General features: G+C 29.6%; 5 protein-coding genes across 6 annotated transcripts; 2 read left to right on the top strand and 3 right to left on the bottom strand.

Moving 5' to 3' along the window:
• Positions 1-31,180: 31,180 nt before the first annotated feature.
• Nulp1 (Nuclear localized protein 1) lies at positions 31,181-37,577 on the bottom strand. Its single transcript, XM_015518025.2, has 10 exons — positions 37,105-37,577; positions 36,838-37,029; positions 36,555-36,775; positions 35,582-35,667; positions 35,386-35,516; positions 35,130-35,323; positions 33,772-34,182; positions 33,417-33,669; positions 31,904-32,079; positions 31,181-31,831 (listed from the first exon to the last, which is right to left on the bottom strand). The coding sequence occupies exons 1-10, from the start codon at positions 37,240-37,242 to the stop codon at positions 31,615-31,617; spliced, it is 2,019 nt and encodes a 672-aa protein (XP_015373511.1). The 5' UTR covers positions 37,243-37,577; the 3' UTR covers positions 31,181-31,614.
• Positions 37,578-37,707: 130 nt separating this feature from the next.
• On the top strand, positions 37,708-39,313 carry HisRS (histidine--tRNA ligase). Its single transcript, XM_015518026.2, has one exon. It carries the CDS (start codon positions 37,725-37,727, stop codon positions 39,207-39,209), a length of 1,485 nt encoding a protein of 494 aa, XP_015373512.1. The 5' UTR covers positions 37,708-37,724; the 3' UTR covers positions 39,210-39,313.
• A 1,014-nt stretch (positions 39,314-40,327) lies between these two features.
• LOC149056011 (uncharacterized) lies at positions 40,328-67,875 on the bottom strand. 2 transcript variants are annotated; one of them, XM_089227719.1, is made up of 8 exons: positions 67,618-67,875; positions 53,066-53,155; positions 48,572-48,577; positions 47,037-47,109; positions 46,595-46,687; positions 42,538-42,567; positions 41,738-41,880; positions 40,328-41,051 (listed from the first exon to the last, which is right to left on the bottom strand). In XM_089227719.1, exons 1-8 carry the CDS (start codon positions 67,690-67,692, stop codon positions 40,848-40,850), a joined length of 714 nt encoding a protein of 237 aa, XP_089083845.1. In that variant the 5' UTR covers positions 67,693-67,875; the 3' UTR covers positions 40,328-40,847. The 2 variants fall into 2 exon arrangements, with proteins under 2 accessions (XP_089083845.1, XP_089083846.1); XM_089227720.1 differs by lacking the exon at positions 48,572-48,577.
• On the top strand, positions 58,273-59,839 carry LOC149056012 (uncharacterized). The gene is made up of 2 exons (XM_089225570.1): positions 58,273-58,573; positions 59,379-59,839. The coding sequence occupies exons 1-2, from the start codon at positions 58,273-58,275 to the stop codon at positions 59,837-59,839; spliced, it is 762 nt and encodes a 253-aa protein (XP_089081696.1).
• Positions 67,876-74,283: 6,408 nt separating the features above from the next.
• LOC107168568 (ankyrin repeat domain family member sosondowah) lies at positions 74,284-132,081 on the bottom strand. Its single transcript, XM_015518031.2, is given in 9 exon segments — positions 74,284-74,394; positions 74,396-74,440; positions 118,560-118,661; positions 118,724-118,762; positions 130,829-130,963; positions 131,142-131,307; positions 131,387-131,595; positions 131,658-131,722; positions 131,785-132,081. Coding segments are annotated over 9 exon segments (984 nt in total). The 5' UTR covers positions 131,912-132,081; the 3' UTR covers positions 74,284-74,298.
• Between the last annotated feature and the right edge of the window lie 12,098 nt (positions 132,082-144,179).

Here is a 144,179-nt window from a genome sequence, read left to right as displayed (position 1 = left end):
TCAAGGATCAAAAAAGAAATTTGAAAAAATGATGATTTTTGAATACACAATAAAAACTGCATATTGTATTCTTAAGAAAAACAACAGAAGTATAATAAAATCATGAAAAAATTATGTTTTTTAGTTGAACATGTCTAAAAAAGTTTTCAAAATGTGAACACAAAAATAAACTAGAGCTATATTTAGAAAATAAAAATAGAAAGGGGGAATTGGCGCCCGCAGGCAAATGATTTTTAAGGATCAAAAAAGAAATTTGAAAAAATTATGGTTTTTGAATACACATTGAAGACTGCACTATGTATTCTCAAGAAAAACTAAAGAAGGATAATTAAATCATGATAAAATTATGATTTTGAGTTGCGAGTGAATAATTATGTTTAATATTGTGTCACAAAAATAAACTATAGCTATATTTTGAAAGTAAAAATTGAAAGGGGGTATTGGCGCCCGCAGGCAAATGATTTTTAAGGATCAAAAAAGAAATTCGAAAAAATGATGATTTTTGAATACACAATAAAAACGGCATATTGTATTCTTAAAAAAAACAACAGAAGGATAATAAAATCATGAAAAAATTATGTTTTTTAGTTGCAAGTAGCTATTAAATTTGAAAATTGTATCCACAAAAATCAGCTATAACTATATATTGAAAATAAAATTTGAAAGGGGGTATTGGCGCCCGAAGGCAAATGATTTTCAAGGATCAAAAAAGAAATTTGAAAAAATTATGGTCTTTGAATACACATTGAGGACTACACTATGCATTCTCAAGAAAAACAAATGAAAGATAATTAATTCATGATAAAATTATGTTTTTTAGTGGCAAGAGGCTAATAAAGTTTAAAATTGTGTCCACAAAAATAAACTATAGCTATAATTTGAAAATAAAAATTGAATGGGGGTATTTGCGCCCGCAGGCAAATGATTTTTAAGGATCAAAAAAAATTTTGAAAAAATTATGGTTTTGAATGCACATTGAAGACTACACTATGTATTCTCAAGAAATACTAAAGAAGGATAATTAAATCATGATAAAATATATGTTTTTTAATGGCAAGTGGCTAATTCAGTTTAAAAATTGTGTCCACAAAAATAAACTATAGGTATATTTTGAAAATAAAAATTGAATGGGGGTATTGGCGCCCGCAGGCAAATGATTTTTAAGGATCAAAAAAGAAATTTGAAAAAATTATGGTTTTTGAATACACATTGAAGACTGCACTATGTATTCTCAAGAAAAACTAAAGAAGGATAATTAAATCATGATAAAATTATGATTTTGAGTTGCGAGTGAATAATTATGTTTAAAATTGTGTCACAAAAATAAACTTTAGCTATATTTTGAAAGTAAAAATTGAAAGGGGGTATTGGCGCCCGCAGGCAAATGATTTTTAAGGATCAAAAAAGAAATTCGAAAAAATTATGGTTTTTGAATGCACATTGAAGACTACATTATGTATTCTCAAGAAAAACTAAAGAAGGATAATTAAATCGTGATAAAATATATGTTTTTTAATGGAAAGTGGCTAATTCAGTTTAAAAATTGTGTCCACAAAAATAAACTATAACTTTATTTTGAAAATAAAAATGGAAAGAGAGTATTGGCGCACGCTGCAAATGATGTTTAAGGATCAAAAAAGAAATTTGAAAAAGTTATGATTTTTGAAAACACAATAAAGCATATTGTATTCGTAAAAAAAACAAAAGAAGTATAATAAAATCATGAAAAAATTTTGTTTTTTAGTTGAACATGTCTAAAAAAGTTTTCAAAATGTGAACCCAAAAATAAACTTGAGCTATATTTAGAAAATAAAAATGGAAAGGGGGTATTGGCGCCCGCAGGCAAATGATTTTTAAGAAACAAAACTGAAATTCGAATAAATTATGATCTTGGAATATACAATGAAGACTGCACTATGTATTCTCAAGAAAAACTAAAGAAGGATAATTAAATCATGATAAAATTATGTTTTATAGTTGCAAGTAGGTAATAAATTTTGAAATTGTGTCCACAAAAATAAACTATAGGTAAATTTTGAAAATAAAAATTGAATGGGGGTATTGGCGCCCGAAGTCAAATGATTTTCAAGGATAAAAAAAATTTTGAAAAAATTATGGTTTTGAATGCAAATTGAAGACTACACTATGTATTCTCAAGAAAAACAACAGAAGGAAAATAAAATCATGATAAAATTATGTTTTTTAGTGGCAAGAGGCTAATAAAGTTTAAAATTGTGTCCACAAAAATAAACTATAGCAATAATTTGAAAATAAAAATTGAATGGGGGTATTTGCGCCCGCAGGCAAATGATTTTTAAGGATCAAAAAAAATTTTGAAAAAATTATGGTTTTGAATGCACATTGAAGACTACACTATGTATTCTCAAGAAATACTAAAGAAGGATAATTAAATCATGATAAAATATATGTTTTTTAATGGCAAGTGGCTAATTCAGTTTAAAAATTGTGTCCACAAAAATAAACTATAGGTATATTTTGAAAATAAAAATTGAATGGGGGTATTGGCGCCCGCAGGCAAATGATTTTTAAGGATCAAAAAAGAAATTTGAAAAAATTATGGTTTTTGAATACACATTGAAGACTGCACTATGTATTCTCAAGAAAAACTAAAGAAGGATAATTAAATCATGATAAAATTATGATTTTGAGTTGCGAGTGAATAATTATGTTTAAAATTGTGTCACAAAAATAAACTTTAGCTATATTTTGAAAGTAAAAATTGAAAGGGGGTATTGGCGCCCGCAGGCAAATGATTTTTAAGGATCAAAAAAGAAATTCGAAAAAAAGATGATTTTTGAATACACAATAAAAACGGCATATTGTATTCTTAAGAAAAACAACAGAAGGATAATAAAATCATGAAAAAATTATGTTTTTTAGTTGCAAGTAGCTAATAAATTTGAAAATTGTATCCACAAAAATCAACTATAACTATATATTGAAAATAAAATTTGAAAGGGGGTATTGGCGCCCGAAGGCAAATGATTTTCAAGGATCAAAAAAAAATTTTGAAAAAATTATGGTTTTTGAATACACATTGAAGACTGCACTATGTATTCTCAAGAAAAACTAAAGAAGGATAATTAAATCATGATAAAATTATGTTTTTTAGTTGCAAGTAGCTAATAAAGTTTAAAATTGTGTCCACAAAAATAAACTATAGGTATATTTTGAAAATAAAAATTGAAAGGGGGTATTGGCGCACGCAGGCAAATGATTTTTAAGGATCAAAAAAGAAATTCGAAAAAATTATGGTCTTAGAATATACAATGAAGACTGCACTATATATTCTCAAGAAAAAAAAAAGAAAGATAATAAAATCATTATAAAATTATGTTTTTTAATGGCAAGAGGCTAATAAAGTTTAAAATTGTTTCCACAAAAATAAACTATACCTATATTTTGAAAATAAAAATTGAATGGGGGTATTTGCGCCCGCAGGCAAATGATTTTTAAGGATCAAAAAAGAAATTCGAAATAATTATGATTTTTGAATACACATTGAAGTCTGCACTATGTATTTTTAAGAAAAACTAAAGTAGGATAATTAAATCATGATAAAATATATGTTTCTTAATGGTAAGTGGCTAATTAAGTATAAAATTGTGTCCACAAAAATAAACTATAAGTATATTTTGAAAATAAAATTTGAAAGGGGGTATTGGCGGCCGAAGGCAAATGATTTTCAAGGATCAAAAAAGAAATTTGAAAAAATGATGATTTTTGAATACACAATAAAAACTGCATATTGTATTCTTAAGAAAAACAACAGAAGTATAATAAAATCATGAAAAAATTATGTTTTTTAGTTGAACATGTCTAAAAAAGTTTTCAAAATGTGAACACAAAAATAAACTAGAGCTATATTTAGAAAATAAAAATAGAAAGGGGGAATTGGTGCCCGCAGGCAAATGATTTTTAAGGATCAAAAAAGAAATTTGAAAAAATTATGGTTTTTGAATACACATTGAAGACTGCACTATGAATTCTCAAGAAAAACTTAAGAAGGATAATTAAATCATGATAAAATTATGATTTTGAGTTGCGAGTGAATAATTATGTTTAAAATTGTGTCACAAAAATAAACTATAGCTATATTTTGAAAGTAAAAATTGAAAGGGGGTATTGGCGCCCGCAGGCAAATGATTTTTAAGGATCAAAAAAGAAATTCGAAAAAATGATGATTTTTGAATACACAATAAAAACGGCATATTGTATTCTTAAGAAAAACAACAGAAGGATAATAAAATCATGAAAAAATTATGTTTTTTAGTTGCAAGTAGCTAATAAATTTGAAAATTGTATCCACAAAAATCAGCTATAACTATATATTGAAAATAAAATTTGAAAGGGGGTATTGGCGCCCGAAGGCAAATGATTTTCAAGGATCAAAAAAGAAATTTGAAAAAATTATGGTCTTTGAATACACATTGAGGACTACACTATGCATTCTCAAGAAAAACAAATGAAAGATAATTAATTCATGATAAAATTATGTTTTTTAGTGGCAAGAGGCTAATAAAGTTTAAAATTGTGTCCACAAAAATAAACTATAGCTATAATTTGAAAATAAAAATTGAATGGGGGTATTGGCGCCGGCAGGCAAATGATTTTTAAGGATCAAAAAAAATTTTGAAAAAATTATGGTTTTTGAATGCACATTGAAGACTACATTATGTATTCTCAAGAAAAACTAAAGTAGGATAATTAATTCATGATAAAATTATGTTTTTTAGTGGCAAGAGGGTAATTAAGTTTAAAAATTGTGTCCACAAAAATAAACTATAACTTTATTTTGAAAATAAAAATGGAAAGAGAGTATTGGCGCACGCTGCAAATGATTTTTAAGGATCAAAAAAGAAATTTGAAAAAGTTATGTATTTTGAAAACACAATAAAGCATATTGTATTCGTAAGAAAAACAAAAGAAGTATAATAAAATCATGAAAAAATTTTGTTTTTTAGTTGAACATGTCTAAAAAATTTTTCAAAATGTGAACACAAAAATAAACTTGAGCTATATTTAGAAAATAAAAATGGAAAGGGGGTATTGGCGCCCGCAGGCAAATGATTTTTAAGGATCAAAAAAAATTTTGAAAAAATTATGGTTTTGAATGCACATTGAAGACTACACTATGTATTCTCAAGAAATACTAAAGAAGGATAATTAAATCATGATAAAATATATGTTTTTTAATGGAAAGTGGCTAATTAAGTTTAAAAATTGTGTCCACAAAAATAAACTATAGGTATATTTTGAAAATAAAAATTGAATGGGGGTATTTGCGCCCGCAGGCAAATGATTTTCAAGGATCAAAAAAGAAATTTGAATAAATGATGATTTTTGAATACACAATAAAAACTGCATATTGTATTCTTAAGAAAAACATCAGAAGGATAATAAAATCATGAAAAAATTTTGTTTTTTAGTTGAACATGTCTAAAAAAGTTTTCAAAATGTGAACACAAAAATAAACTAGAGCTATATTTAGAAAATAAAAATGGAAAGGGGGTATTTGCGCCCGCAGGCAAATGATTTTCAAGGATCAAAAAAGAAATTTGAAAAAATTATGGTTTTTGAATACACATTGAAGACTGCACTATGTATTCTCAAGAAAAACTAAAGAAGGATAATTAAATCATGTTAAAATTATGATTTTGAGTTGCGAGTGAATAATTATGTTTAATATTGTGTCACAAAAATAAACTATAGCTATATTTTGAAAGTAAAAATTGAAAGGGGGTATTGGCGCCCGCAGGCAAATGATTTTTAAGGATCAAAAAAGAAATTCGAAAAAATGATGATTTTTGAATACACAATAAAAACGGCATATTGTATTCTTAAAAAAAACAACAGAAGGATAATAAAATCATGAAAAAATTATGTTTTTTAGTTGCAAGTAGCTAATAAATTTGAAAATTGTATCCACAAAAATCAGCTATAACTATATATTGAAAATAAAATTTGAAAGGGGGTATTGGCGCCCGAAGGCAAATGATTTTCAAGGATCAAAAAAGAAATTTGAAAAAATTATGGTCTTTGAATACACATTGAGGACTACACTATGCATTCTCAAGAAAAACAAATGAAAGATAATTAATTCATGATAAAATTATGTTTTTTAGTGGCAAGAGGCTAATTAAGTTTAAAAATTGTGTCCACAAAAATAAACTATTACTTTATTTTGAAAATAAAAATGGAAAGAGAGTATTGGCGCACGCTGCAAATGATGTTTAAGGATCAAAAAAGAAATTAGAAAAAGTTATGTATTTTGAAAACACAATAAAGCATATTGTATTCGTAAGAAAAACAAAAGAAGTATAATAAAATCATGAAAAAATTTTGTTTTTTAGTTGAACATGTCTAAAAAAGTTTTCAAAATGTGAACACAAAAATAAACTTGAGCTATATTTAGAAAATAAAAATGGAAAGGGGGTATTGGCGCCCGCAGGCAAATGATTTTTAAGAAACAAAAATGAAATTCGAATAAATTATGATCTTGGAATATACAATGAAGACTGCACTATGTATTCTCAAGAAAAACTAAAGAAGGATAATTAAATCATGATAAAATTATGATTTTTAGTGGCAAGAGGCTAATAAAGTTTAAAATTGTGTCCACAAAAATAAACTATAGCTATATTTTGAAAATAAAAATTGAATGGGGGTATTGGCGCCCGAAGTCAAATGATTTTCAAGGATAAAAAAAATTTTGAAAAAATTATGGTTTTGAATTCAAATTGAAGACTACACTATGTATTCTCAAGAAAAACAACAGAAGGAAAATAAAATCATGATAAAATTATGTTTTTTAGTGGCAAGAGGCTAATAAAGTTTAAAATTGTGTCCACAAAAATAAACTATAGCTATAATTTGAAAATAAAAATTGAATGGGGGTATTTGCGCCCGCAGGCAAATGATTTTTAAGGATCAAAAAAAATTTTGAAAAAATTATGGTTTTGAATGCACATTGAAGACTACACTATGTATTCTCAAGAAATACTAAAGAAGGATAATTAAATCATGATAAAATATATGTTTTTTAATGGCAAGTGGCTAATTCAGTTTAAAAATTGTGTCCACAAAAATAAACTATAGGTATATTTTGAAAATAAAAATTGAATGGGGGTATTGGCGCCCGCAGGCAAATGATTTTTAAGGATCAAAAAAGAAATTTGAAAAAATTATGGTTTTTGAATACACATTGAAGACTGCACTATGTATTCTCAAGAAAAACTAAAGAAGGATAATTAAATCATGATAAAATTATGATTTTGAGTTGCGAGTGAATAATTATGTTTAAAATTGTGTCACAAAAATAAACTTTAGCTATATTTTGAAAGTAAAAATTGAAAGGGGGTATTGGCGCCCGCAGGCAAATGATTTTTAAGGATCAAAAAAGAAATTCGAAAAAATTATGGTTTTTGAATGCACATTGAAGACTACATTATGTATTCTCAAGAAAAACTAAAGAAGGATAATTAAATCGTGATAAAATATATGTTTTTTAATGGAAAGTGGCTAATTCAGTTTAAAAATTGTGTCCACAAAAATAAACTATAACTTTATTTTGAAAATAAAAATGGAAAGAGAGTATTGGCGCACGCTGCAAATGATGTTTAAGGATCAAAAAAGAAATTTGAAAAAGTTATGATTTTTGAAAACACAATAAAGCATATTGTATTCGTAAAAAAAACAAAAGAAGTATAATAAAATCATGAAAAAATTTTGTTTTTTAGTTGAACATGTCTAAAAAAGTTTTCAAAATGTGAACACAAAAATAAACTAGAGCTATATTTAGAAAATAAAAATAGAAAGGGGGAATTGGCGCCCGCAGGCAAATGATTTTTAAGGATCAAAAAAGAAATTTGAAAAAATTATGGTTTTTGAATACACATTGAAGACTGCACTATGTATTCTCAAGAAAAACTTAAGAAGGATAATTAAATCATGATAAAATTATGATTTTGAGTTGCGAGTGAATAATTATGTTTAAAATTGTGTCACAAAAATAAACTATAGCTATATTTTGAAAGTAAAAATTGAAAGGGGGTATTGGCGCCCGCAGGCAAATGATTTTTAAGGATCAAAAAAGAAATTCGAAAAAATGATGATTTTTGAATACACAATAAAAACGGCATATTGTATTCTTAAGAAAAACAACAGAAGGATAATAAAATCATGAAAAAATTATGTTTTTTAGTTGCAAGTAGCTAATAAATTTGAAAATTGTATCCACAAAAATCAGCTATAACTATATATTGAAAATAAAATTTGAAAGGGGGTATTGGCGCCCGAAGGCAAATGATTTTCAAGGATCAAAAAAGAAATTTGAAAAAATTATGGTCTTAGAATATACAATGAAGACTGCACTATATATTCTCAAGAAAAAAAAAAGAAAGATAATAAAATCATTATAAAATTATGTTTTTTAATGGCAAGAGGCTAATAAAGTTTAAAATTGTTTCCACAAAAATAAACTATACCTATATTTTGAAAATAAAAATTGAATGGGGGTATTTGCGCCCGCAGGCAAATGATTTTTAAGGATCAAAAAAGAAATTCGAAATAATTATGATTTTTGAATACACATTGAAGTCTGCACTATGTATTTTTAAGAAAAACTAAAGTAGGATAATTAAATCATGATAAAATATATGTTTCTTAATGGTAAGTGGCTAATTAAGTATAAAATTGTGTCCACAAAAATAAACTATAAGTATATTTTGAAAATTAAATTTGAAAGGGGGTATTGGCGCCCGAAGGCAAATGATTTTCAAGGATCAAAAAAGAAATTTGAAAAAATGATGATTTTTGAATACACAATAAAAACTGCATATTGTATTCTTAAGAAAAACAACAGAAGTATAATAAAATCATGAAAAAATTATGTTTTTTAGTTGAACATGTCTAAAAAAGTTTTCAAAATGTGAACACAAAAATAAACTAGAGCTATATTTAGAAAATAAAAATAGAAAGGGGGAATTGGCGCCCGCAGGCAAATGATTTTTAAGGATCAAAAAAGAAATTTGAAAAAATTATGGTTTTTGAATACACATTGAGGACTACACTATGCATTCTCAAGAAAAACAAATGAAAGATAATTAATTCATGATAAAATTATGTTTTTTAGTGGCAAGAGGCTAATTAAGTTTAAAAATTGTGTCCACAAAAATAAACTATAACTTTATTTTGAAAATAAAAATGGAAAGAGAGTATTGGCGCACGCTGCAAATGATGTTTAAGGATCAAAAAAGAAATTAGAAAAAGTTATGTATTTTGAAAACACAATAAAGCATATTGTATTCGTAAGAAAAACAAAAGAAGTATAATAAAATCATGAAAAAATTTTGTTTTTTAGTTGAACATGTCTAAAAAAGTTTTCAAAATGTGAACACAAAAATAAACTTGAGCTATATTTAGAAAATAAAAATGGAAAGGGGGTATTGGCGCCCGCAGGCAAATGATTTTTAAGAAACAAAAATGAAATTCGAATAAATTATGATCTTGGAATATACAATGAAGACTGCACTATGTATTCTCAAGAAAAACTAAAGAAGGATAATTAAATCATGATAAAATTATGTTTTATAGTTGCAAGTAGGTAATACATTTTAAAATTGTGTCCACAAAAATAAACTATAGCTATATTTTGAAAATAAAAATTGAATGGGGGTATTGGCGCCCGAAGTCAAATGATTTTCAAGGATAAAAAAAATTTTGAAAAAATTATGGTTTTGAATTCAAATTGAAGACTACACTATGTATTCTCAAGAAAAACAACAGAAGGAAAATAAAATCATGATAAAATTATGTTTTTTAGTGGCAAGAGGCTAATAAAGTTTAAAATTGTGTCCACAAAAATAAACTATAGCTATAATTTGAAAATAAAAATTGAATGGGGGTATTTGCGCCCGCAGGCAAATGATTTTTAAGGATCAAAAAAAATTTTGAAAAAATTATGGTTTTGAATGCACATTGAAGACTACACTATGTATTCTCAAGAAATACTAAAGAAGGATAATTAAATCATGATAAAATATATGTTTTTTAATGGCAAGTGGCTAATTCAGTTTAAAAATTGTGTCCACAAAAATAAACTATAGGTATATTTTGAAAATAAAAATTGAATGGGGGTATTGGCGCCCGCAGGCAAATGATTTTTAAGGATCAAAAAAGAAATTTGAAAAAATTATGGTTTTTGAATACACATTGAAGACTGCACTATGTATTCTCAAGAAAAACTAAAGAAGGATAATTAAATCATGATAAAATTATGATTTTGAGTTGCGAGTGAATAATTATGTTTAAAATTGTGTCACAAAAATAAACTTTAGCTATATTTTGAAAGTAAAAATTGAAAGGGGGTATTGGCGCCCGCAGGCAAATGATTTTTAAGGATCAAAAAAGAAATTCGAAAAAATTATGGTTTTTGAATGCACATTGAAGACTACATTATGTATTCTCAAGAAAAACTAAAGAAGGATAATTAAATCGTGATAAAATATATGTTTTTTAATGGAAAGTGGCTAATTCAGTTTAAAAATTGTGTCCACAAAAATAAACTATAACTTTATTTTGAAAATAAAAATGGAAAGAGAGTATTGGCGCACGCTGCAAATGATGTTTAAGGATCAAAAAAGAAATTTGAAAAAGTTATGATTTTTGAAAACACAATAAAGCATATTGTATTCGTAAAAAAAACAAAAGAAGTATAATAAAATCATGAAAAAATTTTGTTTTTTAGTTGAACATGTCTAAAAAAGTTTTCAAAATGTGAACACAAAAATAAACTAGAGCTATATTTAGAAAATAAAAATAGAAAGGGGGAATTGGCGCCCGCAGGCAAATGATTTTTAAGGATCAAAAAAGAAATTTGAAAAAATTATGGTTTTTGAATACACATTGAAGACTGCACTATGTATTCTCAAGAAAAACTTAAGAAGGATAATTAAATCATGATAAAATTATGATTTTGAGTTGCGAGTGAATAATTATGTTTAAAATTGTGTCACAAAAATAAACTATAGCTATATTTTGAAAGTAAAAATTGAAAGGGGGTATTGGCGCCCGCAGGCAAATGATTTTTAAGGATCAAAAAAGAAATTCGAAAAAATGATGATTTTTGAATACACAATAAAAACGGCATATTGTATTCTTAAGAAAAACAACAGAAGGATAATAAAATCATGAAAAAATTATGTTTTTTAGTTGCAAGTAGCTAATAAATTTGAAAATTGTATCCACAAAAATCAGCTATAACTATATATTGAAAATAAAATTTGAAAGGGGGTATTGGCGCCCGAAGGCAAATGATTTTCAAGGATCAAAAAAGAAATTTGAAAAAATTATGGTCTTAGAATATACAATGAAGACTGCACTATATATTCTCAAGAAAAAAAAAAGAAAGATAATAAAATCATTATAAAATTATGTTTTTTAATGGCAAGAGGCTAATAAAGTTTAAAATTGTTTCCACAAAAATAAACTATACCTATATTTTGAAAATAAAAATTGAATGGGGGTATTTGCGCCCGCAGGCAAATGATTTTTAAGGATCAAAAAAGAAATTCGAAATAATTATGATTTTTGAATACACATTGAAGTCTGCACTATGTATTTTTAAGAAAAACTAAAGTAGGATAATTAAATCATGATAAAATATATGTTTCTTAATGGTAAGTGGCTAATTAAGTATAAAATTGTGTCCACAAAAATAAACTATAAGTATATTTTGAAAATTAAATTTGAAAGGGGGTATTGGCGCCCGAAGGCAAATGATTTTCAAGGATCAAAAAAGAAATTTGAAAAAATGATGATTTTTGAATACACAATAAAAACTGCATATTGTATTCTTAAGAAAAACAACAGAAGTATAATAAAATCATGAAAAAATTATGTTTTTTAGTTGAACATGTCTAAAAAAGTTTTCAAAATGTGAACACAAAAATAAACTAGAGCTATATTTAGAAAATAAAAATAGAAAGGGGGAATTGGCGCCCGCAGGCAAATGATTTTTAAGGATCAAAAAAGAAATTTGAAAAAATTATGGTTTTTGAATACACATTGAGGACTACACTATGCATTCTCAAGAAAAACAAATGAAAGATAATTAATTCATGATAAAATTATGTTTTTTAGTGGCAAGAGGCTAATTAAGTTTAAAAATTGTGTCCACAAAAATAAACTATAACTTTATTTTGAAAATAAAAATGGAAAGAGAGTATTGGCGCACGCTGCAAATGATGTTTAAGGATCAAAAAAGAAATTAGAAAAAGTTATGTATTTTGAAAACACAATAAAGCATATTGTATTCGTAAGAAAAACAAAAGAAGTATAATAAAATCATGAAAAAATTTTGTTTTTTAGTTGAACATGTCTAAAAAAGTTTTCAAAATGTGAACACAAAAATAAACTTGAGCTATATTTAGAAAATAAAAATGGAAAGGGGGTATTGGCGCCCGCAGGCAAATGATTTTTAAGAAACAAAAATGAAATTCGAATAAATTATGATCTTGGAATATACAATGAAGACTGCACTATGTATTCTCAAGAAAAACTAAAGAAGGATAATTAAATCATGATAAAATTATGTTTTATAGTTGCAAGTAGGTAATACATTTTAAAATTGTGTCCACAAAAATAAACTATAGGTATGTTTTGAAAATAAAAATTGAATGGGGGTATTGGCGCCCGAAGTCAAATGATTTTCAAGGATAAAAAAAATTTTGAAAAAATTATGGTTTTGAATGCACATTGAAGACTACACTATGTATTCTCAAGAAAAACAACAGAAGGATAATAAAATCATGATAAAATTATGTTTTTTAGTGGCAAGAGGCTAATAAAGTTTAAAATTGTGTCCACAAAAATAAACTATAGCTATAATTTGAAAATAAAAATTGAATGGGGGTATTGGCGCCGGCAGGCAAATGATTTTTAAGGATCAAAAAAAATTTTGAAAAAATTATGGTTTTTGAATGCACATTGAAGACTACATTATGTATTCTCAAGAAAAACTAAAGTAGGATAATTAATTCATGATAAAATTATGTTTTTTAGTGGCAAGAGGGTAATTAAGTTTAAAAATTGTGTCCACAAAAATAAACTATAACTTTATTTTGAAAATAAAAATGGAAAGAGAGTATTGGCGCACGCTGCAAATGATTTTTAAGGATCAAAAAAGAAATTTGAAAAAGTTATGTATTTTGAAAACACAATAAAGCATATTGTATTCGTAAGAAAAACAAAAGAAGTATAATAAAATCATGAAAAAATTTTGTTTTTTAGTTGAACATGTCTAAAAAATTTTTCAAAATGTGAACACAAAAATAAACTTGAGCTATATTTAGAAAATAAAAATGGAAAGGGGGTATTGGCGCCCGCAGGCAAATGATTTTTAAGGATCAAAAAAAATTTTGAAAAAATTATGGTTTTGAATGCACATTGAAGACTACACTATGTATTCTCAAGAAATACTAAAGAAGGATAATTAAATCATGATAAAATATATGTTTTTTAATGGCAAGTGGCTAATTAAGTTTAAAAATTGTGTCCACAAAAATAAACTATAGGTATATTTTGAAAATAAAAATTGAATGGGGGTATTTGCGCCCGCAGGCAAATGATTTTCAAGGATCAAAAAAGAAATTTGAAAAAATGATGATTTTTGAATACACAATAAAAACTGCATATTGTATTCTTAAGAAAAACATCAGAAGGATAATAAAATCATGAAAAAATTTTGTTTTTTAGTTGAACATGTCTAAAAAAGTTTTCAAAATGTGAACACAAAAATAAACTAGAGCTATATTTAGAAAATAAAAATGGAAAGGGGGTATTTGCGCCCGCAGGCAAATGATTTTCAAGGATCAAAAAAGAAATTTGAAAAAATGATGATTTTTGAATACACAATAAAAACTGCATATTGTATTCTCAAGAAAAACTACAGAAGGATAATTAAATCATGATAAAATTATGTTTTTTAGTTGCAAGTAGCTAATTAAGTATAAAATTGTGTCCACAAAAATAAACTATAAGTATATTTTGAAAATAAAAATGGAAAGGGGGTATTAGCGCCCTAAGGCAAATGATTTTCAAGGATCAAAAAAGAAATTTGAAAAAATTATGGTCTTTGAATACACATTGAGGACTATACTATGCATTCTCAAGAAAAACAAATGAAAGATAATTAATTCATGATAAAATTATGTTTTTTAGTGGCAAGAGGCTACTAAAGTTTAAAATTGTGTCCACAAAAATAAACTATAAGTATATTTTGAAAATAAAAATGGAAAGGGGGTATTAGCGCCCTAAGGCAAATGATTTTCAAGGATCAAAAAAGAAATTTGAAAAAATTATGGTCTTGGAATATACAATGAAGACTGCACTATGTATTTTCAAGAAAAATTATAGAAGGATATTTAAATCATGATAAAATTATGATTTTTAGTTGCGAGTGACTAAATAAGTTTAAAAATTGTGTCCACAAAAATAAACTATAACTATATTTTGAAAATAAAAATGGAAAGGGGTATTGGCGCCCGAAGGCAAATGATTTTTAAGGATCAAAAAAGAAATTCGAAAAAATTATGGTCTTGGAATATACAATGAAGACTGCACTATGCATTCTCAAGAAAAAGAAAAGAAAGATAATTAAATCATGATAAAATTATGTTTTTTAGTTTCAAGTAGCTAATAAAGTTTAAAATTGTGTCCACAAAAATAAACTATAGGTATATTTTGAAAATTTAAATTGAAAGGGGATATTGGCGTCCGAAGGCAAATGATTTTCAAGGATCAAAAAAGAAATTCGAAAAAATTATAGTCTTTGAATACACATTGAAGACTGCACTATGTATTCTCAAGAAAAACTAAAGAAGGATAATTATATCATGATAAAATTATGTTTTTTAGTGGCAAGAGGCTAATAAAGTTTAAAATTGTTTCCACAAAAATAAACTATATTTTTATATAGTTTGTTGAACAAATTATGATCAGAGGACGCATTATTTACTGTGATTGACATTTGTTCATATGAAATACTGGAATTACACTAATACTCGTATGGCTTTAAAACCGTGATCCAAATTATGTCAATATTAATCAGGTATATATAATATTTTAAGTATTAAGTATTCATTATAAAAGCTAAATAAAAAGTATGCATAATTCACTAATATATAAATATAATATTATATTTTAGTATAAATTTATTATTAATATTTTCCCCGTTAATTTTTAAATTTTTTTCCATTGTTATGTTGACAATTTCGAATACCTTGTTAGTTAGTAAGAAAAGATCTATGCAAAGGTCACGACCAGTGATGATAGTCATCTATCATCACTTGAGCTCAACTTACCATTGTGTATAGGTACCTAACCTTAACTAACCTTCTGATGACTTATATAGTTAACCATCTACTTGTCCGCGGGGAAGGCAGTGCCGTAGCCAGGGTTAGGATTTGGGGAGGGAAAAAGTGTATACAGTACTATACACCCAATACTCCTCAGGAAGGCTGACTACGGCACTGGGTTTAATAAGTATCAATCTAAATGATCGTAGAATAATAAATGCTATTTGGGTAACGCGTGACAAACGGATGGTTAACTAGGACACTTTGAATAAAAAGATCCTTAGTTGATTTCCGATATAAGTATTTACTTATCAAGTTGTTCTATTGATTGTTAACCTCTTAGAAATAGCTCTTATTATTAAGATGTTGAGCCTCTTGAAATATTTTTCTCCCTACTAGATTTTTAGGACTTTGGTGCAACTGCTTCTTAGATAATGTATTACCTATGGATAGAGCCATACCCATTTTTTTTTTATGTACATATTAAGCACATATTTATATGACGACGAGTGTCTGTCCGCGATGAGTGCATAAATGAGTACCTATACGTGAGGGGAACTGTTGTTAACACATCCATAGTACATTCTATCAAGTCTTAATCAAAAATTTTCATCTAAACTTGCAAGTATGATTGGTTGTAAATTGTACAAGTAATAACTAATAATTATTAAATAATGATGTGTTTGTATTGTCTCTGACTTACAAAAGTCCTGTTGAAGAGAATGAGAGTACGACATCCTCATTAAAGCAAAACAACTTTTGTAATATTATTACATAAATGGTGTAATATCTAAATTATTTCCCCTTCCAACACACTAAAATTATAGTTATCATGCTTTTCTGGCCCAAAAACGTCGGGTGGTACCATAATGGTAATTTTATTTTTATATGGTACCTAATAAAAACCACCCTAGACTTCAGAAATTGAATTATTACGATTTTTAATATTTTTTAAATTAAACGATCTAAAAAAATGTTTACACAATCTTTTCTACAATAAAATATTAATATTTATTATTTCAACATAACATTTTGCTGTGTGATTGGTAATCTTTACATCACAGTGTCTGTACATTTTTTGTGACAAAGATCAAGTGTCCAGAAGAAAATTTAATCATCTAAAATATCTCAAATTACATACTTATTGTTAATTATTATTATTAAAAAGTTATAGCATGAAGTATAATATCTCATATAGACTTAAACAATGTGCAATTGGTTTCTTATTATTTTTATTATTACATAATATACGTTTTTTTTTTTTTTTTTAACAAATCGTTCAGCAATTATATATCCATATTGCGTGTGTTTGTTTAGAAATACGTGAGTATGTGGGGTAAGGATTCATCACTAAGAACCCAGGTGGTCACCCATCCAGGAGCTAGTGACGCCAGACGATGTTTGACCACGGCAAACCACCGCGCCACACCATACCCCAAAATACAGTATACGACTAGTGTGCAGTGCATATACCAGGCAAGAGGCAATTTTTTTGTTTTCAAGATATCAACTGCATAACCTGATTTTACTGTTTGGTTTTAAACACATGTAAATAAGACGAGGATTCGTCACTAAGAACCCAGGTGGTTGCCCATCCGGGAGCTAGCGACGACAGTCGATGTGTTGACCTTTAGGTCCAAAATTTACTTTTTTAATATATAGAAACCATATCTGTTATATGAGATAATTAGTACTTGTACGTCTATTTTTCATCAAGTACAAGAATTTATTTTTATTTTTATAGCTAATAATAACAACAACACGTATGTCACTTAAAATATTGAATACCTAGGTAATAAATACATACGTGAACAACAACATTTTTTTTTTTTTTTTTCTATAATCTTAAATTTAAAAATTCCATTAAACTAGTTGAAAAAGTATACGATTAACACTAGTATAGATTCCAACACTCAACTAAAATAATACTTTAAAAATGATAGTATTTCTCAGAAAAATTACCTATCACCAGATCATATTTCTTCTTTCCGGCATTAGAGATTTGGATTAATTTTTAAAAAACTAGTAATATAAGTTGCTTTCAATATCATAATGAAATTCTTTTAACTGTTAATCACCTTCAAAAGTTGTTTTTCTTTTATCTGGACAAATTACTATTTCGAATTTTTATTGTAAAACATTTTATGTTTTCTAGATCAAAGACTTTTTATGCATTTTATATATTTTTTCTTTTTTGTAAGCTTTATTGTATGCTTATTTCTAGGTTAGTAGTAGTACACAGCATATTTAAAAACTTATGTGATAAAATTCTAAACGTTTTAAGTGCATCTTTTGATAATTTATCGAAAATCAAGCACTTAGATAAATATTTTAATGGATCAAAATATAATTATATTAAATATGAAAGAAAAATGAAATTTTTACTAGCACTATAATTTTTTTTTTTTTAATATATACAATATATCATGTGTCTCAAATAATAGCATACACTTTATTGCCCATTAACCTGTAAATATCTTAAATTCTGTTTGTTGGGCATTAAACTAGACAAATCAATCATAAAATCCTATATGACTTAAAATTCTTATAAGTCATGTATTTCTTCATTCTTTTCAATGGAAATCCCTATTTTAAATATCATTTTTGGATATCATGAAATTCTCATACAAGAAAGGGTTCATCTGATCTACCAATCTAGTATGTCAGACTACAAAAAAAATAATATTTAATTTTCAATAATTTACAAAATAAATAATGCCATTGTACACTATAAAAAAAACCAAATTTACTGGAGACCAAACCAAAAAACTAAGAAGTATAAATAAAATATAAATAATCACACAGAGATGTTTAGATTCAAATAAAATAAAAATATATTATACCTAACTATATTATAGTCCAAATGATGACTAATAATAAATAAAATATAATCCAAAGAAAATTAAAACATTTTTTATAAATGAATTAAACACAGAGATGTTTAGATTCAAATAAAATAAAAATATATTATAAATTTATAACTATATTATAGTCCAAATGATGACTAATAATAAATAAAGATCAAATAAATATATTAATATAATATCAAATTAAATTAAAATTATAGTCAAAGCGTTGAATAATAATAAATAAAATATAATCCAAAGAAGATTAACACATTTTTTTTTTTAAGAATTAAACACACATATGGTTAGATTCAAATAAAATTAAAGTTATAGTACAATCGATGACTAATAATAAATAAAATATAATCCAAAGAAAATTAAAACATTTTTTATAAATGAATTAAACACAGAGATGTTTAGATTCAAATAAAATAAAAATATATTATAACTATATTATAGTCCAAATGATGACTAATAATAAATAAAGATCAAATAAATATATTAAAATAATATCAAATTAAATTAAAATTATAGTCAAAGCGTTGAATAATAATAAATAAAATATAATCCAAAGAAGATTAACACATTTTTTTTTTTAAGAATTAAACACACATATGGTTAGATTCAAATAAAATTAAAGTTATAGTACAATCGATGACTAATAATAAATAAAATATAATCCAGAAATGTTTAACACATATTTTATAAATTAATTAAACCCGCCATAGTTGTTAAGATTCAAATAAAATTAAAACTATAGCCCAAGCGTTGAATAATAATAAATAAAATATAATCCAAAGAAAATTAGAACAATTTTTTATAAATGAATGACAGAGATGTTCAAACAGAGATGTTTAGATTCAAATAAAATAAAAATATATTATAAATATATTATAGTCCAAATGATGACTAATAATAAATAAATACCATCCAATTACATATCCAATCTCATAATACATATTAAGTAGGTACTTCATAAAAGACGTTCGATATTCTACTACCTACATACCTACAAGTTATCAAGAGCAGACATTTCTACGATAAATAATTATGCCAGGAAACGCTAGATGCTAACTTCATCATAAATATAGACAACAATAACAACATATACAAATATTAAAAGGCTTCTTCACAAATCTTACTCAATTTATCTCGCATATACAGCATGAAAATGAATTTAAAAAAAAAAAAAAACACTAAAGATAATAAATTTAAAGAAGACGCAACATTTCAACATTCAATCACAACAACAAAATGCCTTGATAAAACCAAAATCAAAAACATTCAATGAAACATCACCATACTAAACACAGGACTTAACATATCCCTACTATACCAAACTTTTGATTGGAGTATCAAAATATTAGCAAGACATTTTACTAATCTAACACAATGTCTCATGGATAAACAACATAACAATATATTCAAAAAAAAAAAAATACTCATGGGAAACAAAAAGTAGAAGTCTACGCCAATCACAAAAACTACAAAACCAAGTTGTATGGATACCACTAAAATATATGAGTTAAAAGAACTTTAAGTCATATAGGAATTTATGATTGATTACAGGGTATAATTAAAGGGTAATGAGTGATAAAATGTACCTACCCTGTTTTGTGGGACACACGGTATATATATACAAACATATGATAAAATGCATAAAATATTTAATTAAATAATTTTTATAGTGTAATAAAAGAATGTAATTTTATATAATAATATATAAAATATATAGGCATATCTAACTGCATATATTTGATGAATTATTAGTAAGTGCATAAAAGTCCTAGCTCTACAGTTATTAATTATAACTTTAACTTCCAATCATGCCTACTTTCAATTTTATTATTTTAATCACAATCATAGTACAATCTTGTAAAGTAATATTTAAAAAAAGTATTCAAATATTTTATTTTGAAATTGAAGTCCTAAGATGAATATTTTGAGAATGAAAATTTATAATATTTAAATTGTTTTACTTATCAACCCACAACTCTAATACTTTTTTTATTGAGCATTACAATACTTTTCATAATAAGACTATTAACTATAATATGTTTAATGAAATTGTAAATTTGTATATAAAAATATAATTTGTTATTTTAAAGATAATATTCATTTGATTGATGTGATATTTTAACAAAATATGTAATGACAAAGTCATACTTTTTACAACACTTATAATACTGTAAACAATCAACAATCAAGAGCTTTTTTGACTTGATAACACTTAAGAGGATGTCAGTGCATTTTTTTTTTCTCTCTGACCCACACATAGCAATTATTACGTTCACTATAATCATAATAATTTCTAAAATTAGAGTGAAATGGCCTCTTTTAAAATTTTAAGACACTTATGATTAATACCTAGAGCATCTTATAGGCTATATTTGAAGTGAGTTATAAATACTTTAAAATACTCATAACTCACTTAATAATAATTTAAGTATAATAAGCCTATGATATGCCCTAGATAAAAATCTAACCATTCATTTTTCTCTAATTTTAGAAATTATTAAGATCATTGTGAACAAAAAATTTGATATATTGCGCATGAGTCGGAGAAAAAAAATTCCACTGACATCCTCTTAATCGGCCTAACCAACCTTCTCTTTTTATTCTATCCCATAAGTCGAAGGTTGTAAACCTTACCTAACCTGGTAGTATCACTCAAAGGGTCGAGTGACCTTTGCAATTTAAGATCCTTTCCTACATATTCAGAATTGTTAACATAACTATTCTACCTAACTATCTCCCTTCCCCCCACCTAACCTAATCCTCTCTCTCTGCCACTACCCCTCTTTCTTCCTATCCCTATCACGCCCTCTCCTTCACCTATCTCCACTGTCTCTCACAACCTCTCACAATTCTCTCTCGCTTTTTTTGTTCTGTTCCCCCACCTAACCTTATCATCTCCCTTTGACACTACCTCTCTCTCACCCTATCACTTTCACACCATCCCCTCACCTATCTCTCTCACACTCACTCGTCTGACATTCCCTCTCTACCCGTTTTTCTCAAACTTGCACCCTCTCATTCACTTTATCTCCTTATCCTTCATCCTATCTACCTCTCTCACTCCCTCTCACACTATACTTCACTCGCCCTCTATTTACAAGTCACAATAGTACCTACCTTACCTAACCTAACCTTATCTAACCTTACTTCACACTATCTATCTCTCTTCCTATCCCTCCTTTTTCTTCTCACCCTTTTTCTCTCGATTTTTCTTCTGCTTCTCTACCATCTCTCTACACCACTTCTCACTATCTCTCTCACTCTCTCTCTCTCTCTCTCTCTCTCTCTCTCTCTCTCTCTCTCTCTCTCTCTCCACCCTATCTCTTTATCCTTCTCTGCCCCCCCCTCTCACACTCCCAGTCAATATAGTACCTACAGGTCATCGTACCTGATAATTGGAAAAATATTTAAATATCATTGAGGAAATTATTAAAAAAAAAAAATTTTAATATTATACCTGATCATTGATCAATTTCTTAATTTTTATCACGATTTTATTGATAACTAGAATAGTGTTATACCAGTGGTTAGAAACGAATAATTTAAAAATTGCAAGTAATCTATCCCCTGATCAATTAATAAATTAATAAAATAAAAATAAACCTACTGAAAAATAGAAAATCACTTACCTAATATCTGAATCTACTATAAAACTTCATCTTTGAAACATTGTTAATACATTTCACATAATCTTCACAACGAATATGATATTTAGTTGGCAAATCTTCACTGACGAATACCATCTCTGAAATTTCAATAAAATATTCAATAATATTTTCTGACCTATTCATTTTAGATTCTGAACGAAGTGATGAATGTATTGATTTTACAATGATGTGTGTGTTATATTTTTTGTTGTGTCTGTGTACAGCATAACTAGTCGAAATAATGCTTCAACTTCAAACGTTGGGGGTGGTTTCCGATGATATAAAAGTGAATATCCTTGGTGCATTATAGAGGTCAAAAGTAAAAATTTTCCAACAGTTTTCAAAAAAAAAAATCAAGAAAAACAAAAAAAAAGTGAGAGAAAAACGGAATTTTTACGCCAAACCAGTTTTCGACCAAATCGATTTTTTTATATATGGTTGTAATTCAAAAACTGATCACTGTAAATACTTGAAATTTTTACCAAATGTTTATGTTAGTGTAATCTATATACAGTTTGAGTTATTTATAGACCACTGAAATTTTAGATTTTTCTGAAAATTTTTTTTTGAAGTATCGATAAAATTTTTTTGGCCCTATAAAAAAACTTGAAAATTGAATACAAAGTTTCTCATAAGTTATTCTTATAGTGATTAAAAAATTATAAGAATACCTAGGCACAATTTTTTTTTATTAGCATTTGAAGTTAAAATATTGACAAAAAATCGTCAAAACCATGAATATATTTATTTTTTTGTGTCTGTCATCACGTTTTGGGGCAGTAAAAGTGTTTCGATTTTTGACCTCAGTACGTTATTCGATCAGAAAGTGAATCTAGTTGGTACTTTGGTGGTCAAAAGTGTTCTTAATATTTTTGTAAATAATCGGGATAAACAAACTAAAAATTAAGGGAAAAACGGGAAATTTTACGCACAATCGGTTTTCAACAAATCGATTTTGATTTTTGATGTTACTTTATAACAAATGACCATTGATACATGACATTCTCACCGAATGTTTATGTAAGTATATTCTAACCACCATAAAATTTTCAACTTAAGTTGAACTATTCATAGGTATATGAAATTTTCGATCATTATATTTTTTTTTTAAATTAATATCGATAAAAATTTATTTTTTGGGTAGAAAATCTTGAAAATATTATACAAGTCTCTTAACATATTGCTACAATAGTAGTTGAAAAATAAAAGAAATTCATGGTCACAATTTTTTTTTATAAGCATTCAAATTTTGAATTTTGACAAAATACGTAAACATCACAAAAATTCGCAAATTGTTTTTCACCTAGAAATTCATGAAAAAATTTCTTTTTAAATCTAAGATTTGAAAATTTAATACAAGATTCCTTACAAATTTGTCAATCTTTATCGCAAAAAAAAATGTCTTCCGGAAATTCAAATTAAATTTTAATTATTAGCATTTGAATTTCAAATATTGACAAAAATTCGTCAAAACCGTGAATATTTGCAAATTATTTTGTAGTTCAAAATTCATAATATTGTTTGTATTTATATCTAAGGTTATAAAATTTAACACTAAGTTTTCCATATGTTTTGTTTCAAATAGCTATAGAGAAAATTTGATGCATCATTATATGAAAAATGTTTTGAGCGTTTGAGTTTTAAATTTTTATGAAATCGCGTAACGATAACGATTTATCCTCAAACCCGGTATATGATAATATAAGGTATTATGAATTATGATATCTACATGCAATGTTTTTGGAAAAATTAATTAACCATGCCTTATGCAAAATGCGTCTTAATTGAAAAATAAAATATTTGTTTCAAAATAGAATATATGATAATATTTAAATATAATATATCCTAGACTGACAAATCATCTCCGTTCAGAATCGTTTTTCGTATACCTACAATGATACCTATCATTGCATTCAAATTTAACCTACCCTTGTCAGAGGTCCACCCCCACCCCCTAACCTGTACAGCAGAGCGACATCCACTTACCCACTTTTTTTTATCATTGCAGATAATAATATATAGCTAAACAATCCTTTTAATGTTATTATGTATTTTGATTATTTTATTCAAGAACTTATTAATTTTATATGGCTATAAAAACATTATACCTACCTACTGTATGGCTACTACGCTACCAAAACTCTAGTACGGATTCATTTTTATTTTAATCATTTTTTATACAAACTTTAATTATTATTGTGTATTTTAGTTTGTTTATTTATTTTATTTCAAGAATTCATGAATATTATAATTATTATTCTATAATAATTTTTGAAAGATTGAGTTTTATAAAATGAATAAAAATTCGATTGCAATAAATTAGATTTTGTTTATTTACCTAACCATACGTAACTTCATAATAAATAATGACTGTACCATTTTGAAGAAAATAATAACTCCTGTGTGTTTGTATTAGGTAGATACACTATTTTAACAGATATTTATTATATGTATGATAACTAAGTTATAATATATTTTTCATAACCGCTTAGTTTACCACTCAGTGATCAATTCTTTTAGCCTTTAGGTCATAGGGCTTTATAGGTGTACCTACAATATAATAGCTTAATAAGTAGGTACCTATGATATTAGATATAAGATAAAGAATAAAGATTATAAATAACTATAAATATCTATAATATACATAATTTATCGAAATAAAATATATTTTATTCTAAATTCCTGACTTCTAACGTTGGATTTGGAACAAATTACCAATTACGAATTAAAATTGATCCCTATGAGTTTTGGATACTGAAGTTATCAGTTAAAACGGATATTACAATTAACTAACTAAACAAAAATTGAAAAATGTCAATAACAAACACATACCTAGGTTATAATTATGAAATTATAATTATTATACGTTTGGCAACCTGAAAAACGACGCAACGCGTTTATATTATTCGATCTCGCATATTTCTTAATTTCACGCTAATAAATAAAATATGCGTCAACGATACTGGGAACTTGGGAATATATTTTTCGTGACGTTAAATATTTATTTAAAGCCTAACATAATATTCAAGCCTCAAAATAATATGAAAATAAACTTACCTCAAACATCGACTCTTTTTCGGGGTTTTGGTGAAATCCGAGACGTGGATGGGTACACTCCGATACCGACGTAAGAACGCGTCAGATACTTAATTGAAGTCTGAAAATATTATTAATTATGAAATTAAAATTATATGGAATACAGAATATTTTTAGTTCATGTTTGCTCTAGTGCTCATTGAAATTATAATTATAGAATCTTTAATCGACTGCCACTTCTAATTCTGAAAAGACAATTGCCACAGATTATATTATGTTACGCTAATAGGATAAATCCAAAGATATGTAATATTTCAATAATACTTCTATTACCAAGGAGGTTCATGTTTATGAATAATGTTCATTTAAATAATTAAATGTGATACAACAATAACCAAAAAATATTTGTAATTTTAAATTTAAATTATAATAATATAATATATTATTTTTCTTAGCCTATTTTTGTTTGATTATTGATTACGATCGTGCTTCTTTTATGCATTACAGGTATTATATAACTAAAATAATCCAATTAATGTTTAATTTTTATCTTCCCTACCTAGTTATAATGTGTTAATTTATTTTTTTTGAATATTTTATTCAAGATCTTATTATTTCTTCACTAGTTCACTAACCACAACAAGTTATCCACTCTAAAACTCGGATACCTACCGGTTCGTTTTTATTTTAATAACGTAAAGATTAATTATAATTACTTGTATTAATGTTTATTTATTTTACTTCGATAATTTTTAAAAATATTATTCCAATTTATTATTTATTAATTTTTGATACATTGTGTTTTTTTTAGAAAATAAATAATAAATGCAATTTTAGTAAATTATTGAATTAGGTACCTACGTAAAATATAAAATAACCTATTCATGAAAAAACCTAGACATAATTAATTTTTAAGAAAAACAAAATTGTTCAATCTTATATAAAAAAAAATGTTTTATCCTAATTAAATAACTTACCATTGTATCAGTACCTACATATTATATTATATCATTATTGTAAATAAGTGTAACTAATGGCCTTTGTTGTCGATGTGAATATGCTCATTAAATATATATATATAAAATTGTTTACCTATAAATCTGTAAAAATTTAATTTAATTTTAAATGGTTTAACTTTTAAGCAATATGAATTAAAAATATAATGTATAAATAGGTAATAATATATTAATCTATGTCAGTTGTTGGCTTATTGTATATATTTTGTATAATATTATATAGGTACCCTAATAAATACCGAATGCAATTCATTATATTAATCATTTTCTGATAATTTCTAATGTACAAAACCTTATCAACCATAAAGTTTAATTTAATTGTGTTATTGGTCTATGAAAATATTAACAGCTATTAAAAATGCAGAATTTAATATTACAAAATATAAAGTAATATTGGATGGTTAAATACTACACCTTCAGTGATAAGTAAATGAATATGAGAACAGTAAGTATATAGGTAATTAGCAGCTACACAGTTGCAATTTTTTAAAAGCTATATTATTATAATATTTTTTTAGTCGATTTACGATTAAAACCACACATGACACATTCAAACAAATCAAATCAAAGTTCACAAAATTGCATTGAGTTAGTAGGTGCCAATGGAAACTTAGTGTGATTAAATAACTAACTCTAATAATAAATAATAATTTTATGTTGATCTCAATGATCTCGTGTTTATATGAACTTTATGTTACAACACAGTTTTTATTCTGTTTACAGATTTAGATAATAGTATTAAAGACAAGGACTGGAAGGAAAATAAAAGCTCAGGAACATCATAAGAAAGGTCTAAAATCAGAATTTGATGACATTTTAACTAGAACAAGGTGTCATAGTAAAGATTTTTGTAACAACTTTAATAAAAATACTATCGGTCAAATGGTTTTATAGAGAGAATTAATTAAAGTTAAAAAATAATTCCCTGATAAATTGTTTTTACAACAATTTAAACAACTTATGGGCAAGCAAATTATCAAGAAATTATAGTTTTAAATAAAAATAAAATTATCAAACATACATTACATATGAAATTTGCATTTATTGAAAAGCCTGGAATCTTACAAATAAAAAATATTTAATTTTATCGTGCAAAGCAAAACTTATTCCAGATACTAACTATCATTTTTATAAAAACTTTGCATAACTCTTTGCAAACATCACAATTGTAAAAGTGTACAAACGTGTACCTCAGTTCTTTTATAATATTAAGCCGCAAAAGGATTGGTATTAAAACAAACTTACCTTAAATATCAATTATTTTGGGCTTTGTTAGAGTCCGCGACGTGTATGCACTCCGACGCTGAAATGGAAACGCATCAGATACTGCTGAATTAAGTCTAAAAATAATGTGATTTATGAAAAATAGATTAAACGGAAAACAGGATGTTTTTCGTTCATATCTACTTTGCTATCTAATTGAAATGTTAGAATCTTTAATAGACTGCGTCCTCCGCAACGACTTTGACAATCGCCATGGATTATATTGTACTAAATCAATAAGAAAAATCCATAGATACCTAGGTATATATTATAATACTACTTTTGTATCAACGATGCCCTTGTATACAATCTGTTCATTGCAAGGCATAAGGAAATAATGAAATGAGATAACTCTACCGGAATAATGCATAACTTACTTTAAATTAAAATGATGTACAACAAAATAAAGTAGGTACCTTGGTATTATTTTAATTATTTTTTTTTTAATTTATTTATTTGATTATTGGTTAAGAATATTTAAGATGGTGTTTAAATGATTTTTACTAAAATATATTTCTTTATGAACTATTAAATAAATGTGATTACTGCTTTTTTAAAGTTAAATTTAAGTTATACAGTGTACACATTAATTTTCCGTACCGACCATGTCGGGCGACAGCTAGTTTGTAAAATTCCAAGTCAACATTTTTCTCCGAATACGAAACAATAATTAATTATAAATTTGTTATTTATTATAATTAATTAATTATCTACGGCAAAAGCCACCAATATGCCAATCATGTGCCACCACAATCTCACTAAACACATCTTCGTAGCATAATAATATTGTTAATCATAAAGTCATGACAATTATAATAAGTAGGGTTAGGGTTTTAAAGCAAATACTTCTTTTTTCATATAGGTAGGAGATAGAAATTTAATTTTTATATATATAAATTAGACTCACGCTATTCTTATTCCAAATAAACCAATTTATTTTAGCTTTTTTTTTGTTTCTTTCAGTTATTTTAGATGTCGAATTTGTATATTATGTTTATTAATTTATAACTTAAAAATTATAATAGACCTACTATTGTTTTGAACATTTCCTACGTCGTACGTGTGTAAGACGGAGACAACACATGCGGGTTAGACGTCCTCTTAATAATAAAACTATAGGTATACTATAGGTACCTATATAGCCATATATAAGTAGGTACCTACTCACTATGACACTACTCACTACTCAAATACTATAATTATATTTATATTTTATATTGTATTTTTCTATAAACACTTAATTAGTTTATTATTGTAATAATATTGTCCTTCTAGCAATACCCACCTAGTACCCACCCACCCACCCATATTTAAGGTGTTGCTTGAGCAACACTTGGACCCTAGGTTACACGCCACTGAATCCTATTACCTACTTATTAATTATAATATGTCTTTTTTATCTATTAAGTACCTACTGATTTGTTTATTGTTAATTTCTTCTTTGTTCTAACACATCAGCTTGTTATTTGTTAATTTGTTATCGTTAATTTATTTGTAACTGTAAAGCTGTAATAATTTTTATATTGGTAGATTTTAATTAAAAAAAAAAAAATCTAATGTGGTATTTGAATCAATCATGACACAATTTTCAAACATGTATCCTTATAAGATTTTTATATATATCGTTCAAATAGGTAACGATATTTGTCTTTTGGTTTTACTGTTTAACAACCTGAAATATATGTATCCGACCATATCTAAGATAAGTAATTGTTTATTTTTCATAGATGATAATTAAAAAATAAACAATGTTGCTAGCACGACAGAAACGAAAACCACATCGAAGAGAAGTCGAAACAATCCATCGTTACAGGTAATACGTTTTCGTCGTTGGTTTCTCAGTTATGGATCTTCAGTTACAGCTCAAACCTAGAGAATCTGAAAATCTCTACAATTATTATACAGTAGGATTTTGTTCTACGGCTAAATAAAAAATTTACTGCTGATGGCTAATTGGAGCGTACTTGCTAATGCAGAGCTCGTCGAATCTTCATAGCATGATGTCTACTCGAATTTAATATATAGTTAAAAAATTAAAATATATTAAAATACAATATTTTATATATGTATGTATGTATGCATGTATGTATGTATATTGTATATTGTATGTAGGTATGTATATTGTATATATTGTATGTTGTATGTAGGTATGTAAGTATGCATATAAGTAGTCCACATTCAAGTTTACGTCTTAACGACATACAATGATTAGTGTCATCATGCGCGGTGGTCGGTCCGAGAAGAAAACATGTACAATCGCCAAATACCTTTGAACGTTAGATCGGATGCTATATCGTATGCTGTCTATCGATGGTTATTTTGTGTGGAACTTGAAGATGTGACCAGTCACGGGCACTGGACGATAAGACATTTTAATTTTGACGTATTTTGTTATGCGTTTGTGTGTGGCGTGTGTGACCACATCTCACGGCTTACTCACCATTCCGGAACTTCAACGCGATGAGCCAGCGTACGTTCATCGTTTTCCGGTTATCTTCGCAGGCTGTTCGTCGTGCGTTACTGTTCCTTCGCCGACCGCATACCTATTATCGACTCGTCTGCCGTTACCTTTATACGACGTGTACTACTGTATTATAGTACTTCTACTGTCACATACTCATCATACCTCTAATCCAGTGTTGTGTATGCCGTTGTGACGTTACGTCGTTATAAGCGCAGTCATTCCGTCGTCGGTTGTAATTTTAAGTTACGATTTAGTGTCGTGCGCTCATGTAGGTAGTAAACAAAGACATCGATTACCCACCCACCATGTTTGATTGAGTTTGCTGTTGTCCGCCGGCATGTTAGTACGTACAACGATAATAGTTATTGGCTTATTTGCATTGTGAATTTGACATTTGTGTCCTACGTGAAGGTGGTGAGTGCGATGAGTGCGTGCGATTTCTATCGTGATCAGAATTATTTGCGCAGTGCGATGCTTCCGATGCGACAAAAACATAACCGTTTTGTTAATAGTCGCAATTGTCAGATTCTTATAAGCCACATTAATATTTCTGTTATTTAATTATTCAAAATTCGTTCAAGTATTATATACGTGTGTTACAATAACATGTAAGTAGTATATACCATGTATAATGTTTATTGTATAATTACATTTTGTAACCTACAGCACTTATATATAATAATAAATGATATAATGTGCTACATCCCTATATTATATATATATATATGTAGCTGTAGCTCGTGTAATTTTAGTAAAACTGACAAAAGGTTTTTAAGATTTCCCTTTTTGCTGATTACACATCAGAAATGTTAGAAATCACCAAAATTAAAATTTTAAACCAATACAAACCACAATAAATTATATCCATAAAAATGTTTGCCTGAAGTTATAGGTAATTGTGTTTAATAAACTGTGTCTTTATTGATCCATTGAACTCTAGGATTTAATTAGGTATTGCTAATATCATAAGTTTATAAGAATTTAGATTTTGTTTGTTTGCTTAGTTTAAAGTTGTTATGAAATTGTTTAAAAGTCAATTTACTTTATTTTAATTAACCATAATTGAAAAACATAAAGCAGCAAAATACATCTAAAATTATACAACACAATTATATATTTACTTATTATAGAAATAATAGTATAAATACTTCTTTGCTCATCAAGAGCTATGATTTAAGAAATTATAGTTTCCCAATGAGCTATGATAAAATATGGCCCATGAAATCAATCCAAAAAAACTCAATACTAGTCTACTGGTGCTCATAGTTGATATTTTTATAAGTAACTTTATGTGTCAGTTGTATTCAGTAGTCATGTTCCCATGGAATGATTTTGTAGGTATCCTTAAAATTTTTATAGAAAGATATGAGGATTATTATGTATTTTTGTTGTTTCTGTATTTTAAATTTTACAGAAAGCTTAAATTAATTTTTAAACTTTACTTGTAGTTTGTCACATTTCAACTGTAGACTAAAAGAATGAAAATAAAATAATTGTAAACAAAAATGTCTAATTCTGTGCTCCAATGTTATTTATTTAATACACATTGAGAAGAATATAATATAAACATATAAGTTACAATGATACATGTTAAATAAATTATAATTGGATACACATTCCTAACTTCTAATATAAGTTTAATGGTAGCTTGAAGATTTATAATAGTTATGTAGGCATAAAGAATTAAGAAAATGGTTTTACCAAGTAGTATGGGCAAGGTTAAAATTGTTTGAGATTTGTGATGAAAATAATATTTTTCATATTTCGTCTATACACAAATTTAATAATATAGTTAAAATAATATTACAATAGATTATAATACACACATAAGAATGAGCCCAGTCTTCTAATGCAAAATAATTTAAATTTAATAAAAACTTAAAAATAATTATAAGATATTTGGAACACAAAAAAAAAAATTCTGACAAACTTTATTAAATTTTACTATTATGCTGTATCCGTAAGCTCAGAATCATCATCTATATCACCATCAGCTGGTACATTTGGTGAATGTACATTGGACAGCAAATCTCTCATGGCGTCTAACAAAGAGTTGACACTTTGACGTAAATCACTTCTCATTTCTTCAATTTGCTCACCGACCATTGTTATAACAGGTCTTGCAACAGCTTCAGCCTCAGCTGCTAATTCTTCGTCAACATTACTGAAAGTTAAAGATAACACACAATGGTAAAAAACAGTATTTTTTGTGATAGATACAATTTTGATAAATTACCTTTCATCAGAAAGGGCTTGAAACACAGGGTTTAGTGACCGGAAGAATGTAGAGAAAAGTGAATGATTTTCCACAGCCGTTCTACTGATGCTTTCATGATGTGATCTGGAATTGTAAAATGATGTACCATCTGGCGGAGGAAACGGATCCATAATGAGAATTGGATTTGTTACCGCCTAACAACAAAACATAAATTAGAGAACCACTAAATTTATTTGATTGAAGAATATATAATTTTTTTTTATTATTCAATATTAGTAAAAGAAATATCAATAAATAAAAGTTATGTTTAATAGAACTGCCTTGATTACTACTATATTTTAGTAGATTTCTATAAGTATAACATAATACATAACATTATTAATTTTACTGAAAAAGGAAAGAACATTCATCAAATGTGTTTAGTTTATTGGTTTCTAATTTTTTTAAATTCATACTTTTTATTTTATTTTAGAATTATTAAGACTTAATACTTTAGTATAATTAACTTCGAAAACCATTTGTATATTTTTTTTTATGAATAATCTTAATGTAATTAGTAATTATGTTAGGTTAGGTTAGGATACTGAAATTTATTTAGACTTTAAAGCATGGACCAGAAGCCTACTAAAATGAATCATTTATGTAGCTAGTGTAATAAATTATTAATTCAACATACACCGAACATTAATGTGCTCGTTATCTTGGAAAATATTAAACTATTTCTTGAACCATTTCCATAAATAGAAATTTGTGTAGTGTACTATACTTTACAGTGTTTAGAAAAGTTTACTTTAAACTATAGTTTGTTAAACATTATTGATTATTGCCATATACAGTTAAAATATTAATACACATCTATATAGTATATATAACTTATATATCCTAAAAAATTAAATTTTTTGTGGTTTTTGATAACATTTCTATTATAAGTATGGCCTATCATAGAAATATGATTGCAGACTCATGCAATAAGGGTGTTAAAAACGACACATTTTAGCACAACACATGCTCTCAGAAAAACTTTCACCCCTCATTAATTTTTTTTTTCTAATTGAAAAATTAATTTTATTTAAGTTACATTAGTTATAATTAAAAAAAATAGATTTACAGAAGATATTACACATCTACATACAATACACATCTTTGAAAATTTTTGTAGCATCTTTTTTTAAATTTTTAATCTAGATTTTATACAATCTGTACATAAAAAAAATGTATAATAAGCATAAATTATGTTATTTTTTTGAAATTATATATATGTAATAGCTTGAGTGTCTAGAGGGAAGAACCAACCAGCGAAGGCACTTCGGTGTGAATTTACAAATTATTTAGGTTTTTTTTTTGTAGCATTAATTATAAAAAATCAGTCCGATGAAAAACCTATCCAAAAATAGTTTATTTCAACCAAAAAAGAAAAGGATCAAACTAGATTATTTTATATGTAACATTAAGGTTTTCCTGGTAATTTCTTGTTATTCCAACTATCTTCTGTCAATCATTGAATATTTAAAATTTTTCAATCTAAAATTACCTCAGCTGGAGGTGCAATTGTGTCACTCATGTCTGACAACAACAAATGTCTGTGTATATTCAATGGTGGTTTGGCACTGTATAAAGTCGCTCGTAAATTTTCCATGTTTTTTACTACCGGGTCCTTAGCATCAACTCTATCAAGTACAATTTGTACATTGCGTTCAAGCCATGGTAACAGTTGAACTTCTTTCCATATATGATAACTCCTCGTTACATACATAGATATTAAATAAGATAATGATTTCGGTTGTCTATAATACCAAATTTTCAAAAATTAATGAATGGTAAAACAATTATAATGTGTTATATCTATTAAATGATAAATTTAATACATAAATAAAATGTAAACATACGTTTCAGTAGCATAAGTTGTGAAAAAAGAATGTGCATTGACTCGTTTATCAGCCTGGATGGAACACTTTTCTAACAAAGGTATTAGAACTCCAGGAAACATCATTAATGCTTCTTGTAATAATGTATGTGCGGTTTCAACATCACCTTTTTGCCATTTAGCAACAGCAAGAGAAAACTTGATATTAGGAAGCTGTGTTAGATTTCTTGCAGCATCAAAAGCATTCACGAAATGAATGAACCATGTATATTCAGAAGAACGTAAAGCGTAAAAATCGATACATAGTACTACAGCAAGAGGATCATCCATTGGAGATAGAGACAAAAGAAGTTTGCAGAATTCCAAAGCTGTGCGATAACAAGCTCTAAGTCCAACAAATGTTAAATGTCTGTATAAAGTCAGGAACAACGCTCTAAAATCAACAATAATAAATACAATTATAACTTTTATATTAACACATATTATACATTTTTTTTAACACTAAATATTTATAAATGCATATAAAAATAAATATGTTTCAGAAAATGTCTGATCAGTAATCACTATATAATTCATTTTTTGTTTTTAATTAACCAATAATTTTCGATAACCTAAAAATTTACTTGCAACTTTATTTTTATTAGAGGTGAAAAAATTTTATCAAATGACAATTTGAAATTATATTTACTATTAAAAGATAGTTCTATACTAATCGTCATTAAGAGTACCTACGCTATCTACATAAAGATTTGTCAACTGTAATTATCTAGAAATTTTAACATCATTAGGACCAACATTTTGTACCTCAGATTTATTGTTCTAGTTAATCCATCTAATATTTTTTAAGGTTCAAATAAAAACCTAGGTATGAAGATAATCATAAGTGTGCACAGACATTATCAGCATGGCAGAGATAAACATTGATAATAGCTAATAAGTATTCACATTTATATAGCAATCATAGTCAATTAGTTTTTAATTAATCAACTATGGTATTCAGTGGTTACTTGTCAACATACTCTTATATCTAGGATATATAATTACATTTCTTATATTATATAAGAAATATTATTTTCATATCAAATGCCAACAGTTAGTTTTGTCCATTACATAGTTAATACTATTATTATAAACCTATTGCATATATAATATTGTAATTGTGTACACATAAAAACAAAAATGTTCACAAACTAGTCAACTACTAAAGTTTAGTTCGACTAGCTAGGGTGCACTCTTATGATAGTAATTATGTAATAACATCGTCAGGAATTTGAAATTGAAATTTTAATGGATATTTTAAAAAATGTCAGCAGTAGTTAACTAATCAATAAAAACTTGACATACTTATGGTATACATATTTTTTAAATTAAATTAAATACCTATTTTCATGTAAACGGTAGTCTAAACGACATTTTCCATTTGACAAACTAAACATGGGGTGGAATGAATTTTCTAATGAGTACAATGCCTGTTCTGTAAGTTCAGCTGCAACTGGCAAGTCTTCACTAAGTCGTGCCCATTCTGTCATTTGTAACAGTACATCAACGTGATATGGATGGTTATTGATAATATTCTAAAATTAAATAAACATAAATGAAAAATCTTATTTTATAGTTTAACCTAATTGAAACCAACCACCAGATTTCCCGATGACATATGAGACACAGCTGTATAGAGTTGCGTCTGAACTTGTTGATATTCTGGACTATGTTCAAAGGCGAAATACATAATACCATTTTTGCTTTCCAAATATTTCATTGTTGAACCTATAATTTATTGTTATTTTTATGTGACTTAAACAAAAATGTTACTAGAGTACTAATATAGGTACCTGATTTGCCGACAGGTGGCCAATTGTCTTTAGGTGTAACCAACCATGTGGTTTTCAAATGATTTCTTCCTCTAAACTTACGTTTGCTAAAAATTAAAAACATGTCTGATTATATTTTAATTCGCTTATTAGTTATTGGTAAGTATCTATTGAATTAGAGATTACATATTAAGTAGGTAGATTAGTTTATAACAACACAACCTAAATTTATATCTCATTGATATGCTTTTATACAAAACCGAAAACGCTCATACAAACATCTGTATTTATACTACCATTACAGTTTATTTAAAAATAAATTAAAAACATTGAAAATAACATTATGCATGATACATATAAATATGTTGCATTTTAATAATCAATATAAAGCTATAGAAAATTAAATTACATAGCGTAGATTTTAAAATGTCTTATAATACTTAATAAACTAAAATGTTTAATTTAAATGCTTATTGCTTATTAATAAAATAGTTTTATTATAAGTTGATATTTTCATACTAAGCCATGTATTTTTTGAAAATAATAATAATATAAATATAACAGAAGCTAACCTATCCTTAGATATAGAATTCTCTGTCTCCTCCCTGAAAATCACGTTTATGTATTTAATGATTTATTATTGAATTGAAAATTTAATATATCATTACAGTTTTTTTTTTGTCACAAATTCAATGACAAAATTAACTCTGATCATAATATGAAGCAGAGAATGTTATATTTTTTTAGTATTATATTAGATTTAAAACTTGAATATAGTGTTATATTTATAACACTGTTATTTTATGTACCTGTTATTTAAGAAAATTATTTATTTTAACCAGAAAAAAAGTATAAATTAAAATATAATAAGTTATTACACCTATACTCACAAACATATTTAATACATTTATTGTTTTAAATATCATATTATTTGTTTTTATTTGTTAAATAAATTGTATAAAGTATGAAAACCAATGAAATCATTTATTTTTACCTTAGCTCAGCTTGATGAACAACACGTCCAAACATTTTGCGTAGTTCATTATTTGGGTTAAGATTTCTATGCTGTACAGATAAAATATTTTTAAAAAATATAGTTTCACGGTTGTTTAGCATATTCTGAGAAGAAGTAGCTTCATCATCTTCATCTTCACCTTTGTCGGGTACTTCACCCAATATTTTATTTACTTCACGGACACTTCTTTCCACTTCGTCCTTAAGAAGATAATTTTTAACTATAGGTAGTAATATTATTGCTCAATTTATTATTTTCTTACCTCAACATTATCTTCACTGCTGCGAGTGTGTGATGACAATACTTTACCAGACTTCTTTCGCTTTTTCTTCTTTTTCCTTCTAATATTTTCTTTATCGTATGACATGTTTTCATCTTTCTTGTTAATGGAACCAGTAGTCTCATGATCATCGTCTTCTTTGACTTCAGACTCGGACATGGAACCATTATTAAGCTGTAACACAATTGTCAATATAAAAATATCGGATGCAAGTAAAAGTTTCTATTTCGATAGGACATTTTAACTCACCAAGTCATACATATTCAAGTGTCGCTTTTTGTTTACTCCTCCAGAACTGGTTTCGGTATCATCGCTTGCATCGTCTTTAACAGGTGGCAGGTCGCGATCATCCTGCAAGCCCATTTTTCGCAACACCCTCGAAGACATTGTGAATTTGGTAACCCGACTAAAACACTCAGAATTTGTATTCTTACATATTTCGCGATAGCATCAAAAAGGAAACCATTCTTCAATCTGTTTTACGGCGATGGAAATTCTGTAATTGTAATAACTTTTGATAATACAGTGATATTATGTTATAATACTTATTTGGATATTTGTATGAAATCTGTAATTTATAAAGCAATAATAGTTATAATAATAATAATGAAAAACACCAAAAGTCAGTGTCGTGGACAGTGGTAGACGTCACAAATTCACAATAATAATAATTTACGGAATCATTGAATTTGCATCCACACCATTACAATTTTAATGATTGGATTGAAATTTATTTTATCACATATCACAATTATCTCAAGTAACAGCTGGACGTTTTGTTGGTTAGGGTATTAATTTCAGTAAGTCGTAATCAGTGTCGCCAGCGCCTTGACTGATAAGTGATAAACCAGTGATAATCACTAATCAGTATGTTGAAAAATATACTCACGCTTTCACAGTTTTCGAACAAAGTGAAATTGTGTAGCATTCATTCGTGTCAGAAATTGTATTGTCTCAATATGTCCAACGAACAGGAAAAACCTCTAGAAAAGCCGCAGGAGAAGAATTCCAAGGTCCAATTGAAGACGCCCAAAGGTACACGCGACTACGGCCCCGAACACACCGCCATCCGGAATGACGTACTTGGACGGATTACAGAAGTGTTCAAGCGTCACGGTGCAGTCAACATCGACACACCGATATTTGAGCTCAAAGACGTGCTGACAGGTAAGTACGGCGAGGACTCAAAACTCATCTACGATCTTGCCGATCAAGGTGGCGAATCACTGTCGTTGCGATATGATCTTACTGTGCCGTTTGCACGCTACCTGGCCATGAACAAGATCACCAATATCAAACGGTACCAAATTGCCAAGGTGTACAGGCGAGATAATCCGTCTATTACTAGGGGCCGTTACAGGGAGTTTTATCAGTGTGATTATGACATAGCTGGCCAATATGACGAGATGATACCAGAGGCCGAATGTGTATTTGTTGCTGCTGAAATAATGAAAACGTTAGATGCAGGTAACTTCAAAGTGAAAGTCAACCATAGGCTCTTGTTGGATGGCCTATTTGAGTCATGTGGCGTACCAACAGAGAAGTTTAGAACGATTTGCTCTTCAGTAGACAAATTGGACAAGTCACCGTGGGAAGAAGTTAAAAATGAAATGATTAACGAAAAAGGATTGTCTGAAGAAATAGCTGACAAAATTGGAGTATATGTGCAGATGAATGGAACTGATGAACTGGTCACAGCTCTGTTTAAAGACGAACTGCTTACCAAGTCAAAAATGGCAGTACAAGGGCTTGAATCAATGAAACTGTTTTTTGAATACATTAAAGTATTTGGAATTGAAGATCTTGTATCTTTTGATTTAAGTTTAGCTAGAGGTTTAGATTACTATACAGGAATAATTTATGAAGTAGTTTTATTAGATAAAGGCCAATCGGTTGGCAGCGTAGCTGGCGGTGGTCGTTATGATAATCTTGTTGGTATGTTCCATCCAAAAAACAAGACCATACCATGTGTGGGTATATCTATTGGTGTTGAGAGATTGTTCACTGTAATTGAAGCCAAACTTGCCAAAGAGAAACAAAAGATGCGTACTACAGAGGTGCAAGTGTTTGTGGCTGCTGCTCAAAAAAACTTGGTTGAACATAGAATGACAGTGTGCAAAGATTTGTGGAATGCCGGTGTTAAAACTGAACATTCGTATAAGAAAAACCCCAAATTGTTGGTTCAACTGCAGCATTGTGAAGAGAATGCGATTCCATGGGCTGTCATTATTGGTGAAGAAGAAGTAGCTAAAGGTGTAGTTAAATTAAGAAATGTTAATACTAGGCAAGAGGAAGAAGTTAAGAGGGAAGACCTTGTTGATGAAGTATTCAAAAGGTTAAATATTAAAAACTAATATATTTTTTCATAAGTACACATTTCGGTATTAAGTATTTTTTTTTATTTAAGTGGTTTGTTTATGGTTCATTCCTAATAAAAATAAAAACAATCTATTTTTAATTACTTATCTTGTTATTATTGCCTACCTATTACTATTTGGTTTTAATGGTTTTATACTGTAGACTAGTCTATAATCCCAAGTTTATCATGCTTTATATTTATTGAATAATCCCAAGTTTGTCATGCTGTATTATTTAAAATGTTCAAATGCATTATTTAATATGTTCAAGCGTCTAACCTAAATCAACAGTTATTTAAATATTGTCTATACTTAATGTTAGTTACATTAAGTTCATTTTGATAGTTTTACACCATAAAAGATAAAAGAAGTCTCACAGCTAAATTGGAAGATTGTGGTTTAATGAGGACATAAGGTTAATTAAAATTGAGAAATTGTTCAAAAAGTAATCTCAGACTGTCATACCTGGAGATTGATCATATTCTATGAAATAATGTCTAACTAAAAATATTATTATTATTGACATTATTACTAATTTCTGAATACTGTGATATATTAACAGTCTTAATTATATTTGTAGTCGGTGGGTAAAAATAGTTATGATACCCATGTAATTAAACATTGCTGATCATTGATCAACAATTATTGTAGATATATTACTGTATTTTTTTAACGAATGAAAATGCTATGTCGTTATATCGTAAATTAATACTTATACATATTTAAAAAAAAATTAACAACAAAAGACAAAATAATCAAAATATAAAATCATAAAATCATATTGACAGAGAGCATTTTAACAATTTAACTTTAAATAACCCAATAGCATAAACATTATTACTCTCAGGTCATATATTAATATATATATATATATATATTAATGTATATAAGATCTAAGTCATTAATACGATTAATCTTTAAAAAAGCTGGATCGTCAATACTATTAAAAAACGACACGGACTATAATCTATCAAAGTCCGTGGTAACAATAACTGTCTAATACTAACATTTATAATAATTATAAACAAAATATAATAAATAATAAATACCTAATATTATATAAGTACAATCGCATATTGTCATATTGAAATATCAATAATATTATAAGCAGTAAGTAAAATTAAACGTATGTTTGTAATATGATTATAATAACATAATGGTAAAAAAGTAAGGTAGATCAAAAAAATTTTGTAAAATTGTCCGCTGAACTGAATACAACATTCGATTCGGCAGGTTAGTGAGTTATAAACAATAGTTATAACAATAGGTTATAAAGTAACATAAAAAAAAGTTAAGTGTTTGCCCAAAAAAATAATAAATAGTTAAATTAAAAAATAAAATAATGTCTTCTGACCGACGACGTAAAATCACAACAGATTATTATTATGTTATTATAATAATATCTAGTATACAGACTGACAGACTGATTGTTATACATATTGCTAATAATACTTTGGGTGTGTTGAATGTAGATCGTGATGATATGATGTGGACGACTGAATGAAACAATGAAAAAGTATGTGACACTACCTATCTTGTTGTTGCGACCGCAGAAAAGTGTCTACAAAATCAGAAGCAAAGCTATACCACCAACGACCGACATGTAGTACACTGATCGCGAACACGACACGCCAATCACGATGGTTGCCAATTCGTGCCGAATCCGCAAGCCGTGTCCGAGTCCGAGTCTCCTGCAGTGACGACGATTTCCGCAGATTTCCTCTTGTCTGGTGACCGGTCGGCCGGGGCCGAAGCCCTTCTCAAAAAGTCTTGTGGCCGTTTGGACTTCCTCTTCTTAATCGCAACGCTTTTCGGAGGGGGCATTCTCTTGGCGTCGTTCTGCACCGAACACAAAAATTAATTCGAATTAGTACGCTGCACATAAATTGGAACTAATGATGAAGGCCCATCACAGTTGCACAAGGTCCTGCCCTACCCAATAAACTTGGACTTAGCCTTCAAAAAATTCGTTTACGGGTTTAAAGCTCGATACATTCTTTTTGATATAAAATTTAATTTATTAATTATTATTACATTTTTGCAGATCAACTTTTCTTAGTCAAGTCTAATATAAAATAATAACCGTGAATATTTATAATATTGACTGTTAATTTAATTCGTAACAGCGACGTAACAATTTTGTTGTTAAATTATCGATTCAATTATTTTATACAAATAAAATTAAGATTAATATTGTAATTTAAATTTTTTTAAAATTTTTTTTTTTCATATGTTTGTAAGTATGTGATACAACTGATTAATCATATATTCGTATGAGTTAAGATTGTGTGATGATAGTTTTATAAATATTTTTTTATTTTTTTTTTTTGAGCTTTTAAATTCCTGCATCAAATATACGAAATGATATAACGTTACAAGAACTGTACAATCGAATAATAATATTGTAGGGAACAATAATAATAGTTGACGTGACGTGGAGTTCAATTTAATATTCAGAATTTATTTATTTTATTATTTATTAATTTATTATGGTTGCTGTAAATATGGTCGTGCTTTTAGTAAACCTGTTGTATGTTGTCGGCAGAGCCCCAAGTCTTGTGAATCTTTTCCGCGTTGTGTCCGACGCCCAGGAAGTTGCTGAACGCCTCCGTAGTCCGTTTAACGCGCACGTTCAGGGACCCGATCCTCAGAAATCTTAGATCCTTTTCTGCATGCCGAGAAGGAAAAAACGACAAAACGATAAAACGAAACCGACGAGACGATTTTTTTAGTAAAAAAATTACTGCAGCTTGTTTCGCACATATTACACACATATATATATATATATTAAATATTAAATAAACATTTTAATAAACAGAGAGATTGGATGCAATAATTTGAGTTTACAGACTAAGCTGTAAAAAAATGTGGTTTTATTTGAGTATACATATATATGTATATGATATTGCATAATGCACTGCAGTGTAAATAATATAATACATATGTTAGAGAAGTGCCATTTCTTAGTGGGTTAGGTCGCTAAGAAACAATGCCCATTTTATCTGGGTCGATCTTAATCAAACATTTTCCACAAAAAAACTATAGCCAACAGTTGGTAAAGAAATCTTCGTTAAAATAATCGAAAATGAAGAAATATCAATTAAAGTTGAATAATAGAAAACATAGTGAAATTAAAAAATGTACGGTCACACTTTACGCCTTAAAAAGTTGTACTCAAAACCTCAAGTAATATAGGTGCAAAAATAAAATCTCGTTCCTTCGCCCAAGAAATGGTACAACTGTTACATACTATTATTATTTATGTATTATATTATTATGTGCTATACGTGAAAACATAAAGCGATTGGATGCGCTCAAGACTTACCCATGTGTTTGTGTTTTCGGGCGTTTAGTTCTGCAAACAAACAAACACTACAGTATATTATGAACGAAAGTACAAAAAACGAGACAAAAACAAAAACGTGTCTAGATTTAAATTGGAGAAAACTCGATCGGAAACGTAAGACGATATAGGTATGGAATGTATGGATATTATTAAAGTGGACAGAGACTGCGGTCTGCACTGTGTTAACTAATTGTCTAACCGACGAGCCATTCGTGCGTGTATATACATTGTACATATTATATTACAGTAGCTATACATGCGCATATATTGTTTTCAGCAAACTTTTAGCCGAAGAGCCTTGTTATAATATTTCGTGAAAGTTTCTATAGAAGAACTGTTTCTGGAAGTAGCAGTAACATATACTATTTTAATACAGCGTGCGCGATTTGTATAATTGCATAGTGTCAGTTCAATGTACATAATATTATATATTATATATAGTAATATGCGAAGAAATTACACATATTACTATTATACATTTATATACATGCACATATATATGCTGCATAGCCGCATAGGTTATATACGCTTGTAATAATATATTATAATGTCTTTGTGTTATGCGGAGCCGAGTATTGTTACAAGAGAGCATAGCACAATGATAATAATAAAATTTAATTATAATAATATGTAGACAAAATGAAAGCCACACCACTCTTATATAAAAACTATACTTGCCTTTCCGCGTCCAACAGCCCTATAAGCAAAACAAATAAGTACGGTTAAGTATTGTCGGGTTTCGTCAAACACTGTACATATTGTGTATTTTAAGGAAGATGATAATAATACAAAATGATCTTAGTATGGGAAGATAATATTACTTATTATATACATAATAAACAATATATTATTAAAATGCCAAGTCCGGCGCGCGTAGAAAATTAATTCAACAAATGCGAATAACCTGCAAACGAATTATTCGTTTCGTTTTCGGCGCGCGAAATATTGACACTGGTCCGAAACACATAAAATTAGTATTGTTATATAGTATTACGCAATCGAACAGCAGCCGTATGCTCTGCACACGCGTACCTTTATTTAATATGATTGTAATATAATAGGAGGTATAGACGTATAGTTATTGCAGATGCACTGCTTTGTGGTCATCACAAAACGTGCAACGAAAAAAAAAGTGTATTATTAATAATTATTCTATATTTATACAGTGTGACTAACGTAATAAATGTTTAGATTTATGTCATAATATTCATAATAATATGCATGAATCGTTACATTTTAATATTACGGACTGTGATCGGCATGCAGCATAAGTATTAAGTAGGTATTAATAGTAGTGTTATACATGCAATGCAATAATGTTCATTTATAATAATATTATGATATTATATTATAGGATAGAGCATTAGAGCAAGTTGTAAGTTGTTGTGGGTTATAGGATAGGGACAATATGCTCTAAAAAATATTGCACGTGAAATGTACTCGTTAAACCAAACAGTAAACAATGTAGGTTATAAAAAAATCTTAAAATATGTATTTTTTTCACCGAACATATAGCAGTTTCACGGACCGAGGAAAAGATTTTTAACGTCTGCCGCTGCCCGCTGGCAATTAATTTGCCGTAAAACTTTATTAGAAGTATATTGAGTTTTTTAGGCGCTTCATAAACATCTTCTTTTGGATTGGAGTATTATATCTATATTATATTCATCCTAATAATATTTGATTCAAACATTTATAAAAATACATTTTTTTTTTTTTAATATTGCGGAATTAATTTTATCAAAACACTTATCTGTACCTCTAATTTTCGTACGTATATTTGAAATTATTCGTGTAACGAGTACATTTACATAAATCGTCATTTTAAACCAACCAAATAATACAAACACAATAACAAGAATTCAGTTACAAAGTAGGTAATTAAAGTATAATGATTGTTGTTTTATTTTTTCTTCTAAAACTTCTGAAGATAACTTTTTACAGAGATCAAAAGAGAATTAAAAAACATTTTTTATCTTAGGTATTTCGTATAAATACGCATTTTTATAGATTTTTATACATATACTTTAAAAATAAAAGGACACAAAATATATTTGCTCTATAATTGTGTACAAAAAAATCTTAGTATTATCTACAAATACTAATATATATTCAGATAGACCGAAAAATTCATATAATTGGATAAAGATAACCAATGACATGTAAATATTAAAAAGTACCTACCTAAAATTCAGAAATGTGAAAACATCGAAGTTAATCAATAAAACATAAACAATTGATTAAAAATAATAGATTTAAGAATAAATGACTTACAATATTGTATATATATATATATATTTTTTTTATTACCATTTAAGTAGTGGTATTTTATAATAATAACCTACCAACATTATAAAATTATGGTTAATTTTGTTATTGTTAAAAAATTGTTTAGAATAAGGAGGAATTTACGTATACCTATTAGTTATCTAATATTGATTTATTTTCATTATAATAGACTTAGTTTAAATAATTAAAACAGGTAATAATATAGAGCACATGATAATTGTATATTATTAATTTCATTTTGTTTTTTATCGCACAAAAAGTACAATAAAATTAATAAATATAAATATTATTTATATTATTATTAATATTATTTATAAAATAGCTTTATGTGTCTATTCAAATTAAATATATTATAATAACGAAGATATCTCGTGTACAAGTAACGAATTAAAATCGTTAGTTCTAGAAGATAATTTCAGAAATTAATTTTAAACAATTATTAATTAAAACAATAATACATATACATAAACATAACATTGATAACAATTATTTGATATATTTTAAGAAAATACTCATGATAAATAATAAATTACTAAGATTTAACGCCTTGGCCCGGTAACTATACTACTAAAATATACTACAATCACTACGCATAATACGTGTAAGCAATATTATTATAGGTACTTATATAGTTAGTTTGTGAAAGTAAAATCCATGCACCGCGAAAATACGACACCTTACAATATTATATCACTATAACAGATAAACTACTGTCTACTGCAAAATGCATAGCATATAGACAAATGCAACAGGGGGATTTTTTTGTTTTTGTTTTATTCCACATGCCGCACGTTTTGTATTCTATACAAATACTATTCTTCGAAAAGCGTTTTCTAATGTGATTTACTGCAAAACGATATGAAACGAATGATTTTAAGTTATAATATAATAGGGCATTATAACCGTATTGAATTTAAATTAAACTTTATGACACAGTTTTACAGCGGTACTTATATGGATGTATATATATAAATTACTATAGCAATAATAATAATATAATATCGATTTAGTCAACGAAGGTTACCTATATATGTATCATAATCAGATACTTTATATTATAATATTATATTGTGGTGGCAGCTATTTTATTATATTAAATCAGCTGAACTCGATACGGGCCGACATGTCGGATTACAGAGCAGTCATTATATAATTTATTGAATGTGTGTGTAACGACGATCGGTGTGCGTGTGACAGGCAGGAGGGGTATCGGAGAATAGGGAGGGTGTTTGAGTATGAGGAGGGTGCTGGAGTATGGAGAAGGTGGCAAGGGTTGGAGGCGATGCGTGTGGTATAATTATTATTATTGGTGTGTGTACCTATATAATATACATATTATATGCAAATAGGTAAGACGTTATTGTTCATATTAGATGGTACATTGTGAATAATACATATCGCAAAATGCGTGTTCTGCGAATATATATATATATGTATGTGTGTGTGTGTGTGAACTGTGAATAATAATATTATATCGTGTCGCATTATTATTTTTTATTTTAGAATCAAGACAGGGCGGAGAAGTAGTACAGGGCGGAAGACGGCCTAGCGCTGTCGCCACCACGGTCACCACCACCACAGTGTTTGTCTCGGGCGGATTTGGACGACGGGGTCACTACTTGGACGGCATGCGAGAATGACAAGGAAGACAAGTTGGCGGTTTTTTTAGCGCGCCGCTTCGGTCTCGGCAAAGAGCTGAACAGCAGCAGCTTAGCGGCCGTCGAGGGCTTTTCGCGGGCATACTCACTGCGATATGTGTCCGCCGACAAGCTCGTGTCCTGGTTCGTCTGGTACTGTCTGGGCTTCCGTCCGCTGTAGTCCCGCACGTTCGGGTCGGCTCCTGAATGAACGCGGAAACCACATTTTATTGAAATTATTTTTAATGAGATTATCAAGAGGGCCCGCAGGATAAATTCCCACCAGGGCTGGATATAACAATTATTAACAATATAATATTTTAGTAAAAGTGATATATTGATATTAAATAATATTACAAGTAATTAAAAATTCCAAGAGGGTAATGGCATCTTTGACACCCCTCTCCTACAGTGCGGGCTCCCCTTTACATCATAGGTACCACATATATATATTTGATAAATAATAATAACTCTTGCCGGACTAACGTTTGCCGTTCAGTCGGCGTTTTTATGTTAAACAATTATTAATTATTAACGGCGTATTTCACTTACCGTACGACTCAACCAATATCTTGTAGATCTCTTCGTGTCCGAACTGCAGGGCTAAGTGACACGGCGTATAACCCTACGGAAATCAATCTTGTCGTTAGAACACGCTATAAATAAGTATTATAATACGTTGTTTTGCCGTCCTACCCACCTAATATTACCTTGAAATAATTTTCAAATATTTAACTGAAATTCAAAATAATGAACATTTAAAATATTTACATCGATTGACTCTATATAATGTACAAAACGGCTATAATTGTTTTTTATAGAACACTGCATGAAAACGAAGATTTGAATTGTCTTATTTTTGATTTTTAGGTAGAAATCGAAAAACTACGAGTACCTATTATGTATATATAATATGCATAATAATTATTGTGGTGACTCTATAATATAAATATCTATGCATTTTTCAAAATCATATTTAGAAATATTAATTAGAAAATATTCGTACACGGATAATGTGGTCATAAAAGTTAAAGAGCTTTAAAATAATATATACTTAGGTTCACCGTTCCCACTCGGGACGTAGGAAAGTTACGGAAATATCCTTCTGTGGGCGACAAACATTTGGCCGCCCCACAAACTCCCGTCTGCAGGCAATAATTAATATGCATAATAATAATACTATTTTACTACCACTATTATTAGGTTTATATTATACATATTATATTTGAAAATAATGTTTGAAGGTGGAGGTGCCATGGCCGAAGGGGCGAAAGGTGTAATGACGAAACTGCATCGTGGCGCATATTATAATAATACGTATTATATATATAATTATCAATCTTTTATCTAAAGCGTTACCACAGTTACACGCGGCACTTGAATTTTTGAGCAATGTCAGACACAAATCTTAGTTCTGCAACGCATCGTTTTTGTTTGAATTATTACATATTATTGTAGAAATGTGTGCAGAATTAAAAGGGTCACCACCTTTTGCTATAACTATATATGTTATAATTTCTATAGCGGAAAAGAGTAGGAATATAATATAATATTGCATTTATAATAATAATAGTGAATAAGTGCATCGACGCCCAGGAAGGGGTGTGAACATTATTCAACAACAATAATATCTTTTATGCTAATAATATACACACACAATATACATGTATATATATATATGTATGTGAGTGTGTGTATTATAGTATAGGATATCGTTGTTGTGAGGGTGCAGAATTGTCGCGAGAGTGCTATGATTTGTCACCCTTTCTGATTTTTAAATCGTTTCATAAACGTCCTAGAGGACAATTAAAATTTCGAACAGATGTCGTCGGCCGAGTATTGTATTCTATTTATATATATGGAAATTGAATGAAACGAGCGTACACACTTATAAAAAAAAAAAATGACAACAGTGTCAAGGGGTTTGTACAAAGAGGGTAGGTATACATATTATATAGTAATATATATGTGATTTTAAATTCTCTCTTGTTTTTCAAATATTATGCGGTTCGTCACGCTTCTCAGTTGTTTATTGTTTAAATGCCAAACCCTTTCTTCGTAGTATTGAAAATTAGTTTTATACTTACTCCATTCTAATTTGTTCCAATTGTTGTGCAAGGATCCATGTAAAAAAAAAAAACAAAACAAAACAAAAATAAGAGCTTGAATTATTATTGAACATTCAGTTGACTCTAGTCGGGATTTCGTTCAGGGGGGTAAACTTTTAAAATCCCAAAGGAACTTCATTTTTCTGTACACACAATGTGGAACTTTTTACGGTATTCAGTCATACCTTCAAAAAGAAAGCATTCTATTTTTCAAGTACGTATATCCCGTATATAGAAATCTCAGATTAAGTTTCGTTCAACTTCAGTTTAATAGAAACCTAAAATATATCGAGTTCTATATAATGTTTTGTTTAATAGGCATTCTATAGAAAGAATTTCAATGAAAATAAGCAGGAAACTATTTCTATATTAGTTACTATATAATAATCATGCTCATGCGGTTGTAGTTGATATATAATAATTATGTTTATATAGGTACCTACAAAATACCTCTAAATACCAGACACTGACACTCTCTGTCCCAGAAACTTTTTCTATTATTAAGATGAGTTATCTGTTATTCGGAGGATTCAGATTGTAGAAACTTTACCATAGTTTATTTCCAAAAAAATGTCCGTTTTTTGAAGTTGGTTACTATAGTAAGACGATTTTCGTTTATAAATTCAGTGGGATGTCATTTTAATAAATCGTTTTAAATTTTAGATTTGTATAGATACATTTTAGGAAAATTTTATCAATAATCGAATTGTAGAAATGGAGTGTTTATTTATTAAAATAATGTTATGCTTAGTTTTCACGACATCGAAATATAGATACACAAGTATTAATAAATTAATATTATCTTAAACCTTAATAATTACAATTATTGAATTGAGAGCGCCGACAAAAATATTTGAAAATGATTATCAATTTTGTACAAAAATTTTGGAGGAAAGTACAATCCATCCGTTTTGTACACACAAGACACAAATACACAACAATATAATATTATTCCGTATTAAACAGATTATTTTTCATAACATATTTTATGAATATTTATTATATATTTATTACTATAATAATATGTTGAATTTTGAGTGAATTTGGAAGGGAGAGATAAGAGAAATGTACTTTTAAGGATAGTCAGCATTGATAACAATCATAAAACAAATTACGGAAGAATCAACTGTCGCTGTGTCGCGTACAATTTACGTGGATTTAGTATTCTGGGTTTGTTACATAATATTTGGGTACGGTGTTGTTTTTAAGGTACTATTACGACTGTCTTAATGTTCTAATACCGAACAGAATTTTTCTCGTTATTCACCAAATTAAATAACAATATTGTATAGGTAAAATAATATTTTACTAATGGTGATTGGTGACCACATTTATATAACCATCGAGCCTATATAGTGGAATTGTTTAAGCTATTTGTTATAGGCACAAAAACTGTAGTTTACATTGCGGTAACAGATTAATCAGACAGAATACGGGGATAGTCACGCAACAGCCCCTTTACACGGAGACGATGGAGTATTGATAAACGCTGTGACCATAATACATCGATCGCGTTGGAATATTTCAACTTAAAGGTTACCTGTGGGTTGTGGTATCTATTTACTGATCTGATTGTAGACAACACGAATAAAGCAATCACGGAGTATCGTTTCACAATGGATAACCGAAAGCGGCCAAAGTGGTATGGCGCCTTAAACGTTACAAATATTATCGGAGTTAATGGGAATCGAGAAAGAATTTTAGCGAAACAACAACACGCCACGACCTCCAAAACTCGCGAATCTTGTTGCCATTTGCCAATGCATAGTAAATCCCATTTATATTGATAGAAACGTTAATACAATGGGCGTTTTATATGCAATTACATCATATTTTTACACTAGAGTGTAGCACAAAATCCGAAACGAAAGGCCGGCGGTGGTGCTGCAGCTATGATGATAAAAATAATTCGGTTCCTCACCGTACTCGATGATCGGTAACACGCGCAGAGATAAAAATGTGCGATACAATAAGCGCCTACGACAGTAAGTTGCCCACGACAGCACACACACACACAGATATAATATAATAATGTTGCGTGTACGGGTTGCAGCAGCAGCGGCGGCGATTTCTATTTTTTTTATTATAATTATTATTATTTTTAGTTTTACCTCCACGGCACTTTCGTCCCACCCTGCAGTTTTACATGTAAATCGACGAAACTTGGTTAACGGTAGCCGTCGCTAAGATATTATCGCGGTCGCGTATCTGGAAGGTGAATCGATATTCGTCGTAAAAACACCACAGCGTAAGTAGGTATACTACCTACTCGTAGGTATACATATGAGTGTATTTATACTTATGAAATTATAGGTAGACGGTGCAGCAATGTACAACGGAGCCAAAGAGATCGCTTCATAGGATAGTCGCCGGGGGCGTCTCCGTTACGAGGGACGACTTCTTCGCGTTTTTTAGTCCGCCGCAGCAGAAAATAATAAATATCCGAATATTAAAACGAGCCGGCCGCGCGTTTCTCCGGCGGTAAGTCCCTACCCGGAGGACGGCGACGACGATGACGACGATATTATCATTATGTTTGAAAATCGACGACGCGGACAGGCGACGGATATTATAATAATATTACAAAACTGGATACACTACCGAGGACGAGGAGCTGATGTGCGGCGCGCGCGCAAACCGTCGGGTCGCACTATACTATTATATAATTATTATTAAACCGAATCTCTGTATACATATAATTATTGTTATTACAGGAACGCGTATTATTCTACACACACACACAAAATATCTATATAATAATGATAATAACAATATAATATGATACATACGTTATGTACATATTATACGGCACCACCGCGCTTTATAGTATATTATAATGAATAATGTATTATTAAAAATCGTTATAATATTATCGCTATATAGTTATCTCTTGAGTATAGGGAGCTCACTCCGTAGGAATGTTACAGAAATATTATATATATTTTATTATTATATTTTAATATACTAATCGTTTCGAACCTCAGGCAACGTAGGTACATAATATATATAAAATGTAATATGCACAGTACACTGTATACGGTGACTGGCGAGGACCTCAGGAATTCGGACGATTCGCAAAAGTAATCGTTCGTATATACATAAAATATTAACATATAACTATATACAAGTCGTCTCGTCGATTCCAGACGTATGTGTGTATAATATTAAATAGACATATATGTAGGTAAACACAGAAAGTGTCCAAATGTACCTGCAGCTCTTTTTTTCTGAACGATCGCCAATCACGCGAATTATTGTTATTCCTAACTTCTGTTTACGCGGTCTCATTACACATAATATAGCACAGTATAATATTGCAGAAAAGGTCGGTTATTGAAAGCAATAATGGCTGCAGATTAAAGACATAATATAATATATATATGGTATTATGGTAATATAATAGTGGCCACTAGTTCACTATACTATATTGCTATTTGCTGTGATACGCTACTTGGCTACTTTAATAAAATTACCGATGCTTTTACAAAATTCAAAAACGTTGCATAATCGTTTTTATTTTAGAAGATAATATCTACAGTATCAGCTTTGATTAAAATAGAACGGATACAGCAAAACTGTGAATTATGCCATTGTCCAAAAAATTATAAAAAATTTTCATTTTTTAAAACATGGCAGCAAATTTAGGGACAAGTGAATATTTTCTAATGAAAGTTGTTTAAGTAAGTAAGAAACTTTAAATGCTAAAAAAAGTGGAGAAATATGCGTTATTTATGCCAAAACGTCCGAAACAAAACGATATACATTAAATTAAATCCACTACTTATTGCAACGGTCCAAAAAAGTAGCGAACTACTGTAACGTCGCTAATAAAAAATAAAAATAGCACGCTATTCTCCGATTTACATCATAGAAAAATCACTATAATACTTTATAGCACACCCACTTTCGAATATTATAGATTTAAACAAACAAGAGGAACGAATTTTTCAAAACTGTATCATAAGTGCAACCTAACTGTCCTAACCTAATCTGCATGGCTGAAAATACCAACACCTGCAGCAGTGTACTTATCATAAACATGATTGCGATTATAACTTTGAAACCGAAAAAATAATAATATATTATAATAACGAATTCAGTAAGTTGCGATCGAACCTTTTACTATAATAATAATAATATTAATATGATATGATTATATTGTTTATTTCATGAATTAAAATTAAATATTAAAATCATCATTATTCGATGATTAAGTCTTTACATCTAATCAATTATCAACAGCATAGCCTATGTGTAATTATTATTTGAACGTTTAAAATCTTAACTTGAGGAGTTTATGTATTTCTGTGATCGATCAGCGATACTTTAGACACCGCATTAAAATATTATGATGATTGCGTATTTGTGTGCAAATGATAGGTACAAAATAATGGTAGTTATCGTGGCTCACGCACCAGGAAAAATAACATAACATAAGAACATGAAAAGCGCTCGTACGTTCATTTTGCTTACCGTTTTAGCGTTGACGTTTGCGTTGTACGTACCGGCCAACATTTTTACCAGGTCCATATTGCCGTGTTTCGCCGCCCAGTGTAACGCCGTCTGAAAAAATAAACGCAACCCGCATTATATTATAATATTAATATTATTTATTTATTTGTTGTGTGTGAGTGTGTTTACAGCGCGAGTCTCGTAGTATTAGTATTTTACTTGCACGCACATAATAATATTATATTATATTATATTATAATAGGTATACCTAATCTGCTCGAACGACTAATTAATCTTGCATGTTGCACATTAATTTGTAGGCTATTAGCCTCGTAAAACTAGTTCTCGAGGAATAATAATTTTCGTATACACATTATATTACAATATTATTATTATTATTATACGCGCATAGTTTGTCGTTCCCAAACACAACGGGCGTTGTATCAGCTGCTGCCTGCAGTTGCCAGCTCCTACTCGACTCATCAAACGGTGGCGCGCGCGGTTATGACGATTCCAAGTCCGGCCCCGGATAATATAATAATATAATAATTATATTATTTTGTTTAATTTACACCTGTACACGACAGCGATATAACCCTTTCCCGCGATATTACACACCGTAAAGTAGCGGCAGTAATAGTATTGTTGCAGTAGTTGTGTGTGCATGTGTATGTTATACCATACTATTACTATATCATAAACAACGGTACACTCGTTAAGCAGACATTACACTATACGCGCCCCCCGAGGGACTTGGTTCATTATTTAATTGCGCACGCACACCGAGTACGAAGACGCGTATACTTGGTTCTATAATCTATATATTATTATTATGTAATATACACTAATACACACGTCTCGTCATTATAGTCTTTACACTATGTATACGGTATACGTATAGCCCGTACGAGGTATTATATTATGTAGTACATGCTGAGAGTTTATATTAAGTAGAATTGTAGACGCATTATATTCGTCGGTGAATTGAATGAGCTGAATATTGTTCTTCCGAAAAATCTAGGTATGTATACTTTCGTTTCCACCAAACGAAACCTAAACGTTCTTAAAAAATAAAATGAACGATTACCTCAAATTAAAAGATTTGGATTTTTTAAAATTTGAATAGTATGTATTTTGTTGATTTTTTGCGAGGAAAATGGTAATGTGTATTTTTGTCGAGAACCAGTTATACCCTCGTCTTCAGTAGTCCTTTTCAAACTGTCAAGCTTCAATTAGTGTACTATTTAGTACAGTGGTGGCCAAACTTTTTTTTACCTCGAGCCATGAAAAAAAAATTTTTTAACCGCCGGCCATACAATTTTTTATTTTTATTTTAAGTGGTCAGAATTTTAGGTATTGGTATATAATTTTATATTTATTTAAATATTTATTATATATATTTAAATGACACTGTAACAACAAAAACGCTACGATATGGCGATACGGGATTAAATATGAAGAATGTATAAGTAGGTACTGTATTTTTAATTTTTTTTTTACGTAATTGTAAAATATTATACTTCTTTCGCGGGCCAGATATTAAATGATGGCGGGCCGTAGTTTGGTCACCACTAATTTGGTACATACCTAAATAATACCTAGGTATAGGTATATACTCGGGTATATATAATACGTATAGCCCCAGATTTGAGAGCATTTACAATATTATATTATACAGTATATAATATACACACATGAAATACGAACTACACTATAGAAAAATATACACACCGAATAATTTAACGCTATTCCTCGTCATCCATGCCGGGTAATTTTCTTTACCTACGTCTAGAAGCGCGCTTCTTTTTAGACTCGATTAAATTAAAATATAATAACACACGGACGGCTCTCTAAACATGTATATCGTGAATATATAACTATTCATTATATTATCCGCACGCAAAATTTAATTTTACATTGAAAAAGTTACACGCAAACACACCTGTATGATGCGGATAATACTTGCTGCGACCGGGGAAATTAACACAATTTCAAGATTATTTTACAAAAATATTACGTTTTATTTGTACTAGAGTATTTGAATAAGTTTTGAAAGTTGTAGTTTTATTTGTATTGTAATCAAGTTCATCCGTCGCGATACGGTTTTTTTCTTCGCACCTTTTTATATCAGTACATAACCTAACCTATACATAAGTAATTAAAACAAACAATCTAACAACAATATATAAGTATAAATAAAATACCTACCCACATTTATACAAGCACGTCTACACCACCGGCTATCATATTATGTAGACTTGGTAGGTAAATGTACTATGCAGTACAGAAATCGAAATCGCTTGCAAACATTTCGTTCGCGTATATTTGTATACAACGATAATAATTTTTATTATTAAACACAATAGCTCGTTTTGTCGGAATAGAAAAACTATTTATAATCGACCGGTTTGGAAATGCATAAAACTACGAACACGAATACCTATATAATATACAATAATTGTACTCCTACTAATGGTTTTTATTATTATTATTATTATTAAAGGTATATCGTCGCGTATTCACCGCGGGTCCTTATACAGTTATTTAACTGGTCGTTTATATGATAATTTATATTAATAACGTCATTGGGCAATATATTTATAAATATATTATAGTATGGTGAAATGTGATAATGCCGCAGAATCCTTATTCGATATATATTCATACGACTGTTGTACACTATATCGTGTAAAACTATTAGAAATATGCATGAAGTATAAATATATTACATAAACACGGATTGTTAATTTAAAAAAACATCGTCGCAAAGTTTGATTAAAATATATATTGTACGTATTGGTATGATATGTGAACAGTGAGATGTTACCGCGCGTTTTTCGGTGTATTCAACTCTCCAAATTAGAAATAATTCCGAAAACAGAAGGCTGTCGTGGTACCTATAGGTAACCCAATACGTATAAAAACGACTAAGTCGAGACACTTAAATTTCGGAGTGGTGGTCGCATCGTTGCCGAGCGCACATAATATATAGTAATAATGTAATATTAATGCACTCATGTCGAGTCGACTGTATAGGACTTTTGAAGGACACACAGTGGGGGGGAGGAGGGTTGTTGGCTGGCTCCCCGAGGACGAGTATATATAAATCAAGGTGAAAAACGTGTGTACCCGAGTCGAATTTTTTTTTTTGCTCAATATGTTCCCTGCCTGAATGCATCCGCCGAAGACCATATTGCCGAGCAGGGTTCGCGGAAGGATACTGTTCTGTCGTCGTGCATACGTCACACTGCAGCAATATAATATAGCACTGTACAGTGTGCATTTACTGCACGGGCCGACTAAACGATACGCTGACCCGGGACACCAAATGTTTAGACGAGCGTATATATGGTTATAATAGAATCGGTTGTCTGCGTGCAATCGGACTCCTCTGAACGAGACGATAAATCGCGGTCGGGTTGTCAACGCTAAAAGGTCGGACGCACGTGTGATTCGGGGAAACGAAAAAAAAAAAATAAAATAAAAACGTTCCTCGGCCGTCTGCGGGGTGGTTCCGGTACCGGAAAACGTATCATCGTCGTAGTTTGTGCTACGTGACAGTATCCAGACTGCAAGCTGCAGTCGTCGAGTCTCGTTTAGGACGCGCGCGCCTTTTAGTATATAATATTATTATACTATTATTCTATTATCATAATTCATAATATACGATTGATGATATTAAGTGCGAATAATAATAAACGGAAAGCGCGCCGCCGTATATGCCACGGGTGGGGCGATGCCGAGTTCCAAGACTTTTCTGTACGAATGTGACCATTGTCCGCCTCGCGTGAGACGACTCTATTTCTTCCAGCCATGTACCGGTCTTTATACACAAGTACACGTGTAGTATATATATATATATATTTTCGCGATTTGTACGCCACAGCAATTTACTATAACCATATCATAATATATACTTATATATTATATTATTACTATTATTGTACGATGAACGCGCGCGCGAGGAATATGTGGCGCGACATTTGACCCCACATAATGTATATACATACAGACATAGGTAAATACACATTATTATATTATGCGGAGCCCGTTCTCGATTTAACACGTGTACCAGCGCAAACGGCTACTATATACGATGTTATTATAATATATTATATCGTTGTAGGTATATACGGTCGGCTTCGAGTTTTCTAAATAGTTTCTTCTTCAGATCTTCTTATCTCGCGTGCACTATCTGCATCGCATTGTGTTATAATAATAATATTATCATTACTGTATCATCGCTTTGCAGTAGAATATAATATACAGCCGGCAGCACAACTCACGCGAGTGGCAAGTATTAACAGCTTGATTGCGGCTGCCGTCCAGTTGGTCGTCGCGTAGTCTTGACCGCGCGTCGCAAGCATTTATAATACATAATAATAATAATAATAATAATAATAATAATAATAATAATAATAATAATAATAATAATAATAATAATAATAATTAATAATAATAATAATAATAATAATAATAATAATAATAATAATAATAATAATTAATAATAATAATAATAATAATAATAATAATATGTAATAACACATCATGAGGGTTTGCATTAATATACGATATATATATATATGGCTATATTATGTAGTCAATGTGTAACAATTATTATAATGTTATTACGCGTACGGGTGTGGCTATATTGAGCAAATGCGTGACGTATGTCTGCGCAAAATATTAACCGCGTGAAAGTATATACATAGGTACTTGAGGCGGGTAATGCAGGAATTACTAATTTGAAATGTATTATTTCAATTTTTTTTGAAATGCTCAAATGTTTCGATAGAACAAGGGAGTTAATGGGGGTGGCATAAAATATATAGTCATCATTGTCGACTAATAGTCAAATATGTCAATGTTTTAGTCAAAATATGTAATCGATCGTTGAGATACCGAGCTATTATACGCGTGTGTGTGAGAAAAACGAAGTGCTACTTCATAATCTGCAATTAGTTATATAATACCTATTTATATGCCACGGATATTTTCGATGAGAATTTTTCGACCTACTCCTTCCCACAGTTTTCGCGCGTGTATGCCGTCGGCATATCAATGTGACGTGGTTACCTCGGCGATGGCAAACTAGATGACAGTACTCATATAACAATATTATAATTTCTTACATTAGGGACACAGTCCTATCTACAGAATATACGGCCATTGCATAAATTTATTAGCTGAGTCACTCGTATATTATATCGTTAAATCGTTTGAAAATGATGGCTCCTCCTATCGTGGCCAATGCGGCCATGGAAAAGTTGACCGTGCACAGTGCCTCGTACCGGCCGCTCCCGCTACCGTTGCCAGTGCGCCGCTGTCGGACACCCGTTAAACGGACGCTGGCTCCGTCGGTCGTCATTACTGCACATCGGGAAGCATATCGGCAAAGAGACCCACAAGAACCGATCAAGTCGAAGCCACCTCCTGACCACGGATTCCTGGCCGGAGACGGCGTTGACCGTTTCCACTGCACATCGTATAAAATGCATTATCCCGCAGTAAAAGACGGACTGCACCGTGGTAATAATTGCAGTCAATTAGTCTAACGATACCGTTCGTTTGCACTCCAGTACTCCCCCCGTCATCCGCACCCACCCAAAAAAATAGTACTCGAGAAGCATATGAGATAATTAGTTTTATACATTTATTAGGTAATATAATACATACGATTCTCGAAAAAACGCGTTAACTCCAATATAATCGTTTGACGTAAATAAAGTATATATACATATATATAAGACGACACTGGTATATTTATGAAATGTACGTATCAACATTTTATGAAAATTTTGAACAGCATTATATGACGTACCTACATAATATTATTATTTTTATTCATCGTGTACAATTCATACGATAACAATAATAATCGTTTCAAAGCATAATAAAACAAAGGATGGAGAAGGAGGTCCTATTTGATAAAAATATTAAACGTTTATGTTGCCACCTAATTCTTGAATGCCGTAAAATACAGAACATTTGGTCTTTCAGTATAATGTATGATAAAATATGATCAACGAATATTTCAAAAACCACAACTTAGAATATTTTATCATTATTTAGAACAGCGGTAAGCCACAAGTTTTGGTTTAAATACCTTGAATATAATATTATACTGCGGAAGTATACATACATCACATAAAGTCAGAGGATGTAATTAGTGCAATAATGCAAAGTGTATTATAATAAGTAGAGACGTGAATTTTGCGGAATTTTATGATTTTTTGATAATTACCTATATAAAATAGTATAATATCAAATATGTATACTGTACACATGTACATAATGGCCTCTAGTAAAAAGTAAAAAATATTAATTTTTACAGCTCGACCGGTCACCCCTCCCGTCCGCCGTTCGATGGCACACGTTTCAATGGAAGCGGAGACGACTACCGGCAACACGTACCGCCGTCCAGCTACGACGAAACTTTGGCGACGCCCTCCGAGTGCCTACATAGTGTCACCGGAACCGATGGAAACGACATCAGTGCACCGAGCGAGTTACAAACCACCGCCGTGTGATTTTGACTCAAAGGCAAAGGCTGATATCTGCCCAAGACGCGCTTTTGTCGACGAATCGCTAAGGTCCACGATGCCCATCAATAGTCACACCACTTACACGACTTCATATTACACGAGACATCCGAATTTAAAACTTCTAGGACCGATACCAGAAAAATTGCGTCAGATGCAGGGGTCGAATGAAGCCTCAAAAGCCCACAACTATAAAACATTGAACAACAATAAATTGGTTAAATGTACGAGAAAAATTGAACACGCAACATAAATACCTTATATATGAATAATGATTTATCAGTTTAAATTGCAGTCGTTACAATATGTGATATTATGCATGATATATATTGATAATGATAATAATATGCATATGGTCGACAATTAGGGGAACGGGGTGCAGAGAAATACGATGCATATATATTATACACGAAACTAGGAAATCGATAGAAGTTATTTTGAGATTTATTGGATGTTTTAAACTAGCAAATCTCGAAATACTAAATTTGCTGCAACACCCCTTACGTGTATAATATAAATTGTGTGCATTATGCGAATAACGCACGATACATAGTGTTAAATTCTTACACCCCTAAAATGCATCGGCCGTACACATTATGGCACCCGACATAGCTTCCTGTTGTGTATTGTATTATAGCTGCACTGTTGCGGTTTGAATGTGCATTTGGATCGTGTGCTTTTCACCCGCACAATTAAGCGCGGCCGGTAAATCACAAGGCTGCTATCATCTGTAGCAAATTGCCCGCCGTTAATATACCCCAAAATGCAATTTATACGTAGCTAGTTTTCTCTGCAAAGCGAGTGCAATTAAACGCACTGAGCAACAAGTCGCACGTGGGTATATCCGTCGTCGTATAGTATACGCTACTGCGCCGGGCAATAAAATAATTTCGAATAATTAAAACGTCTTAGCAACACACGGTACGCAAAATACGATCATGGGAAATTCAATTAAAGTCTGCGGGACGACACGCTTATTATAGATAATTATTATACTAATAAACTTTGTTGGCACTTATCGCGCATATAATGTACTTTGCACACAGCTGTATATACGCACTGAAAAAGAAATATGCGTTCGAACAGTACCGTAAGATAATATTATAATATAATGTAATGACTAATGATAATAAATCAAGTGTGAATCAAAACACCGATTTATTAAACGTTCACGAACGTGAATTTTTATAGTTTGTACAGGGTAGGGTAGCGAAAAGGGTGATTTTCGTGTATAACTATTATTATTATTTGTTATCCACAGTTCGCATAATCTAACTATATATAGAATAAACGACTTTTCGCTGAACCACCCTGTATAATATTGGACTAAAAATAAACTCATTATTTCTTTCTATACTGGTGAGTGCATATACTACAGAATGCACGATTTCCAATACGGTTTATTGTTTAATGTTTAATATAAATGCAATATAATGCATACATATATAATATGTTTGTATATAATATATATACTGCTGCATTACGAGAGGAGGGAGAAAACGTTATTTATATTTAATTTAGGCGACGTCGAAGTGGCAAATTTTCGGTGTTGAATTTCGAATCGCAAAAGTTACGACCAGCGTATATATATATAGCACACAAACACACGCTGCAGACGTACACAATTCGCACATACCTCCCGAAGACCCGAACGGATCTCAATAAATCGAGTGCGGCCCTGCAGTGTACCTGTACGGACCGGGCTCAATAAATCTGTACGATTTTTATCCCCGTGGACGGTCGGTCGTAAGTACGCACATGGCACATATATATACTCGTGCGTCAGTGTATACAGGTATCTATGTATAATATAATGTATATACAATATAGTGCCGACTGCCGAGAGATAACCGGCTGAACGCGCGGTGGTTTATTGCTTCCTCCGCAAACTGGTCTCGTTGCGGCACAGCATCGGATCACGTATATAATATATATGCATATATAGACACACGAGAGACGATAGTGTATAAATGTTACACGGACACAATATAAACGACGGACATAATTTTTTAAGCGGATTTCATATCATCTTATACAAATAACGAAACGGAGATGTTTCAAAGGGGAACGCGAAATTACGACGCACCGTGCCCCTATATTATTATTATTATTATTATCTTTGTCGGTTTCGTCTGCTAGCGGCGGCCCTATTGGAGTTCAGCGCCCCGTGCGCAATGACACTCGGCGCGGCGGTAAAAGAAAAAAAGATCTCTGACGAGGGGTTGTATTGTTTTTTTTTTTTATTCCATTCGCGGTAGCGGATTTTGCACACACGCACCGCGCTCGCGGGACAAAACTACAAAAGTGTGTCAAAGGCTGATAATAATATTATAGCTGCCGACAATGGGCAACGAAGAGTTGTAACAAAAATTATATAAATGGGAGATATCGGCGCGACGATCTTCGAATGTACGCCGAATACGATACACATGTTATACCCGATAACGTGCGGGCTGCGGTTTAAACGGCGGATTACAATATTCGTACACGACACAAACGCGCGGGCGTTGTTGTCGATCACATACGCATAATATAGTAATAATAATAATATGGTACCTATACGGTGGCGGCGTGTATGCGCCTATTATGTTGTACCTATACACACACGTCCGTCTCGGAAACATGAAAGCGACCGCGGCACACTTGGACGCGGTTATCCGAAATCCGTCAACGATTCGGGAAAAATATAATAAAAATAATAATAAGATTACATTGCGCCGGTTAGGTATATTATACTTTTATTATTATTTATGCTGCAGCGGCGTTCACATTATAATCGTATAATGCGCGCGTAAATATATTTAGTGGACGCCGCCGCGCCCGCACGAGATGATGCGAATCGAAAATTTGAAATGTTTATCATGTATTGCGGCGAGTATTCACAAAGGATGACGCGTATCGAGTATAATATGTGCGCATTACAATGTATATACGTTCATAATACGTAGGTATACTCATTGAAATATATAGCTTTTGTCGAGAGAAAACTATGTAGGTATATTCCAAAATCCGCGGAGAAGAATATGATTTGCATTTGTCGAAATACGTCGAATCTCAGGGACCTACACTCAATAGTCCATAATAATAATTGATGGATAATAAAATAATATGGGGAAGGAAGTATATCATTCCATTGCCCCGATAGAAACATAAATTCTATCCTGTGCATAGGTACTTATTATATGCATATTATGTACAACGTATATCAAAATAACGATAACTTGAGCTGAATAATTATGACATTGACAGATGTTTTTATGCAACTCTTAATTCATAGACATGTGTTTATTTTTTATATATAGGTGCACTAAACATATAAATTAAAACATTAAAATATTAAAGAATAATATGCGCATTATATTATATTTATTATGAAATGTCTTTCAGGTATTTAAAATGTTTAGTGAACAGTTATAAACTTAAGCAAATGTGTTTAGAAAACTAATTTTAATAATATTTTTCCGTCCGTAAAACTTAGACAAAGTTATAAGCATAAATTTACGGTAAACAATACGTTAAATATGTATAGTGAATGATATAAAAAAATTATTAACATATTGCAAAAAAATTAACGATCATACAATTCATGTTTGACAACGACCAATATAACAAATATCATGTAGAAAACATATTTTGCATAACTTAAATATACACAAACCGAATGAAGTCAATCGTTTATGCGATTTTTAAAATGTACACATAAGTATACCTATACATTATGACGTCGTATGAGAACAACGCGTTTAAGTACTATACGGTATACATATACAACATACGACAGAATTTATACCATGAATAAATATGATTTTATATCCTGTAGTTACTCGTTTATATTATAAGCTCTACTATATTTGCTATAAACGGGGTAAAGTGTATTGGCACCATGTATACATTGTATACATTAATCAAGAATAGTATATTAATTTTTGCACGAACAACGACATGAATACATTATGTGACTATTATACAGGCACTGGTGGTAGACAGGTGCTTCAACGGCCTTCGGCAACTGTATCTATTTTCGGTTATAGCTTACATAAAGTGCTGTAAAATAGTCGAAAACGATTTTTGAATAAGGTACGGGCTAACAAATATCTGCTCCAATATCGAATACAATGATACACTATATTATTTAGGTATAGGCACCTATATCATATAATAATGGTATAAAAAGCATACAAATATGAGGGTACCTAAACAAAAGCATTCGAGAAAATAATGGTTTTTATTTTTATTTAAAATCGGTAACTTGTGTACAATACGCAAATGTGATAAATATCTAAACAAAGAATTAAATTACACGAATTTTTTATCTTGAGAAGGGAAACTATATATATCCACTGCAAATAGAACCTTTCAGAGTATATACATATTTTAATTATATGAAGGTATCCACACAATCGTCTTGAAATAGTGTGTGTGTGGGGGGGGGGAGGGTGAAGGAAGTGAGCGTTAGGATACATGTGAGATAAATAGATTTGGGTGATGTCTCAGCTTAAATGTAGAAATTTGACATAATATTTTTTGGCTAGTTGGTCAACTAATTACTGAATCAATATTTAAATGTTTGTACAATAATGCTTTATTTTTTTATATGAGTATTACTAAGTATTACTAAGAGAGGGTTTGATTTGAAGGTTTGAATAATAGTTCGGGTTTGGGAAATTTTGACGCAACCTAGATTTATATGCTGTAAGCCTAGATCGGTCTTAAAAGCGATTTATATAAAATTGATTTTGTGCGGATTGAAATTTTGGATCTAATGTAGGTCCAAGTATATGTATGTAGATGGTTATTTGACGTTTTGCGTTTAGATTTTAAGTGCGAGGACCCCCCCAAGTCAGACGTTATTTGAGTATAAGTCTTAGATATTTTACTGAGAGGTTTTGCAGACAATGCCAACTCTTTGTAATTGAAGTGAAGATAAGTCATTTTTATAAAGAATGAATATAATTTAAAAAAATATTTTCGTTACGGATGATCAGCATTAAATATATTACTGCAGTACTTTTAGCTAAACACATTGTTTGGCACAGACAAATAAATTATTACGCTAACTAAAAATTATCAAAATATCTGCTACAACCAAATTATTTTCTTGGGAGTACAAAACTGTAATTATAAAAGACGAGGCGTGAAAGTAAAAAAAAAAAAAAATACTAACCAATAAACGACGTTTTTATAATAATTATGTGTACAGTAATTTTTTAGCACGAAAAAAAAATCAAATATTGTCATAAGGTTAAACACGGTGATTTACACAAAAGATAAATACCCTGTACATAGGCATACCTATAATTATTACAATAAGTGGTCATTTTCGGTTTTTGTTTTTTTTTGTGGTTTTTTGTTTGAACGATGATTTCGATGAGACACCTGCACGGCCGTTGGAGAAAATGCAAACCATCCGCTTAATGACTTTTAATAACGAGTTATCGAATTTGACTTTAATTGTAGTAACAGGTGATTTCAGAAAACGAGCGGCGGGGTAGAAAAAAAACAGGTGATAATGCATCCTATGCAATAAATAGGTTACACCGAGGGATATATTAGAGACAATTACCGGTAGAAACTCAGGAATTTAAAACAACAGCTACCGTGGTGGTGGCGGCATGCATATTAATATGACCTCTAGTTTGGTGTATTACTACATACATACTATTATTATTATAATTTTACCTACACACTCATATCATTGCGATTATATTATTCAGAATATGGTGTGCCCCGGAAAAGGTTTAGCCGTGTACTTTTTACACCTATTTATACCTTCTTATAGGTATAAGCTTTAATTTTTCTCTCATAATAATAATATATTAGCTAGGTATGACCAAATTGTTTTACTTAGAGAAATTATATAGTGATCGGTATCGCCATTAATTTTTTGTCATATACTACAACAAGTCTTAACAGTAATAATAATAATAATTTGTGATCTTAAAAATATAGATACAGTAAAATATTTTTTTTCCTTAGGTTTGTTGCATTTTTATATGGAAAAAAACACTCATAAATATATTAAAACGTACCTACCTATTCTTCACAAACTTGTTTTAGTTTTTTCAATCATTTTATATTTATAATTAAATATAAAATTGTAATATACGTTTTACTTAGTTACATATGTACATATATAGATACATACAAATATAGTAGGTATATATTTAATACACAGTGATATATTATATCAAAATGGTTATTGTTAAATGATCGGGAATTATAATAAAATAAATCGCAAACACTCCGTATTTTAGACTTTTAGAGTATACATTTTAATTACATATTATAGTGATGTTAAAAATTTCATAGGGTGAAATAATAATTTTTAATTGACGTTGAAGTTCAACTCCATTACAAAATTAGTGAGGCGTTATGAGGGGAAATTAATAAAAATAAAATTTTTTTCATATGCATGGAAATACAATACTAAGTTGGTTAAAGCAAAATTGGTTGAACGAATATTATAAATATATACAAATTATATTATATTAATATACAAGGTGTAACAGATAGAACTGACTTTTGGACTAATTTTTTTTCATAATTAATATTTATTTTTTTGTTCATTAAGTGAACCTGCAGAGCACTAAATGTATAATACATTTTTTTATGTTTTATGTTTTAGGTACTGAAAATAAAAAAGATATTGGATAAAATCAAAATAGCTTAATTGTGAATCTGATTATAATGAGAACAATTTTGATGGTAAAAAGATTTATTTAAGCCAAGTAGGTATACCTAGTTTATTTTTTAGAATTTTTTTTTAAATTCAATAATCTTTTGGTTAAATTAATTTGGAACGCAAACAATTTTTAAAAAATATAATTTTTGAGAATGTGTTGACATGAGTATATTTCTTAAATTATTTATTTATCATATAATATTAAAAAAATTTGTCATAGGATGAATTGGCATAATTATTTATTTTTTTTTTTTTGGTCAGGTCTTTCTATTAAATAAAATATAGTGTTACGTATTATAAGACACTGCATAATAGGTCATATTCTAGAATATGGTTATTTTCTAAAGTTTTTATTTTTAAAACGATACCATTATGTTTTAGAACTAATTAATAATTGAATCATAGTAAACATTATCCAGAAAAATAATATTAATAATAAAATGTATTGGCTAATTTTTTTTTCTTTAAACATATATTATTTAAACTGTAGTTTCTTATATCAAGGTAAAAGCGATGAGTAATTTTTAAACCGTTTATGCCACTAAATATCGATAACAATCGATAGCTTTACTAACTCTATTACCATACATATATATACCTATATATTATGCCAATCTACATGTAGAACATAAACGTAGCCACGTAGGTATAAATACTACACTAAGTATAATATATTGTACCTATACTCAACACTTTGTAATACGGTCAGTGTGACTATTGTCGAAATATGCATTTTTAAATATTTATTATAAAACACTGACCACAAAACACGTGCCGGATAAAGCCATGAACCCGGATGTCGGTGGCGGGGGTGTTTTACATTGGGCCAATAACTTTACAAGTCTGCGCTTGCACTCCTACGAAAACAACCCATAAACTGTAACACGTCCTGACATGGTATATATGATAATCAAACCCTCTCCCTCAGCCCACACTCACACATACTACCACTATATTGTATATACCTGTAGCACGGTGTATCGCATTAAACTGCTTAATACGCTTAACTCATATTATACAAATATGATAATTAATTGGGAACAATGGCAGGCCGATTTTAATTAGCATTATTCAACAGTGCGTCGGTGTATGTGAGGAAACTGTCGGTCAAAGTTCCGGTGGTCGCTACGCGGGTAGAAATTTTTCTTTCTCGCTCCCTCGCTGCACGTGTTTGTGTGCATTTTCACAATTGATTAAATTTCTCACAGCGCATACACGTATGGTATATATTATGGTAATAATAATACAATATATTAAAGCATATTATTAATATATCATACATTTGATATAAAAATTAAACTAATAAGTTGTATTAAAGAATAATATATGGATGAATAATACTCACATACTGTGGTAGACAGACGAGGTTGCATGTCCGAGTTCATTCGGGAACGGGCGAGTCGTCCACATGGAACAAAACACATTACACAAATTAGTTATAAATAGTTATAATACACATCCAATAGCAGCTATGATATTATTATATTGTTTTAAGAATACGGCAATTTGATGTTCAAACCATAACTATACGGTCGGGTATAGCACTACATTATGTAGGAACATAATAATATAATAATACATTATATATAATATGAATTATAAGACAAAACCACATTTATAAAAACACGGAGATAATAATGATTGTAGGTTAATGATAATAATATGATGTATGTATACAAACTTTCAAAATGTATACATTTTTCTTTTTGATAAATGTCTTTTTTGAATTATGTACACACTATAAAGCGCATATTTTATACATAAAAAAAAAATACACGTTTTAACATTTTAATTTATAAACTAATAAATTGTTCGTTCTTTGAAATATGTTTATTAAGTCTAAATATATAATTTCGCTGGTATTATTTTTATCAAACACCAAATACGCGATTATGTTAGAATTTATTATAAATTGAATATATTTAATATCAATTTTATTGATATTCTTATAACTTTGTACAATACATTTTTATTAAAAAATAGTATTAAAATATTAGGAAATTGATTCCTTTATAGAAGTACCTATATAAATTATTAACATATAAATGGCACATTTTTTTGTTTTACATAAAATGTAGTGTGCTTTTAAAAGCCTCTGCATTTATTTTTTAAATACCGTATGACCAGTGACTTCTAATTTATTCTGGAAGCGTCATTATTATATTATGGCCGGAAAAATAAAATACAAAAGTCTTAGATATTTTTAGGAAACATAAAGTTTTTTTTTTATGTCGCTAAAATCTTTATCTATATAATCCACGGGCACCCGTGTTCCGGGCCGACAGCGCCAAAAGTCATGAGCCCATAAATTTCGGGCGAACAAAAATTAAGGACATCCCTTGCGCCACGAACGCGATAATCGTATATATATACGAGCGTCATATAATATTAATAAAATTATTATTATTACACACACATACCCACTCGTATATATATTATACGATAATAATAATATATAAAATAAACTCATATGTATGTGTTTGTGTGCGTGTGTGTTTAGAAGCCAATTTCAAACAACGTCGAAAAATCTCGATTCGTGATAAGAGCCCCACGCCGTAATATCCACGCATGTCTCGTAGGCTACCGTGTTGGTTGAACACACATAAATTATACGCGGGTATCTGTGCGGTGGATCTGAATTATGGTGAGCACCACGATAGAAAACCCGAGGAAACATATATCATAAAAATAAAAAATAAAAAATAATAATAATAATAAAAAAAATTATACTCGCACAACATTTATGTATATTGTTTTACCTCGGCCATATACAGAAACGATGACGCCTACCGAAAAAAGTTTAGCCTACGTGTGTAGACACTGAGAATGTGGTATGTAAATATTACGTGTACACGTATTATACATATATGATATATATATATATATATATATATATAATAGTATATAAATAAACGAGCGCGTATGCGCGTTTGTAAAACCACATTCTTCAGAAATTATGACCGAAAAAATACATACACGCGCGCACTCGTTTGTAAGTTTTCTTATCATTTCGTATTCTAAACGTGCGCGAGCGCTGCATCGTGAAACATCACCACCACATTTTCCGAATGTTTCGGTGACGGCGGCGGGGAGCGAAAAAATAAGAAGCGAAGAAAATATATGTTTATATATTGTTCATATATTATATTATTTTTTTCCCCTTGCCTCTAAAAAATTAATTGGACGGACAACCGACCGGGCGGTTATACATTTCGAAAATATACTACACGAATATTTACTTATATTTACTTTCCTACTGTTTTGATTTTTTTTTTTTTCGTTTTAATTTTATATATAACCTGACTCCCCAGAATTTAACTTATAATCAATAATTACGGCTCGGTTTATTCATATTATAGGTAGGTACGCATAAAATGTTGGCAATGAAATGTATAGTACTGTGTGCGTGTGTTCTTCTTAAACACGATCCATCTTTTTTGCAATTGACAAATTCATTTACAAAATTCTACATAAATTCTACTTGTTTCGTTGTAAAAACGGTAACGAAAAGATTTATCTGTAAAAAAGACGCGAGCGATGGAAAAACAATATTATCCTTTCTTTTGATATAACTATGTCATACAATTGAAAATATTTTATGCTTTAAAATTTAATTATTCGACATTCAAGTCTCAAGTGTATTATATAATTAATGACTATAATATATTATATCCAAGTAAACTATTAATACTGCGAATATATACTTTTTTATTGCGTAAATTTTCATAATTTTATCGATATGCCAATATAATAGTTGGAGTTTTATTATGTTCAAATATCTATTTAATGGTGGTATTAATACGTAATGCATGATAATTATGTTGTTCAAAGAATATTTTTCTAAATTTGTTATCAAGGACTTTTATATGACGAATAACGACCGTAAATTGTTTAAAATATATACTATTAAGTTAAACATAATTTAAATATATCGAAATTCGATTAATTTTTTTTTAAGGGGAACCCGCGGCAACATAGACCATTGGGTGTGCGGTGGTACGGTAGGACTTATTTTGTATATTTGTCTCAGTAGGTTTTTAAGTGGGTAGGGTTGTAACACGTGTTTGTGTATGTGTGGCAAGGATATGCTGCTAAAAATCCCAGGTGGTCACCCATCCGGGAGCTAACAACTGCGGCCGGTACGTACGCTCAGTGCGTTTCCGCAGATTGAGCGTACGACCGCGCCTCACCAAGCCACCAAATTCGATTAATATATTCAAACTGAACAATATATTTTCTAAACAAGTACGAATTATTAATATACTTCGATTTTAGAAGTCTGTGCTTTTGCCATGTATTTAATGTGAATACTAACATAGAATAAATTGTAATAATAATCTTAAGCACTTCGACACTATTATATAGGAGTAAATGGTTAAAATAGTGCCAACACTGTATAAATAGATGAAGTAAATAAATATTTTTATCATTTATCTCTGTGAGAGTATTTTGAGTTTATATCCAAATAACACACAACAGAGTGCGGACTGCACAGAATAGAAATATTTTTGGACGATTTCAAAATGATTAGAATTTTTTGAATTTCTCGTGGGGACGCGTCGTGGAAAACTGTTAAGTCGCGAATACCACTTAATTACGAATGATTTATTACACTTCGCGCTAGAGTACTAGAAAACGTAAGAATCCTTTTATTTTTAAACGAAAACGAATTCCGGTATGTTAATCATTACACAATAGAGCGCTTTATCGTGTCGACAAAAAGGAGTGGAAAGACACCGCCGAATAAAATAATAATATATTATACGCGTGTAGTATTATGGATATCAGACATTTATTATTTTATATTAAAAGAACAAGCATACGCACAAAATTAAGTCATAATTCATAATCATCACCACCGTCGCAATATTATGATTACTCGGCTTATTACTCGTGCTGGTAACGGATACAACTTCGTAGTATGTCGTACATATACGAACACGTCTAATTTCGATCGAGTGGGCGTAATTTACTTTGCTGTTTATTTTTCTTCTCATTTTTATAATCGGTGAAAATGTCAACCGTGACATCTGCAGCTACAGCAGCTACCGTACATTATGGGTACACCAAAAATATCGTGTAAATAAAATACAAAAACTATACTACATATACCTACTACTACTAGTTAGAACTTGTATAGGTGTAGGTTACGCTGTGTGTACGCTCCGCTGTCTACAGATGACATTTGAAGAGTCGCGACAAACGTAATATTATATACGAGCGTGATGCATATATATAGGTACTGCATGTATATAATATAATATATATATATATACACATAAACCGTTGTTATACAACAATTTCTCGCGAGAATATACAACGAAATAATAATATCAACATACACACAAACATTACGCGCGTGTGTATTGTATAGTATGTTTTCTAAACGCGGTTATTATTATAACGTGGAAAAAAAAACAAAAATGTTTATGTAAAATGAATGTAAATTTTATTAGGACAGGTGTCCTCATTAGCATGAACCTAGACCCGGAGGGAGTTATTGCGGCGGCGGGTAGTATACTTACGACGGCGTATACACACGCACACACATACACATTCACGTAAATATACATAGGTACATACATACATACATATACATATAAATATTACATGTACACAATATAGGAGTAATTTTTTTTCCTCATCCGACCCCAAACGGCTTCCGTGGCTTCGTATATTATAATATGCGTACATCACCTCTTATCGGCACAGCGGATCTGACCGAATACCATCCCTGGCTGGACGGCAGCCCTTGGGCAATCTCGGCCGGCCGTCGTATTAACGCTCTAATTGTCGGTTATATTATATAGACGCGCACCCGACGCCGCAGTCCCACCACCCCACCCGCCCCTACCCTTCTTCCGAGGCCCCCGGCCGGACGCCTTCTCACGCGCGAGCTCGCGGAACAAATTTCAAGGGGGAAAATAAAAATAATATATGTATACATAAGACGTATACACAATATTATGTTATTTCTTAATAGTCCTACCGCGGACACTATCGAACGGTTCGATCGCGGAGAACATTTTATAATTTTTTTGTTATATATACCTATAATATACAAAAAAAAAAAGCACGCTACAATGGTTTATACGCGTTTATTCGTTTATAATAAAATATAATATCGGTGCAGTATAATATATAAGTACATTACAGCGGGTATAGGGTATTATCCGTTCCTATATATAAGTATACATATATCTTATATTAATATTATATATAGGTACAGATACTGATATACGCGGCGGTCATCGCGTATATTATATTATGTGCTCCGAATTAATGGCCACCCGGGGCCGGATAACATTCTAGGTATACATATATGCATAAAATATATATATATTTTTAAATATCAAAAACGATAGAGATTCTGAACGATTAGAAAACCCACCTGAAATCATATCTACACGATCGACAACCGGCCGATCATCGGTGGACACGTTATATGTATAATACGCGGGTGTAGTATATATATTATAATACACGAATAATAATAGGCATCATACACTATAAAATATAGTTTTTACTACTTGATAATAATAATAATATTACAATATATTATGTCACTACTGGTTATGAACTGGACTTAATAGATCTGGATGTCAGCGATATTGTCGTCACGGACAGGATTTAGTTAACACATTACTATACGTATACCTAACTTCTGTATATAGTAATAGTGTAATGTATACAACGTTGGGTACAAACAAAACAAAATTTTATACAAAAGAATGCACAATATGGAAGATTAAACCAATCTTCGTAATTTATAGATTTAAGTAGCCATAGATTTATAACGAACGAGAAAATAAAATATTTATTTGGTATTTAATTATTTAGATATTAGGTCAACAATGTAGTATAGGTACTAATTGTAACTTTCATATTATCATACACTACCTAATAATTTTCCAAAATCATATTCAAAAAACGTTGTTTTATAATAAAAAGTCGTGAACGGGTCAGACATACCGCCATAATATAATATATTATAAGTTTTTACTGCCCCGCGGCTCACAACTTAATGCGCTTTAATCAAAACTCCTACAAACAGCAAAATATATTCGTCGGATTTATATAGGAAACGGAAACGGCTCAAGTACGCGATTTGTATTTTAAAGGATTATGATACAACAATCGTAATATCACAGATCAAATTAAGGGAGTATTTACAAACACGATATACGGTTTTTGGAATTATTTTTTATTGATTTATTAAAATATAGGTACACTGCAAGCGTTACGCGTAAACGTATAAATTAGCAGTTCTTTAATATTCCGTTCGGCGTAATACTTTTACGTATGTACGTACTACGTGTACCTATATATACTATTTTATCATCTCTTTACAACGAATATGTTTACAAGTATACTTTTAATCAACAGTTAAACCTACTAAACCGGAACGTTGTCCAGTTCATGTTTCCACTCTGATCGTTTTGTTTTATTATTTATGAAATTGATCAGTTTTTTCCCACTGCATAACATATTAGTGGACGACGGCGGAGAAAAAATAATTGATGAAAACGATATTTTAACACGTCAACAAATATGTCTGAAGAAAAAAAATCTGACCATATAGGTACGTAGTCATTTAGATATGCATATAATTCTGTACATTATGTAAATGCATCCAAGGAAAAAAACGCGTTCTGGTTAATGTTGAATAATTATAGTAAAACTGTTGAGAATATCAATCATTAAAGATAGGTAGATACATTAAAAATTGTCAAAAAAATAAAAAATAAATACCGTCATAGCATTATATCTTACAATAATGCTCAATTCTAAACTGTAAAACGTTTACAGGAACACAAAACACAAAGGTTTATTATTGATGTAAAATAGTATAGTGAAGTTCGAACGTAATTTCTTAGTAGCGCATTGATTAAAACATTCCAATGTATTGATATAAACTAATTATATTCCTGATTTACATAATACATAGGTTCAGTAAATAGTTTGGTCACTTACCACGCCATTATATTCTATTATTAATTATTATAATGTATACTAAATTGAACCAATACTCACGCTCTGTTGTAGTAATATCCGGAAAAAGGCCAAGTCAAACAACAGGCGATGAAAAATGCAAAAACAACAATTATTAATACATACGATTTCAAATAATAAATAGGTCGTATAAATGTGTTTACTTACAGTGATAGGGTCCTGAGTTTGAGAATAACAAATTTCAACCGGAAACAAAAGAAAAAGAAAAAAATTGAATTAGTATACAGTTAAATTAAAATAACACTTATGTGATATTTTTACGTATAACATTTGGGTATGAAGCGATATCATACGTATATGTTTATAAATATGATAACATGACAAAAAATATTATTATGAATCAACAAATTGCCATTTAATTAAGGTACCTATATATTCTTAAAAATGTGTGAGCATATATTATCATATACTTCACAATAATATATATAAATTATAATTTTCTACCTAAGAAAAAACATTTAAGAAATAATATAAAAACAAAAAGTTATAATTTTCCCAACTGTTTGATAACAATATTTATTAGCCGTCAAGAGGAATAGCTTTTTTAACGTAAAAAAATGGTTTAAGAATAAATTTAATGCATCAATATTCACCCACACTTAACAGTTGTCATATAATATATATGAATTCACGAAGTCACAAATAGAAGCCATAAATAATAATTAAAGGTCCAAAACATAAGACTTAAATGTTTAAATACCACTAAATAAATTTAAATTCCAATACGTATGACATATTATAAGTACTGTAAATAATGTTCGTCATTTATCTTATTAACATGATCTTTATTTCACGCAATAAAAACGTAACCTATTCCGTTAATTACAGAGTTATTAATAACACAAATACCTATACAATATACATGCATTTAGAAATTTAATGTTGGTTATAATTTATTTACGGTGAATTACGTATAAAAAATTGATTATTATTATAAACTTTTTTCAAAAACAATGTACTTACATTTGAAATAAAATTTACTTGAAGAAAAATGAATGCATGGGTAAGATGAGGTGTAAAATTCTCAAAATATCAAATGTAAATCATAGAAAGAAAACGAGCGTATTGATGTAATTAATAATCGTAGGTAGGTAGGTTAGGTTAGGTTATATTATATTTTTAAATTGTTTAACTATAATGATAATAATATGTATTATATACATTTACAGTTGTTGATTATAATTACACTTAATAAGTAATTATCCTTTCCCAATTATATAGTTAGATGTTAATAAAACGAATGATTAACATCATTATGAACGCAATTAAATTAATGAAACAATGTATACATTATACATTACCTATATTATATCAAATGTTTACAAGGAATCATAATAAAAAATAATTTTTCTTCTTTAGTACAACTGCAATCAATATATATTATATGTACTACCGCAATAAAGTATACCTATAAACGAATATCAAATGTATATAAAACAATTCATTATTATATTGTTAATCAAGCAATTTCATCAGTTAGAACTTCTATAATTACTAACTAATTTTCTTAAAATGATCAGAAATAACTACAAATTATACAAGTCAAACAAGTTTTGATATACACAAAGATAAAATGGATGTATACGTAATATGCTACTAATGTTCCGGCGTCTATTGAAGTAAAAACCAACAGTCGGATTAATTTTTTTGTTCAATAATACAGTTAATATAACTTTATTCATTAATGCGATTAATATACACTTATAACATTACACAAGTTAATATATTTTTACGCTAATTAACATTTAAATGTAATAACTGAATTTAAAATGAAAGTTTTTTATTGTTTCTATATTCTATTGCCCTAAGGAAATCTACCAAAAATTTGATGGAAAATGATTACATTTAATGCATGAAATCAATTTTGATGAGAATGCACGCATTGTAGTCTCAATGTCTCAAATTGTATCTTTTTTTTTTATTTAGCGTCTAATCATTATAGTCGTTTTATTATTTATGTACTAATTGTAAACTATTTTGGTTTATTTTATTCTATGAAACTTTTAATTGCAGATTTTGGTAATTTTGGGATTTTACGGTCTACTTCATAAATGGAAAACCATATACCATATACACAGTACACATTTACATAAGTTACATTTTTATAGCAGTGCTGGCTGTTACCATTGTCCTAATCCTATATATATATATATTACCTATATATATATATATATAAAATTACAGTATTTAGTAATGAAATCGTTAAAAATAATATATTTCTATATTTGGTTTTATCTTATTTAACCAATGTTTTGTGAAATTGAATTTTAGTGATATTTAAAATGATCAATAATTTGTTTTTAAATTTTAAATTGCATTATTTCTACAGTAGTTTCATTAACTAATTATAAATAAACAACAAATGCACATTAGGTTCTTGGTAAACTATTTACCTTGAGTATAATTATGTTTTCTCATTATACCCATTAACAAGTACTAATCAGTTCACCCAAAAACATTTTAAAATACAAATAGGAGTAAATAACATTTTAATTACCACGTTGAATAAAAATATGCCTAAATACAATATGATATACATATACCAGAAACGGAATGGCAAGGTAACAAATACAACTATGAAAAGTATAATATTAGGTATGGTTATTTTCCACATATTCGTAAACAATTAGGTAACATTTTAATATAATAACTACACGAGTATTGTTAATCTATTGAATACGACAGATTTGGGGTTTTCAAAGACCGACTTGAATAGGTGTGTCATAATAATATGATATGCATTAACGTGTTAAATACTTGAAACTTCCCGTATAATCTTCACCTTAAATAACGTCATCACTGCGTGGTTCATTGTGGTTCATCGCACGCTATCGAATTAATACCTACGAGGCTACGAAGTATGGGTAGTGGGTACCTATACCTATAATTTCGACGCAAACAGTCATTAAAAAGTTTCGCGCAAGCCGTATATAGGATTTCACGTCTGTTATTATTATTGCTTTAACCTAGGTACCTATATTATGGACTGTATAATACAACGAACCGACATCATACTCTCATTGCATCGTCGACGACGATGATCGCATCAACGTGTCAATTTATACGATTTTCTCACGGTTCGTCGGATAAAATCCAACGGTATCACAGTAGTACCTACAATATAATAAAATAATATACATCAGGTGGATGTAAACACGGGGATAAGCACGCAGTCATTATCGGACTCCGTTGGACGAGCGCGCGCGCGTGCGCACGAGCAAAAGAAGGCTACCGCCTCGGCGTCGTAATGATGGCCATTGGCGCGCGCGCGATCTCCCGAGTGGGACTTGATAAAGACGCTCGGCGGCAGGACTTGGATCACCAATAGCACCGGCAGCAGTGATTAATAGGAAGCAACCCAAATCATTGTAATTTTCGTCGGTAGGTATATATTATTATGTGTACAACAGTATATAAGTATAATAATGTACACATCGACTGACACTATGTGCGCGAGGCTACCGCGGAGGAACAACATATACGAAGAAAATATGAAAATACAAATCGTCTGCGCTCAATTACATAGTACGCTATGTATATATATAAGCTATATCACGGGTGCCCATTATCTAGTCACCGTCCTAAGTGGATATTAATAACACCTCTCGTAAACGCATCAGTGGCGGGTGCTCTCCGCGCATTTCCAGCGTTTCTCGACTGTCTATATTATACACACGATCACAGCATTATTATTAACATCATCATTGTTATTGTTTTATTGTACAATTACAATTATTATCACTATCATATTGTTATTGCACCTAGCAAGAACACGTGTACGCATAGAGATTATATACGCGTAGCATCCGTATACGTCCACCTTCATTGTCAGCATCGTATCGTAACGAAACAGACAGATACAGCAGTCTTTGCTGTGATTTCTATAAACGCGCACACTATATTGTTATGTGCGGTATGCCTTGATAAATTTTGTGCTCCTACGTATACTTGCATCACATAACTGAGTTAAGACTTAAAACTCCACCAACGCAATTAGGTCAACGCCACTGACACAACCGAGTCTACACTAAAATGTACAATGTCTTATTCCCACTCGAATACGAGCAAATAAACATGCTAATAAGCTGCAGACTACGAATTTTATTATTTTCGAAGTCTCTTAGAAATTGAAAAGAAATTTTTTCATAACCAATTCAAGTTGTTTCTTAGATATTATAAATGGAAAATATATTATATGTTTAAAAACAAATTTAAGTAAATTTTTGTCTTCAACACTCTCAAAAGACATAAATTCACAAGAATAACGAGACTCAAGAAACAATTCTACAATATTATAGTTAGTTCAAAACCAATGGTATAAAAAAAAATTATAAATATTTACCTATTAAACCACTCGGAACTTAAGTAATTCATCATTCATCAAAGAAAATTAACTTATTTTTAATATGATACATACGTACATACCATTATTATAAGTATTATTATTTTATTTTATTTTGATAAAGGAGAAAATATGTAAGCTGACCTTTTTGTATCTTTAACGATGAATATTACTTGAACGCTATATCTTCGAGTATGATAATGTTTAGTTAATAAAACTATATTTTATATTTCTGAGAACAAATACCTGCCAGCTATAAATAAAAATACATATATACACAGATATATATTGTGTATGTCATTACTCATTAATGACTTGCTGAAGTTTGAGATGAAATGAACCAACAGGGTAATCAAGTTTTTTTTTAAATTATATAATATAATGGTGGTTTAAAAATTGTTGACACATTACTATGAAATATACATCGTTATTTTTTTTAACTTACTTAATCTAACGAATAATTAAGTCACTTTTTAGAAACAACAAAAATAGTTTCACGCTGCATAAAAAAGTATTTTGAAATTTCTATTATAATTCTACGTATAATTAAACATAAAAATATTGATACGTTAGATGAACAAAATAGAAAAAAATCGTTTGAGATTGATTGTACTAATATATATTTTATAGATAGTAATGCAGCGATAATTTCGTGCAATTGTAATTCCATACACTATTTTAATTGTATGTATATATATATTAGTTTTTAATTTAAAATCATATATAACCATATAAAATAACCATCATATTAAATGTTAATATAACTATTTATTTAGAAACCATTTAAGATTTTTTTTTTGTTTATTTTCTTATTGAGGTAAACCGTTTTACATAACAAACCCGGCGCTCTATAAAGATATTCCAATGGAAGAGTCTTAAAAACAAACTATAGTTTATTATGTATAGTAAAATCAAGATAGTTTATCTTAGATAGTAGAAACTTATATATAACGCGTAATAAATGTCTTGTACACTTATAAGTAAATAGTAACTTAACCCATTAATAAAAACAGTGTTCATTAACATACGACAATATTTATCACATCGTTAAAGGAAACTCAACATAGATCTAAATAGTAACCCAATCGAATAAGACAAATAGAGACAGAACTATGTACAACGTTCCGGTTTAATTTACCTGTACTTTTTATGGTAAATTATAAGATAATATGTTTTGGTTAAATAAGTATAACTGCAGTGTAATTTATATGTATCTACGCGGGGTCAGAAACAATTAGGATGCACACTCCAGCAGATTAAGAGTTCAGCAAAATTTAAGGGGATAACGTTTTAGAAAGAATGAGTTGACATCAACCTATACAGGCCACCAAGGATGATGATTTAGAATCTGCATTTTTTTTTTCAAAAAAAAAATTTGTTTATTAGACTGCGATATTCAGATACCCAACAATTCAAAAATTTTTAGTAAATACCATTGCACTATATACTTAATTTTACCATCCATTGTTAAAACTACAATGGAAACATTTCAAATAAGTATAGGTATAGGTACGATTAATAATCAAGAAATATATCGAATGACATATCATTATATTCTTGACACAAAATTTAAACTAGAGAACTACGACTCAAAGTTTAAATATAGTTGCTCAACCTACAGCCAAGTTGTAAGTTGCCAAAATATTTAATAAATAATGCTGCAGACGACCGCGCAGGTGACAAAATATAAAGTAAAAGAGGGTAAAATACACAGAAACGATATTTAGAGAAAATTAGTACATACTATACCATTATATTATAGTATTAACTAGGCGTCAACGAATATTATAAGATACAAGGTGAGGGGAAGGGAGGGGAGGGGGTGCCCGTAAGCCGTTGAAAATAAAAATAAAATTGTAAACCAGTTCAAAATCGGACGTGGGGTTCGTCGTAAACACAGATAGAGTCAAATATCGTTTTTTTTTTTTTTAAATTATTATGGTCGATAAAAAAAAAAATGATGCAATAAAACTAAGATGCAGGAGGATTTACGACACAGAATAAACATGAACCGTAAATCATTGCGCGGGCTGCGGCTATCTATAATGTAATATGCTTAAGAAGCCCAGCGTGTTTTTGCGCCGAAAAGTGCATCACAACTATAATAATATAATATAGGTACATATACATATATATATATTTATATAAACATGCGTCTTTTATAATATAGTGACAAAGTCGCTGGAATAATAATAGCTATAATAATAAAAATACTTCTACCACACGACCGGATGTCGGGAAGAAAGAAAAAAAATTCAACCATCAATAAATTACCGGAGTCCGGGACTTGAACGCTTTTTCCACCTTGGTCCGATTTCTATATATTATATTATTTTATACTTTGATCGAGCGCACTCGCTCGTCCGCGCCGGACTGTACACGAGAGAAGATCTCAAATTATTATTACAATATTGTTTATAGACGCTCCGTGCGAGAGCCCGTTGTTTAATGGGCTGTTTAATTGCCAGACGACGACACGACGGCCAACAGACATCGTAGCAAATACTTTAACTACACAGGGTGTCCCTGAAAATAATTGTTTTTTGTAATTGTTTGAGTAATTAAAATCCGAGGTAACCTGATCGTTTTAAGGTCAATTTTTTATAGAAAAAATAAACACAAATCACTACAGAGTGTACCTATCCAGTTCTATTAATAGGTATACATCATAAAACGATCAGCATATATATTCCGATTTGAAGCGTAACCAATATGATATTTGTATATAGAATGAAAACTAATAATTTAGTTTTCGAGTTTAATTGAAAACAAATATAGATATATTTTAACCGCTGCCGTCCATGAATCTAATCTAATTTATTGGTACTGCAGAGAAATGAGATTCGGGTACGGTGATGTGACTTATGCGCGGCGAGCGACGGACTGCACACTGTATACGAATTTATAAAAATATATTTTTTTTTTTTTTTAGTTTGCGGTACACGGTGTGAGTGTGTGTGCAGTGTGTTTCGGAAGGCGGAAAAAATTATTACACACACATGATATACGTCGTCAAGGGTATGAGTATAATTGTGTGCGCACATATAATATAATATATTATATAAGTATAAAAAAAATCAAATAAATAATACAACGGCGCGGCGACGTCTACTCCGCGGCCGGTCGCCGTAGACGGTACGGGTCTTGGCGGCGGGCTTTTAATTACGACGTCGTTTTCGGCGACGTCGACGGTATTTTAGGATTGGGTGTCGGACAGTGGCCCGGTGCCAACAGGACCGAAGATTTAGTGAGCTTAGCTCGCATTCTCTTCTCTCCCTCCCCCGACCCCGACGACGATGACCGGGATTGTGGCACGCGGTTTTCGAACGCCACCGCGATCCCATGATGGCGCTGCATAATATCGTATAAATTATAAATCATATTATTATTGTTGTGGTTATGATATGAAGGTAAGCCGCAGTTACTATACGAATTATATTGCTTCGTATACGACGTATTATTTGTATAAGATATTTGGTCGTTGCCGATGGATTGCATCGGACGTTCATACATAATATTAACGTAAACACTATATCAATTCACGCGGTTAATTCGAAAATCTAACTGCAGTCTAGTGTAGCGAGAATATTATTTATTGATGTGTTTGCATATTATCTTACTAGTAGTAACATGTAAATATTTAATAGACATATATTTTGAGTCACACGTCCGCCGTGGTCATCACGACAAATTGTTGATGACGTCGAGTTTCATCGTTTCATGTCGAATAAACGTATTTTATAACAGAACGCAAACGAAAATCGTTAAGCTATTAGTATTGGGTGACTTTAAAATGCACATTAATATCATAACATCACATCGTTTTAATGTACATCATAATACATCCTAAACAAATGAAAAAACTTTTGAATATTTCGCGCCAAAGTTGTCGGATGATTGGGTATAATATTTTTTATAATTCACGTCATAATACCAATATATTATCTTCAAAGGATTTGCCATGTCATATTTGAATGAGCTTCGCTCGTAAGTTACTTTTCGATAAGGTTGTTATATATTGTCAATATTAAAATGTTTTATAAAAATATATGTATAATGTATACAAAGCGCGTATAAAAAGTGAAAATGATCTATGTAACCTATTTGTTAGGTACCTACATCTTATTGTTGTACATAAATGAATACTATTCTTATAAAAGCAAACGATTGACGAACGTGCAGGTCGACATTTCACTGGATAATAAACGATACGGACAATATGAAAACGCAATAGAATTGCACGTCCGAGGATAAGCCACAGTGAAGTCCGAAAATTTGACCGAGGCTTCCGCGGCCGGTTGCCGATAGATTTCATGACGCCCACTGCAAGTTGAAACGCGTGTCTCGACCCTCTTACACCGGAGCGCGGCATCGTCCCCTATTATATTTTACAGCCACACGTTTGAATGCGATAAATAAAATCGGCTACAAAACTCATATACAAACACACACACACACACACATATACATGATTAACATAAATGTGTGGTTAACGACCAAGACCGCGTGATACGGAATATAAGTATGTACATAAAAAAAAAAAATAAGAAAAACAATAAATAAATAATAAGAAAATAAAGAAGAAATACAAAACAAAACGAAGAGGAGGATAAATACCGAATGGAATTCGAGAGTAAGAGAAAGGGAGAGAGAGAAACAGTGAGAGGGAGAGAGACGCTGTCGTCGACGCATAGACTTCTCCTCTCGCTGTGTGTATAAATATATATATATATATACGCACACATGCATTTTATACATATATTATATAGTGCACGCGCGTGTGTGTATTGTGTAAAGCTTGGGAACATTATTACCCCTTGCATAGTTGACCGCTCTAAGTGCATTTGCTTGTCGGGACCGACCCCGACCCCGTCCACTGCGGCGGCCCAGCCAATGGAAATATCCTCCTCCGGGTTCGCCGCCGCCGTGCACTGTTTTATTATAAACACACAACAATTAATTACCGGATCAGATACGGATACGGATCGCCGCCGTACGCGATTCTCATTTGAATCGAACGATTTATTATCCGCGAGACTATTTTTTCCCCTTCTACTTTTCTTCTCTATTTTATTCCTTCTTCGGTTTTCACTCTGTTAAAAACCATTTGTTCGAGTGTGTATGTGTGAGATACTGCGTGGTGTAGGTACATTATATATATATATATATATATATATTATTATATTACATGTATGTATAATGTATATACCAGATATCTTAAAATTTTTATCCCAATGTCTGTAATCACCGCAGGAGATTTGGCACAAATTTCGAATTTGAGATAAACCACTTTTTTTACGCTCAGTTTGGTACAACGAACGACATTTTTTGTGCTCTTATGAATGGACACAGATATTTTTATCTGTTAAACGTATCTATATAATATTTAAATATTAAATGTATGGATAAATACTAGGAACACGCATTGTCATTACTACATCAAGTCATTATTTTTTCACATTTCTGCAGCGTATAATAACGTTTTAACAATATTTTATTATTTAACTAGTAATTGCGAAATATAGTATATATAGTAGTAGTTTCTATTGTATTTGGTTCAACACATAGTTATTGAAATGATTTATTGGTTTTATAAGAGAAGCGTATTTATCGTTGTTAATAGAAAATAACATATAAAACTGTAAGCCGTATTTTACTGACAAACAATTGATATTGAACACGTCGAAAGGAAGAAAATTTGCAGTATATGAAACCACTCAACATTTCGTAACGCTATCGTAATCATTGATCGAATAATGTAAGTAATTCCTGAAAAATCGTATTGTGCTCTCGTTTTGACGCGTGAATAATTTAACGTGTACAGAGCATTCAAAATCCTCAGGGAATGAATTGTATGATGTGAAACTTTCCAAAAAGTTTGACTTTTCGCCTTTGTTCGTGAGATTCCTGGACATCTGTTCTTTTGACTTGTTGGAAAACTCGGATTTCCGGTCACGGCTCAAGAAAAGCAAGAAGAAAAAAAATCGAAATAGATTAGCCGGTAACAATCCATTATTTTTAGATTAAAGTGTTATTTTATTTATGGTTCACACCACTGCCGCCGTCTCCGGACGGGTTCATGATTAATGACGTTGGGTTAGCTTTATTGGCGTTAAGAGGGGAGATGAAAGAGCGGAGGGGTTGTATGTTAAGAGATACGACGAGGCAAATAATAATATAGAAATAATATATATACATATATAATATATATTACACACACTCATACACGGACACGTTCACATATACACGACGAGACGCCAGTCTAGGATCGGAAATGATAACGACTCGGCCGGATATTTGATTAATCGTACACGGTTTCCTCTGAAGAGACTAAATAAAACTTAATGACAGCCATTAGTTTACGAAACGGGTTAAAGAAAAAAAATAGTTTTTTTTTTGTCGATTGTAAATGAACGATACACGAGTTGTGCAGGAGTGAGGGTATATAGGAAGGAGTGAATTAATTTTTCGTTAAACCGAGATGGTTTTGGGTGTTTTTTGTAATCGGTTTTTGATTTGACACACAGTCGACCATGAATTTGTTCAACGGAATAATAACGAGTCGAAAACGGACAAGAAAGAGAAATGGATAAATTAAACACAGATGAAAAAATTCCAGCAAAAAGCTGTTTTCCCGACCAATCGATTTCGAATCCATCTGAATAATTGAACGCTCCTTATTAACTGAGAGGGTCGCATATCTACATTTAAGAATTATTTAATAGGATTTAGGGCGGAATTTAATGTACCTATATTTACATTTTATTTTTTTATAGTTTTACGTCATCTTCCCACTGATTTTATATGGACGCTAAGTAAAAAGTCCTTATAAAATAAATTTATAAATTGAATTAGATTCACGCTACTAGTCCAGGATTATAATATAGTATATTAGTATTATATAATATGTATACAATATATTATAAATCCTCGAGTGCGTACAAAATATATTTGAAACGTAATAATCATATATTACACCGAATGGTATTTCAAACGATTAAAACGATACGAAATCGATTTTAATTTCTCTCGCATATGACAATGTTACAGTTAAAAAATAATTCGAAAAACTAGGTTGTTAATCTTGACATGAAATAACCATGTATTTATACGGCCAAACACGATGTAAACGACTTGTACACCACGATTAGCGTGCGGATAATACGATCGAGTACAAATTTGTGATTGAAAGATTATTATCTACGCCTGTATAATGGCGGTAACTTTGTGACTGTCAAAGTTATTACTATCTTTATAATGAGTGCCACTTAATCACCAGATAAAGCATGGGAACTTTAAAACAGCTTGTTTAATCAGTAATTACGACATCAATTCAGTGTTATATAATAATAATAATAAATAATAATGCAAATAAAAAATACCCAATTAAAACCACTAGTTTATGTAGTAATGAAATCAATTATTGGTAGTTTCGCGATTTATATAAATAAATAAAACTATATAAAAATACTAACATACAAGTTCACATAGATGAACCATGTTACTGTCAAGTTGAAATTAAAAAACTTAAATATTTTAATAATATAGGTATAGGTATTAAGTTTTATCAGCTGTCGGGTGTTTAGCGGTATTAGGCAAACTTATTTTTCCTTTTTTCTTTTGTAAATTGTATAAACAATTTTGGTTTTAATTTTTAACGTGTTAACTGTTAAGTAAGAATTTGAATATTTAATTATAATTTAAAGTACTTATAAACGAAAATTAAGTTGGAATAATACAGACAATACATGCAGTTCAAAATATGTACTGTACATACACAGACTAAATCTCGTATGTCATATGAGCAACATTGAGACAATATTTTAGATTTGGTTTACTCACCATGACGCCAATGATATAAAATACCAAACACTATAATATATAGGACATAAGTAATAATATCAATATCAGATATATGTTTAAAAGTAATGATGATAAATTGATAAATGACTGCATTTCGAAAACAATACTCGAGATTGAATTCATTGTTTAATGTTTATTGAACAGAAAACTTTGAAGGTAACCAAAAAAAATAATTTAGAAGTGGAATTTTGAAGATCAATAAAGTATTTACTGTTTTATATATTAGGATTAAAATGCTTAATTATTTTAATTAATATTATATTATATTAAACAATTTCAAAACTAATGCAAAACAAACTCACAGAAAATAGTTAGAATATAATTATAATATTTAAAGTACATCTATTATTAAAATTAATACATTTTAATTCGTAAAATTTTTTCTTTAAATGCACTTCATTCGATACTGGTTATGAACCATATATTCCATAATATTAGAAGAAATTCATACTTTTAAGTATAATACAATGAATAGTATGAGAGGTGTGAATGAATAGTAAAGTTCTTCTAAATTATATACCCGTGAAAATCGTTTAATCATGGAAAGAAGGGAGGTATGATCTTTAAACAAATTATAAGCGCGAGTATAGAATTTCGTTGATTAGTTTTAATTTAATTAAAATTACTAACTCTTGATAAAACGTTTACATTGAGTTTATGATTTAAAATTTAAACACATAATACGATATAACTTGTATATAATCAATAACACATTTATTATTATTATAAATAATTTATATAAAACTTCCGCTAATTTATATCGACTGTCTAAAAAGCCAAAATCTTAAATTTGTCACGAATAAAAATAAAAAATAATACTTATTACTCGTATATTTAACTTCAAATAGAGTTGAAATTCAGAAACGGTATAAATAAAAAATATGAAATAACTTGAAATATTATTCACAGATATTAATTTACATATGAACTATAATTGATGGTTTTTAATGTGATATGGCTATGTTACAACTCATTAATTTTTGTCAATTAAATATACCCGATTCAAAAAGCAACCGACATTATTGACAAGGTTGATAGTTTGTTTAATAAAATTAAAAATATAATGCGTTGATGAAGTATAATATATACTATACAATGTAGTGAAAATTAACACACATTTGAACTTAAAACACGTCATTCATCATTTGACCAGTGTCATAAATTATGTGTTTGAAAAACCTATTTGGGTAAATAATATTTGAAATTTTCATGTAATATTGTTCAAGTAATTAGCTAATTTTATACACTAAGCATCTTTGGTGGTTTGAAATTACTAGGATGCGCCAAAATCAAACGGTAAACCATCATACGATTACCGACAATCATAAGTATAATATAATATATATATATATAAATACTTAACGTCGTCTAATGAATTATAAATTATTTATATGCAATTGAGATGGTACGCCAGGTACATCAATCGGTATAATATATATATTGTTTTCGAGAAATCATGTTTTACAAGATTTCAATGATATGAATAAATATATATACAGTTTCAATATAGTTGGAACTTGGGAGCGAGAAAAGAATCAATGGGAAATAGTTCTTTTTTTGTCACAGAATAAGATGTATAAGTATAGAGCCAATCGGTGTACTAACGACAAATGTAGGTATATATGTGCACTTAAACTCCCTAAACGTGCTGAGTGCTACGAAAGGGTGTGCTTTCATCCCTTTAAGTTTTTTTAACTTCTAGATACCGAACCCCTAGGCTATTTTGAAGAACCTTTTTTTTCGAGAAAATGTATATGCCTGCAAACTTTTCTATAAAACCCGCCCCTATTCGAATGGTACTAAAACTAATATATAAACTAACCTTGTTTCACAAAATTAAAACAAATTTAAAAAACGAATTATTATCACTTATTATAAAAACGATTTTTATCATTAATAAAAAGTAAACAACTACTAATAAAAGTTATTGATAATGTATTAAGTTCTCATAATCAGTGTTTTTTTTTAAAACTGATTTGTGTAATTATAAAACACATTTGAAAAGTATTTTACTAGTTCAAGTCCGTATAGTATTAAGTTATATGCATGTAATATCATGGTCGCATATGTTTAATATTAATAATAATCGTTTTAAATACAGTACTATATAATGTTAAATATTTTAAAAATTCAATAAATAAAGGGTACAATACATAATAAAAGTTAAATATAAAACAAATGAATTATATAACAACGAAATAATAATTCAGCAGCGGTCATACGGTATAATGTGTTTGCGTTTTCAGATACTTGTGATAATTTTCGCAAGAGTCCATAGACCTAGTACTATAATCATATATTCTATCATCGTATACGAATTGGAAAACAAAAACGTTGCACAAAAATTTCTTATAATATATATATATATATATAATCGAATAACCTCGAGGCAGCAGACACAACATTTCTACCGGTGTGCGACAACGCTGTGAGACGCGGACCGATTTGTATAAAATACGGTATCGCGTCGATCTGCGCGGTTGGGGCGGTGCAAAATAATACATAAAATAAAATATATCGGACCGGGACTCGGTCGCGCTCTGAATCGCACACAACGCGCCGCAGTGAGTTCTATGCCAATATTATGTAGTATTAGTATATATAGGTTTGTATTCAATGTGATATAATAGTATATAGACATAGACGCGCGAGTATAGACCTTTCTCCTATCCGATGTATATATATATATATATATATATATATATATATATTATCGTATATAGATAGATATTTTTTTCTCGAATCATTATTTGTCGCAGCGAAAAGCGTCTGTAGCTGCCGACCGTGACCGCTCAATATAACTGCTGAAACAGTGGCGGCGGTTTCCCAAACCCACAACGGTATATACCATCACATAATATATGCGATAGGTGTGTACACACACGCATCGCAGACATATTGTATATATATAGAGCGTAATATCCTATATATTCTGCCCGCGTAGATAGACGTACGTATAATAATATCGTACACGGGGCGAAGTGGACGATGGACCTACGTTATAATAATATTATAATATGGAGGAAATAATATTATATTATGTACACAGGCGAAGGGAGAAATCGTGCTTCCAATTACTCGGCAGACCTACACGACGACGACGACGACGACTACTACTTGCTGTATACCACTGTATATTATATATATTTTCACGTGTGTGTGAGTACTTATAGACACACACACACACACATGCGCGAACGCGGCTACTACAATACGGGGACCGCGTAACGTTAATTAGACGTCAGCCCGGGGGACCCACCGCGTCGACCTCTGCGCTTCGTGTGCACCGCGCGCAACCATATATCTGTATACGTATATTATATCATATACTCGCGATGTGTACTTATATTATGTACCTCAACTCTGCGACCGATGGCGCCCCGAGACTACTGCAGGCTCTATGTGTACGCGTGTATAATAATATATGCCTGTATATTGCTGCTGCTGCTGCTGTTGGTGCTGCCCCGGCGATCGCAAATTAATATACCGTCCACCGCCGGAGAGAGAGAGACCGCGGCGCAGTCGCCAATGTCCCGCCACTGAATTAACATACGCCGTGTCACCGTGGTACCCCTATTGTTGTGCCGCCGCCGTCGACTTATCGCGGGCCCACATCTCCCGCTCTGGCGGCAGATAGTCGCGCCACGTCCGCGGCGTGTGCCCGATTTCCGAGTGTGCGGCGTATAAGAGGAGCAGGAGGAGGTGAAGGTTATTGGTTGTTGCGATATTCTATACATTATGTATAGGTATAATAACGCTATAAGTGTACAGCCGCGATAACACGCACCACCCGCGAGTAGGTAGTTGCAGGATTCGGCGGTCGGTTGATATAGAATGAGAGTGAGGGAAATAGAAAAGGGCTGGGGGGTTATTCGCGGAAAGGGCAAGAAACGATGGACTTTATTGCACGCGGTATATTATACTTTTAATACACGCAGAATATGCTATAGAAGATTTTTTTATCAACAATTCTGGAAGTATTATATACGGCAAGGTCTATAAAAAAATATAGGTACATACGAGGGTACACATTATAGGTATCGGTGGCGCACTCGCGACTTTGTTTCACCGGTAGAAAGGGGGAAAAGTTTCATAAATCAGTTTCATTCTTTATGCATACAGTGGCACGTGTTTTAACCAGAGACGTGTTGGAGGGCCGAGGCCATCGAGGTGCAGTCCTATTTGTTAGCCGTAAGGTAACAATAATCTGGGGGAAGACGAAGGAGACATCATACTACTAAACTTACTCTACTCCATTGGATTTACCAAATTAATACTTTAAAACAAAATGTTTAATTAAAGGCTAAAGCCAACAAAGTTTATACGATATAATCACCTTAATGACGTTTATTTTGATATTACTGTTAACAAGGTTTATACCCATGAAAATCTAACTGTAATTAAATAAGAATCTGTTAGGAATCGATCATTGTGTTTTGTACAGGTATCGACTTGCAAGGACTCGTGATATGCACGGGCTTCGCACCTTACCAAGACCATGGTAATAAGACGACAGGCGTTGTGGTGTAAGTTCCATATGCGTGTATATAGGTAAAAGACGATTAGCGGTGACCACACTCCACCCTTCTGCCTGCGAGACTCCAGGTTTGGTTTTTACTATACACATTGGTTATATCTTTAATTTTATTATTCTATAAAATACATACATATAATATTATTACCAACCCACTACCCCAATTTTTTTTTCTATTTACGCCCATGTGTGTACTGTGTAGCTTAATGATATTATCGAACTCATATAGCAAGGTACGATCAGTGATTACGATAAGTTCGCGATGCTATCATAATATTGGCATAGGTTCTATAGGTCAGCTCGCATGCATGCAGCAGAAACCGAACTAGCGGAAGACTCGATCTCGAGCAGCACAGAGCATTATGTAAGAGCGGATTTATTATAATATTATATAAACACACACATAGGCAACACGTTCGGACGGTGTACCATATAGCGTAAGTACTATAAGTACCTAAACATATATATACGGCGCGAGCATGTACGCGTATATAAAATATAATAAACGTACTTATATATACGCACGATAATAATATTATTGTCTTGGTCCGTTTTCGTTTGGTCGCGTGCATTTTTCTGCGGTCGAAATGTCACGTGAGCATAAATTTATCGCCGGTCCACCATTGTGAACCGCGGGGGTACACGACGACGTCGGACGATCGCGGTCACGATCCCATTGTCGACCGGAGTTGCGGCGGCGGCAGCGGTTGCAGCGGATGACCGTCGAGGCGCAGCAATCGGTCTACATTTTTTAAGTTTTTTTTTTTTTTTAAATTTCCGTAAGATTTCAACAACCGTCTCCCAACACCGGCGTGTGTGCGGTTATTTTTTCTTTTCTCATTTTTCGTTCAACAGCGATGCAGTACTGCAGGTGACCAATTAGCAAGCGAAATGAACATGTTCTCGGCGGCGGGAGCATTGTGTGCGCGTGTAATGAACGTTATCTATATACACATCGACAGTATTATATAGGTATAATAATATGTATGATATATATATATATAATGTTTATATAGTGACCAGCAGCCGCCGCGGTCCTGGAAACAATGTGTGTACGTGTACACGTATAATATTATAACCAACCTACCTACAGCTATTCCCGTTTCTGTCCAGGGAGCTGAGTTACGACAATATTATTATTATTATTGTTTTTTGTTATTATTATTATTATTATTATGTGTATACTACGTCCACGGCGATAATGGCGACCGTGTGTGCCGCAGGAGCTAAAAAACATGCGCTTATCTTGGACGAGATTTTTTTCCACAGAAAACGTTGCGATGAAGATGAAATTGGATACTGTATGTAATAATAATAATATGACATCGTTGTCGTCGTTGCTATTGCTGATGCTGGCGTGTCTATTTCCGTTGTTTTTTGGCTTATTCTGAGGTTTTTTGAAACGATTCTTTTTTGTTATTATTATTTTAATTCCTTTTTTTTTACGTCTCCCTCTTTAAACGACTTGTTGACAGATCCAAACGTCAACAGGGCTGTTATGTCCGTTAGCACGCCGTGATTAAATTGTCCTCGCAGTCGGACAATAAATGAAGACAGCGGGTCTGCAGCGTACACACAGTGCAGTGTTCTTTTCTTATAATATTATTGCTCCGGTTTGACGACAGCGGTTTTATTTTAATCGCACATACGATATTATAACGCGACACGTTTCATGATATCATATAATAACAGTAGCAGTAATTCGTCGGTAAACTTGGCTAGACTACTCTGTTAGGAATTCACTCAGTGGTTGGTTGTGATGGCGAAGAGACGCAAAAAAAAATAGTATATTTTATATTATATTATGACTAAACCATCATTCTCCTGTATATTATTATGAATATGTAGTGAAGAATGTTAAAAATATAAATAATTTAAACTAGTTTAATTCGTTTGTCTGGGAATGCATGCAATGTTTTTATATAACTATTCATAACAGTTCATATATTACTATAACAGTAATACAGTATGAATACTGAACAGTATAAGCTATCGAAAATAAAATGGAAAAAGTTAAAAAGTTTAACTTCAAAATACTCAAAAATATGTACATCTTAATACATTATTTAAATTTGATAAGTATCTCGTGTATTTTAAACGTTCAATAAAGTATATAGGTAATTTATATAGGTATATATTACTAGGGTATATACTACAATAATGTTTAAAAAAATTCAAACGAATAGGATTAGATTTAATTCAGATCATTGTAAATTTAACATATTATTAGTAAGTATAATATACCTACGAATGTTTTAACTAGAATACATTTGTATATTTCGCGGATATAATTTAAATGGTTCTACATGGATGAATTTGCAGCAGTATTATTTTTTTCATGGTTATAGATAGTCAAAAATATCACACATTTGATTCATACCTTTAGGTAATAGTTTTCTGAATACGCATACATTGAGTATAACAACTTACATGAAATGGACGATCAACTTAAATTTTTTAGATTTAGAGTAAGTATATGTGTATAACAAATAGTGTCACTAATGAGTGGTTTAATTCTTACTCACATATTATTCATGTTCGCAATCCTACACTCATCCCCAACAATGGAGCAACTAGAAAATAATTTCGGTAGGGGGAAAGGTTACATTGTTTCTATATAATATATATATATATATATATATATATATATATATATATATATATATATATATATATGTAATAGATAACATGCTAGCAGCCAGAAAAAAAGATTTCAAGGTGGTTTTAACCCACAACCATCTTCCTTACAGATTACACCACTGATTGCTCATACATGCATCATATTGTAATATTTGTAGTTAAAGATTTTAAATTTTAAATCCAGAAAAAAAATTACGTGAAAATTAATATTTGAATTACATTTAAAATATCATACAAATTTAATTTAAATTTTCTAATTTTAATAGTCGACATTTATTTCTAATGATTGGAATATAAATAATGTATCATCATTCACAATTTAATATAAGTAACTTACTAATGGATCAAATGCATTTTTTTTTTTTAATTCACTTATACTGTGTTAATTATTTTAAACTTTAAATGAATAAGTAAATACGAAATACGAATAAGTAAATAAATAAGTCATAACTATAATGAGTAATAAATTAACATAACAATATTATTCTGCTCCACTTTCATACATTTAAAATATAATTTAATACTGCATGCAGTTGCATGGTGTACCTATATATCATTCAATATATGTACATACATTTTTGAAACAAATGTTTTTAAAGATGATATCAAAAACTGTCCATCGAAATCATAATAAAATAATTTAATTCGAATAAATTGTATAATATAATATAATATAATATAAAAGTATAATGTATGTATAGACAGAAATCGGGTTTCATTCAATGCGGAATTAGTATACATATTTATTATTACGATCTACAGTGATATCTTGATCAATCCGGTTGTAGGCAGACAGCATTGTTCTCGGGAGTACAAATTAGGATAAAAATATAACCTAACCAGAAATCTTTTTACAAAAAACAATCATACCAAATATCGGGCATTAAACAGATGGAAAACCAAATATATACAGTATAACTGATGTGACAGACCGATGGCGCCGGCGGCCGGCATGAGGTCTCCCGAATGATTTATGGATCCCGATGTATATCAGAGACTTCCTGTTCGACCCCCAGCACTTGGAACCGATAAAAACCCGGCTGTTTCAGGGTCAGGTTTCGCGAGTGGCATTTTGAGAAATTATTTCGAAAAATAAACACCGTTAAATGAGCTAAGAGTCAAATTTTTAACCGGCGCCCGTATCCTATACAATATTATTATAATAAAACAGTGGGACAGGGCCAATGGTGCCAGACAGCTAATAAACTGCCGTGCCCGTGCTCGCCGTCCGGGGCCCTGGTGTGGTTTTTATTCGATTCGACTAGCAACGGTTGTTATTTTTAGACGTTTTCCTCCAGAATACGACGGCCCCTATTGTTCATCGTGGCCGTTATATTTCGGCGAAAAAAATTTATCACCCACCATAACTCATCGGTCGTCCCACGCCCAACATAATAATCATTCCAAGTTGGATAAAGTAGTTTCGACAAAACCATTACCTTGCGTCTTGCGGCCGAGTAGGTGGCAAGATAAAAATGTGAAAAACAACAAAATATAATATAAAACTCAAATGGATTGAAAAATAAACATAATATGTACATTTTTACATTTTTTACCAATATTTAAATAGAAAGACATTCATTTTTAAGGCAGCGATGAAAAGAGATTATTTGGAAATTACTGTTATAATACAGATTACTTACAAATTTTCTTATATTTTTATACATATATGGGCCATATGTATAATATCATTGTCGTATTGATATTATATACTTCAATAACATATTAGATAAATAAATGATATAAGACAAATTTTATATCGAACACCATTTGAATAAAAAAATAATAGACGACAACAAATTGTAAGTAAATCATTTTGATACATTAAGCATCTATATTGGAATAAAATAACAACCCTTTTTTATTTAAAAATGTAAAACAATAACAGAGAACATTAAATATTTCTTATGGGATTTGTATTTGTAAGAGAAACCATTATAGTAATATATACCTAAGGATAATTTTTACCTGGATATTAATTTTACGATGCCACAAATCTTGATATGAAATTTCATTTTATGTAATTCAGGATTTTATTACATATTTTTAAGTTCAAACGAGTTTTATGGGGATATTTTTATTTTTTTATAGCGATTTTTTTTAAGCGTGGTTGCAACGGTTAGATATCTATTATTTAAAATAAACTAGAATTAATGAATTAATAATAAGATATAAATTATATTAATAATAACTATTTAAAGATATTTGTAAATATAACCTAGATCAATTAATTATTTATTATTTAAGTTAAATTCATATTTTATGATATTCATAATATTAATGTATGAATTCAATAAAATAAAATAATATGAAGTATAAAACAAAAATTACGCATTATGCACAAATTAAACACGATTTCAACTATAAATAAATAAATGCTCTGTAAATTAAATTCAAGCATTGTGTGCGTCAATTACGTTTTATGCATAATAATATATGTATTATTATACACTTAACCTATATATAATATTATGATACTATATTATACACGATTCAACGATTGCATACTAAAGACGCTTATAAACACAATTATATATTATTATTATTACTATTATATCTTATTTATTATTACCCAACGACCACATTATGTTCAGTAACTGCAGAACGGTATCAGCGATCAAGCACATATTATTCGTTCTATGGGGACCTATACCAACGCAATTCTCAGAAAACCCACGTAATATAAGAAACCCAGTGCAATATTTAGAATATTATACAATACTTAATATTGTAAACATTTTAAAATTGTAGGATTAGGTAAGGTTAGATCTGAACAATATTTATACTTCATTAGAAAAAAACTCACAGATATGGTTCTTACGTTTGAATTTGATGATTGTCGATATGTCAATTAATTATAATATTAAAACTAACAACGCAAAATTGGTCCTGTTGAATGCAAATTTTCTATGTCCTATACGTTTTTAAAACGAAGATAACCCATATGATATCTTTAGTTTATATCACTTTGTTTATTTTTTTTTAATTACAACAAAATCAATAAAATCGTTATTTTTCATTTACATATCCAAACTTCAAACCTTAATAAAAAAAAATGTAACAACGCAATAATTGTATATTCTCGATAGTTTTAAACTGATGTAAGAATAACTGACGAAGAACATATAATTAATTTCAAGTTTCTCTAACCGAAAAAAAATTTCAAACATCTTTAAATATCTGTACAAAATACATGTTTTTAAAATCATGAAACATTTAGTAAACGCTAATAAAAATATTTAAAAAAAATGAATGTCCATATAATTTATTTTACGCTATCGCGAGTAAACATAACAAATTGTAACTAAGTAATCTAAGATCTAACAGAACAGTGGTACAATGGTATAAATGATACAATGGTAGCGAGATGGTACATATTAAATTGTTGTCTAACTTTTTTTTTTCGTTAAATATACATTTAAAGAGTGTCAACAATGCAGCACAGAAAATAAAATATACTGGTCACTAAACAGCAAATATGATGAAATTTATAGTAAGAAAGATGAAATAATGGTTATTTTATTGGTCTGGTAAACGTGTTTTTGATTACAACATCCGATTTGCAACTCGGCGCTATATATACGTATACGATAGTATCCGGGGTATTTTCTTCATTTAATAATGCCATTGGCTAGTTTTTCCCGTTATCATCAGTAACATTTTGCATTCCAAGGTCTCTACAGTTTTATGGAAGCAATAACTGTAGAACAAGTAAATAAATACGAGAGTTTAAATTTAGGTGGTAAGGTAAACTGAATAAAACTACAAATCAGATAAAAACATTTTCAAAACTCTAAACCTGTCTGCAGCGCAATGGAACTTCTTATGAATGAAAATAATTCTACGTGTTCATTATAGTAAACTGTATGTATATCTGGTATAGTGGGCACGTTATAAATGTGTTTTATTTCCAGATAAATCGGATGAATAATAATAAGCTGAATTTTTTTTTTCTAGCGGTGCACCATTACCATTATTATTAATATGACAATTATTCGAGGGATAGAGTGGTATATTATTTTGGGTAATCAATTATCATATATTAAGATATGAATCGAATAAATTAAAAGCAAACTCTTTTGTAAACGAATGAAACAATACATTGACTCCGAGTAGGGTATTTTACGTCAGGAAAGTAGAGGGAAGATATATGGTGGGCTGCAGCCTTAGGGGAATTATAATAGGACCCTGTTAGTAAACTAAAAAAACCCATCGTACTATAGATATTATGAATCGTATACAAGATATATGTGATGAGAAATGATCAATCGTGTTGTTTTCGAAAAACAAAATTATAATTGGACTGATTCGTTAACTACTGCAGAAAAACAAATAAACATAAATATAATTATACAATGTATACATAAACAAGTGTTTGTATACACGTAAAATTGTATAGTTATAAGTTAAATATTTAAGACGGAATCTGTTCAAAAAATCTGTTTAGTTCATATATTTCAGTACTAAATGATGTTTTAACAAAACAATTATTATACTTAATTTGATTGGTTAATTGAATCAGAAGGAAATTGGACCCTAACACGCATGGTATCCCCTTCTATATTGTTCTCGAACATTAGTGTGAGGGTGATACGTTATCTCTAGTCTGCGTCTTTATAGGTATTTAGTTTAAATCCAAAGGGTCTAAGCTTCTAAATTGAAAGACCTCGCTTCGCACCGAGTAGTCCCGAGGGTAGTATACAACAACCAAAGAAAAGGATAACTTTTACTTGCCTCGCAAAGTAAACGTGAAAAACGAATTCGAAGTTATCTCCTCTTTCGGGTAACTTTATAATAAGCTATAAGGGATGTATATGTCAATTTTATATGATCAAAGTATTGTTCAAGAATACTTGTGAAATTTTTATCTGAATAAAAAAAAAATCATAATAATAGGGATTGTGCCAAAGAAAATGCTGAAAATACTAATTATGATAGTTATTATAGGTACAAACATTTTAAATGTCGAACTCAGGCGACAATAAAAATCATTTATATAATATATTAGACATCTTTATTTATTTATTAATTCCGATTAAAACGGGTGACCCCAAGATATGGATATATAATGATATAGCATAATGACATAAGAAATTATATATTTATATTTTAAAATGTATGTTATAGCCATCATGAATTAATATGAAACGTATTAGAATGATGGTGGTATATATAGGTAGCGGTAACAGTGACGCATTGAAATCGAATATAGCTCAGCGGCACTGCAGCCATCAATCTCATTATACGCTCACAATAGAGAACCCTAGCTATAGCTATTTATGCAAACACGCATCAGATGGCCCGTGTTTTTTTCACTAGACCGTCTTAAAATATGTATCCCAGTTAATTATCCGAAAACCACACACGTATTAAGTCATCTGTTTCACATTCCGGACAGTTAAAAAATGTTTTTGGTCCCTCCATTCCAGGCATATGTCTTGTTATTTTAAGTAGTCCGAGTCACATTCGTCACTGTTGACTTAAGCACTGATCAACCCTCCTTAACACACCAATTTAAAAAACGATAAATCCCACACAGGTGTATCATCACTGTCTTTCTATGTATTCATGTAAAAAGAATACATCGTGCGTTACAATGCGGACAGCGATTGTCACAAAACGTCATGTTGAATAACCATTTGTCATCTGCTCGTCAAGGCGGCAAACGAACTCGGTCGAAAAGGGATTGACATATAAATACGGGTTGTACACTTGTTGTTATTATTTTATTGTCGGCAAATTCGCCAGGGGAAAACGGTATGGGTATTCATTACATTTTCGAGGGCCGCAAAATTTTGACAACTCTTCAAAACCGTTTACTATAGACCCGATTCCTTTTATTTTGTTGAAAGGGTTTCCGATTCATTTATCACACAACAGACATAAAAAAAATAATACGATCCAAACGTTTTTCCCATAAAAGGTACAAGCGAAGATTTATGGTGAAGCTGTCGTGCAAATATGACATACGTGATGTGTATACGATGAGTCCTATCGGCGGTGGTGACCACACCTACCAAGTGTTCGCACCGTCAGGGGACAGTGCCTTAATCCATGTACAACAAAACTTGACATTGTATAACTTCAATGAACCGTCAACGTGAAATTATATACATACTTGTAGTACGTGAGCAAAGGATAGGTTAGGTATCTTATCCCAAAAATTAGTACTATAGAGCCTAAAACAGTTTTTTTTAAATATATATTTTCAGTGTGATTTTTCCAATGTCGAAAATCGAATACTGTAAAACATATCTTTATATATAATACAAATGTCGATAGAAATATTTCAGAGCATAAAATAAGTAACAGTATTATAATAAGTCATAATATGAATTCAAATAATTCAACGCTATTATAGTACCTATACATCACACCTTTAAACGATATTATTTTTACTATCTAACATAAAACCACCTGAGATTTTAAATTTTACATCAGAAAATTCTTTGAAATAGTAAAATGTTAAAATTAATTAAGTGCCAGCTTTCCATACATTATTTCACTTTTTTTTACTAATTTAAAAAGATGATTTCATATTACAGAAAATTGTTTTAAAATATGAATACATTTTCCGTTAAATACTCTTTGGGTACCTATTAAAGGTTATTCGTAGTAATTATTGATATAAATTATTCTGTGTGTTGTCAGGATTATTCTATTTAAACAAAATTTTACCAAATTATAAGTTAGAATTCTCTCTCTCTCTATATATATATAATATATATATATATATATAAGTTGTAGTAGCGTGGAACATTCGCACATATTTCACGGTATCGAGTTGTAGGAACATTATAGTAGACAACGCAAATACGTAATAAAAGAACTGCGAAATCGAACAATTAGAATTAAAGAAAGCGTTTTATATATCGTGCCAAGGAAAGCCATTTGTCTAGTGGCACACGATATATCACCCAAGGGTTATTTCTGCACAATCCGTCCGCAGTTATACGGAAATACCGTACGGCGTTGGCATGTGACAAGGGAGGTGGAGGGGTAGAGTTAACACAATTGTCGACAATAAATCCGAAAAACCCGACGGGCGACGGGGTGACGACGACGACGACGCCGACGGCACGCAAAGGGTAGAAATATTTACTGCGGGGAACCGTAATAAATTTCGGGGGAGCATCGACGCTGCCAAACTTATATATATATGTGTGTGTGTAATATATAATATACGCAGCGCAGAGCCGCCAGCGAAGGGACAAATAATTAGCTGCGGCGGAGAGAGTATAGGCTACGACGGTAGCCACACCACTCATTCGATCGGTTATCGCTGAAGTATACACTGGTATAGGCCCATGCAGATAGACTTGTGTGACGAGGATACGTTTTTACAGGTCGTGACGGTTTTTATTACGTACGAATGTAATGTACACGGATTTTTTTTTGACGGCGACGACGATAATATAGAGATTCGTATCGGTCTGGGTATAGGTCAGGGTTGTTTTTTTTTTATTAGTATTATTATTAAGGTGCAATGATATCATACCGGCGCCCGCCGCAACTTGATGCCCGACGGAGATGTCTGCCGGGAATACGTTTTCATTGACAAACAACTGACCTGTTGTATATAGAAACTAAAAATATATTTATATCTTGAAGTCTATACATATATAGTATAAGTATTAAGTAGGTACCAAGAAGTAACGAAAAATGTCATATACCTATCCTAAGCAAAATAGTTTTTCGATGACATCGTACCGACTGTATAAACGCTTTGTGTGTGTAAAATATCACATTTCGATTCAAAAAAATAATTTACAGTATACATACTTCAACATTTAACTCAATTTCACGATTTAAAATATTCAATTTACTTCAACTGATTATAGAGGAATCAATTTTTTCATCTCGCGCAAACTATCTATATAGCGAGTCTTTTATTATTTCAATTATCCATTAAACACGATATTTATTATTTTTAATTTAATTTAAAAATTTATATTCATATAGTATACCGTTCTTAATGGATGTATACATTATATTGTATGATTCAATGACTGTAAAATAATTGAATACCTAATACACATATCATCTTCGTTTTATGTATAGGTACTATATAATTATTTGGTGTTTCGTTACTAGCGTGTTATTCGTTAAATCGTGGTTAAGAGACGCATCTGTTTAAAGCAATCTTAACTATATTTTAATATATATATAATGTTACCACTATTATAAATTAGAGAAAAAACATAATAGTAAAAGCAATAAAATCTTATTATTTACTATTTTAATGTTCAATCGAATCGTAAGAAATCGATTTATATAATATATTCCCATCGGGAGTTCGTTAAACACAAATATTTTTCGAAATCAAACTTTAATAGGTAATTGGATGAAAATTTATGTGTGTACGTTTCAACGTTGGGGTAGACAATGGATTAATAACAGTCGGACATTAGATAACGCGTGTGTTTACGACTCCATTAACGCAGATCATGAGGACTAAACGCGAGCAATTCCAGAGGTTTGTTCTTCACGCGAGCACATTATTATTGCCACGGGGGCCAAGCCAGATGGGGAGCCGGTTCTGCCGGTCGACTCGAATCAAAACAAACACTGCAGCGCCCCTCAAGAGATTTATTGATATTATTTTTATATCAATTAAATACGTAAAATACGAGAAACGCCTACACAATCATAACAGTGTCTGGCGAGAAAATCGATTTCGTAGTACAGGGTGGTCTGATACACAAGTAAAATTAATATTAATAACATTAAAATAATTGTGAATAATTTAACAAAATTTTATTGTTTTTAAAATTAAAAATATTAATATTAAGATATCGCTATAGTTTCCTAAATCAGTTATATGTATTTTATCTTGAAGGCTTGATATATTTAGAAAACTTAAGTAACAATTAGGTACCTGTGCGGCCATACCTACTGCTAAATGTTACATAATGTGGAAACATTAGTAATTCTTACTTAAGTTTTACAATGTTAAGTAATTTGTTTTTGTTTTTATATTTGGCGGATTTTAACAAATTCAATGAAAAACGTAATCTCAATGCTCTAAAGCAATAATATTATGTCATACATTAATACCATATTTACATTATTATTATTATTATTATTATTATTATTATTATAACAAAAAACGTATGCTAGTATTATAAAAACACAACTTATGTAAAAAAAATGGCATTTTATTTTCAAAATATTTTTATTAAAGAAAAGAAGGTCATATTAAATGTTTGAAAAAATACTCGATTTCCCCAAACACAGTAACTAGTAATTACGTATGTTTATTGTTTATGCATTTAGTTGTATATAAATGACGTATAGATTATCGAGTTTATATAATTACTTTGAATATCTAAATACTTAAATGAAATAAATAATAATACGTAACTATACTTTATACACATCATTTACACACAAATTATAACATTGATACAGCAATATCATAGGAAATAGACACACTCCTTACTGTAGCAGTTTCCTCTTTAAACCGTTAAGAATTGGTTAAGTTAGCGTCAGGTAACTATAATGTTTCATTATATTATCACATATTCGTGTAGATCCGACTTTAAAGTACCAGAGCCGTCCTCAAAACGACCTTAAGTTTTATGTTGGGGCCCAATAAATTATAGATACGGCCTTGAATTGTATAATTGTATTGTACTTAATCGAATTCGTATATATTTTCAGTTTCTATTTCAATGAAATAACTATTTTATTTTTTTTTAAGAATTTGAACAATATTATATTTTTTGAATTCTTTAAAATACCGTTATTTATTAAATGTAAAAAAGCCAAGTTATCTATTTCAATACATCTTCTTCCCTTTACATCCATATATATGGGGGATGAGCATACCAACAAATACATTACACATAAAATAACAAGAAATATTATATATTATACAATATGTAAATAATTTGAAATTCCCGTATAACGATGGTTCTGGACGTTTATCCATCACTAGAAGATTATATCTGTGCGTATATACACACCTATAATAATATGTGTAATGTTGTAATTGCTAATTTCCTTGTATGGAATAAAATGAGATTTATTACTGAGACAGCCAGTGACGGCGGTTAATTGCACCGGACAATTATTTTTTTTCCTTCTATAAATGTACGAATGTATTTTATTTTTTTTATTCTGCTCTGCTCTCTCGTTTCCTCTCTTTACAGTATACATTATAATGGCAACTATTCGTGGCTAATCTTCACGATTTCGTACCACATGCCACTGCAATGAGATAAATAGGCAACAATGCCACACAATTTTCCCACTGAACAATAATAATAACGATAATGAAATCGGCCGCACTATTTCACTGCGGTATATACACCTACACGCAAAGTTGTATTTTATTATTATACATTATTATTGCACACGCTGCGCGACCAGAAGAGCGAACCGTCGGCGAATCTCTATTAACACACATTTTTAATATTATACATATAAAATAAAATACTCATACGAATAATGTACCCACTACTCAACGGGCAACAGAACCCGCCACCATTACGCGAATATATATATATATATTGTATATATCTGAATAATAAAAACATGCTTTCAAATCGATTATAATACTTTACGGACATATTATAAAAGTATTATCTGCAGTTCTTAAAAGTTGATGTAAAATTAAAAAGGACGGAACATCGGATTTCTTAACTAGCAACCACTTGAATGGAGAACAGAGATCTTCCGCGAGTGAGTTCTAAAAATTAAACATGGTAAGATGTTATACGAGACATTTGATTTAATGTTTTTTAATTTTAAATTATATGATATTAATTTCAAATTGTAACAATCTTATTTAATGATGATTTCATTAACAATTTTGTGACCGGCTTAATACTTACATTACATTTATCAGAAACGAATTTTCCGTGTTTCAAATTCCCGATATTGTAGTCTTCAATGAAGTAAATTTATTTTCTTACTGACCTATCTAAATGTTCTAGTTGTTTTATAAAATAATTGATTTGATATTTTATACAAATTCAATTTTTTTTTAAATATTTATAAACATGAATATTTATGTACATATGCGGATGAGGTGAATAAAATAACGAATTAAAGATATAATTATATACGGATGTAGGAGTCTGGTTCTTCCAACAATATCAGCGATAATAACAGTTCCGGACGCACTTACTAAATTTAAAAGTTACAATTTTGAAAACCAGACTCACAGAAGAAACGATTTGTAAGACTGTCCATAAGTAAAATAAATATTATAGCCTTAGAGGATGGTTACAACAATTTATTATGATTAGATCATTTTTGATTACACTACAGGTATAAGCCTAATAATTATCACTCAATACAAGTAATAACTTGATAATTTTTCCATGAAGGTTAATATTATTTTAGACTAAATATTGATAAATCAACTGGGAAAAAAAAATGTAAAATTTCAACATTGTAGTACCTAGGTAATCGCGCACCTCGGCTGTGGAAAATATATCTCAACTGCAAATGTGCCCATCAGAAAATACCGAAAAGGCATAAAGTAGCCGACTAACTATAAGAATATTATATATATATACAACACACACACACACACATGTGTATAATATGTATTGTTTGAGTAATTCTGATAGAGGAAAAATTCCCAGCGGCCAGCGATATCACTGCAGGTTTCTAAACAAATTGGATGCATGAAATACACATAAATAATTGATTATTTGCTTATCCCGGCGGTAAGCAAGTGATACAAAGCAGGCACATAAATAAAAGGCGCACAATTATCATGCGATACTGCCCGCGGACGTTTGTTCGTCTGGACAGACGCTCAGCGCTTCCGACGACGACGGTGACCTGCCGTCTTGCTATAATAACCGACCGACAACCAAGCGTACCTATAACGAATATTATGAAAATATATGACGTACGCCACGACCTACCGTGAGTCGGAGCAGTGCACGACGGTGATAATAATAATAATAAAATACGAACAAAAAGTAGCCGTGTTTGTTAATTAAACCCGCCGGAATTGAAATCTAGAATTGGATTTGTTATTACTATTTTTTTTTCTCAGCCACCTCGTCCGCTCCCGCGTCACTTGCACGCACAATATACCAGCCACGCATGTACAAACGGTGGGCGTGAATCGAGTAATTTTCCAATCTAAACGTCGATGATAATGTATACAAATATCGAATCGTTTCAACGCTGCAGTCAACGGTATTTCGATATCATTCACGTACCTACCTAATATTATTATTACGTTGATATTTATCGTAGTGGCTGCAATATACATATAATAATATGCTGTACACATAAATGGGAACCTACCTACCTACCTACACACACACACACACACACACACATATATATATATGTGTGATTCAAAGAGAATTATATCGAAGGGGTATCCACACAGCGTCACAGCAGCCTCCTCGCACGATTTGATTTATAACATCATCACTATACGGCCGTACGTTAACAACCTATTAAAAATATGTTATGTGTACGAATAAAGCATATTTTATGATACGTACCTATACTACGCGTGCACACACATTGTTGCTTATTGTGGAAAAGCAGTGACTACAAATCACCCGGACGCAGCACCGGTCGGCGGCAATTTTATTTTTCTCCGCGCCTGCCCGCGAGTTATAATAAGCTTTGAGCAGCGTTATTCTTAATTTCATAATTCCGCCAATAACACTTCCCATCGGCTTCATTCTAACTTGAGCCACCTCTCCGTTATAAAACCACAACACGAATATCATCGATGTATATTGGGGAAGTTCGATCATATTATTTACATTCATAATTAAAACATAATTTATTAATTGTAATATTTTAGTACCGAAAATGTACTCTGAATATCGATTAGAGTTATTATTAAAGACATTTTTTATTGTGAGACATGTTCTAAAACATGTATTATTCGTACATTTTATTATATAGTTTGGAGTCTGGACATTATATTATACAATATACGATTATATAGAGAATTGATCGATTGTAAGATAACACTATACTATTGTACATTTGTACAGATTACCAAAACGAAGAGATTATATTATATTATATTATATACTTGTTTGTAATTTTGTATTATAGTCAATAGTTATTTATTTCGAAGTTTTAAGAAAAAATAACGTTTTGATAAATGATTATTGTGTATATTATTCTTATTTTATACACATAATAATGTCTCGTATTCATTAACATATTGAATACGTGCGACACCTTCAATTCGAAAATCGTATTTTTCAAGCTATAGTACTTTCGAGCATCTAGTGACCGTTGTATACACAGTACACACACATCTTTAGTTTTGAGATTGAATAAATTTGCATCGTAAACGCATTAAAAAATATACGACAATAATTCTGGGTGAACAAAAAAAAAAAAAACAGGTATTTCTCCGTGCGATGAATTTTCGATCGTATCCGGCGAGGTGGCGCCAGGGCGCCGGCGTCCGATTTGAGTTCACGATATTATAACGCATCAATATACCTAGGTATATATTGGCAGTTATTATTAACTCACAGACGACCGTCGTATGCATTTGCGTCTGATTAAAAAAAAAAAAATAATATTTTGTTTGAAGGGGTAACTCTATAGAATGATATTTGTATATAAGGAACCCGGTTTTTGAAATATGTATATGTTTGGTTTAATTGAGTACAGGTTTATACCAAGGACCCTGGCTGAAAAAAAAAAAGATCCACGTGGAGTCACGCGTTCTTCGTTTCCCACGGACCGGACCACAGTAAGCGCGACCGCGGATTGTCATGGATGTATTCCACGTCGACGGGGTGTATGCCTATTAGTATATATATATAAATATAACTAGCGAATAGATTTGGTGCGAACAAGACATCTTGAAGACGTGCAGTTTGCTTGTTTAAACCCCAAACAAATTGCGCGAACACGGAATGCGACACTTTTGCGGAGAACTCGCGTTAATTAGTATAAAAAGGCCACGTGATCTAATTCGGCGCCCCCCCCACCCCGCCCACACACACACATACACCACTCCATCCACCAGAATTACCGACACCAAGGCACTATCATACGTAGGTATGTTTGCCGTATATACATAATAACATGATATACGACCGTCTAATTATGACACACATGGCAAGAGCATAAAAACTCACTATACAACCCCTACCCACCCATATCCCGCCACTTATTTCCCCGCTGCCAAGGTTGGACCCATCGGCCATAGTCATCAGGGCTGCGGAGTTGTGTGTTTTGACTTGTTTTCTGCAGGTTTAATGGAAATTCTCGACACCGTAATGCGATGGTTGGGGGAGGGGGTTGGGGGTTGGATGATGGCTAGTTAATTAGCGGTGAGCAGGACGCGCGCGCGGTCGAGGGACTGTGGTGCGTATTATATTATATACTGCAGAGCTGAGTGTGTTAAATATGCGAGTTTTAATTATGCGTATACAATGTACGTTTTGTGCTTATACGCGGTGCAGCGGATATATATATATTATATTATTTAAACACATACAGTAGTCAGACGTCAAGTACGCGTAATATACGTACATAATATATATATATGCCTGTGAGGATATATTATGACGAGTGTTATGTAGAATATAATATTATATAGTCATATTTCGAACCGGACGAGCAGCTAGAGCACTCGTGCGTGCATGTATAATGTTCGTGTGTGTCGTCCTTCACCCAGTCGAAAACAGACGGAAATAATATTTTTGTGTCCTCTGCTCCTTTAGCTTCGTCATAATACTCATAATGATACTGTATACACCCCCTACCCTCTCCACCACTACAGGCAAAAACTGTAATACTATTAATTAGCTTAAATATATTTTATAATGTATATTATATATATAGGTTAGGTATGTACAGAATAACTCATAATATTATTGTGTGATGTTATTGTTATGAAGGTACTGTTTATTATTACGATGATGATTATTGTAACTATAATATTATATATAGTATATGTATTATAGATGTTATATCGTAATTCGACGTCGTTGTTGTATCGCGTTTTTGGAGACCACTAATTGTGCGCACAGCCGCGGGCAGAGAGAATATGGTAAAGGCATGTACCGAGAGACGTGGGAGTGGAAAATATGTCATGTTTTCCTCGGGCTACCGTTTTCCGAAACGATCTTATGAAGTTGTAATCGTTTAAATAATATAATTACGGTTAAACTTAACGAGCACTCGATTTACCGAAATTGCGCGGCTACGATGCGTATTCTTCAGCTCTGCAGTTTATCACAACGCACACCTTATAGATATAGTACCTATTATAGGCAATGGCGTACCTGTGGAGGGGCAGGGACATTTGCCCCCCCCCCCCCCGAGAATGTTTTGATGTCATAATGCAAATTCATTGCATAGCTTAAATAATGTAAATAATAAATATTTTTAATTTTCAATAATTATAATCGTGTTTGATATCAAAAGTTGTTTTAAGTATTTAACAATAATATATAATACAGTTTCAGATTATATTATAATTTATAACCATAAAAAATTGTGCAATTAATTTATGCCCCCCCTCCAAAAAAAAAAAAAATGTTTCACAGGTACGCCACTGATTATATGTGTACCTATTGTGTATAGATATAAAAACGACAAAAACCCAACGAATGTGATGTAGGTAAACGTAAATCGTAATTACAGGTAAATATTTGTAAAAATCATCCACAAATGGGTTAGGTTTATTATATCTTGTCAAACGTCAACGATGGACATTCGACCATTATAATGCTTCTATATAAGATGTCGTCATCAAGTACGAATATGATTTATTATATAAGAATTCATCACATAAAAACACATTTTCTTTTATATATTCTCCGTGTTAATGAATCGTATAAATCTCTAATGTGACACACTGAAACAGGATATTGGACACAAATTATTTTGGTGTGTTGGGACAATTTAATAAAATATTCATCGAGAAAAATATTAAATTTGAATAAGTTAGAATAATAGTCAAGCCTATTGGTCCTACTGTTTATCAACCAATTGTTAGAATAAATTTAATAATTACATATATACACACGAATATTGAGATTAATCAATAAATTAAGATAAAAAATCAAAATATATATTATATATAGGGGTAAGCTAAACAAGTCAAAACTACATATTTTGTCGAATACATCTATTTCACAAATCACACATGAATGGTTTGCACTTAAAAATCCAATTAGAGTCGGGAACTTTTTCTCTATGAAACGTCGGGATCTAATTTGGCAGTTTAATAAAATGTTAAGCACTGACAAGCATATCAGCACCACCCAAGGGCATTCATCTTTCATAAAATATCCCCGTCAAATATCAATCTGTCTAATTATAAATCAATTACGTATAATATATCTCTATTTTACCTCCTTAATAATTTCACCCCTCCTCCCCCCAAATAACCTATCATACATAACTCGGTCTTTTTATATATATATATATATATATTGATATATCAACGCCACCGAATTGAAAATGTCTAAAACAGAACAACAGTAAACCAACAATATTTTATAAAATTAATTCAAAATATTTCCGTATTTTTACAGAGTTATTAGATCAAACGAATAATTAATCCCAGTCCCGGTGCAATTGTGCAATATTATATTTTTATTCGTACACTTTAAACGTAATCATAAAACTGATTTTCCTCGGTACCTACCTAATTGCTGTAATAAAGTAATCTATCGCATTATTGACATTCATTCTGCAACTATTGAGCAACAAGAAATCATCCAATTCGGCAATAACATTTCTAACTCGTTTTGCAGTATGCTGCTATAGTTATAAAGTTATATGATATATTATGTGTATCTATACACCATGCCATGTGAACGAATTTATGATATTATATATTGAATTGTTTTTCCCAATAGCATTCCACGTGTCTGTAATATCATAAAAGCATATGCGACGATAAGTGTATTTTTTTATAATTCGCAAACTTGTTCGACGAGACCATCTATTTTTTTTCGATTATATATTGTTATTCCACGAACGGTAAAGATCGGCATTTATTTTTATGATTTATACCCCCCCCCCCCCAAAATTAATCGTTCTACATAGGTTAACCTTAATAATTAATAATTCGGTAATTAACACCAATCTCTTTGATGTACAACAAGAGTTATTACTACGGGAGGTTTTTTTTTACTCTTCATAAAATACCAAGAAAAATTATGTCTGCATCTGAAATTAATAAATCAATTGACGTTCATCTATTGTCCAAACTGATTGATTGTCTACAGTCAAAAAAATTGTTACCTCTATAGGTACCTATATATAAAATATGTATGATTCATAAGTCATAACATTGTTCTTATATTCAATTTAATATTTATGTCATGTCAGAAGAACAGATGACAATATTTTACCGGGAATATTTGCTGTTTTTTTTTTTCTAACAATTGTGTCTCATAAATTTACGTGTGGCCCCGTATCCTAAATCGGGAGTTTGAATAAAAATAGTTGTTTATACGATAGATTGCCAAAACCCAACGGACGACCGTTAATAATAATATTATTTCGGTGTCGTAACGTCGAAGCGACTACCAAGTATAAAATACATTGGACGACGGCACGATGGATGGCGATTAGTCAGTGCCAAAATGTCGCGTGGTATAAAGTAGACGACATTAAGTCGTACAACGGAAAGCACTTGTAAAACACAGCTTGTTAACCCTCTCCCCCTGTAAAGATACTACTCAGGAAAAAATATGAGCTGTTCTACATGTGCAAGTCTTCCAATGCTCTCCCCACGCCCTCCCTATCTTCGTTACGCTATTTTAAAACTATACCGATATTAAATGGTTAATTAACTCTGATCGTGTAAAACAGCAGTGGCTACTTGCTCCACGCAACAATTTGGCTTTGGCACATTTTTCACTTAACTATATTATAATACACATAAAATTTGTACTCGATACATGCAGTGCGTGTAATACAGCAACAAACAATCGGCAATGCTAATGCATTTCATAAACAAACAAATGTATCGTTCACGTTTAACACCGAAACACAGTGTTATTATAACTTATGAGATACGACTACATATTATAAAACTATTTTATTTTTTTTCTCGAATCGACTCACTATATTATAATCACTGCGACAGTGCTAAGCGCCGGTCGTCGACATTCGAAAAATGTCACGATCTGTTTAGTGCCGTATAGTGTAACTGGTTAAATCAATTGCAGCGATAGGCAAATTAAAAATATTATTCTTTGTATTAAATCAGATGAACGATGTTACTAACACGTGTTTTCTGACAAAAATGATAAAATTGTATTGAAAATATTATTTATGTTTTACACGTGACATGCGTCAACAAAAAGCGTATGTTATCTATTCAGTCATAATTATCTACATCTTGTAAACTCCAATATAGTTGTTACAAGCATTTAGCAAGATATCACATATACAAATGCAAAAAGTGAAATAAATAAAAATACTAGTAGTGTACTTAGTCAGGGAATAATTGAGTCTTGTTTTAATAATTTCTATTTGTTTTCTCTCAAATACAAAATATGGATTCTTTAAATTGTAATTATCTACAAGTTCAGAAGAAAATTTTTTACAGATGATTCAATGTACAACATTTTATTTTTAATTGATAGTAAAAATTAAGCACAACCTCTAAATTTGAATGAATTCAATATTAGCTCTAAATCTGTTTATTGTTGTAAAAAAAATATAATTAAAGCAGTGTTGAAAAATGAATAGTCATCAGATGTAACAGGAAATTGAAATAGGATGACTTATTCTAATGTTCTAAGGCGTTTCACGTTAAAATATATTTTAGAAATTGTATAAGAATATAAAATATGCGAACAGACATTACTTTTGATTAAAATTTACAGATAAACATTAGAATGTATCATCACCAAGTTTTTTTTATAAACAGCACAATAAAATATTTTCCAAAATAAAATTAATTGAGCGAAACCGAATTCATTTTATAACGTTCCAGTCCTAAGTAATTATAATGCCACGATGAAAGTCGATCCAAAACACATGTCACAAAAATCCCAAACATACATAGTTAAACCTAAAGTCAACCAGTCATGAGTCAAAACGTAAAATAGTGTAATAATTTAGTGTGGACATACCCTTCTTCTCAAATAACATAGGTACACTTCTTGAAAAAGTAAAGACTTAAATACGTAAAATATGGATCACAATACTTATTACACCAAATTATTTTTCCTTATTGCTTAAATATTTTTTCCCTTTACTTAGAAAACATTTTATGTATCGATATTAGGTAGTGTAATGTTAAATGCTTATATTATCAATGATTAAAACAAAATTCATATTTGGTTACACTTTACATTTCACATTTTTATTATATAAACATATTTTAAATTATTTTAATCATCAACATAAAGCTTAAAGAAAAATATAATATTTTTGGTGTTGAAATTTCATGGAAAATATTATAGATATAAAATAAAACTTGTATCAATAAGTTTAAAGGATGTCATACTCTTGAAACTTATTCACCATTTTTTGTAAATAATATTTGTTATTCTATAAAAAATTAAGTATTAATTGTAATGCTTTATGTAAATTAAGTTTTAAAACCTATTCTATAAATTCTAATTTTTGTTCAACAATTTAATTTTATTATATAACTACTAACTACAAAAAATATATCTTGAATGAAAACTTATATATGACAAATGATTACAACATAAGCCAATTATCTAGGTGCACTTTTAAAAATATTACAATTAAAGCAACGTATATTTTAAATTTGAATTCTTTAAAAAGAAATTACTAATTAGATACTGGTATCTACAGTATAATCAAAAATAGTATGAACTGTGTTCATATTATAATTTATTGGTATATAAAAATAAATATTATATTTAATTCCCATTTATGTGGAATTAATCTGAATTCTACCGAACAATGCTGTAAGTTTAATATTCGAGAGAACACTCGACAGAATTAGCAGCAATACGTACAAATGAGCGAAGGAGAATCGTATATACGTTAGCATGTTTACCAATGAATTGCAATGAGGTCCAAAAACAGTCGTTCGGATAAGACGTCAATGGGAGCGGGTGAAGGGGTAAAAGAAAAATAGGGGCCGGTTAACGCCTTTCGCTTTTCCTTCTCACCCTTTCGAAGCCCCCTCCAATCCCACTAGGGGGTCAATGGTGGTATTTTTGGGAATGAGTGAGAGAAATAATATAGGAGGATGGGTGTGTTGCCGAAAAACCATAAATTGGCGGTTTCTACGCACAACCAATTTATTTGCCGGATAGGCGGCGGCAGTGGCGGCCAGCGAGTACGTATAGCGCGCGCGATGCTGACTCGCACACAATACGACACGACAACAGATGCAGACTCGGTGTAAAACAAAGGTCCCGCGAGGGCGAAGTGGAAGAGTGCGGCTGCGGATTAAAAGGGTTCGTTGGAGAAGACGGATCGCACTATGACCCGCCTATTCGCTTTGTGACAGCCTCTCCCCGAGGACCATAATAATATATCACTGGCACGCGCTTGAACCATGTATTATATGTATATATGTATATATATGTACGTAAACATATATCTACACTACTGCTGCTATGACTCTGCTATCACGCGCGGCGGTCTCGAGTCAGTGATAATAATATTGAAGTTTGAAGGGTGTCAGAAACGGGTACGACCACTAAAATAATGGACTTGTTGTTTTTGAAAGGGAACCAAACCATACATTTTCGTTGGGTGCGCCTAAATAAACAAACGTTTAATGAATTTTTTGTTTTTATTTAGATAAAAAAAACGAACACCACGATTGAGTGTTTTATAAGTTGTTTCGTTTTTCAAATTAGCATAATCCGCAATGATCTGCTGGGAAGAATCTTTTAAGCCCAAAATCTCTGTTAGTCTGTTAATTCTAAATTGACAGATTGATTCTGTACTACAAAGCCCTATTTAATTGATGTGCTTATTGGTAAGTCTAATTAATGAGATAAATCATGTATCAGACATTTTCGAGATTAATATATTAACGTATTTCTATTATGCGTTTATGCATTAAGGACAAATTAAACTATCGCTATTGAATTATTGATGTAATCTTAATATTCATAACAGATTACTCAAATCAAATATTATACAAACCTAATTATTCTAAATTTAACCTGAAAACAAATAAAAAACATTTACTTAAACATTGAAATTATATTTGTGTAGACACATGACCAAACAATACGCAAAATATAACAGACTTATAAAAACTTAAAAATTTCAACCTAACCCATAAACGTGATGATCTATAATTCATAAATAATTCTAGTGATAAATGAAACTTTCACTTGTATGGAAAAACATATTATGATCAATCATGAGATCAATGATTTAGTAATTTTCAAGAGAATTATTCAGACATAAATAAGAACTAATATAAAGTAAGTATCTATGTATATAATATGACCTAAGATTCTGATACTATAAAATTATGTTCATTGTTAAAAAAAACACAGGTGTAAGGTATATTTGGTCAATATAAGTTACTTAAAAATATTTTATTTTCTTTCATTAACTCAGAACTAACATTTTTGCCTACATTTTGGTCTACATTTAACATATTTAAAATAATAAAATTTAGCCAGCGCCCTCTAAAATTAAATATTTTAAAGAGAAATTGAATGTAAATAGTTTTAATTTGTAAATGAGGTTAATTAAATTAGTATTCATGATTATACCACGATTATTAAAACATATCAAACATTTAAACCTAAACTTAATATTTTTTTTAGTAACTAACTAAAAAGTTTACAAAAATAAAACATTGATAAATATTAAAACTTACAATTATCAAAGGTAGTATGAAAAAATGTATATAAAACGATTACTGGAGTATAACTATTTTATAATTTAATTATTCAAAACGTCTAAAGTCATGATATATTAATTCTTTAAGAAATTATGCATACATGTAGTCAGTAATCACCTGAGCACGAAGTTTCCAGTTATTAATAATTAATTAAATAATTAAATATCCCTTGAGAGGATGTAAGCGTACTGTTTCTTTCTCTGGCTCAAGTGCAACATAGACAAAACGTATTTACACAGAATTTTTTTTTTTTTTTGTAATCTTAGAGTAAAATCACTAATTACAAAAACGATAAAAAATAATACTTACGAGGGTATGACTTACCGATTTTACTAAATATTGTCTTAAAACAATTTAAACATTATTTAAGTTTACATTTTTATTTTTTTATTTTTTTTGTAATTTTGAAAGTCGAAAGTAATGAAAAAAAAAAATAGTAAGTATAAAATTGATATACAATACTTTCAAAAACATTATCCACCATAATGTTTGAATAAGCGATTTTAATCTAAGGTTACTCAAAAATGACAAAAATCTTAAAAGACAATTTTAAGCTAAAGCGTTTTATTTATATTACACGAGACTTGGTCTGAGAAAAAACAAACATTGAGCTAACATCCTCTTAAATTATTCAAATCGTACTTTACTTCACTCGAAATATCTTCAACTTATAAACAATATATATATATATATATATACCTATATTAACTAGGTAATTTATTATATTATATGTGTTTCTGGAATTTTCATGTAATTAAAACATTTTAATGGCTCATAAGTCATAATAGTCAATAGCATTAATAAGTGATTAATATTCAAATAACATAATTATTATACCTCACAAATGGTTTCTCATAATTAGAAACAAAAATTAAGTTTATTATATAACCAAGCACGTAATATATTATTTATTATAATAATATTCGTGATATAGGTAATATGTAAAGGCACATAAGAAATACATTTCATAATAAGTTTAATATTTAAGGTTCTCTATTAGTATTTTTGCATATTGGTGCCTAATAAATTGAAAAATATTATTTAAATGTGTCGCAAAAAATAATATATAATAACTTGTTACATCATATTATTCATGATTTTTAATTGTATAATAATATTAATATAATTTATCAGGTAAAAAAAAATATACGAAATATCTACATTTTTAAGAATTAAAAAAATCATATTATTAATAATAGATATTTGACTATAGTTTGAAATTCCTTTCACAACCAAAATATCAGACCGTGATAGTTAAATTAAATTGTTTGTATTGAATATTTGTATAAATTTAACGTATTATATTATTAATATATTCTAGCGATATTTTCATAGAACAAACGAGGTTGGTGAAATGTTGATATCAATAGGAAGTATTAATCAAGATTTGTGTTTCAATTAACGCCGTTAACCCTTGTTTTCCTTAATTCTATTACGTCAGATGTATATAATTTCAAAAACGTTTTAACATGCGAACATATTATATGCAAGCTATTTACCAATTCATTATACGAAAGTTAATTATAATAAACATATTATACAGAATATATGGACTGATTGGCCACCTAATTTCGCGAAACAACGGATGAGACGGAAAGGAGGCGTGTATAGTTTATTGTGAAAATCAATGGGATCGATGGTTTGTTTAGAAGGGGCTGTTGGACGGGCGGTAGTGGCGGTGATGGTTGCATTTGGGAAAACCGTGTCCGGCAACGGCGGTGGAATTAATTGAGACCCATGTACGTCCCGGAGGCATCCTGGAGGCTGAATAATATTATTATACACGCGAACTGTACTACCCGTTGGTATTATTCGACAGTACATTGGCCGCGGGCAAAACTATGGGCAGGGAAGGGGGGGTTAGGTATTGTATATTATAGTCAGAGGGATGACAGCAGACTTGTTTTGCGGCGGTTGGCAAGAGATTCCCGCCTTTTGGCACAGGTCCCCCGGTTTTCGGGCCCGGACATTAATTAAAATATCCCCGGGTCCGGCATTTTAATCGCAGGGGACAATTCCCCCCTCTTCCTCTTTAACACTGTTTTCACCACACCACAGAACTCTGTGTCCTCAGGATGATTTAATTACTGCGTGTGTGTGTGTTTATCGGCCACACAAAGAGGAACGCGGTCCCGGCCGTCAGGATCAATTTACATTTCAGGATTTGCATATTCAAAGCCAACGATTTTGCTTATCAAATTTGTCGAGCGCCATATACATATTATACACTATGTATATTCATCGCTTATATCTACCCAACTTAGAGACAAGTTTTTCCAATCCCTTTATAATCCGATTGTTGTGCGAACGTCCTTCAAAGGTAAAGTTCCAAAAGAAATACAATTCCCGTCGACCGTTTTCAAGTTTAAATTTTAAAAACATTTGAAATCATAAAAGCCAATTTTATAAATTCATGTATATATCTATAAAAATGAACAAAAAAAAAATCATATATTTATTTTTTCATATACTCTACGGCAGAATATTCGACAAATATATTTAAAACATTTACATTTAACTATAATGTTTATTATAAATTAATTTAAGATTCTGACCAAATCTGAAGCGATGAATGTGTAATATACAATTATGTATGTTTTTTTTTTATTTGTTTCTCTATAATATCTGTAATGTATGTATCTTTTGGGGCAGTAAATATCATTTTCAACCTTGAGGGAGGTTTCTAGTTGCAAATTAAATTTAGTTTATAATTCAAGAGGATAAAAGTAATTAATTCTAGTATAGTACGTTTAAAAAAAAGAAGGGGTAAATAAGGAAAATGGGAATCTATTGCAAAATCGACTTAGTGTATTTGATGTAATTCAAAAATCTAATCATAGATACTAATAATTTTTTCTTAATATCTATATAATCTTTTTTTATGCAAAAATCACACATTAAAAAAAAATATTTCAACACTTAGTGAAACACTTAAACATTTTTAGACATTAGATATTTTCGATTTTTTTTTATTAAATATTTTTACTATCATTAATATAAATAATCATTTTTTATAAATATAGATAAAAAAATTTATGTATCAATTTCTTAGAATAATACACTTAATTTATTATTATTTGTTAGTTATAATAATATAAAAAAAACTTACCTTGAATTTTGCAATTCGAGGATTTTCAGATGCCAGTTTTGCTAAAGCTTGATAATCACATTTTGCTGATTTTACGACCCATTCTTTAGTCTTGGGATCTAACTATTAGAAATTAATAATCGGTTAAAATGAAAATTGTCACATGACGTATACTCTATACTTACTGATGTCATAGAAATAGTGTCTTCTTCGTCTTTATCGTTCTGTAAAAACAAACAAATATATATATATAATGAGTAATAACACAAACCAATATAATATTAAAACAGTTGACCTGTGATTTGTGAACCCGAAAACATTGGTCAGCAATTAAATTAACTTGCGTGTTTTCGTCAGCCTATTGCGTATTAATGACCTCATACAGTTTTCAACACATAGTAATATATAAGTATACAATGTATATATTTAACTATCTGCCCTATGCCCCTGTATATATTTTAAACCCTCTTTTTCTGGCCGCCAATTATTAATTACTCTAATAGCCAGTGGGGAGAGAATTTCAAGACCTCTTTATGTTGTCACTCTATTAATCTTAAGAGGGCGCGACGACCTGGAGATTTATGGTTTATTCTCTATATTTTATACACGAGAAATAGTCGGTTTTCGTATAAATACGTAGAGCGCGACAGACACATTTTTAAATTATATTTATAAACCGGCTCAATTATCCAAAATGAGTGTTCGGGTAAATTCTGTGTTACATCATCCGAAATTAACATAAATAATAAATGCACACATATATGATTCATAATAAATATATATACTATTGAATCTAAACAGAGAATAAAAAAAAACATAATAATACACGCGTATAGAATGCACACAAACACACACACACACATATATGTATATATATATATATATATATACATGTACTAATACATACTAATATTATAGTGTGAACAAATTATCAACGGTGACGTCAAAAATGTCGTCATCGTGACCCATGGCAAAATTTCTCAAAGTCATTGAATGGCTGAAGTGGGTTGCAAAAACTAATGGACACGTGTACGATGCACGTGTATTTAGGGGAGAAAAATATTAAAAGCTAACGTCTTCGGACGGCGTGCGGACACGCGGCAACAGCGTCGACGCCGCCGGGCAACTTGTTGCCGCGGATCATTAGATTTTCGCATTGCACTCGAAACCGCACGGTAAGTGGTGGTTATTCTTTCATATTTTTCCCCCAGAGGCCATATCTCGTTAGTACAGTTATTATTTTAAAATGTGAGTATGGGATTAAAAGTTTCGAAAAATAATCATATAATATCAACAGTATAGTAATAATCATAAACAAAAATTCAGCGATAGAACTGAAAGGGAAATTTTGTTAGTATTATAAATAAGTGACTCCAAAGTATAAGTTTAAAATAAAAATGATAATACCAATAAAAATGTATAAATGACTACATGGTGTAATATAAAAATAAAAATAAAATAACCAAATACTTGGTCTGAAAAAATATCATTACCTATACTGGCTATAACTATTTATTTATTATTGAACTAAATGTATGATATAGAGATACTAAATATTTAAGAATTCAAAATTTTATCATTTTTATCAAGAGATGTGTATAATGACATTTGCAAAATGTCTACTTCGATGACCAATATTACATAAAACATATTTTCAGATAAAATTTCAGAGTAATTGTCTATAAAAATCTCATATAAATAATAACATTTAATTAAAAAATTAAGTTTATGATAATGACTAATGAGTGATAACAAAACAATATAATTACAAATATTTTATAATTATAGTTGGCCGAGCCCTACTAATTATATCAAAACTAATTTTATAATATTAATTTGGCAACATAAAGTAAACGAAATAAATACGTTAATCTATTTGTATCGAATACAGTACTTATCTACTCAAAAATAAACATATATATTATATATCTATTAAAAATAATAATATTACGATTAGAAAAAAGTTTTTGATTACATTTTTAATTAAAAATACTGTATTCCTAAATAACTCTATACATCAGCTTGTTATATCTACTATAACAAAATAAAATCTTTTTTATAACCGCCTACATGAGAAACTGTTTTGTACTTACGCTTTTATTTTTAAAATATAATATATTAAATCTAACACACAATCATTGAATTGACTAACTACCATGATAAATTATAATTAGTAATTATATTTCTATTAAATAGTATATTTAAAATAAGTTAAAATGGTTAAAATTCCCGAACGTTTATGGTTCAATATTCTGATTAAAAAAAGGAATAATATGTTTAATAATAGGCTTATATAATTATGTAAAAAAATTCCTATAAATAATAATTAACAACGTGTCTTTTAGACATTTTAATATTGAAAGATACAAGTATTTACAAATAATAAAAACTAAAAAAGAACAGCTACTAGTTACAACAGTATTCTAATCAAATATGAAAAGATTTATTTATTAAAATGTACAAATGTACAATCGTGAACTGTTTAATAATAAACCAAGTCTTCACTATTTTAAAGATGGTAAATTAATATCTTTGAAACAAATTATTAAAACTCTAAAAACTTGATAGATATTTCTTCAATTTAGTTCTAATACTTTACTAGAAAATAAATATAATATTAAGTTCTATAATGTTGTGATTTGTGATTATGCCACCGTAAACTTTTTTAGGAAATTATAGTTTGCAAATTATAAACATATTTTCTAAATCACATCATAGATTCATTTTTTATATTATGACACACCCATTAGTTATTTAAATTATTATATGTTATGATAGTAATGTCGCTATAGATGAGAATTTGAAGAAGATACATTTTTTACCTGCATCAAATTTACAGAAAAAGCATTCTTAACAAATATTAAACACTGTTTGAGACAATAAATGTATGGCTTCTATTGTTTTAAATGGCTTCTTTATGTGCACAATGCACAAATTATCTGAATTTTATATCCGTAGGTAGCCCAAATAATCCCCTCATGCAATATTGACAGAATCAATATATCATAAGGTTTCGCACAGCCAATAAAACACGCACAATGCTGGTAACACTATAACGAATTGATATTCCGCGTTTCAAAACACCTTGTAAGCAAAATCAGTAAAACTGAACTGTAATCCAATTGATAAATAAATTTAATATTGAAATAAGGTTTCGATTTGAATTTACCCCAACAAGATATCTACACGGTATTGATTTTGTTTATTGTTATACCAACATTTTTCAGGTCGTAATTTATTACGACATAGCACCTATAAATAGGAGAGGGGAAAGAGTTAATTTAAAATAAAATAATTGCTCGTAACCGTAAATCACGGACAATATAGTTGAAAAGCTGTTCAGCCGTGTGATGTCAAACAGTTTTAAGAATTACATAAATCTTGCAGGAAAACTACGTTTTGATAATTTATAATATGTAATGGCAAGATTATTTATTTTTAATTTAATAACAAAAATTTGTCAAAACGGAAAAAAATCACATCTATTAAATTTCGTTCGTATTAAATTTAATAAAAACATTTTTTTTTTTTTGTAAGTTTGCCAATTTTCTATTAAATTAGTTTTATATAATACACAAATATATTTTAAGATTGTATTAAGCAGTATTTTCATTATGTAAAACATTTCAAAAAAAATATCTGATACGCGAAATACGTCTATGAACTATTTAAAATTTAAAAAAAATGATGTAGGTATGTTTATTAAAATATAATGCTACATCGATGACGAGTGCAATAATAATCATAAATAATAAAGCAACATTATATATACAAGCACACAAACATCTATATAATAATTATATAATGTATAGACAATTCGTCTCCATTTCGCACAAAGAAGCACCTTAATGTTAGTTGTAACATAGATGTTCTGTAATTGCAGAGAAAATAAACAGAAGATAATAAGAAAGTTAATAAAACTAAAAAATTATTAACATTGATGAGACAATTTTAAAATTATATTTTGTTTACATCAATTTATTTTTATTGACGACATATGTTATTCTTACAATTTAAAAATGCTCTTCATTAAAACGTGGGAATATTTAAAAACCTAATCTTCTTAATTTAAAATTAATGTCTAGTAAATTTCACCAGTTAAAAAATGTTTATTCATACATAATAAACTTAACTTAAAACAAATCCAACACAAACAATTTAGATTGAAAAATATTTAGCTATACATTATGTATAGATATAAGTACTAGGGCAGAAGACTTGTAACTTTAAAAAAGCTCTAAATATGCAAGCACATATACACTTAAAACCCCATAATATGCACTTACAATATTTTTTAGCGAATTTATTTTAAATTATTAATAACATCAATAGCATGTAAAAGAAGTTAAACAATCACATAATTTATATTATATATGGCCCTTGCTGCCGAGTTATATATATAAAGATCAATAAAAAAAAAAATTAAATATATTTTTACCATAACTAAATAAACAAAATACATTTTTCTTAATTTTATATTTATTCTTCTAGCACAAAAAAAAATAATAATCATAGTTAAATTAAAATCATTTTTTTCTGCAAGCGCTTCTAGAAAAAACGCGTGTCCGTAGAAAGTCAAAAACCATATTATACAACAAAAATTAAAAATAATTAATTTTTTTATCCAAACATTTCGACTGTATTTTTTTGAATAAAAATGTCAGTGTGAAAAAATTGATTTAAGTGAAATATATCTCTAAACAATAAAATTTCATATAAAAGTGTAAATAGGTATGCCTTAAAAACAAAAATGATTCAAGATATGCATTTTTATGCAAATTAAAATTTCAAAACTAACTGTGTGAAAACTTGAAGCGTATTTGTTTCGTAATCTGCTATTTTTGAAAAACAAATACGCAAATGCTACAAGTCCTCTGCCCTAGTACTCATGCTACTTTATATCATACCCCCAGGGGTCCGCGTGTTGATGTTAAGAGTCTGTGATTATCTAATACTGAAGTGATATTTTTATTTTATTTTAGTAGAATTTTTAAACACGTATTGGTTTGAAATTCTAGTTATTTTGCGCAATCACTATTGAAACTTGATTATCGCTAAAAAGGTCGACAATTAATGTATTATATACATAATATTTATTATTTTTATAATTAAACAAAATTGAAAAATCAGTAATCACAAATAAGTGGTCCCCAGTCAAATTTAAGTTTTAGCTATAGGGGTCCGTGGATCAATGCTAATTGGGAACCACTGGTATATAAATATAGGAAGTAGATACAACTACTGCCTACATCGCATACATAATATATGTATTAGAGTATTGTTGTAGGTGCCTATTTTTCAATATATATTTATATATAGAAATACCCTAATCATATATTTATGTAACATTATTTAAAAAACATTGAATTATAGTTATTTTGTAACCTTAAATTAACCATTGGGTTATTATACCCATTGGGTATAATATTTCTATAAATTTCAGTAACTCACCAAACTGTGTATTTTTGTTTTCAAATTATTAAAATACATATTTTCGTCATCGTATTTATTCTGTATTACATTCAATTCGGTACTTTTGTTTCTTATTGAATGCCACTTATTCAAAAAAAATATACTCCACCACATATTTTAAAAGTTTAATTTAATTCTTTTACTGAATACAATAATATAGATGTAAAAACAATACAATGAATAACTGATTGAACACGTCTTAGAATATATAATGAACTATAATAGGTTAATTTTATTTGAAAATATGGCATATAAGCTACGAATGACATTTGACATTATCTAACAAAACTATAAAAACAGAAACATATAATGATCAAAATAATGGTTTCAATCATTAGATATTTAATATCTTAATGTTTAACGTTTAAATATGACTAATTAATGTTATTGGTTGTATCAACTATTTTAATAACAATATGATATTAAATTTTTGTTTAAAATTTTTTGATATTTTGGTATACCTACATATCTATTATATACACACTGATGATTAAATAACACTAAATAAAAATAAATACCGAGTTGTATATGTATATACCAATACTGACATAAAATAAAATGTATGATAATATAAGACACATAATAATAAATGTTACGTTTAATTTCTCGGAAGTTAAAGATTTAGAAATTAGGATATAAAACATAAGTATAATAAATATTTAAAAGTATAAAATAGTACCTAATAGTAAAATCAGTATAATCTGTTTGTTTTCTAAATCAGTAATTAATTTAAGCAATTGACTAAAACTTAAACGGTTTAACATTTAAATATGCCTCATTAAATTAAATAAAAAATCCATTATCTGCAATGATAGCTTTGGAAGCCAAAGAGCCATAGTTTTATTAAAAATAATAATAACTCAGTGTTTACCAATACGTTATTAAATTTTTTTTAAGTTTAATTTAACTTAATTGTTATTTATTGGTGCAAAGTAATTTATTAGCCAAAATTAATGCACGTTAGTGTTGATTATGAAGAGCGTAGGTATATATAGTTATGTATTCAAAGCCAGTCATGTATATATGTCTCTTGACATACAGAAAAAAATATACACACATATCCTCGGGAATACACGTTTTAATGATTACAATGGGTATTTTTCTGCAAAAAAAATATATGCGTTTATATAATGTGACGGTAGCGGTGGTGTGGAGCTCTATACTAATGAATGTTACACTTTTCTCTACCCCAACCGACCCAAATTTCAATCGAGTTCATTAAGTCCCGTGGTGTATTTAATTAATTAAAATTATCCGCTCTAGGTGGCCATGACGTGGACAATAAATAACAGTGGCTGTGGCCCTTTCCCAATAAATTATATAAACCGAATGTTGGGAGTGGACTTTGCCATGATGTGTCACCGGTCGGCAGCAGCGTCGACGGCGATGGCAATGATGGCGTGCAGCAGTATATAATATTATGAATAACAACGGTATAGTTGTCGGTCATGCTAAACGGAAAATTTACTGGAAAGCTCATCGTCAGCTCAATAATAATAATCATAATAATTTATAACAATAATAATATAACGACCGTGCATCCGACTCTCTGTTTTGAATATCAAATTTGTACGCCATTAATTCGGAATAACGTATTTATGTATTGTACGATGGCGGAAAATATGATGGCAGAAAACGTAACAAGCGCTCAAGTGCTCTGACACTAGACGGAACGTCCTATATGCGACACAAACACTGTATACGTGCGGGTTACAGTGGCAGTCGGCGGCAGCAACTTACGGGCGCGCATTGGGGTATGTTTTATACGGTTTGGCTTGGCTGATTTATAGCTCATAGTCCCCCATGCCCACCCACCCAGCTGGCTCTCACTGATTTCATAATAAACTATATTATATATTGTATACAATTACTATACATGTTTACGATTTTTTTCTTCTTTTAACTAACCCGATGTTTATATAGAAAGGAAACCGTTTCATTTTTAATGAGAGCATTACTTGTATATACTTATACGGATGCAGTAATTTTTAGTCAACCATTATTGTGACGATGTTTTTGAGACTACACACATACCGGGGCGTATAACGCTAAGAAAGACGAATGATCACATAGAAATCTAAACCCTACATACCTCGATGGTTGGCAATTATCCAAAAGAAATATTAATTTGTCATATAGACCCGACACAATTCTAATACAAAATAAGCGGGTAAGTCGTGGATGTCGCTCTGCTGTACTGTAGGTTACTGTAATGGATGGGATTAAATTTGAATGCAATGATAGGTATCATTGTAAACGAAAAACGATTCTGAACGGAGATAATTTGTCAGTCTAGGATATATTATATTTAAATATTGTCATATATTCTATTTTGAAACAAATATTTTATTTTTCAATTAAGACGCATTTTGCATATGGCATGGTTAATCAATTACTGTAGTTATCATTTAGTTATCATAATTCATAATACCTTATATAGTTATATATACGAATACCTGGTTTGAGGATAAATCGTTTTCATTACGCGATTTCATAAAAATTTAAAACTCAAACGCTCAAAACATTTTTCCTATAATGACGCTTCAAATTTTCTCTATAGCTATTTGAAGCAAAACTTGTGGAAAACTTGGTGTTAAATTTTATAACTTTAGATATGAATACAAACAATATTATGAATTTTGAACTACAAAATAATTTGCAAATATTTATGGTTTTGACAAATTTTTGTCAATATTTGAAATTCAAATGCTAATAAAAATTTAATTTGAATTTCCGGTGGACATTTTTTTTGTGATTAAGATTGAAAAATTTGTAAGGAATCTTGTATTAAATTTTCAAATCTTAGATTTAAAAAGAAAATTTTTTATGAATTTCTAGCTTATAATAATTCTCGCATTTTCGTGATTTTTACGTATGTTGTCAAAATTTAAATTTAAATGCTTGTAAAAAAAAAATGTCACTATACATTTCTTGTATTTTTCAACAGCTATTGTAAAAATATTTTAGGAGCCTTGTATTAAATTTTCAAATCTTAGGTATAAAAGGAAAATTTTTTATGAATTTCTAGAATAAAATAATTTACGAATTTTCGTGATTTTTACGTATATTGTCAAAATTAAAATTTGAATGCATGTAAAAAAAAAATGTGGCTATATATTTCTTTTATTTTTCAACTGCTATTGCAAAACTATATTATGAGCCTTGTATTAAATTCTCAAATCTTAGAATTAAAAAGAAAAACTTTTATGAATTTTGATCTAAGATAATTTGAACATTGCCGTAATTTTTATGTATTTAGTCAAAATTTGAACTGTAAATGCTTATAAAAAAAATCGTGCCAATGTATTCTTATAATTTTTTTAATCGCTATAAGAATAACTTATGAGGAACTTTGTATTAAATTTTCAAGTATTTTGATAGGGCCAAAAAATTTTTATCGACACTTCAAAAAAAAATTTTCAGACAAATTGAAAATTTCAGTCGTCTATAAATATCTCAAAAAAAGTCAAAATATTTTGAAAATTAAATTATGTAAAGAAAATGCCAATCTAAATAACTGATAAAATTTTCAAGTATCTTCGACTTATACTTTTTGAATAATAACAAATATTTAAAATCGTTTCATGATAAATCGTTATCGTTACGCTATTTCGTAAAAATTTAAAATTCAAACGCACTTAAAATTTTTCCTATAATGATGCTTTGAGTTTTCTCTATAGCTACTTGAAGGAAAACTTATGGAAAACTTAGTGTTGTATTTTTAATCCTTAGTTATAAACGCAAAAAATTTTATGATTTTTCAACTTCAAAATTACTTGCAAATTTTCGCGTTTTCGACAGATTTCGTAAGATTTTGAACTGTAAACGCTTATTAAAAAAAATTGTGACTTACGATTTTTAATTTTTTCTAGCTACGATAAGAACAACTCATAAGGAACCATGTATTAAATTTTCAAGTTTTTTTTGGTCGTCCAACATTTTTTTACTGACACTTCAAAAAAAAATTCTCAAAAAAATCGAAAATTTCAGTGGTCTATAAATAACTCAAAAAAAGTCGAAAATTTTTGAAAATTAAACAGTGTATAGATAACACTAACATAAACATTTGGTGAAAATTTCAAGTATTTACAGTGATTAGTTTTTGAATTACAACCATATAAAATATCGATTTGGTCGAAAACTGGTTTTGCGTAAAAATTCCCGTTTTTCTGTCATTTTTTTTTTTTGTTTTTCTCGATTTTTTTGAAAACTGTTGAAAAATGTTTACTTTTGACCTTTATAATGCACCAAGGATATTCACTTTTACATCGGAAACCACCCCCAAAATTTGAAATCGAAGCATTATTTCGACTAGTTATGCTGTACACAGACACAAAAAAAAAAAAAACACATAATTGTAAAATCAATACATTCATCACTTCGTTCAGAATCTAAAAATCTAAAATCTATACATTAAAAGGCCTGTAATTAATATTGAGAGCTCGGCTGAATGTTTAAAAGCAGTAATTTGCTTATGTCATTCAAATAAAATACAATTTGAATTTCTGATAAGCGACTAAAGATATGTTTATATCATTAAATATACTAAAACTAAACCAATAATACGGTAGAACTTTAAAAAAAGTTATTCTAGTATTACTATATAATATTATACATCAAGAAAATAAAAACAGATAGCAATGCGTTTATTTAGAGGTATGGTAAAATAATAAACGAGCAGATTGATATATTTTAAAGCAAAACTTTCTTGTGACGACACCAAATTAAATAAAAATATAATTTTCGTAATTTAAGGACAAAATGTATGTATTTGCTTTGCGGAATGTGCCACTATATAAAGTTTAAATTCCTGAACAAAATGTCCTAAATAGAGCACTTCTCTACCTATTACCAGTAAAAATCTCGTTAAAACGATGCAGCTGTTTTGAAGATTACAGGATACACAGAGAAACATTTAAATTTTACTTATTAAGAGGACGTGATGCCGGTATATATTGTCTTCGTCTTGCAATAGCGTAACATAGTACATTTTACGCTCAGTAGATCACGTTTAGCTCCGTTAGTTTAAAAATTAGAGAGAATTTACCTATTATAAAATTGAAAAGTATGAGTATTATTTAGACTATGGGATTTTTACTTTCTTTTAATTTTGAAGCGAGTTATTAATATTTTAAAATTGTAAATTTTTTTTACATCTTAAAATAGGTACATAATTATAAATAGCTTTAAAATTAAAATATAGTAAAAGTCCCATGAGACCATCTAAACACGAGTTAATACATTACGTATAATAATTAATATTTTTAGACAATTATGAATTAAGGATAAATTTATAATTTTAAATGATTAAATAAATAATATATAAACTATTTAATTTAAAAACCTACGACTATTATAGGTACTCGATAGCCCCCCCCCTGGACAGCTAAACACACACATACACTCATACATACATATATTAGTAATTAATTATTAATTTCCATAAATATAATATGAGTAAAATTTAAATATGTAATTTTAGTAATTATTGTCCAAATTACAATTTCAACAGATACAATTTATTCTATCTATAGTTAAAGTAATTGATATGCCTAATTATTACTTTTTTAGTTTATTGTATATGTATGTTACTAACTTAGACTTCAAACTACCATCATTTTTTATTAATTGTAAACAAAAGTTATTACTTTTTATAGATTTTCTAGTAAGGTGTCATCTAGAAAATATTGATGGGTATAATTTTACAAACAATACAGACACAATAAATTTGACTTTTAGGATAATATAGGAGCATTTATATGGTTGAAGCTTTGTATTAATAAAATAATTAAAGGAATACTCGTGCAGTATGCTACCAATCAAAAAAATGTTCACCGGTTGTATGCTACCCACTAGAAAATATGTCATATAAGTTATATTTTTATTTAATTTTATCATGTGAAAATACATGTGACTTGAATTATTAGGATAAATAATATAATATTATACCAGTCATACGATACTCTAATAGCCAAAAAGCTATTATACTTCTAAGTATCTGGTAAATATCCACCAAGACCCACAATTACTTACTTTTAGACATTATATTATTTAAACTGTGTTGACTGCCAATTAAAAGGGAAATGGTGGCAGTCCATTAAAACACAACATGATAATTTATTTGAAGTTTTCTAGGATGAGATTACAATATATAATGTTTTATAATAGTGGACAATGATGATCATTAACAATACATTAAATAAATTTTAGTTTAATAAGTTGTTAATAATATCTATAAATTAATATGTAAAAATGGTAAACAACCGTAAACTTTTTTAGTGGGTACGTAGCATATTACATGAGTACTAAAACAATAAGTGCATCATATACATACATAATTATGTATTAGTTAATTGTAATTGAAATAAAATAATTTATAGGACTAAAATCAAACATTTGGATTAAAACTAAATATCAATTATAGCATCCATAAATATTTATGTTTAATAGAATTATAATATAGTATACTCAATAATATACCTTAAAAATATTATTAAAAAAAAATAATATGCATTTCATAAAGTTGCCTACATAAATAGCCATATAAATTTGAATGACTGAATAACCAAAGCCAAACTATAATTTATAGCTCACACATTACCTATTCTTTCATAATATTTTTAGTTAATACCTTTATTTGATTACATATACCCGCCATATAAATATATACTAATGCAATTTACCTCAGTAAATAAAGAAAAAAAGCAACAACTTTAAATTCCAAAAACCATGAATTCTCTTCATAATATATACACTAAAAATCAAATAATATTCCTAATATGGAATGTAAATCAAGCAATTGAATTATTATAAATTACCTTATCTATTTTCTTCTTATTTGGCGATGGTAGTTGACTAGCTAAGTGTAAGGCATTTTCAGATGCTATCCGATTAAATTTTTGTGTTCGGTCTTTTACACTTATCTGAGGCTGCTGAGGTTGATCGTTTTCTTTCTATACATTACATACACGCAAAAGCAAAACACAAAATAATAATGAAATAAGCAAAACACATAAAGTTTAAAAAACAAAATAGGTAAGCAAAATAATCCGGCTGTGCAACAATTAACCATTTGAAAACAAATCCGTAAAAAATAAATTAGCAAAAATAATACAAACACAGTTAACTTACATAATTATCCTTAGAATTTACTATAACATTGTCGCTTAATTCAGTCAATTTAATTTTTTCAGAACTTCTACGCCTAGGAGGAACAGGTGGTGCAGCTTCTTTAGTTGGTGAGCATTCCTTAGGCGATGCAATAGGAGAAGGTGGCGGACGATAAGGTGGGGGTTGTCTAAAGAATGAAATTTAAAGTAAATTAAACATTTAATAAATTACGTAAGACATTTTGATTAATTATTTGTCGTTCATACCTAGCTGATGGCGATACCATTGGTGATCTTTGTTGAAATCTAGGAGGGTCAATAAGAGAATCTTGTGATAATGAGTTATGTACAGAAGATAAACCAGGATAAGAGGTTAGTGAAGTTAGAGAAGAAGCTGTGCTCATGGAGGGCTCTAATGATAAACCAATACAACCAGCTACTCGAAAGCGACGTTTAAGCATTAAATACTTTTCTCCCTAAAAATTATAAAATGATCTTATTGAATAAAAACAAAAGGATGCCTAAATTGTTGTATTACATCTTCTCCACAAGTAACGGTAGCCACAGTATTAACAATTTCTTTAAACTTATGTCTTGCTTCAGCTATAAAACAACAATATATTTACTTAATAAAACTAATATTAATAAAACGTTTATGGACATACCTCTATTTTGTGGATTTGTTAGAAAATATTTAAAGTGAGTCACTAGGTCATGGTTAGTAACTCTACCATTGTTCATAATCATGAAATCACGGACGGATTCTAGACTTAACTCATTCGGAACAGCCATAATCCCAATATAATTTTACAAAAAATATAAGAAAATAAAAATGAATTTAAATGTACGAACAATTAGAAAAAATTACAAGTTAAGTTGCAATAACATGAGTCTTATAAACTATTAACACGCATATCAACGCACGTAAATAGTAAATACTAAAATTATTAAAATTCAAAACTATAAGATTAAATAGTAAATACTGATAACAAAAAAAAAAACAACAACCCGTTATCAATTTATTGTGATATGACAGAATCTACTGGTCTTAATATGATGAACACCGGAACGTACATGATTCGTAAACCGATTTCAGGGGTTCTCAATTCAAATATTATCATTTATTATATTCAAAATTTAAATGAATTAATACTAATAATACTTACTATAATTTATTATTGTACTCCTAATTTAATTTTTTTTTTTTATTATTCATTTATGGATTTGTATACAATTATACCCGATTAATATAGGTATTTTTATTCCATACAAATCATACAATAAGTTAGTGAGTAGCACAATAAAAGACATCTAAATATATTATCTAAAATTATGGTGAGTAGTGACTTTTCATAACTCACCTGATTATTCAAATGGTGCAAAATTCATCAGTAAAAAAAAAAAAATATTATGATTTGATCTTTTCAGGTAATTTAGTTTCAACTAAGTACACTAATTTCATGATACCTTACAGTCAAAAATTCAAAATACTGAGAAACAAAATATATGGGTACATGGTACATTCAAAGAATCTGATTGATACACAATGCACATAGTACATAACATAGATATCAAATAACCAATGTCTAAAAATTAAATGTTTAAATTGGTGTCTGACAATTCAAACCATGTAAATTGCAATACAAAATATACCTATAGGGCTATAGATATATGGTAGGTACATTAAACAGTAAAAATCAAAATTATTCAAAACAACTAATTGCCTTAAGCTAAGTACAATTAATAATTTATACTTCCATGGTGTAAATCTCTAATAAATTATATTTTTATTGCAAAAAAATTAAATAATTAAATCCCTATAGATAAGTAATATTATAGTAGTAAATAATATCAATATTCGCTATAGTTTTATAATGTTCATTTTATACTATGAATTATATTGTTTATTATACCACTATATTGTATTACCTATGTGATAATTTTTATTGAAAAAGCGATTGCCTATCAATGGCTTAGGTATTTTAGGTAGCTAGATACTATAATTTATAATTCATATTATATGATGATAATATTATATTGACACTATTGTACCAATAAAGGATTTTTTTTTTATCAAACAAACAATCTAGTATTAGACTCTGTTGTTCTAACAGAACTATAAACTGACATTCAATGGGCATTGAATGTAACATTACATTTTAGATACCTATGTTTAATGTTTATACATTAAATAATAAATACTAAACATTTATAATAAACAAAATTGAATTTTTAAGAATAACAAATAGTGAAAATATGTATATATATATTAAAAAAAAAAAAAACAATGAATTTAAATATTAAGTATTGTATAAAACTTACAATTTATTTATAAGTGAGTTTCTGATAGGGACTGTATGAGCTTGAAGATGTTGTTAAACAAATTGAATCACTCTGTTACAAAATAATAAAAATATAGTTTAATTGTATTAATTATAATATTGTACCTTTATACCAAAAACATTTCCCAGAATGTTTGTTCTGTAGAAAAATCGGTTTAAAAATCTTATAATTAAAAAGATGATCGTTGAAATAAAAATATTTGATAAACAATATGATTTTTAATTTAATTCATGTTTCCTCTCTTAATGCACACATTCTTATAATGGTTTGTAATATAGATTACATATTTTCTTTAAAAAAATATATAAGATTTTATTTAAATATCCTAAAAAAAAGTATTAAAACATTATACTATAAATTCATTTTGACTATTGTTCTCATTATAATAAATTATGATAATTCTCTATAAATGTTTCACAACAGGCAATTGTTATTAGTTTATTACACATCAATATCATTACAAAAGATATAATATTTTTTTGATTTTACAGTTATATATAACATATTATAATACGGTGTATTAGTATTGACCAATGTATTATTTCAAACAATAATTAAATATCAATATACCCATTGCTTCTGTTCTAAACACAGTAAGTACACATGTGATGGCTATGTAATAGTAATAGCCAATAAGTAGCTTGTAATAACTAGAAATTAGAATACTGGATGTAAAATATATAGAGAGGTAGGAAAGGTATGTCAGCAAATTAACTGTGAATGAACATAATATTAAAATAATAACTACCTACTATAATTTAAAATATTGCTTCGTTATTAATTATTATGTGTAGGTACAACTATTATACAACCAAATGTAGACGATATATAGATAATTCCATTCATTGTTGTACTATATTTCAACAGTATAGTTGAAATTTAGGTTAGTGGTATTATAACACAAGTAAAGGAATCAGGAAATTACTACATTATAGATATTTATATATTATGACTATAAAATTATCTATATAGCATTAAGAATATTAAATTTTAATATACATGTTAACATTATATTTTAACATGATAGTAAAAAATAATAACTGGTGAACTCGCGATTCTATTGAGTTTCGTAAATTTCAACTTTCAAGTATTCATCATTGAGTCATTCAGGTCATTATAATTCATATTATGTTAAATTTGAATTCTATAATAAATTATTGTATAAGTACAATTCTGCATCCGGACCCGAAAACCAGCGGTCTGGCACTACGCAAAATGATGTAATTAGGTAATTCATATTAAATATTTTTAAAATGCCATTGTATACAAACACATTTTAAATAATTATATAACACAATTATAATAGCTAAAAATTTTAAATTTCTTTGATTATTTCGTTTCGTAAATTAAGGTAGCAACAATTTAAAGAATAATCGTTATTTTTCGTTCAATTGACAATTATTAATCTCATATTTTGTCAAAATTTTAATAACGAAATCTTACAAACAAAATGTAAATATATCAATTTTTAAAAATATTTTTCAGTGTAATAATAACAATTTATGAGGAACATTGAATTACTTATTGTTTTAAGGGTAAAAATATAAAATGTTTACAGTTGAAAACTTCATGAACTGAATTGTTGTACAAAAAAGTTTTTTTAATTTTACATTCATTAGCTAGTGTTAGTTTCCATGATTGTAGCCAATATAAAAAATAAATAATAACTAAAAAAATTGAAATGATTTTTATGATTACCGAAACGTAAAAAAGCAATTAAGTTATTACCTCCTTAGTGGTTGGAAAATCTAGATTTTATTGCTATTCGAGCGAAGTGATCAGTGATCAGTGTCCCCTAAATTCTGATTACATTAAAATAATTTGCGATTTTACTTGTTTTAAAGAAATTCTTCAAACATTTCAAACGGTTGAAAAATTTGTATTTTATATTTATTAACCGCTGTAAGAACACTACATTTATCTCAGAAATCTTGTATTAAAATGTCAAGCTTTTTAATTATGAAATAAAAATATTATCAAGAAATACCCTACTATGTTAATAACAAAAACTAAAACAAAATGTAGAATACTTTTTAAATGTTTATGGGAATATATATTATATGTAGCAACTTCAAAATATGTCTAAATAAATCGAAATCTATAGATGTATAGTGAAAATATTAAATAATCTGTATGTAACTGTAATGTATAAAACAATACCTATAATAAATACAATATTGAGTTTATTTTTACCCTCCACATTTTATACAAAATAATACCAGTCATATTACTAAATATTGTATAAACGAGTACCTATAATATATTTATGACGTATTTATTAGTTGTACAGTAATTAAATTTATTGGCTTATGCTTATGCTGTTAATAAAATGCATGCCATGTAAAATATGGCTTGGGCGAGGTAGCTGAGCAATATCTCTTTAAATGATTTATGAAATATATCTCTATAAAGTCCTGTATAGCACTGAGAATGGGCAGAATGGTGACATATAAGAAGATTAATTAAGTTATTTTTAGAATGTAGTATACTATTTATGCGTGGGATGTTGTTTGTAAAATGTTTCAAATGTTTAGAAGTGAAATAATTATTTTTAAATGCTTAGGAAAATAAGATTGGTATTAGGTGCAGCTTATAATTATTATTTTAAATACGCTGATATTAACTAAGTTTATTTTACATTTTATTTTTTTTTTAAACTACTCACTACAGTAAAGTTGTTACTTGTTACCTAGTTATAACAACTGTAATCTTATTTAATATCGTACTTATTATTGCATACGATTTCTGATGTTAAATGTACCGCTCGATTTTTAATATAGATACAATTATTGAATTATTATAGAAATTGACAATTGTAACAGTATTGATATGAATATAATATATATAATATTCACAATTTCTCATACCTTGCTTCTATCGCATTTATATTATGAAGATTGAATTATGATAGGTGTATAATGTTTGGTATAATATCAATGTATGTTTGATATTTGCATAATAATATAATGGTCATAGGTAAATCTATATCATTGGAAACCCAAATGCCCATCTGGGTAATAGGACATAGCCACATGGTTAGGTGCATTGATGGTATGCATAATAATATGAGCGTAAGCGGTAAAAAGTATGAACGCGTTGTTATACAATATTAATGGGTATGAATTTTGACGTCGCAAGAGCCAAGTCCTATTTTAATATAGGTATCTTGGTATCTACTAAATCAGTACTAATATTATAATATGTATATAGGTGGTACCTGCTTGTGCCTATTAGGTATTTTATGAAGCATTAATCCGTTTGCTCAGTCCCCGGATGTATATTTAAGAGTATAGTGACCGCAATATAATGGTCGAAAATATATTAATAATTGTCCTAACTCCTAAGGCTAAACAAACAATAGAAGAGTGGTATAATAATATTAAAACGGTCAGTCGCACTATTTAAACGCCCCGACGTAAAACAATATTATATATATATATATATATATAGATTAAATGCAATGTATATGTGTGCTTACGCGCTCATGTGTGTGTATATGTATGTGAAACAAACGCATTGCGGAAAACACTACACACACGAACACGTATAAAACAGGTGTTACACACACACAATCTCGTTTTCAGGAAATTCGACCGCTTTTCCCATTCCACTCAGGAAATGACGGTACACGGCAATTCGATTAAAAACCGTTTCGTACAGAAGCTTTTATGGACCAGCTTGTTAAACAGAGTGCCTACGATCATCTATGTGTTTTTGGGTAATGGATTTACAGTAGTTTGTTAATTTTTTTTCAGTTTTGTTTTGTTTCAATTCGAAAAACCTGTTCGTTTTGTTGTTTAACTTGTGTAACGCATTTTTTATGTTTTATGGACAATCAGCGGAAATTTGCGTGGATTACAAACAGTAGGTTTAATACCTATGTATACTATTCTATAGTCCGTAAAAATGGGGTGCCGTTTAAAAAAGGCGAACAACACAGTTCTGACAGGAAAAGGACATTGACTAAACTCCGATGGTTTTAGAGTCCCTATTACCCATTTCAATAGTGTCTTATTATCTCAGGAAAACAATATTTCATTTGGTTTAAAAAAATTGTCAGTAAAACACTTCCAGGTAAAGTTGTTCACTGGTGAATAAAAAAAAAGACAGTGTGATTTAAAACATACTGTTATTTAAAAAGTAAAATAATAATATACGCGTATAAGGTATAAAAATAGACATATAGGTGCATTATTATACCCGTTCACACATTTTATTTTAAACATAAACATGATTAATGAATATAGGTATATAAAGTTTTCTTAACATAGGAATTTTTACCATAAAAACTAAATTAAAACATTTGTTACCTACTGAATAACGAATAACATAATATGATTAAATATTTCAAATGTATTGAAAACGTCGGCCAATATTGTTACATAGTATATTTATTAATAATGATTTAAAATAATAAACTAATCACATGGGTATCATATTTAGTAGGTATATTATAAATTAAATTAAACCTATACCGTTGAACGCATTTCATTTATATTTTTTTAACTTGGAATTCTTGGAAGCAAAGTAATTATTGAATTATATTTTACATTTATATTATATTTAGGACTTATATTATGTGTATATTGTATCCAATACACGGGTATAGATTATATACAGGCACGCATGCAGTTGGATACCTGTAGTTAATAAGATACTTGTAAACTAGTTTTGAAATTTTAACACAGCGCTTACATATGATATGTTCTTTTTGGTAAAACGTTTTTGAAGTATAAGAAATTCCATTCAACATTATACACAATTCTATGGAATTTTCTCCGAGGGCTAACCGCGTCTGAGAACATTGTACTTATATAATTCGTACATAATATGCTCGGTTGAAAACAAGTTCGGTGCGACAAGTTTGATTTAAAATACACGTAGGTTCGTATAGGTACATTAAACTACACAATATTCGTCTTCGCCCTTAAGACTCCGCAATCACCTCCTACGTGGTTCGTATCTGATACGTTGCATCGTTGTCGCATATAGTAACTGTATACCGTATACTCGTGATGGTAATAATATATGATATAGTATAGTCGTCAGTAGCTGACGGTCGCAACGGCGTTGCTTGAGGTGAATATTTACAACTATATAATATACGCTGCAAGAAAATAAAGAGTAAAGGAAATATAGTCATATATAGAGTGTTTTCGTCGGTCCACGCGCGATAGGAACAGCGAGGTCGCGGTTAGGTAGGGTGAAGTAGATGAAGGATAAGAAGACACCGCGACATGATGGAGAGTAAAGTATTATTATTAAGAGTTAGGTACCGTATATATACACGTAAATACGTAATATACTTATACTCGTATAATATAATATTACGAGCCAACATGTTCTTATATATATAATATATATAATATATATATATATATATATATATATATATAATGTATATTGTATAAGTACGCTTGTACATTACGCACGCGGAAGTATTCATCATATATATATAACTCGCGTATAGGTACTTCTATATATTCTTCTTATGTATTGTGTTATAACGCATAGGTAGTAACTGCAGGCGGTGGCGTGGTGTATTTTCATCGCGTACACTATATTATAATGTTGGAAAGTACAACGGCAACGTTGATAGCCTGAGGCCGTGCGGGCGGGACAAATAAAATGTTAATTAGTCGACAACACGACGGGGCCCGCGAAAGTTCACCGTAAAATTGAACTTCGTTGGCGTGCACGCGTACGGGTTTGTGTTTACGTATATAGTTGTATATGTATGCGCAAGATATGGTCCCTCTCTGTGAAGGGTATCATTACTAATATTACTACACTATATACCCAGACACCTGGGGCGAATATGTATACACACAGTTGGCTGTATTTATATATATATATATATAATACTGTTATAACTACTGTTGAGTGCGAGGTACGGGGTTAATTATGACAATAATAATAACTAATAATGGTAATGGTAAATATCGTAATATGGAGAAGGATGGATTGAGAGAGAAATACATAGAGAGAGAGAGAGAGAGAGAGAGAGAGAGAGAGAGAGAGAGAGAAAGAGAAAGCAAAAGTGAAAGATCGTGGTGAGCTGTAGTGGCGTGTGGATGGTTGTCGAGGGATGTACGGATGGATATAGAGAGAGAAAGAGCTGAGATGCTGAAGAAGGCGAGGAAAAAAGACAAGGATCGGTCGAAGTGGAAAAGGGCTAGAAAGTTTTAAAAGGATTTTAGCCTCCCTACTGCACTTCGTGACGCGGCAGTCTCGCAAGTTGATATTACCATCGAGTTTAAAACATTTACGTAGAAATATGAGAACAGCAACACCATAATATTGTATAGTTAGTATTATTATAATACACAAGAAAACTGTTGAACATTCGCATGTGGTTTCGCTTTTAAACTGTTGACGAAGCCGCTGCCATGTAATATGTGTATATACGAGGTGTAGTCAGTGCGTTAAGGTCTCGTGCGTTTTTCAAAACGCTTCTGAAGTAATGTACACTTAAGGAATAAGGATATAATATTATAATGCCTGCTGACAGAAAGGTACACCGACGACGTAGATTGCCCGAATAATAGCGAAGGAAGAATTAATACAATATATTAGTACCACATAGATATATATACACGGTAAGTACAACTGTATAATAAGCTAAAATATTCTAAGTATTACACACGCACATACGATTACAATTCGCTGCAGTTATAAATCTTATTACGAGTAATCGCGTACGGGCGTACCTACGTATTATAAACGTGTTAACACATAATATTATAATATATTTAGAATGTACGCATAAAAAGAACATCAATTGCTTTATTATTAACACTTTTTTTTATATATATTTTGTAAAGCAATAAATAATAATAAAGCATATACTATGTATAGGAATATTTATTCATAGGTTTGATCATAATATATTAAATAATAATCACTATAAATTATTGTTTATTTAAACAATCTTATATGTTTGCACTCATGAAATAAACAAACGTTTCTATGATAAATAAATATGATAATAGTATCCGCAGGTAATGGAAGATTGTTATAGATACTATTGACACGGAAATAAATATATTGTGACTAGCAGCATATACCTATTTGTGGTAGTATAGGTACTTTGTATACTTGTTAGTTATTATATATAGTTATTCGTTATTGAATCATTTAGGAAAGTTTTCTGGGGAAATTTAATTTAAATTTATGGTGCGTATTGTTACGAATGGTATTTTCAATAATTAACTGAACAATTGACTTATTAAATATGTATTTCATCATTTATTATATTATTAATTTAATTTAATTCAACTGTAGCGGTATGAATAATATATTGAAAGTTTAGTATTCAACAAGTTATGATACTAAAAAGACTGAAGATAATAATTATATTATATTGATTGGAATTTTGTGGTATTTTAGTATTTTGTTGCTCACAATTTGTATTATTTGACAATATCATATTTCCGAAAATGTCTTCAAACACATTTTTTATGGTATACCTATTACCTACTAAGAAAGATTTATTTTTTTGATACAATTTCGTACAATTGTGCGTTCGTAAAATTTGAGCTTATGTTTTATGTGTTTTTATTTTGTTGTTCAAATATGTGGACCACATTTTAGTCATTCATATCAAGACGTCAGATTTGTAATTATATTATCTAAGATTTTATGGTCCATACTCCATTGAATATTATGTTTATTTTTTATGTTTGTTAAGAATTAATGACTAGAGTAGTTAGACCGTAGTGTAAATACAATCAAATATTCTCTGTAAGGAACTTTTGACAGCATTTATAATATTCTCAATATTCTGAGCTACAACTATAAGCAACTTTTTTATGTATATACATAATATATTATTACGTATATATATATATATATAAATTGTTTATTCTTTTAAATTATCTTTATCAAGTTAGTTGTACAAGTTACAAATATTTGATAATTGTTATTGCATATGACATCGTAATAGTACCTATACCTACCCCGAAGGTTAGATTTCTGATCTTCAAAAATATTTATAAAATGTCAACCATCACCCTTCTATAGTCACTATCTTTTGAACAATTATTGTTCGTATTGTCTAGACGGATATATCATTAATAACAACCATACAATAAAAAAATCGATATAAGCTTGATCATCTATTTACATTCTGGTCATGTTTATTTTTAATATTTTCGTCACAATATTATTGCATTTTAAATTCAATGTTATCAAAACAGTAGACAATTAATTTATAATTTAAATATACACCTAGTTATAATAATAAGTATGTTATAAAATAATGAATTTCAGTTAAATACCTACTTAAATTAAATCATTTTATTAAAAAATTTTCATTAATTCATTGGTAGTTAAAATGTTTACTTTTTAAAATTAACCATTTACAATAATTTATCATAATAATATTTATCATATTACTTAAGTGTAATGGTAAACATTACTTTGAATTTTTAAATTTAAAAAAGTTATTTTTAAAAACTTCCATATTTTAGTACAAATAATAAGGTAGGTAGGTACTTTTATAATTAATACCTAGATATAATTGTTTCAAAACATAAAAGATCTTAAAAAAGGTAGGTACTCAGAAAATTAATCATGTGAAAAAAAACTGATTGTAAAATCAAGTAGTATAATATGGTACCTAGTGTATCTACAATTCACAACATAATAGAATATAACAATAATATATATATATATATATATATATATATATTAAACTATATTAACAGTATTGATAGGAAGTTAATTTGTTTATTATTTTTAGTGAATTTTTCAAGTATAAATCATTTCTTGCCTAAAATATTTTACATATTTTTAAAAAATTTCCTTTATGGTCAAGGTATAATAATTAATATTCAATACTTATTAATAGCTATTACGTGATGAGTATTTATAGTATTTGCATGCAAATATTTACTGCAGTGATAATATTATAGATATAACATTTTTCAAGTCGACTGACTAAAAAAAGCAATTGCATATTGACATTATAAAATATAAATAATAAAAAAATTAACTTTAAATATATTTTATATTATAATGTATTCTTAGACAGTTAAATGATTTAAATTTCCAAATATTGTTAAATAGGTAGGTACATACCTACCTATTTACCATACATCTTGAAAAAATTCATAGGTATTCGATCGGGCATTAACCAGATTAAAGTTAAAGTATAAACTATTTATTTCAGTATTCTAAGTATACAGTTTAAGATAAGAAAATAAAAATTATTTGTATTTTATAGTTATGAGAGCTAATACAATAAAATTTATCATTTTTTTAAAGCTACAATCCAAAAGTCAGTTTAAATCTTAAATATTTTATTATTATTGACGTTTGATCTATTTTAGTTGGAGTTATTGCTGTATAAATTATGTAAGTACCGTACAATGTATTGAGGTACATAAATATGTTTAAGACTTGAAAAATATTATATTATAAAAAAAAGGTATTCTGATGTAATAGGTACTTATGAGGTCTAAAACTGTAAATTATTAAGACCATCTATAAACTAAAACTAACTTCTATATTACAGTGTTAAAAATTAACTTAGGTACTAAATATTACTGTGTATAAAATTGAGTTTCAATAATAATCACAAAACTTATTTTATTTAGCATTTGAGTAATTCATTTTAATAGTTTATTTCGATACCAACATAATTCAGTTTGTATTTTCGGTATTTCTTTTTTTTTGTTGTTGTTGTTTAGAAAACTACAGTATACATCGTATGTTGTTGTTTTAATTAAAGGGGAGAAATTGTCTGTTCTCTTCACGAAGCCAAAAGTATCGAATGGTTGGAAAATCTGATGATGCTGATATTTTTTAACAATTGAGCATTGAATGACCCTCCTAGACGAGGTTATAGAAGTCTGAAACGGTTAAAGCTGTAAATCGTAAAAACTAAAAAAAAAATAATCACGGTTAAAATAGAGAAATGCTACAGTTACGAATGTTACGGTTTAAGATACAGCACGTATTAATTTAAGAAGTAAATGTAGTTAATATTTACATGAATATAACAAATAATATAAATTATTAAATATATAGAGTAAAAACAAAAATATTACAGTTATAATTATGTTAATTAAATTGTATATATTGCTTTCTTAGTTTAATTAACAGATGACAATTCATTTTTTATCTGAAATTTATAAATTATCATCACCGTTAAAAATCTTAGAATCAATTAGTAGGTATTTAAAATTCATTAATTTGGAAATACGACGAATGACTAAGAAAAGAAAATTCAATATTTCAGATTTCATAATTTAACCATTTTATTATTATGTTGTCTTATTATTATACTGTAATGTATCTATAGTATTCTGAATAATTAAGGTTTTCATGATCATATAGTTGACATTGGTGGAATACAACAAATTGTGGATTATATAGTGTGTTCGAAAAGCGCTTCAACATAGAATTTTTATAAAAATATTACAACTACGAGTATGATGTAATGTAAATAATATAAGTGATATGGAATGTATACCTATTCATAAATATGCTAATATCTACGATATTATGAAGAACATCATCATATTACGGGAAAAGTATTTTCATTATTTTGTTAAAAGTATTGTGTATTGTAGATATTATATACTACACAGGGATCGTATATTATATATACCTATATTGCTACAGTCGTGTGTATACATATATATATAAATATTATGTAAAGGTGGTGACGACGATGAGCAATGTATACCTAAATGTGTATAGTAAAAAAAAA

This window comes from Diuraphis noxia, unplaced genomic scaffold (assembly GCF_037042655.1).
Source record: "Diuraphis noxia isolate RWA-SAM2 unplaced genomic scaffold, SU_Dnox_SAM2 contig0004, whole genome shotgun sequence".
Lineage (NCBI taxonomy): Eukaryota > Metazoa > Arthropoda > Insecta > Hemiptera > Aphididae > Diuraphis > Diuraphis noxia.
Note: the sequence above shows the minus strand (reverse complement) of the source record. Positions and strands in the feature narration are given on the sequence as shown.

Bases quoted from the DNA above. Each gene is read 5' to 3' on its own strand.
- HisRS (XM_015518026.2), top strand. From the start codon at position 37,725: ATGTTGAAAAATATACTCACGCTTTCACAGTTTTCGAACAAAGTGAAA.
- LOC149056011 (XM_089227719.1), bottom strand. From the start codon at position 67,692: ATGTGTTTTGTTCCATGTGGACGACTCGCCCGTTCCCGAATGAACTCG. The intron at 53,156-67,617 runs GTATGTGAGTAT...TTATTTTTTCAG, and splicing joins AACCTCGTCTGTCTACCACA to ACGGCGTTACACTGGGCGGC. The intron at 46,688-47,036 runs GTAAGTGAAATA...GCGTTCATTCAG, and splicing joins GATATTGGTTGAGTCGTACG to GAGCCGACCCGAACGTGCGG.
- Nulp1 (XM_015518025.2), bottom strand. From the start codon at position 37,242: ATGTCTTCGAGGGTGTTGCGAAAAATGGGCTTGCAGGATGATCGCGAC. The intron at 37,030-37,104 runs GTGAGTTAAAAT...ATTGTGTTACAG, and splicing joins ACTTGAATATGTATGACTTG to CTTAATAATGGTTCCATGTC. The intron at 35,517-35,581 runs GTACCTATATTA...AATAAATTATAG, and splicing joins GCCACCTGTCGGCAAATCAG to GTTCAACAATGAAATATTTG.
- LOC149056012 (XM_089225570.1), top strand. From the start codon at position 58,273: ATGGCTCCTCCTATCGTGGCCAATGCGGCCATGGAAAAGTTGACCGTG. The intron at 58,574-59,378 runs GTAATAATTGCA...TAATTTTTACAG, and splicing joins AAAAGACGGACTGCACCGTG to CTCGACCGGTCACCCCTCCC.